Source organism: Schistocerca gregaria, chromosome X (genome assembly GCF_023897955.1).
Source record: "Schistocerca gregaria isolate iqSchGreg1 chromosome X, iqSchGreg1.2, whole genome shotgun sequence".
NCBI classification, from domain to species: Eukaryota; Metazoa; Arthropoda; class Insecta; order Orthoptera; family Acrididae; genus Schistocerca; species Schistocerca gregaria.
This window is the reverse complement of record NC_064931.1, coordinates 174,167,285-174,288,985: the sequence shown is the minus strand read 5'-3', so window position 1 is coordinate 174,288,985 and position 121,701 is coordinate 174,167,285. Positions and strand designations below refer to the sequence as shown.

The following is a 121,701-nucleotide window of genomic DNA, read 5'->3' as shown; positions in this document are numbered from 1 at the left end:
CAGGCACATAGACACAGGCAACAGAGCATGCACAATGTCGGCACTAGTACAGTGTATATCCACCTTTCGCAGCAATGCAGACTGCTATTCTCCATGGAGACGATCGTAGAGATGCTGGATGTAGTCCTGTGGAACGGTTTGCCATGCCATTTCCACCTGGCGCCTCAGTTGGACCAGCGTTCGTGCTGGACGTGCAGACCGCGTGAGACGACGCTTCATCCAGTCCCAAACATGCTCAATGGGGGACAGATCCGGAGATCTTGCTGGCCAGGGTAGTTGACTTACACCTTCTAGAGCACGTTTGGTGGCACGGGATACATGCAGACGTGCATTGTCCTGTTGGAACAGCAAGTTCCCTTGCCGGTCTAGGAATGGTAGAACGATGGGTTCGATGACGGTTTGGATGTACCGTGCACTATTCAGTGTCCTCTCGACGATCACCAGAGGTGTACGGCCAGTGTAGGAGATCGCTCCCCACACCATGATGCCGGGTGTTGGCGCTGTGTGCTTCGGTCGTATGCAGTCCTGATTGTAGCGCTCACCTGCGCGGCGCCAAACACGCATACGACCATGATTGGCACCAAGGCAGCAGCGACTCTCATCGCTGAAGACGACACGTCTCCATTCGTCCCTCCATTCACGCCTGTCGCGACACCACTGGAGGCGGGCTGCACGATGTGGAGACCTCACGCCCCACGTGTTGAGCAATTCGGCGGTACGTCCACCCGGCCTCCCGCATGCCCACTATACGCCCTCACTCAAAGTCCGTCAACTGCACATACGGTTCACGTCCACGCTGTCGCGGCATGCTACCACTGTTAAAGACTGCGATGGAGCTCCGTATGCCACGGCAAACTGGCTGACACTGACGGCGGCGGTGCACAAATGCTGCTCAGCTAGCGCCATTCGACGGCCAACACCGCAGTTCCTGGTGTGTCCGCTGTGCCGTGCGTGTGATCATTGCTTGTACAGCCCTCTCGCAGTGTCCGGAGCAAGTATGGTGGGTCTGACACACCGGTGTCAATGTGTTCTTTTTTCCATTTCCAGGAGCGTATTTCTTGTGGAATCCCGGAGTGTCCTGCGTTGAGTTTTCACAAGCTCAAACGCTGGATTCCAGGCAGTGCTGATTTGGTATCCCGAGTCACGGTTGATTAGACTGTCTGTGACCTTAATCTCAATCATAGTAACAGTCATGAGATAGAGTATCCAACATCTCAGATCGGGTCTGACACACCGCAGATGACAACCACAACCGTTGAGGTCGGCCAAAACGGGCGCCGACGGCAGTCGGAACATCCGCGACTGGAGGGGTCAATTGAAACCGAGTCTGGCGGGCGCGGACCACAGATGGAACACTCGACTCGGCGCGGACCGATTAGGGAACGCCCAGCTACTCTCAGGCATAAATACTGGACTCGATCGACCCAAGGGCCAGTCTGAGGTAGCACCTGAAGAAGACAGTGAGGCACGCTGTTATAATATCGTGCGAGAACGACTCAAACATCCGGTTGGATTCCCGAATATCCATGATGTCAACAGTAATTTATTCCAGAAGTCGCTTTTTAGGCCCTCCTATTTCTTCAATGTCTACACACTCCTTCAAATCTCACTTCCTACTGTGCTTGATTCCTCATGCTACATTATTACAGTTAGACAAACCACAAATGAGAAGCCTGTATTGTAGTCAAATTTTACCTAGGATTGGGTGATGATGGCTATGTTCGCCCACAAAAACAGGTGCAAGCAGTTATCCATCAGGCTGTGCTTATTTTGTTCTTGCTTACATGACTTCATGGTTTACTATAAAAATTACTCAAATATATTGTGAAATTTGTTAAAAAGGCTAGAGGTCTGCTCATTATGTCTAAAATTAGTAATTAAGATAACCTGGTTATATCTACGTAGAAAGTAATAGTGAAACAAGAGTCAGAACACTAGACAACTGAAAGGCTATAAATGGTAATTCACAAGTAGCAGATGTTCTCAATAATGATTTCTGAAATATAGTACCTAGGTCAAAGTGTGCAGCAAAAGAATCTAAGCAGTAAGTTGAAACATTAACTTAAGTAAAATTTAATGGTGTTGAACTGTCACCCACTTCATTTGAAATTCAGTAAGTTCTCCATAAAATGCTAACGAGGAACTGATGGTTTTTGCAATGGAAAACTAAACACTTGTTCCTATATAAACAGTTCTGACCTTTCTGAAATAGGTAATGCATCACTATGACAGGACATTTATTCAGAGTGAAAAAATACACTGATGGTAAAAAAATCGCAACCCAAGAAGAATTTGTGCGACATAAACTAAAGTTTATCGGTTGCTCCAACTATGACGACATTGCGAACAACAGTATAGATTATGCTTACGATGGATCAAGCCAGAAATGTGGACTTCAAGAGGACACGCAACTGCGACAGACAGCACAAAGAAGAAATGGAATATCAAGAATTCTCGTTTGCAGGGAGTTATAGATGCTACTCAGTGGCCATATGAGTCTTGTAAAGGGGTGTTATGAAGCCACCTAGGAATAGACAGATAGTGAATGCATCACCTGAAATAATGAAGAACAGCCCTTTCAACGAACTTGAATATGAAGAAAGAGAAAATGACGAAGCAGTAACGCAACAATCACATCAGCTACAACAAAAGATATGTCCTATAGTTTTGAGACATCTAGAAACATGTATGAAAATGTGTAACTGGCTAAAACGCAACTGCCATCAACCATTAACGGTGATGATAAACTGAAGTTCAGAGTAACTTCGAATCCAGTCTATAAAAAAGTTATGGACATGGTTTGGGGCTAATACTGTACCTTGTTATACCTTCACAATAGTAAAACTAAAGATGCTCGATATTGTGATACGTGGAATTCCAGCGACATGAAGAGGCAAAAGAAGAACTGAAGAATAGTGGCTATGTTGCTACAGATGCAGATTATCACAAGATGCCAGGAAAAAAGACGAACAGCCCACTTCATCTTGTGCTTCAAGACACTACTCAGCATCTAGAAATTTTTTAACTGAAGAGTCTTTGCACTCTGGTCATATCAGTGGAGAAGCTCCTGGTTAAACGAGAACCAACATAATGCTATTGTTATCAAGATTTCAATCACTTGGCATGCCACTGCACTATGCCACCTAAAGGCCAGCAGACCACACGACAGTCGACAGTATTCTCTGTCCAGAGACAAACCGCCAAGTGTGGACTACATGGACAAAGTCAACCAGCGAGTTACAGAGGACACCGAAAGCATAAAGAAGCAAGGATGTGTGGATATGAGGAGAAGCCACATGCAAAACAATGAAACTTGGACTATCATGGCTCCACCGCATCTTCCAGTTTCTGCTCAAAAACAAATGCCGCCGCTGATACACGAACGTGCAGCTATCAACTGCACCTGAAATCTTTCCTACCGCCTTACCTTCTCACTCACTTGGTAAAATGAGCCCAGTAGAACGAGAACGATATGGGGCACAACCGAACTTTCGATTATCAGACGCTGCCGTCCTTCTCATCACCGTAACCACAGCATTAGCAGAAATGAGTAAGGCAATTGTGAACCTCCCAGCTACTGTCACAGGTGCAGTAGAAGCTACCGTTAATGGCATTATAGTGGGAAGCATAAAAATTCTTCACCATCATGGTAAGAATTAGACGAGTTCAAGATTATACAGTAATGACATACAATGCCAACGGCATCTTTCCTCATCTGTTCGAGTTTCAGAAATTTATGAAGAACGCAAACATCGACATATGCTTCGTGAATGAGTCAACTCAAAGATCAATGCGAACTAATACTGTAAACTACAGATGTTATCGCAATGATAGACAAAGAGGAGGAGGTTACAGCAATTTATATCAAGAAATCACAGTCTTGGCAAGCAGTTCCAGTTCCAATTACACCAACTATCGAAGCAACAGCAGCTGCTGTGGGGATATCGCAAGGAACCGCCTTCAATGCAGTATTTAGGCCACTGAGGGGCCACCTCGTAATTGATGATTCTAGACAACTCTATATCGTCAAGAGGAAGCTCTTAATCGTTGGAGACCTCAATTCAAAGCATAGCTCAGTGGACGAAGCCTCCTATAAGTCACTGAACAAGCACTTGCTCACGTCTATGGTCCTGAATATTCTATAAGAGAACGACCAAATTGACATCGGAACAACAAGGGGACTCAGTTAATTCATATGCTACTTTCGAAACATTTACCTGTTAAATTCCGACTCAGAGTCGAGCCACAAGCACCGACTACAAAACTCAATCTTAAGAGGACAGACTGGGATGCTTACTGTCAGCACATCTCTCATACTTCAGTACAAAAATGAAGATAACAACATAGTAAGTGGAACAACTCAGCAACACCGTCAATTAAGTGCTCGAAAATGTTACACCACAACCAAGAAGATCTGATCGTCACATTCCCCAGCTTCCAATGAAATTCTAGAAGCCACACAGAAGCGAAATCAACTCTTTAAAGACTGCATACTTACTAGAGACCCACTTATTATACGCAGGGTAAATCATCTTTGACGGGAAATTAAAGCAGCCCTTATGAACTACAAAAATCGGCCCTCATCACACAAATTGCCGCTGCTCAAACCTTACATAATAGTGTGGGATGTAGAGATGCTGGATGTAGTCCTGTGGAACGGCTTGCCGTGCCATTTCCAGCTGGCGCCTCAGTTGGACCAGCGTTCGTGCTGGACGTGCAGACCGCGTGAGACGACGCTTCATCCAGTCCCAAACATGCTCAATGGGGGACAGATCCGGAGATCTTGCTGGCCAGGGTAGTTGACTTACACCTTCTAGAGCACGTTGGGTGGCACGGGATACATGCAGACGTGCATTGTCCTGTTGAAACAGCAAGTTCCCTTGCCGGTCTAGGAATGGTAGAACGATGGGTTCGATGACGGTTTGGATGTACCGTGCACTATTCAGTGTCCCCTCGACGATCACCAGAGGTGTACGGCCAGTGTAGGAGATCGCTCCCCACACCATGATGCCGGGTGTTGGCCCTGTGTGCCTCGGTCGTATGCAGTACTGATTGTGGCGCTCACCTGCACGGCGCCAAACACGCATACGACCATCATTGGCACCAAGGCAGAAGCGACTCTCATCGCTGAAGACGACACGTCTCCATTCGTCTCTCCATTCACGCCTGTCGCGACACCACTGGAGGCAGGCTGCACGATGTTGGGGCGTGAGCGGAAGACGGCCTAACGGTGTGTGGGACCGTAGCCCAGCTTCATGGAGACGGTTGCGAATGGTCCTCGCCGATACCCCAGGAGCAACAGTGTCCCTAATTTGCTGGGAAGTGGCGGTGCGGTCCCCTACGGCACTGCGTAGGATCCTACGGTCTTGGCGTGCATCCGTGCGTCGCTGCGGTCCGGTCCCAGGTCGACAGGCACGTGCACCTTCCGCCGACCACTGGCGACAACATCGATGTACTGTGGAGACCTCACGCCCTACGTGTTGAGCAATTCGGCGGTACGTCCACCCGGCCTCCAGCATGCCCACTATACGCCCTCGCTCAAAGTCTGTCAACTGCACATACGGTTCACGTCCACGCTGTTGCGGCATGCTACCAGTGTTAAAGACTGCGATGGAGCTCCGTATGCCACGGCAAACTGGCTGACACTGACGGCGGCGGTGCACAAATGCTGCGCAGCTAGCGCCATTCGACGGCCAACACCGCGGTTCCTGGTGTGTCCGCTGTGCCGTGCGTGTGATCATTGCTTGTACAGCCCTCTCACAGTGTCCGGAGCAAGTATGGTGGGTCTGACACACCGGTGTCAATGTGTTCTTTTTTCCATTTCCAGGAGTGTACATCCTTTTAGAATCCTTAAAAGAAAGTAGTCTGTACTCAGCTTGGCATTAACGTGTTCAATACATTTTTTCCATTTCGAGTAACTTTGAATCCAAATGCCAAGAAATTTTAGCACTCCTGTATTCACAGTGGGTCATTGGTTGAGGGTGATATGTGGATAACGTATGGTGTTGTCTGGAGATTTATGGAAATTTATCGCTACTGTTTTCCTGTCGTTAGTAAAATGCTGATTTGTTGCTGACCATTTACTTAGTTGATTTGTAACAGAGTTGATTTCACACTGTGTATCTTAATTTCTTGCTGCTTTTACTAATATTGTTGTGTCATCAGCAAATAGAATTATTTTGCGTGATTCAACATGCACATCCAGATCACTGTAAACTATTGGATGAACATTAATAAAACCAACTAACCGCAGGGATTGATTCCTGACTTAAAATGGAGGAAAAAAGGTCGTATGAATATGTGTTCGGAAATGCACCATTGCCATGGGAGACTGTGCTTACAAATGACAGTTCCTAGATTCGCTTAGATGATTAGATTAGTTTTTCGTTCGATGGATCCGTGCTGAAGAGATCCTTGTGGATGTGGAACATGTCATTTCTTTAAACTGTAATAACAATACTAATAGTAGGAATATATATATCATTTGTTTCTATTAAAAAATTCGTCAATGGAGTAGAAGGAGTTGGTCACTAGTAAGTCTTTCAGGCTCCGTTATACCTGATCTTAATTTGTAACTACATTTTTTTATGTTTCCTGGCAAATTATTGAAGATGTGTGTTCCTGGGTAGTGGACCCCTTTTTGAGCTAAAGTAAGTGCTTTTAAAGTCCTTGTGCAGATGATTTTTGTACCTGGTATTGTATGTATGAACTGAGCTGTTTGCTGGAAAAAGAGATATATTATTTAGGACAAATTTCATTAAGGATTAAATGTACTGAGTGGCAGTAGTTAGCATACCCAGTTCTTTGAAGAGGTTTCTACGGGACGTCCATGAATTTACTCTACAAATAATACTAATAACCTAATGCCAAAATACTCAAGCTTGTTTAGAAGAGTTCTTTTGTTTACTATGTCAAAAACTTTATTTAAGTCAAAGAAATATCTGCTGTTTTTCATCAATGGCTTTTAAAACCGTGCTTATGCATCAACAGATTGTCATTAGAGTTAATTTCTTACTTCAGAGACCATGTTGAGATCTGGCTAATACTCCATTTTTGTTTATTAACTTTATTAACTTCTTGTGCATTATTTTCACCAATACTTTTGATGGATGTTAATGTAATAGGACGTTAGTTTATCACTTTAGCTTTGTCACCAGCTTTGAGTATTGAAACAATTTAGGATGTTTTTAGCTGATCAGGAAAGATGTCCATCTCTAATGTGCAGTTACATATTTGAGTGAGGGGGTCAAAAATATATTGAAGGGAGAGCTGTAAGATAATGCTGGGTGTACCAGCAACTATTGTTGAGTATGTTGGTTTTAGATCTGTAACAGCCATGACTATTTCCTCTCTGCTTAAATGATCCACAAAGTTTGGTAATTTACAGCTGTTGATCTTGTTTCCTTAAAAACGCCATTAAGCGACAGGGCTCCCAGATAGAAGACACTAGGTAGGCCACTCGCGAATCTGAATCTGCACCAGCAAACAAAAAATCGTTGCCATAATTTCAATCCAGAAATTTACCAAAAGAAGGAATGTATTTGTGGTTTTGAAGAAAGCAACACTGTTTTTTGTTTTCTTTGGATGTAATTTGGGGGGAGATGTTCATTGGTGTAAGACATGAATAACTGATGTTGGGCATATATGGTCTAAAATGAAAGTGCATGAAATGTCAAAGTGACACATGAATAATGTCCCTAGTCTTTCATTTCAAGCCAAAAACCAACATTCAGCAGAAATTAGATACATATATTGAACTTAATTATAAACTGTATTCAGTAGTGTGGTGCTTTGGAACTGGCTCTCAGGGAAACTATAAATCTGATGCCTCTCAAAATTAGGTTTTTTTTTTGCAAACTAATTCAGTTCAGCATGGAACTGGATAAAGGTCTTCAAGTCGTCTCATTCAAGCATCAGTGTTCAAAGGCATTTCTAAGAGTGTTCAGAATGGGCTGCTGCAATGCACATTCGAAGTGTACCATCATGAAGTTCGTAAAGAAATAAAACGTGCCTATACGTTGCAATAATCGCTGATGAAATCACAGCTGTGTCTTACAAATTTCAATTGGCAACTGTTTTGCGTTGTGTTGTTAAGGTAAAACGTGTTGAAAGATTTCTGGAACTTTGTTAATCCAGAAAGTCAGAATGCTCATCTATAGCTGAGAGTGACACATGAATAATGTCCTTAGTCTTTCATTTCAAGCCAAAAACCAACATTCAGCAGAAATTAGATACATATTTGAACTTAATTATAAACTGTATTCAGTAGTGTGGTGCTTTGGAACTGGCTCTCAGGGAAATTATGAATCTGATGCCTCTCAAAATTAGGTTTTTTTTGCAAACTAATTCAGTTCAGCATGGAACTGGATAAAGGTCTTCAAGTTCGTCTCACTCAAGCATCAGTGTTCAAAGGCATTTCTAAGAGTGTTCAGAATGGGCTGCTGCAATGCACATTCGAAGTGTAACATCATGAAGTTCGTAAAGAAATAAAACGTGCCTATACGTTGCAATAATCGCTGATGAAATCACAGCTGTGTCTTACAAATTTCAATTGGCAACAGTTTTGCGTTGTGTTGTTAAGGTAAAACGTGTTGAAAGATTTCTGGAACTTTGTTAATCCAGAAAGTCAGAATGCTCATCTATAGCTGAGAGTATTCTGAAAGAAATTAAACCACTAATTGGCGATAATCGAGCATAACTGATAGCTCAGAGTTACGATAGTGCAAACGTTATGAGTGGCAAGTCAAACAAGGTTCAGAAATTAGACAAATATCCAAACTCAAAGTACATCCATTGTTATGTGAATCAGTTCAAGTTTATGTCTACAGCAGCCTCTGTTAATCGCAAAGCCCGCATCTTTTTTGCATACCTTTCAGGTAATTCTTCTTTCTTTTCTAACTGGCCACAGAAATCAAAAGTGTTGAAGAGCATTACTCAAAAAACCTTGTCCCTTGTGTGTGTGACGACATAGAATTACCAATCGCGAGTAGTAAAAAATGTTTTTGAAAACAGGGAAAATTCTTATTACTCTTATGGATGTCACTGATACAAGTGAGAGCATAACTACCTCCTACTACTGAAAAAGCTAGTTCACACAAACAAAGACTGCAAGATAACGAATTCATTTTCTGGCTACCATTTCTCTATAAGACATACTTTTAGTCAGTTTCAGAAGAAGATAACAGAACCGACCATAGCAACACTAGAGAACTAGAACTTTGAAGCAGTAATGCAAAACATCAGAAATGATACCGACTCCATCCTTAATTAGATTAGTTTCGAAAATGATGAAACGATGGCTGCCAAGAAGCCACAGATTCTTGATGGGTATAAAAAAGAGATACTTTGGAAACATGCGATGTCATCCTTTCTGAAATAAAACTACTTTTTCAGTTCACTGGACACCTCATTGCAGTCAAATTATTTGATGTAAATCAGTTTGACAAATACGTCACAGAGTTTCCTGACAAATACCTGGAAGTTAGACATCTATACATTTCTGGAAAAAAGATAGTTGAGGCGTGAGCTTCAAGTTTTCTATGCTAGGCTTGAGTTGAGAGCAGTAGCATTTCGTTCGCTGATTCTGGAGGATAAACTTTGTGACACATTAGACGAGACTGTTAAAGTTTTGAAACTACTAATCAAGACGCGTACCTCAACATCAGGCATTGAGCAGTGCTTTTCAATGCTCAAGAGAATTAAAATGTTCCTATGAAAGACCATGAAAGAAGAATGAGTGCTATTCTGTGAAAAGTCATTTGCGTGTAAAATTGAACATTTCAAACTAAGATGACAGATTTATTTGCATACAAGAAGGAGCGACGAATCAAGTTGCAGTGCTGTTTCTACTGATTATTTTGAAGCTGTCTTCCCAAAGTCATGGACTTGCTGCTTTTGGTGAATATAACGCTTTTAGTTTTGAATGTTGGTAATTTGATTAAATTTGGTTCTCAAAATCCAGATTGCAAGTTAGAATAATTTATTTCTCGAACTGGCACTCAAGTTGTGGCGGACATTTTTCTGACAGTCGCCCGCGAACTTAAACCAAACGATGAGTTCTGGCTGTCGAGGGGAGAAGAGCACATTGGGGGAACAAGTTACGCCTCCCTCTCACAGGGCTGGCAGCCTACGTCCGTGTTCTGCGTTCCTGGGTAGACAGAACCGATGTAATAATGTGCATATGTGTCGCTGATTCCATCTGGCGTCGTGAGAGTCATATTCGAACCCTGTGACAGAGCAAGATTACTCTCTGCACCCATTTCAAAATAAGAAAAGGAAACAACCAGCAAGCATAACTCAAAGCAAAGCAGAGCACATAAATCATTTGGTAACGGCTAGAGCGCAATTGTTAGCTGAGGTTGGTGGTGTCGTTACGTGATAGTTTAGGACCAATCTCTACTTTATCTTAAGCACCCATACATCAAAGCACCCCCTGTTTGCGATTGCCTCATTATAGTGACGGAACGTACCCTGTGAGGAGTTAAGAATTGTGCTGTTGATATTTATTTATTTAGTCCTTCAAATCCTATATGTATAGAATATATACAAGGATATTGGACATGGTTAGGTATTTACAAGATAAAATACATTTTATTGCAATCCTATGGACTAGATATTGAAGTAATTAGCAAAGATTCATAAATACAACAAACATTACAGGCAACATACAAAGTAGAATATTACTAATGCCTCTTTATTTTTGTTGTTTGGCTTTTATATATTCTGCAAGACTGTAAACGCAATGATCAATTAAATATGCCTTTACTTCAGCCTTAAGACTACAGAGTTTCCATATTGATTTAAAATGTTTAGGTAGATTATTGAAAATCTTTATCCCAGTATGTAGTGTGCCTTTTTGGCACAATGATGTTCTCACCTGTTTCATATGAAGGTCATATTTTTTCCTTGTATTGTGTGCATGTATATCTTCATTTTTTAATAAGATACCTGGGTGTCTATCGATATATTGTTTGATGAAAACTGATGTTTCATAGATAAATATGCAAGGAAGAGGAAGAACTGACAGTTTTTTGAATATGGGTCTGCATGATTTCGTATTGTTTACCCCTTCAGTAATTCTTAGTATTCTTTTTCGCATTATGAAAATTTTAATATTTGTTGTTGTATTGCCCCAGAAGATTATGCCATATTTAATTACAGAATGCACATAGGAGTAGTATACATTTTACAGGCTGGCTTTGCTCCAGCAAGTTTTTAAGATCCGTATCATGTAACAGGTTTTGCTTAGTTTTCTTTGCAAATATTCAATGTGTACCTCCCATTTTGTGTTGTTCTGGAGCCAGAGTCCCAGAAATTTAGTGCTGTCAACACTTTCAAGAACTCTGTCCCTAAGTTCTATTTCCATGTTTGGGTGGTGTCTTCCTTTTACATTATAGAAGTTCAGTGCTACTGTCTTTTCTTTGTTTATAATCAGCTTGTCGTAGCTGAACCACTGTTCTACACTGTTCATTGTTTGGATAGCGCAGTCTTTTAGTATTTCTTCTGTTTTACCACTAATAAGGAAGCTTGTATCATCTGCAAATTGGAGGGTAGTTTGGCAATACTTGTTATACATAAGATCATTGACATAGAGGAGAAACAGAATGGACCCTAATACTGATCCTTGAGGGACGCCATATTTCACATTTTCATATCCTGAATAGTTGTTGTTGTTGTCTTCAGTCCTGAGACTGGTTTGATGCAGCTCTCCATGCTACTCTATCCTGTGCAAGCTGCTTCATCTCCCAGTACCTACTGCAACCCACATCCTTCTGAATCTGCTTAGTGTACTCATCTCTCGGTCTCCCTCTACGATTTTTACCCTCCACGCTGCCCTCCAATGCTAAATTTGTGATCCCTTGATGCCTCAAAACATGTCCTACCAACCGATCCCTTCTTCTAGTCAAGTTGTGCCACAAACTTCTCTTCTCTCCAATCCTATTCAATACCTCCTCATTAGTTATGTGATCTACCCATTTAATCTTCAGCATTCTTCTGTAGCACCACATTTCAAAAGCTTCTATTCTCTTCTTGTCCAAACTAGTTATCGTCCATGTTTCACTTCCATACATGGCTACACTCCAAACAAATACTTTCAGAAACGACTTCCTGATACATAAATCTATATTCGATGTTAACAAATTTCTCTTCTTCAGAAACGCTTTCCTTGCCATTGCCAGTCTACATTTTATATCCTCCCTACTTCGACCATCATCAGTTATTTTACTTCCTAAATAGCTAAACTCCTTCACTACTTTAAGTGTCTCATTTCCTAATCTAATTCCCTCAGCATCACCCGATTTAATTTGACTACATTCCATTATCCTAGTTTTGCTTTTGTTGATGTTCATCTTATATCCTCTTTTCAATACACTGTCCATTCCGTTCAACTGCTCTTCCAAATCCTTTGCCGTCTCTGACAGAATTACAATGTCATCGGCGAACCTCAAAGTTTTTACTTCTTCTCCATGAATTTTAATACCTCCTCCAAATTTTTCTTTTGTTTCCTTTACTGCTTGCTCAATATACAGATTGAATAACATCGGGGAGAGGCTACAACCCTGTCTCACTCCTTTCCCAACCACTGCTTCCCTTTCATGCCCCTCGACTTTAATAACTGCCATCTGGTTTCTGTACAAATTGTAAATAGCCTTTCGCTCCCTGTATTTTACCCCTGCCACCTTTAGAATTTGAAAGAGAGTATTCCAGTCAACATTGTCAAAAGCTTTCTCTAAGTCTACAAATTCTAGAAACGTAGGTTTGCCTTTTCTTAATCTTTCTTCTAAGATAAGTCGTAACTTCAGTATTGCCTCACGTGTTCCAACATTTCGACGGAATCCAAACTGATCCTCCCCGAGGTCTGCATCTACCAGTTTTTCCATTCGTCTGTAAAGAATTCGCGTTAGTATTTTGCAGCCGTGGCTTATTAAACTGATAGTTCGGTAATTTTCACATCTGTCAGCACCTGCTTTTTTTGGGATTGGAATTATTATATTCTTCTTGAAGTCTGAGGGTATTTCGCCTGTCTCATACATCTTGCTCACTAGCTGGTAGAGTTTTGTCATGACTGGCTCTCCCAAGGCCGTCAGTAGTTCTAATGGAATGTTGTCTACTCCGGGGGCCTTGTTTCGACTAAGGTCTTTCAGTGCTCTGTCAAACTCTTCACGCTGTATCGTATCTCCCATTTCGTCTTCATCTACATCTTCTTCCATTTCCATAATATTGTCCTCAAGTACATCGCCCTTGTATAAACCTTCTATATACTCCTTCCACCTTTCTGCCTTCCCTTCTTTGCTTAGAACTGGGCTGCCATCTGAGCTCTTGATATTGATACACCTGGTTCTCTTCTCTCCAAAGGTCTCTTTAATTTTCCTGTAGGCAGTATCTATCTTACCCCTAGTGAGATAAGCTTCTACATCCTTACATTTGTCCTCTAGCCATCCCTGTTTAGCCATTTTGCACTTCCTGTTGATCTCATTTTTGAAACGTTTGTATTCCTTTTTGCCTGCTTCATTTACTGCATTTTTATATTTTCTCCTTTCATCAATTAAATTCAATATTTCTTTTGTTACCCAAGGATTTCTAGCAGCCCTCGTCTTTGTACCTACTTTATCCTCTGCTGCTTTCACTACTTCATCCCTCAGAGCTACCCATTCTTCTTCTACTGTATTTCTTTCCCCTATTCCTGTCAATTGTTCCCTTATGCTCTCCCTGAAACTCTGTACAACCTCTGGTTCTTTCAGTTTATCCAGGTCCCATCTCCTTAATTTCCCACATTTTTGCAGTTTCTTCAGTTTTAATCTACAGGTCATAACCAATAGATTGTGGTCAGAGTCCACATCTGCCCCTGGAAATGTCTTACAACCTAAAACCTGGTTCCTAAATCTCTGTCTTACCATTATATAATCTATCTGATACCTTTTAGTATCTCCAGGGTTCTTCCACGTATACAACCTTCTTTCATGATTCTTAAACCAAGTGTTAGCTATGATTAAGTTGTGCTCTGTGCAAAATTCTACTAGGCGGCTTCCTCTTTCATTTCTTAGCCCCAATCCATACTCACCTACTATGTTTCCTTCTCTCCCTTTTCCTACACTCGAATTCCAGTCACCCATTACGATTAAATTTTCGTCTCCCTTCACTATCTGAATAATTTCTTTTATTTCATCGTACATTTCTTCAATTTCTTCATCATCTGCAGAGCTAGTTGGCATATAAACTTGTACTACTGTAGTAGGTGTGGGCTTCGTATCTATCTTGGCCACAACAATGCGTTCACTATGCTGTTTGTAGTAGCTTACCCGCATTCCTATTTTCCTATTCATTATTAAACCTACTCCTGCATTACCCCTATTTGATCTTGTGTTTATAACCCTGCAGTCACCTGACCAGAAGTCCTGTTCCTCTTGCCACCGAACTTCACTAATTCCCACTATATCTAACTTCAACCTATCCATTTCCCTTTTTAAATTTTCTAACCTACCTGCCCGATTAAGGGATCTGACATTCCACGCTCCGATCCATAGAACGCCAGTTTTCTTTCTCCTGATAACGACATCCTCCTGAGTAGTCCCCGCCCGGAGATCCGAATGGGGGACTATTTTACCTCCGGAATATTTTACCCAAGAGGATGCCATCATCATTTAATCATACAGTAAAGCTGCATGTCCTCGGGAAAAATTACGGCTGTAGTTTCCCCTTGCTTTCAGCCGTTCGCAGTACCAGCACAGCAAGGCCGTTTTGGTTAATGTTGCAAGGCCAGATCAGTCAATCATCCAGACTGCTGCCCCTGCAACTACTGAAAAGGCTGCTGCCCCTCTTCAGGAACCACACGTTTGTCTGGCCTCTCAACAGATACCCCTCCGTTGTGGTTGCACCTACGGTACGGCCATCTGTATCGCTGAGGCACGCAAGCCTCCCCACCAACGGCAAGGTCCATGGTTCATGGGGGGAGGATCCTGAATAGTAGTAGCTGATTTTGTTATGGTCGGTATATTGCACTTCAACCACCTGTTTGCGACCACATAGGTATGTCTTGAGCCACTCATTGGATATACCTCTAATTCGTAATTAGTGAAGCTTCTGCAGTAGGGCATTATGGTCAATGACGTCAAAAGCTTTAGATAAATCAAGACATATGCCTGTTACAAACTCACTTGCATCCAGCTTAGTATAGATTTCATTAAGAAATTCAAATATTGCACTTTCAGCTGAATAGCTTTTCCTGAAGCGATGCTCAGGAGACAGAATTTTATTTTTATTTAGGAAATCAGACAATCTCTTATAAAAAACTTTTTCTAAAATTTTTGAAAATACAGGCAGTAGGGCTATTGGTCTATACTTTGAAACACATTCTGGCTTTCCTTTTTTGAACAGTGGTTTCAGTTTTGCTGTTTTTAAGCATGAAGGTAAGGTTCCTGATGCCAGTGAGCTGTTGCACGAATGTGTCAAGGGTTCAGCTAAGGCAAGACAGCATTTTTTAATAATTGCATCTGGCATTCCATCAATTCCACATGAGTAACCTGTTTTCAAGGTTTTTATAACTGATAAAATTTCTTCAGTATTTGTGGGTGAAAGGAACAAAGATGTAGACACATTGCTCACACTATTGCATGATGGAGGTGATATTTTGTTGTGTTCTTCCAGTCCACTCACCAACTGTTCACTTATGTTTGCAAAATTTTTGTTGAAGGTCCCTGCAAGTTCTGTTGGGCAAGAAATCATTTGTCCTTCATAACATAAGTTCAGATTTTTATATTGTTTAGTTTCACTTGTTGTTTGATTTTTTATAACTTCCCATATAGCTTTAGATTTGTTTTTTTTTTTGAATTTTCACAACATTTTTGAGGATCCTCTTGTAATTCTTCAGGTACAAATGAAATTCATGAGGCATGTTCTGTGTCTTTGCTATGTTGTGTAATGTTCTTTTCTCTGCGCAAGATATTCTAATACCTGTTGTAATCCATTTGTTCTTTTTGAAGTTAGGTTGACATTTTTGCTTTTTTAATGGAAGTGCAGCTTCAAAGTATGAGATGAAGATTTCTATGAATTTTTCAAACTTTTTGTTAGTATTTTCACAAGTATACACTTCATACCAAGTTTCTTCACTTAGTCTCTGTACAAAAAGGTTTTTTTCTTTGTTAGTGAATTTCCTTGCTTCTTTTACAAGTTCCTCTTTCTCAGTTGTTTCACTTGGGGTGTGCAAAGCAATGAACTGTGCATAGTGATCACTGAAGCCAGTATTAAGATTTCCGGCACAGAAATTGTGATTTACATTTGTGTTTCCTAATATCTGATCAATTGTTGAGCTAGTTGTTGGTGTAACTCTTGTAGGAGAGTCTATGATGGCTTTTATGTTATATGTTTCCAGTAGGGTCATCAAGCTTTGCTGGTCTTTTGAGATTTCCTGAAAATCAAAATTGAAATCTCCACATATGATCACTGTTTTGTTGAAGTTTTTTATAGTATTTAATGCTGCTTTTAGTTGATGACAGAAATCATTTATGTTCCAATCAGGGCTCCTATATACGCAGATGATTATTAATTTTAATCCAGAGAGTTCAACTGCGGATACTTCAAAAACTTTCTCTTCGGATAATAGTTCAATGGGTTTTATGTTACAATAATCAATGCCACTTTTAACAAATATACATGACCCTCCATGATTGGATGTAATTCTAGAAAACGATGATAAAAGATTGAAGTCTGCAAGTTTTGTGATTGACAATGCATCTTTAGGCAGCCAGTGTTCAGTTATACACATTACAGAAACGTTTTTTAGCTCATCAGTACATAAAATTTCAACTTCACTTAATTTGTTTAGCAATGATTGGACATTCTGACGAATCAGCATGAAATTAAATGATTTGTTAGGCTTTGGCATATTGTTAGACTTTGACATATTTAATTGATCACTTACCTTTACCATGTCAATAAAAAATCATTCAGGTGTGCTGGAAGTACTGCTTTTCTTTTCCCAGCTGCACCCTATTCTTCTATTATCATCTGCAGCAGAATTTTCTTCTGTGTCTGGCTCCCCTGGTATGTGTTCAGCTGCTGCTCCTACTGTTGATAATATTGCTGCTGGTCTTCGAGCTGGGTCTGCAATTGGTAGAGCTGTTACTGAATTCATTGCTTTTGCTGTGCCTGAAAATTGGAGGCACCTAGTTCCTTCTTTTGTTGTTGATGTTGGTGAGTGAGATCTTGCTGGCGTTGTTTCCGTCGAATATTTGCGGGGCCAATCCAGGATGATTTTGCTTTTGAGTATTTGATGCCTCTTGATGATAATTTCTTCAATTTTTCCGACGAGCAGTTTTTTTCCCCATGTTGTTAATGTGCAATCCATGTAATGTGTGGAATCTGCGCCCAATATTGTTAACATTTACGAGTTCTACATTTCTGAAATGTTTGCAAAGTACTGAAATTTGTTGGTTGGCATTGATTATTTCTTTATTTACGCATGACCAAGACGGTAAGTCATGTCGATATGGGATGTTCAGCACTAAAAGTGTCAAGCGTCCTAAGCATCTTTTTAGTTTTCGTTTTGCTTTGTGGGTTTCGTTTTTATATACGTCATTTGATCCACCAATTAGAACAACAAAGTCTTCAGAGGATAAGCCAGCAATGTCTGTGGATCGTACATGATTACAAACATAGAAGCACCAGGATTTATGTAAGCGATTGTTTGTAAACTGGACTGACCGTTCAGAAGGCAAACAAATCCACGACCATGACTGTCTGCCATCAAAACTAATTTTCTTCGTTTAGGTTTCTCTGCATGTTTAGAAGGCCCACCGTCGTTATGGCCAAACAATTTAGTATCAGCGCTGGACAAATACTTGATACCTGGATCACGCAAGTGTTCAGGTCTTTCAGTTTCATTTCCCTTCATAACAGTAGTTGAGTTGTTAGGCATTCTTTTGGATGTATCACTCCGCGTATTTGTAGTTTAATATTCAGCTCGGAAGTTAGTTTTATCACATGCACAATGTTTCTTATCTTGCACAGTTGATTGCACACTGAACCTGCTTGTAAACGCGATATTAGGCTCATACAATAAGCTTCGTTGAGAATGAGGCACTTTGTCACTTTGCCTGGAATTTCGTGGTTACTGTGAGGCAAGTTTGATGTAGGTTCACATTTTCCGGACGTAAGTTCTTTTAGTTCGTTCATCAGATTATTAATGGTTAGTTGCAGACTACTTATACGATCATTTAACTTTCTGATTTCATCACTACAATTCGTGCACACGCTGTTTTTATCGGTGTAATTTTCACTTTTTTTCGCATGAACACTATGCATATCAACACTGGCCGTCATCTTTCAACATACTTCCAACATATGCGTGCGTGTAGGTGCATTTGTGTGTGTGAGAGAGAGACTTTCGGAGTTAGTGTTACGTTTTATATCTCATGCAGACATGCGACAGAGATAGCTATAGCAACTTCTGGCTCTCTTTCTCTCTCTCTTTCTTATACAAACACTTGCTGTCATACATATTCTACAGGAATATATCAGTCTCTTGCTGTGCGTAAGAAAGGCGCTTTTGTAATAAGTGTTTATTTCTGTTTCTCTAAACCTTTTGTTTGATATAATATCTTATGAAATATACGAATTATCGACAAAGTTCCGTAATACGTTCGATACTACCAAACTAAGTTTTTTTTTTTTTTTTTTTGGCACTACCAATGGGAATACCTCAGCGGCCACCACTGATGTATAATGTGGAACACAACTCAGGTCTGGTTGCAAGTTACTAGCCTACTGCCCATTTTTTCATTATACACAATCCGATCGCTGTGGTATCACATGTACATATTAATCAATCTGGGTACTTAGGTGAAACACGAAAAAGTTTATCTGCACGAGAGGAAAGAAAATTAAATTGCGTACACTTTCCTACCACCAATATATTGTTAATTGGAGACGCAGCTGCGAACTGTTCCAAAGTAATTTGAATATTCAGGTCTTATAATCGGTCAATTATTAATTTTATAATTAACGTTGCTCCTAAAATTAGTTCCTTGTGTACAATGTTCAGAAGCTACATAACAAATTATATTCATATCACATCTTCTTCGGTCAAAAACGCAGTCTTGCGTGGATACTGAAGTTTCGTATCTGTAGCTCATTAGTTTGCGTAGGCTTCCTTATTCCTCTAATAAGTAAACAACTGTACAATCCCCAGCGACAAATATTGGCACTTTCATGTTCTTCAGAATAATGAATTTCACGAAAGCGTTGGGTTTACGATTAGGAACGTGATCCAAAGATCATGACCATTTGTAGTCCAGTAGCGCTGAGGCACGCCCTCTCGTTGAATGTTATTGGTTTGATCAAAGAAAAGTAGCGGTAATGGTTTAATTGACAGCGTTAAATGGTGATATGGCGGGTAAGCAGGTAAGGTGCGTTACGTCGTGGAAGAGTTGTGTTTTGTGTAAACAGTTTATAATAGTGCTTTTGTGGAAAAAGAAGTAACCTCGCGACAATTCTAAGCATAGACCTGCTGGGGATGACACATACTTGACACGTAGGCTGCAGTGCAAATATCGTGTAAAATTGTGACATTTGTTGGAACAAACCTTATGTGTTTGTTCTTTTGGTGTTTCTCAGACGATATTGAATCGAACGAGTCCACTTAGCAGGCGTCCGAAACATGAAAATTGTGCAATTTTAGGTTAATTTGTCATTTGGTGTAGTGTTACTGACAGTCGATTCAATTGAGTGTTTATGCGACGTCTGTGATGTCAACCCATTTTTTTATACTCAGTAGTGTTTTGATTCTGCAGAACAGTTACTAGTGTATGAACTTTAGTATTCAGTTTTATTAACATTAGTATATATGCTTACGATCTGGTACTGGATATTTCTTCTTCAAACTGTGCAAGTGTTAGACTTTTATTGAATTATATTTTGGCTTCGATATGACACGGGAAATATCTCACAGGTGAAAGCATTGTACGCATTCGATGGAGAGCCTGGCACAGCTGAACTTTCAATTGAACCAGGAGAAGTACTATATGTCACTCGAGAAGATGTTGGAGAAGGCTGGTGGGAAGGCCAGAACCACAAAGGATACATTGGACTTTTCCCAGCAGCTTATGTTGAGGTAATACTTTTCTTTCTAGTGTTAAAAAGTAATGGATATTGGTTTGTTTACAAATACTTACAGTTTAATGTTTACTCTCCCTCTCGTGTGTATATCAGGGAGAGTGGACCCAAAACAGAATCTGTGGCACACCATGCTGTTTAGAATTCTGACTGCGTATTGCTATGTGGTGGACACAGAACTAATGCTTTGCTCTGTGTTGTGGTGCTATTGTAAAAGTTAACTATCTACTATTCCATAATATTTACACACACACACACACACACACATACACACACACACACACACACACACTCTCTCTCTCTCTCTCTCTCTCTCTCTCTCTCTCTCTCTCTCTCTCTCTCTCTCTCTCTCTCTCTCTCTCCCTCCCCCCCCCCCCCCCCCCCCACACTCTTGAACCACAACAAGGGGACCTCTTATGGTATGCATTTTAGAACCCATGTTACTGTGCTTTTTGTCGTGTTTTGCCCATAATACCACTTCTGGAAATTTGCCCATTAGTCAGTACCCATTAGTTCTTAAAGTCTTTGTGACTTCGGTTATGTTTTAGGCCAAAATCATTCTAGATAGGAGTTTACTGGAGCTAATTTGTGTGCTGACTTTGTTTTAAGAAATGGCCATTGCAAGAACAAGTTTATACCTGCTTGATATACTTAGTGAAGCCAAGCTGTGTTCTATGCTTTCCACAAAATTGTTTTTGTTTGGAAATTGAGATAGATGCAATTTGTTGTGCATTTATGTTCTACAGATTGAAACAATTTTTAGTCTGGAACTGACATGCACAAATGTGGTCAGAAAACTATATCTTTAAATATTAGTTCTTGAAATGTTCATGACTAGAGCAATTTTTAAGAATTTGAGCACCTAATTAGATGGAATGAAGGTATTGATTGGTAACTCAAGAAACTTTAAAATGTCTTGTGGCATAAGATCAGTATTTCTATTGTCCAGAGAGAAGTAAATCTATGTTTTCAGCCTTTTGTGTTGTAGTGAGATCCTCCCATAAATGATTTTTTTTCCCACAGGGAACAAATAGTGGAATTAGTTGGATAGTCTGTGAAGCCTCTAGAGTCATTCAGTCTACTTATACTTATTTGACAGTTCTTAATCATTGATTATGCCAATCAACAGAAATCTACCTTAAATTTTTATAACTGTATGAAGATAACTGGTTCCTTACAGGTGCCTCCTGATACTTTGGAAAGTTACATGTGTATTGTGTGTCGTTAGCATGATACTCCAACCAAACATTGAAGGAAAACAATTATGATGTGTAATAAAAGACCTGGAAATTAGCCCAGTAGATCGTAATTTATACGAACCCTTGTTGTCGTAACCTGGTATTCTGTGTTTGTAATTAAGAACAAAAGAAAATCCCATATAATTTAAGTAACAACAGTTCTGTCTATAAGATGTGGTCACAGTCTCAGATCCTGTGGTACTAAATGTTATGAGGCAAAAGAAAAATTATCAGAATGTAACATCACTAGCTGTGTCAAAAGTATGTAATGTAGAGCAAAAAAAAAAAAAAGTGGGAGTCTGAATTATAAGGGTGGTGTACTTCCATAATAAGTATCAACTTACACATATTAATGACACATTTCTCCACTGTTGGACACTCTGCCAAACACTTTAAGTTTGAACTGCAGAGTGATTGTGTAGGCATACTGTGGGGCAGAATGAGTGTCATAATATTTTCTAACATATTATATATTAATGATAGTTTTGACTTTTTATTTTAAAATTAGTTACATATGTGAATTCATACAGGCTAGTACTACATAAGCAGTATATGCTTATTATTTTGGTCTGGATTGTTATACTTGTATTCTATAATTTGTTCTGTCAGGTTAGTTTGTGTGGCATTTTTGTGTTACCAAGATGAAACTGCATTTGAGATCATCTTTGGAAACCCATGTCCTGATACGTCTGATATTTTATTCTGAGTCACCGTGTATCATTGGGAACTTCGTTACAGTTGACATCTGAGGAATACTGCATCATTCTGGCATGCTAGAACTATAAGTATTGCCATCTATATTGATATTGAAAGCTTAAGAAAAATATTTACCTCATAAAATTCGTAAAAAGTTCGCTCTTTTGCGTCAACCCAGAGGTCAGCATTAACAGCTGGGAGAGCAATGTTAACAAGCCCATTCGATACTCGTTACTACTATTAAACTTGTACAAATGATGAAGGAAATAGACATTAGACAGCCTAATGTTCTGGATGGTGATAAAGCCATGGAGTTCTCATCTCTCATTAAATTTCATTTACAGTTTTGTGTGTGCGTGCTTTTTTTTCCTCCCTAAAGTTCAGATTATTCTTGTGCCTTTAATGTGGTTTGCCCAATATTTTTACATTCTACATCTACATATATACTTGACAAATCACCGTGTTGTGTGTGGTTGAGGGATACTACTACTACTACTACTACTACTACTACTACTACTACTAGTAGTAGTAGTAGTAGTAGTAGTAGTAGTAGTAATTTCCGTCATTGGCTTTCCTGTTCCACTGGGAGATAGTGAGGGAGAAATGAACTGAACTGTCTATATGCTTCCATACAACCCGAGACTTATTTTATCTTTGTGGTCTTTATGGGGAAATGTACGTTGGTGGCAGTACAGTCGTTCTGCAGTCAGCTTCAAATACTGGTTCTCTAAATTTTCTCAATAGTGTTTCTAAAGGGAAAAAAAATGTTGCCTGCTTTCCAGGGATTCCCATTTGAGTTCCCAAAGCACATTGTTTGAGCCCACTGGTAACTAGCAGCCTGCCTGTGAATTGCTGTCTTCCATCAGCCTGACCTGCTGGGGGTCCCAAACAATACAGCAGTACTCAAGAGCAAGTCGCACTAGTGTCCTATATGTGGTCACCTTTACAAATTTTCCTAAAATTCTCCCAATAAACCGAAGTCAGCCATTCAATCTTTACATGCTCATTCCGTTTCATATCACTTTGCAACTTTACACCTAGATATTTGAGGTGACTGTAGAGCAGCACACCACTAATACAGTATTCAAACATTACAGGATTATTTTTCTACTGATCTTCATTAACCTTCATTTTTATACATGTAGAGCTAATTGCCATTCAACACACCAAAAAGAGATTTTTGTCTGTTATCTTGTATCCTCATACAGTCACTCAATATAACCTTCCCATACACCAAATCACCATCAGAAAACAGCTGCAGATTGCTGCTCACCATGTCTGTCAGACCCTGTATTATACAGAGAATAGAGCAGTCCTATCATGCTTTCCTGGGGCACTCATAACGATACCCTTGTCTCTGATTAATCGTCGTAGAGGACAACTTTTATGGTATTCTGTTAATTAAGAAGTCTTTGAGCCATTCATATCTGGGATCCTATTCCATATGTTCGCTCCTCCACTAAATCTACAATGGGACACAGTGCCAGATGATTTTTGGAAATCCAGGAATATGAAAGTGTACTATATGGTCATTATATTAAAAACAAAGATTCCAAGACTTACCAAGCGGGAAAGTGCCGGTAGACAGGCACAATAAAATAACACACAAACACATACACACAAAATTTGAGCTTTCGCAACCGGCGGCTGCTTCGTCAGGAAAGAGGGAAGGAAAAGGAAAGATGAAAGGATGTGGGTTTTAAGGGAGAGGGTAGGGAGTCATTCCAATCCCGGGAGCGGAAAGACTTACCTTAGGGGGAAAAAAGGATAGGTATATACTCACGCACACAGACAGACAGACATATTTCCTTTTCCTTCCCTCTTTCCTGACGAAGCAGCCGCTGGTTGCGAAAGCTCAGAGAGAGAGAGAGAGAGAGAGAGAGAGAGAGAGAGAGAGAGAGAGAGAGAGAGTGTGTGTGTGTGTGTGTGTGTGTGTGTGTGTTATTGTCTACCGGCGCTTTCCCGCTTGGTAAGTCTTGGAATCTTTGTTTTTAATATATTTTTTCCCATGTGGAAGTTTCTTTCTATATGGTAATTAGGTTGTTTGGTACCAAAACAGAATAGGTAAGAATAGTCTTTAATATTTGGTGTAAGATTTACGAAGGTATGGAGAGGAATAATACTGAGGATGGTATGGAACAGTGATGTACATGAATATGAGGATGAATGAGTGTGGGAACTTCGGTAACTTTAATGCATGTTTGAATATGTAAGGCAGGTTTCAATACTGTTGGTTGACAGTCATTATTTACCTTGTTGGGGTTAGTTCTGATCTACTTTCATTTGCTATTGAATGCTTCATTAGTTTCCTGATTAAATTGAGCATTATTTGTGTTATTGATGTATTACTCAACCATGATATTATTGCACTGGGCCTTGCATGGCTGTTACTGGAAATATAGTGTGACGTTAAATTACACACAAGTACAGTGATGGCTAGGGAAAATACATTGCACTGTGAATGATTTCAAGACACCTGTGTATATACTCCAAATTGGTTCGGACGGTCCTTGTGAATTGTCATGATAAAAACTCAGGCTAAGTCTACAGAAGTGCCCTTTCCCAGGTGAAAGAATATTGTGATAGACTAATACTAGAAATATGAAGTGCAATGAATGGTGCTTGTTTTAACTCTTTCTGAACGCCATCATACACTAGATCTGCTGACAAGTTAGCATCCCTGCAAAGAAACATGATCAACTGAAGTTTACAGTGCCTGTCAGCTTTGACATGGGATGTAACTATGTTGTGTGACGACATTGTGGTACAACGTCTCTGAATTACATTGTGCTAGCAGATGGCATGCTGGAGTAAGCAGTGGTGGACTTAAGCTTGGGATGTTTGTGTGTAAATTATTTGTGAGTAATGTTAGCGTGGCATTGGAGTTAGTACTGTGTATTACTCAGTGTTTTGGAAGTTTGTGAGTAAGTTACTTTAATGTCCTTAGTAATTGGCTACTGATTAGTTTTTGTTTAGGAATTGTTAGTTTTTCATGTTGTTAATGCTTTGAAATTTAACTTACATTTTTCATTTGGTGCTTGCTATGGCTCTTACGACAAAATTTTGTTTTCATTCATTAGTTGCTGCTATGGATAATGATATTGCTGCTACGATTAGATTTCTCTGGTTATATGGCCTCATGGAGGAATGTGTGAAATGTTAGCAGTTCAGCGAATTTGAGACTGACTGAAGTTGCTACTTCTCAAACCAGGGACAAATACATGTGGCAGTGGTGGTTTGATATTTGGAGGTCACTTGGGAGAGGGTGTTTAATGTGGTTTTCAGTGTTTTGTAAGGAAGGAGGGGTCAGTTAAGTTTGTGTTAGTTTTTGTTTGGACTCGGTTGTAATTTTTTTTTCCTGAAATTATGAATGATATTAGTAGTTGTTAATTACATTTTTATGTTGGTATTGTGTTGGGGGTGGGTATCAGGTGGATGGTGCCAAGGGGTAAGGAGGAATGGATTTCAGTAATGGTTCAGTTTTTAGAGGAGGGGGGGCTAATATTTGTAACTGATATTGAAATTTGTTAGAGTAGCTTTCTATGATTTTGTGGTTTGGGTTGGTAGTTTAAGTTCATATATTGTAGTTTATAGTGGTGTATATTGTGGAGTGTGCTGCCATTATCTTGGTCTGGTTTTGATAGTAGTTAATTCTGCCAGTTGCAGTTTGTTTGTATCATGGCATCTTTAGAAGCTATATAGGTCAAATGAGATTTTGGAGTTGTGTGTGGGTTCGTGGTATTGTGATAGACGTAGGAGCTATATAGCTAGGCTGAAATTTCTGACAACCTTTTCTTCCCCTAGTTTTTCATTGTCGTGGTTGATTGAGGAGGGTTTCATTTTTAATTTTTTTTTCCCCACTAGTATTAGTTTTGATATGCCTTCAATCTTAGGACTTGTACTTTTTTTTCCTCCAACCAAAATGTCTAATGCCCACACTTGTCTAATTAGTTTAGTTATTTCTGGAAGTAAATATTTTTGGCATAGGTTGTGTATGTTTGCATGTTTAGTGCGCGATGTCAAGCTGGCCATATCATACAAGCTTTAAACTAGCCACCATTTTGAAGATGTTACGGGTCAAAGCAGATATGTGATAAAGCAATCTTCAGATTTCTGAGAAACATACCTTTATACCAATGTAAATTCTCAGATTCCTTTAAATGTGTGAATACATGGAAGCTGGAGAGTGGATTTTCCACTAGTTTTTGCTTCAGATACTTCAGGCTACAAATTATCAAAGTCCCTAAGTGAGCATGTGGATTGTGCTAATTAAAAGAAGTTACTAAATTAAGAATTCTGCAAACAATTGCCTCATATTCAGCTTAATGGTATTTCAGTACCATATCAGAAAACTCGTATGTAGCTTTGGATGACCACCTAACTTAGGAGAGAATACTGTCTCAATGTGCCAGAAGACTTCCGCTTGCTTCTGTCCTCTCAAAAAGTTATGTAACATGTTTCCTCAGGATGGGAAACATAAACTTGTGCAAGCACTCTTTCTATCCAGCCTCCACTACTGTGATGTAATTGAACATGGTTCAAGCAGTGAAAACTTGGGGTTAGGATCTGTCATGAATGCTTTGGTGCATTATATCTACAACATCTATTGATATGACCATGTCAGTGCTTCATATGCCCAGTTAGGGTGGCTGTGGTCAGACAGATTATGTGACTATCCTACGTTATGTGTACTTTACTGGCTCCACAGTGCACAAGCATCCCATTACCTCACATCAGAGATTAAACACTTTTTGTGCCATCATAATTGAATCACAAGGTCCCACTTACCTATTATTCTAGCAGTGCTTACTCGCAAAACATCAGAAAAATCTTTCGCTATGGCTGCAGTCCACCTCTGGAACAAATTTCCCCGCAGTATGCATGCAGTTCAATGCCCTGGTGCTTTGAAGAAGTTAAAGCACTTCCTTCCACCATCCTCATAGTGTTTTTCCCTAAAAATTAACGTGTAAGGCTAACTCCCCCCCCCCCCCCTCCCTTGGCCCCCCCCCCATTAAATAGCTAAGTCAATGATTGTATCTTCTTTTCATAGTTATCCTTTCTGGTTTTCTTTCTCTGAGTCACAGCATCTTTCTTCCCTTATGATGCTCTTTCCCTCCGTCCTCCACACCTCTCTCTCATACTCACTGATACTAGCCCTCGTAACTAAAAACTCGCCTTCTGTAATTTCAAATCATTGCTGTCCTTATCATGCATGAATATAAACAGTATATGTGCTAGTGTAAATTTTCATTTCTGAATGTAGTATAACAGCTTTACTGAAAGATGTGTAATGTAAAACATGTAGAATGCATGGTAATCTTGGCAAGTAAAATAGGTAAATAAATAATTTCTTTCCTTCTTTATCATATTGTCATAAAGCCGGTCCAGAAGGCTTGCACTTTTCGGCATGAGGTCTGTAACAGTCCTTTTGTTGTGCCTGTCTGCAACTTGGCATGCCATTTTTATGGTGAGTAGCAATCTATCATTTTCATAATTGTTGATATTGCAACCTGGACTTACCATTGTTTGGTACTATCCAACATCTTGTTTGTAGGTTTGCTTTTTCTTGGAAGTGTGTGAACTTGGGATTTCAGTCAGTCTCTGTTAGTGTTTTGTATGTAGGTTATTGTTTCAGGTAAAATCATTAATTTTCAGAATGTTTGGTTTATTGTTATTTGGTCACAAGTAATTTGATGTGTACCATTATCTTCATGTGTTCAATAGCTTCAGCAGTTACTGGTATCCAGTTTGACTGTCAGTGACTAGGAAATATTACAAAGGTCCACCTGTAACCCTGAAATACTGAAAGTTATGCTTAGATTATTAATTCAGAATGTGACGGATTGAAAGTACCACTGGTAGGTCATCTGGTGTGTACTGTATTGCACATTCATGGAGCTGTCATGTCCTGTCAGGATCACATCTTGTAGACGGCATCCTCTGTCTCATGCTGAGGTGACACTTGGCAATATTAAAGTTTTGGGAGATGTACCATAATCCCAGAGTCAGTGTGTATCCAGACAGACTTTTACTGACTCCTTGTTGGATTACAAATAAGCAATTGAACCTTCAGATTTAATCACCAAACACTATGTAGCAAATGTGTCGAACTGCTGGATATTAAAAGATAGTTCTGAGAAGGGTAGGTCTTCTAATAATAATGCTGCATTTAAGTGTAACAGAATGTCGTACTATTAAACACGATTTTTGTGTTAAAAAGGTCTAAGAAGTTATTTCTCTTTGGACAAGATATTTGTGTTTTCTAGCACACTAACATTGTGTTAGACTCCTTCATGTGCTGTCTGTACGTACATCTACACCTACACCAACAAGAATACTCTGCAAATCACACTTAAGGAAGGGCCTGGCAGAGGGTTCATCGAACCACCTTCACAATAATTCTCAATTACTCATATCTCATACAGCACACGGAAAAAATAAACACCTATGTCTTTGTGCGAGCTGTGGTTTCCCTTATTTTATTGTTGTGATCACGTCTCCCTATGTAGGTCAGCACCAACAAGATATTTTTGCATTCAGAGGAGAAAGTTGATTGAAATTTTGTGAGAAGATTCTGCCACAGTGAAAAACGTCTTTGTTTTAATGATGTCCATACCAAACGCTGTATCGTTTTAGTGATGTCCATACCAAATCCTGTATCGTTTCAGTGACGCTCCGTCCTCTGTTTCACAATAATACAAAACATGCTGCCCTCCTTTGTACTTTTTTGATGTACTCTGTCAGTCCTATCTGATAAGGATCCCACACTGCACAGCAGTATTCTAAAGTGTAGTGTTGGCAGTCTCTTTAGTAGATCTGTTTAGTACATTTTCTAAGTGGGCTGCCTATAAAACACAATTATTAATTATCCTTCTCCACTGCATCCTCTGTGTTCCTTCCAATTTAAATTGTTCCAAATTGTAATTCGTAGCTATTTAGTTGAATTTATGGGCTTAAGATTTGACTGATTTATCACGTAATCGAAGTTTAACGGATTCCTTTTAGGATTCATATGGATGACCTCACAGTTTTCGTTACTTAGGGTCAGTTGCCAATTTTTGCTCCATACAGCTATCTTTTCTAAATCATTTTGCAATTTTTGATGTACTGATGCCTTTACTAGTCGGTAAACGACAGTGTCATATACAAACAACCTAAGGTTGCTGCTCAGTGTGTGTCCTAAATTGTTTATGTAGATGAGAAACAGCAAATGGCCTATATCACTATCTTGGGAATGCCAGAAATCACTTCTGTTTTACTCAGTGACTTTCCATCAATTACAATAAACTGTGACCCCTCTGAATCTAGTCACATACCTGAGATGATATTCCATCAGCATGCAATTTCACTAAAAGTCCTCGAGTGGTAAAGTGTTAAAACCCTTCTGGAAATCTAGAAATATGGAATCAATTTTAAATCCCTTGTCAACAGCACTCAGCATTTCATGTGAGTAAAGAGCTAGTTGTGTTTCACAAGAATGAAGTTTCTTAAATCCATCTTGACTGTGTGTCAAGACTGTTTTCTTAGAGGTAATTCATAATGTTCAAACACAATATATGTTCCAAAATCCTGCTGCATATCAACGTGAATGATATGGACATGTAATTTAGTGGATCACTCCTACTACCCATCTTGAATATTGGTGTGACCTGTGCAACTTTCCAGTTTCTGGGTATGGATCTTTCATCGAGTGAACACTTGCATATGATTGTTAAGTATGGAGCTGTTGTATCAGCGTACTCTGAAAGGAACCTAATTGGTATACAGTCTGGACTAGAAGACTTGGCTTTTGTTAAGTGAATAAAGTTGCTTCACTAATCAGAGGATATCTTCTTCTATGTTACTCATGTTGGCAGCTGTTCCTGATTCAAATTCTGGAATATTTATTTTGTCGTCTTTGGTGAAGGAATTTTGGAAGGCTGTTTTTAGTAACTCTGCTTTGGCAGCACTGCCGTCGATAGTATTTCCATTGCTATCATGCGGAGAAGGCATCGATTGTATCTTGCCGCTAGCATACTTCACATATGACCAGAATCTCTATTTGGATTTTCTGTAAGGTTTTGAGAAACTTTTATTGAAGTCGCACTAAATTTCAAGCTTCTGTAAAAGGTGACCAATCTTGGGCATTTTGCACTCGTTTAAATTTGGCATGCTTTGTTCGTTGTTTCTGCAACAGTGTTGGGACCTGTTTTGTGTACCAAGTTATTTGATATAAACCTCTCAATTGCTGCTGATACTATTTCTTTGAATTCAAGCCACATCTGGTCTACACTTACATTATCAATTTGGAAGGAGTGGAGATTGTCTGTCAGGAAGGTGTCAAGTGATTTTTTTTTTCTCCTTCCCCTCTTTTTAAGAGGTATATTTTTAATATATTTTTTGATGATTTGGGTGTTGCAATATTCAATCTCGCTATGACAACCTGTGTTCACTAATGCCATTATCTGTTTCGATGCTCATTATTAGCTCAGGATTATTTGTTGTAAGAGATAAAGTGTGTTTGCACAACCATTTACAGTTCGCATGGGCTTGTGAACCAACTGCTCAAAATAATTTTCAGAGAATGCATTTAGCACAATTTTGGATAATGTTCTATGCATACTTCTGGAATTAAACTTGTATTTTTGGCAACATATTGAGGGTAAATTAAAGTCACCACTAACTGTATCAGTTGGGTACGTGTCTGAAATTAAAATTAAGTTTTCTTTTAATCTTTCAGCCATTGTACCATCTGCGTCCCAGTCTGTCACGCCACACCAGTCTTTGAACTTGGTACAGGGCATTATTTTCTGCCGCCATCTTCTCAAATCTGATGAGGAGCTCCTTGCTAACCTCGAGCGGCGAGGGGTTCATTTTATCTGCCGTGTGCAGCAAGGTCGTCCAAACAATCGTGCTGCTATGGGCACCTTTATCCTGGCCTTCGAGGGGGATGTCCTCCCAGAGAAGGTCAAGGTAATGGTGTATCGGTGTCATGTAAAACCTTATATTCCACTATCAATGAGATGCTTTAAATGCTTACTGTTTGGGCACATGTCTTCCCTCTGCACCACCGATCCCCTCTGCGGTGGCTTTGGGCATCCCCTCCATGAGGACTGCCTGTGCACCCCCACCGGTGCATGCAAATTGTCATGGACAACATTCTCCACACTCGCCTGTATGCCCGGTGTTTGTGGAAGAAAGGAGGATTCAAGAGTACAAAACCCTAGATTGGCTCACCTAAGTATGACCAGCTCAATCACGTGTCTGTCTTCTACTTTTGCTTCAGTTTCGTCCATTCCCCCTCCTACCCACTCCTCTTCCCAGCCCCACCCCATTCGCCCCCTGCCTTCAGACTCCTCCTCCCACTCCCACTCCCCATCAGTACCCACACCCACCCCTTTGGGTGCTGCTCCCCCTCCCTCGCCGGAGAAGTGCTCTCCTCCTTCAGCAGCTGCCAGTACTGGAGCTCCCTCCTGGGACTTCTCTTCCCGGCATCCTCGTGAAAGGCGATCTACGGCTCCACATTGGCAGCGCAATCCGCGGCCTGTGGGCATCAAGATTGCCCAGTGCAATTCCGTGCCTGTCCTTGCTGAATTCTGCCCTTCTCTTCCTTCCCAAGAGAAGGAGCAGAAATGCAAGAACAAAGGCAAGGCCCCTCCGGTACCCCCCAAGGTGCAGCCTTCCCCTCCTCCAGTCAGTGAACCAACAGAGTCTGACCCTACCTACATGGATATTACCCCATCCTTATTGGTGACGGATGGCGACTCGGCGGTGTGACTGACTCTGGTCCCTTCCCTTCCCCTTTGGACTCTGGCTTGAGAATCCTCCAGTGGAATTGTAATGGGTATTTGCGTCACCTTCCAGAGTTGCACCCCCTTCTTTCCTTCTACTCTGCCGCTTGTATTGCACTGCAGGAGACCCATTTTGTCAATTCTTACTCACCCGCCCCTTGTGGGTTCCACACTTTCTGTCCGAACGAAATTGGCCCTTTGCAGGCTTCTGGTGGTGTTTGCACTTTGGCCCAAAAGGACATTGTTAGTAAATGGGTTCCCCTCCATACCACTCAGGAAGCCATTGCTGTCAAGATCCATCTGTCCACTCCAGTCACAATCTGTAATCTCTACCTCCCACCTGACAGGCCGCCCAAATCCCATGCCCTCACCACCATTCCTGCTATTAGGGAACTTTAATGCCCATAACCCTGTTTGGGGTAGTCATGACTACTGCCCTGGGCAGGACAGTTGAAGCTGTTCTGGCTTGACCTCTGATTACTAAACACAGGCACTCCCACACACTTTAGTGTGGCCCATGGCACTTTCTCTACCATTAACCTCTCCATCTGCAGTCTCGGCCTTCTTCCCTCCATTCAGTGGGGAGTCCACGATGACTTAAGTGACAGCAACCATTATCCAATTGTTTTTACTGGGCCATATCTAAGGCTGATTGGGGTGCCTTCTCTGCTCCCATCCCCCCCTGTATTGCCACACGACAGTGTTGATGAATCTGCTCAGACTTTGACTGCTGCCATCCTTTAAGCAGCTGTTTCAGCAATCCCTTCTTCCTCAGGTTCCCCACACCAGAAGATGGTCCCTTTGGTGGACTCCGGAAATTGCTGCAGCCATGCTCTTCAACACTTCAAGCGGCACTGTTCTACAGCTCTTATTCTGGTCTTTAAACGACCCTGTGCCCAGGCCCACTACCTAATCAGATTTCAGAAACGGACTTGTGGGGAACAATATGTAGCTGCCATAAGACCATGCACCCCCTCTTCACAAGTCTGGGTGAAACTCGGGAATTTTTGGACACTTTCCTCCCACCGGGGTTGCAGGAATTTCTGTGCATGGTGTTGGCCTTACCAATCCAGACTTTGCAGCGGAAAATTTCATTAAACTCTTTGCTCAAGCTTCAGCATGGACTCAGTATCTGCCTACATTCCTTCTCCTGAAAGAGTGCTCAGAAAGACTGCCTTTGTCTTTTGTTTCTTGCTGCTCGGAGCCATATAATGCTCCATTTAGCGAGTGGGAATTTTCCAGCGCCCTCGCCTTTTGTCCTGACAGAGCTCCTGGACTGGATTGGATACATAACCAAATGCTCCAACACTTATCGGTAGCTGGCCTCCATCATATACTGACCCTCTTCAACCGTCTGTGGAGTGAGGGAGTCTTTCCTACCCAGTGGCAGGAAAGCATTGTTGTTCCAGTTTTGAATCCAGGGAAGCCACCTATTCAGTTCGATAGCTACCATCCAATTAGCCTTACTAACACCCTCTGCAAGCTCCTTGAACACCTGGTGAGTCGGCGGCTGTTTTAGATCCTTGAATCCTGCGACCTTTTGTCATCAACTCAACGTGGTTTTCGCTGTGGGCGCTCTACAGTGGATAACTTGGCGCACCTAGAGTTTGCTATCTGGTCAGCTTTTGCCCATTGGCAACGCCTCCTTGCAGTCTTCTTTGATCTGCATAAAGCCTATGACACCACCTGGTGCCACCACATCCTCACCACCATTCACAAATGGGGCCTTTGTGGTGCTCTGCCCATTTTTATCCGTAACTTCCTTTCTTGCTGCTCTTTTCGGGTCCAAGTTGGCTGCTCCTACAGCACTCCCCATTGACAACAAAATGGGATTCCACAGGGTTCTGTGCTGAGCTTCCATCTCTTTCTCATAGCAATTAATGGTCTGGTGACAGCTCTTGGGCCGACAGTGTCCCCCTCTATGTATGCTGACGATTTTTGGGTCTACCTCGCTTCCTCCATAATGGGCGCTGCAGAACGCAGTTACAAGGGACAATCTGCCGGACTCACTCATGAGCTGTCTCCTATGGCTTTCAGTTTTCGGCAGCCAAGACGTGTCATGCATTTCTGCCGTCGCTGTACAGTCTATCCCCATCAGGAACTGTTCCTGGTTTTTATCACTTTATTTAAATGAGGGACCTTCCACCCTATCTGTGAGTGGAGGAGATGGTAGGCCCTCTTGCTCCCCCCTTCGCCCCGACTGGATTGGCTTCAATTGAGTTTGGTGGTTCACCTCTGCATTCACCCTCTGCCTTCCCAGTCCTTTCCTTATGGGGTATGTTATGTCTTGAGCATCTCTTTTGTCTCCTGTGCTTCTTCCTTCAGGCCACTTTCATTAATCACTTTCTTTCCCTCACCTCTTCTTCCGTCCTTTCCCTCCCTTCCCTGTCAATAGTTTATAATTTTATGGATATTGTAGTTCCCTATTTTAATGTGGGATTTTATCAGTTTTAGTTAATCTAAGGTTGGAGGGACTGGTGACCACGTAGTTTGGTCCCTTCTCCAAGCATCCAACCCAGCCTCTGTGGTTGCCCAGATCTTGCAGGCTGAGAGGTTTCCTCTAAAACATAGTTTATTAAATTGGCTTCTACAGTAGAAATGTAAACAAACTTTAATGCAACCAAATATGTTGCAATGTGTAAGAGAGTGACTGCAGATAGTGTGAAGAAAAGCAAGAGACCAGGGAATTTTAAAACCTTGTATTGACCTGCAGTATGTCCACATTGCCTATTATCCGAGGCAATGTTCAAACTATCAAAAGTTGAGAGACATTGCTAGTGCATGCTGAAGTAAATGTAGTTTGCAGAAGTTTGGCTAAACTTCACACTTCACCTGTCTTTGCCACCAGCACAAGTAATGTCAGTGTTGCTCAAGGAGTCTTGATTTGGAGTAGACAGTTTTTGTCAAAAGAATGAGGCAGGACAAAAATTTGAATCTTATGAAGAGGCCAGGTAAACAGAACACCAAACATAGACTTAACACACTTTTTCATCAGTTAGTGGACTATTGTCATCACAGGCTGAATGACATGAGTAGTCAGTTAATGATGAAAAAATAATTTAACAATGCATAACATCCTTCATCTATATATGTGCTTTAACTTCTAGCATATGCTGTTTGGCTTTCATACACAAACTAGTGTTTGGGTTTATTTGACTCTGAAAAAACTTCTTGAGTTAAGCAGAAATGCAGCAAATTCCTTTTGTGAAAGTTATATAAGGGATCCAATGCAACCTGCTACAAGAGTTCATTTACTGAAAAGATCTGTGACACAAATTTAGTTTCTCAACACACAAGAGTACACATTTAAGCACACCAAAATTTCTCAGCAACACGTGTGTGCTCTTGTGGCATCTGTTTAGAGGTGGTGATAAATAACCTGCATTTAATTTACCACTTCCGCATCTGGTTCAGTCTTTGAATGAACAGTTACAATAGGTCTCTAAAATAATGCCTAAACAATATTATGAAAAGGATAGTTGCTACTCACCATGTAGTGGAGATGCTGAGTCGCAGGTAAGCACAACAAAAAGACTGTCACAAAACGAGGTTTTGGCCAACAAGGCCTTTATCGAAAAAATACAACAAGCAGAGGCCTTGTTGGCCAGAAGTTCATGTTGTGGCAGTCTTTTTGTTGTGCCTATCTACGACTCGGCATCTCTATTATATGGTGAGTAGCAACTATCCTTTTCATAATATTGTTAAATTGCACTCTGGATTTTCCATTGTTTGACACATGCCTAAACCGTAAGAGACCATCTAGAAGTGGCTGGACCACAATATTGTTGACATGTTTTGCTGCTGGTGTATGCTTTCAAAACATTAGGAAATGCTTTATTATTAGTGAATTGCTGGAAGGCAGGTAGGGATAAGTTAGTGAGACGTGTTGTGGCTTAAAGGCAGCACATCAACAGAATACCTGCAGCCTCACAGGTTGAGAGAGCTACAGCTTGCTCAATTAATGTATAGCAGCTGTGGCTTCCGTTACCTGTGCTGCTGCAACTAAAGTTGTGGAATTAAAATAATGAAGGCTTTCATAGCTATTGTTTATTTCTTTCAAAATTTGAGCTAAGAGGCCAAGTTTGATGCAGAAAACTATTCACTTATGGATTCTCTCTGTCTGCTGGGAACATTTTAAGAGGTGGAAAAACTAGCAGCTGAGTAGGAAGTTCTGTTAATAAAACCACTGAGCTGAACAGAGGGCACTCTCATGGGAAGCCCAGTGCATTCCCCTAGAGTGGGGAAAAGTCCTGTGGCCAATATGAAAATGTAGGAGAGGTGCTCATGAAAATGAAATTTGGGTCATTGGAGAAAGATAACTATGTTATCAGGAAACCCTGTTGTGGTAAATTTTGACAACTGGTATTCGATGAAGACTCTGACATTTCTGCCACCACCATCATATGTCACACACAGACCATGAGAAAATATCAAAGATTAGGGTATTTGTAGAGGTGTGCTTTTTTTCCTCTAATTGACTGTATGAACGGAATGGGTCAGCATATTACTAATAGAATTGGAAAGTATCCTCGGCCCTGCACTGCATGCTGTCTTGTGGCTCATAGTAGAAAATTGTGTGGTGGTGGTGGTGGTGGTGGTGGTGGTGGTGGTGATAATATAAGTTGCTGGAAATAAGGATTGTATTTCTTATTGTTCGTGTTGTTGCATTGCACTGTCAGTTTGAGTAGGAAAATGTACTCAAAAGGGTGATTACCATACTTAACTGAAAACTTTACCATACAAGAAGCATATTGAAGGTGTTTTTTCTTTTATCAGGTTAGGACGTGCTATGCCATTTGTAGGCAAATTGTCAAGAAGTAGCTTCATCTCCCAATGATTGTATGGATGTTACTGAGCAATACACATACGGTGTCCCCAAATAAAGACGTGACTTTATTTATTTTTATTTAAATGTCATCCTTCATATGGAATGAAATAAAAGTATTCCCCCTTCGTGAAATATTTTCATTGCCCATTTCTTCAGCATCATGAATCCCCATCTGTCCATCCAGATTAAATTTCCTCTACCTTTCTTATGAGTACAGGATGGTTCATGTGAAATGGACTCATCATTGTCCTGGGAGATCTTTTGCTGCTTCACCAATGACGTTGTAGCTGATGAGATGATAGACTAACCTTTTTTCCCTTACTAGCCACACAATAGTAACTTGTCAGGAACTAATTGTTATTTTATAATGGAGATATATGTATGCACATACTTTTAACTATTTTGTTGCCTCTGAATTATGACCAAAAGGAACTGCAGTTAACTTAAGAGATTCATGGTTCTGAAATTGGTGAGTAATTACACATGCTACACCATTGGATATAAACATTAGAAACAAAGCTTCAGTAGATATTGTAAAATTCCTTAATGGAAAGAGCTGGCCTGGGAATTACTTTGGTGCATTATAGTTCCATAAGGACATTGTTTCTTTGCTAGTGGACTAAACCTGTAACTGATGACAATGACACTCCCTATTTTAAGATGTTTGAAGTTATTCATCAAGATCACATCAGATGGGATTTGTGGTATAGCCCCATACAAAGCATCTATGCTATCTTGTAAGCTCTCTCTTCCAGTGGCATCTTCTCATGTCATGACAGGCAATGAATCTGCTTAGTTATGCATTGACCTTCACAGGTACTATTGTTCAGCCATCTGTGGAGTGAATGTTCAACTGCCCCCCCCCCCCCCCCCCCCCTCCCGTCTGTCCTCAATCAGTGGGACCAGATTAAATCAGATCAGGTGGAGTTTGGTGTAGCAGTCACTAACATGCAAATCTGGAATGAAATTAGTACCCTCTGTGGACATTCATACAGTCCCAGTCCAATTGTGACAAGTACCCCCACCAAGGTTTTTTAGTTTAAAAGAATTACAGAAAAAATTGCTTCTGTAGTGTGGAAATTAACATGTCAATAAGCTGTGAGTGAAAACAAAAGAGAACTTGGGCAGCTGTGGGGTGAGGAGTAGTGCAGAGAACAAAAAGTTCCACCTCTCTTTCTCAGCACTGCCAGCATACACCTGTGTTTTGTCATTTTGCAAAAGCGGTTCTGATCCTTCTTGAGATTCAAACTTGAACCATATAATGAACCTATAGTAGCAAAGTGCAGTGTTACAAAGCATTTGGTAATGGCTACTGCAGTTGTTCGTTGAGGTTGACAGTTAGTAAAGGCATGATCTCTGCCATTATCTTACTCAACCATTGTCTTACCCTTTCCCCTCTGCCACAATCACCATGTGCAAATGTAAAACAGGTTGTTTGTTACTCTATAGTTTCCGTCACTATGTATTAACTGCGGTATTGGCATGTTCTATGAAGTTAAGAGTGATATGAAAGACACTGGAAGAGATTAGATTTGATCATTCTAGTGAATTATTTCTTTCTGAATTACTTTTCTACAATATCAGCATTTGAATTCAGCACAAACATCTGCTCTGTAAGAATCAACATAATAAAAAAAAAATCTCGTTAAACTCAGCTTAGTCTTAGTCATCCATGAGGTGCTAATGGACATAATAAAAGTTTACAGAATGTTGAATGTGCTCTGTGGTAAAGACTTCTTAGGAACAAAAACTTATGTTGTTAGCAAGTGTAAACTGTCAGATGTAAAAGTAGCATTGTAACCCAAAAGGAATGTTATAGTTTTTGTTAGTAACATACCTATGTATGACCTGATGGGTAGTATCTGAAGATCCAGTAGACTATTTGTGGATGATAATGTTGTATTTAAGGAAGTCACTACAACAGAAAATTGTAGAATATTGTACATAAATAGACAGGAATACCCATGATTGTTTAATTACGCGATTGACAATCAACCATTAGGAACAGCATCACAATCATAAATAGTGTGGAGAGGTTTGTCCAGGAATATATAAAGTGAAATGACCTAACAAGTAAAGCAAATTCCACAGTGAGATGCATTGGAAAAGTCTTGCAGAAATGTATTTCACCTACAAAAGAGAGCTTAAATGATTGAGTTCTCCTTGGCAGTTTGGGATGTGTGGTTCTTACATTTAATAGAGAAATTTCAAAGATGAGTTATGCAATTCATTTGTTATACCCACTTTGTGCAAAATGACTGTCACAGGATAAACAGAGAAATTTAAAGTTGTGTGGAAGTTTATCAATTGTCATTCTGCTTGTGTACACTATGAGGTGGCTTGTGGAGTATAGATCTATGATGCTGTCTTCATCCTTTGTCAGTTGAAAATTTGGGTAAGATAGTAGAAAGCTTTAAATTGGTGATACTTGGCCCAAGAAAATTGTGGTCATATGTAAAATACTAAGGGAGTGTGAGGCTTCCATTCAGTCCCATGTTGATTAGTCTGGTGTGGCAGTTTAACAAAATGATAGCTGAAGTTTTAGATTCCATGTTCAAGAAATTATTCATACAAGAGACTCAAACATCCCATCATTAGACCGTCAGACTGACTCCCATATGGCATCCCTGGCGCAGAGAAACGGCTGAAGATTTCAAAGCAAATAAATCGTCAGGTCTCGATGAAATCCCAGTTTGTTTTTACAAAGAGTACTCTACAGTATTGGCCCCTTACCTAGCTTACATTTATTGTGAATCTCTCACCCAGCACAAGGTTCCAGTCAACTGGAAAAAAGTGCAGGTGATTCCTGTATATAAGAAGGATAAAAGAACAGACCCACAACATTACACACCAATATCCATGACTTCGGTTTGCTGCAGAATCCTCGAACATATTCTCAATTCGAGTATAGTAAACTTTCACGAGACTGAGAAGCTTCTGTCCACGAATCAGTATGGATTTAGAAAGCATCACTTGCGCGAAACTCGGCTTGCCCTTTTATCACATGATATACTGCAAACTTTGGATGAAGGGCAACAGGCTGATTCCATATTTCTAAATTTCTGGATAGCATTTGAAACGGTGCCTCATTGCAGGCTGTTAACAGTGGTACGAGCGTGTGGAATAAGTTCAGAGATATGTGCACGACTCAAAGACAGGATTAAGTTATAGAACCCAGTATACTGTCCTCGACAGGGAGTGTTCATCAGAGACAAGGGTAATGCCAGGAGTGCCCCAGGGAAGTGTGATAGGACATATAATTTGGTGGGCAGCAATCTGTGGTTGTTTGCTGATAATGCTGTGGTGTATGGTAATGTGTCGACTTTAAGTGACTGTAGAAAGATAAAAGATGGCTTAGACAAAATTTCTAGTTGGTGTGATGAATGGCAGCTAGCTCCAGATGTGCAAAAATGTAAGTTATTGAGGATGGGTGGGAAGAACAAACCTGTAATGTTCGGACACAGTATTAATAGTGTCCCGCTTGACAGAATGAAGTTGTTCAAATATCTGGGTGTAACTTTGCAAAGAAATATATAATGGAACGAGTATGAGAATTGTGGTGGTGAGGATGAATGGTTGACCTTGGCTTATTAGGAGAATTTTAGGAAAGTTTGGTTTACATGTATGGGGGACCACATACAGGACACTTGTGACCTATTCTTGAGTACTGCTAGAGTGTTTGGGATCTAACCAGGTCAGACTGAAGGAAGACATTGAAACAGTTCAGAGACTGGCTGCTAGACTTGCTACCAGTAGGTTTGAACAACATGTAAGTGTTATGGAGATGCTTCGGGAACTCAAATGGGAATCCCTGGTAGGGGATTTCAAGGAACAATAATGACAAAATTTAGAGAATCTGCATTTGAAGCTGAATGCTGAACAGTTCTGCTGCCAATGTATATTGCACGTAAGGACCACAAAGGTGAGATAAAAGAAATTAGGGCTCATTTGGACTCAAATAGACAGTCATTTTTCCCTCACTCTATTTGTGAGTTGAACGGGGGAGGGAATGACTAGTGGTGGTAATGGTGCCCTCCACAATGCAGTGCACTGTATCTTGTGGAGTATACATGGAGATGTAGAAGAAAGCTATCTACTGTATGTACAGGGTGTTTCAAAAATGACCGGTATATTTGAAACGGCAATAAAAACTAAACGAGCAGTGATAGAAATACACAGTTTGTTGCAATACGCTTGGGACAACAGTACATTTTCAGGCGGACAAACTTTCGAAATTACAGTACTTACAATTTTCAACAACAGATGGCGCTGCAAGTGATGTGAAAGATATAGAAGACAACGCAGTCTGTGGCTGCGCCATTCTGTACGTCGTCTTTCTGCTGTAATCGTGTGCTGTTCACAACGTGCAAGTGTGCTGTGGACAACATGGTTTATTCCTTAGAACAGAGGATTTTTCAGGTGTTGGAATTCCACCGTCTAGAACACAGTGTTGTTGCAACAAGACGAAGTTTTCAACGGAGGTTTAATGTAACCAAAGGAGCGAAATGCGATACAATAAAGGATCTGTTTGAAAAATTTCAACGGACTGGGAACGTGACGGATGAACGTGCTGGAAAGGTAGAGCGACCGCGTACGGCAACCACAGAGGGCAACGCGCAGTTAGTGCAGCAGGTGATCCAACAGCGGCCTCGGGTTTCCGTTCGCCGTGTTGCAGCTGCAGTCCAAATGACGCCACGTATCGTCTCATGTGCCAGAGTTTACACCTCTATCCGTACAAAATTCAAACGCGGCAACCCCTCAGTGCCGCTACCATTGCTGCATGAGAGGCATTCGCTAACGATATAGTGCACAGGATTGATGATGGCGATATGCATGTGGGCAGCATTTGGTTTACTGACGAAGTTTATTTTACCTGGACGGCTTCATCAATAAACAGAACTGGTGCATATGGGGAACCGAAAAGCCCCATGTTGCAGTCCCATCGTCCCTGCATCCGCAAAAAGTAATGGTCTGGGCCGCCATTTCTTCCAAAGGAATCATTGGCCCATTTTTCAGATCCGAAATGATTACTGCATCAAGCTATCTGGACATTCTTCGTGAATTTGTGGCGGTACAAACTGCCTTAGACGACACTGCGAACACCTCATGGTTTATGCAAGATGGTGCCCGGCCACATCGCACGGCCGACGTCTTTAATTTCCTGAATGAATATTTCGATGATCGTGTGATTGCTTTGGGCTATCCGAAACATACAGGAGGCGGCATGGATTGGCCTCGCTATTCGCCAGACATGAACCCCTGTGACTTCTTTCTGTGGGGACACTTGAAAGACCAGGTGTACCGCCAGAATCCAGAAACAATTGACAGGTGAAGCAGTACATCTCGTCTGCATGTGAAGCCATTCTGTCGGACACATTGTCAAAAGTTTCGGGTAATTTCATTCAGAGACTATGCCATATTATTGCTACGCATGGTGGATATGTGGAAAATATCGTACTACAGTGTTTCCCAGACCGCAGCGCCATCTGTTGTTGAAAATTGTAACTACTGTAAGTTCGGAAGTTTGTCTGCCTGAAAATGTACTGTTGTCCCAAGCATATTGCAACAAACGGTGTATTTCTATCGCTGCTCGTTTAGTTTGTATTGCCGTTTCAAATATACCGGTCATTTTTGAAACACCCTGTATATGCCCCTTATAATGGGGAAAATAGCTTTTAACATGTTTGCTTCATCAAAATTTGCTGAGCATTTTCTGCATGTTGTGGAAGAGGATACATCAATGAGTTATTATGACATAATTTTGTTTTAATTTGAAAGTGAGTACTGAATTAAGTTTGAAAAGAGTGTTTTGGATTTCCAGTTGTCACTTCAATACTTGACCTGTGTAATCATAATTAGGTACTGTGGGTGAAGGATTTCAGTGCGCATTGTGAGGAAGGCTTGAAAATCTCGTAGTAAATTTCATCTGTATCCTTTAGGTACAGATCATGTAATGAACAAACTGTCATTTTATTGGGTATTCATAGATAATGGATGCTTCCATACCTTACCCAAAGTGTCTTTATGAGGAGGATGGATTCATACAGTCATAATGGGATTAAAATTTGTGCGTGGTGTTTCATTCTAGTACTTTTCAGTTGCAGAAATGGGTAAATGTTCAGCTGTATCACTGTGGAGAATAGCATACAAACACAGCTCCTATGCCCATTGTGATAAAATTCACTTATCTTTTAAGGAAATTTAAACGCTAGCTGGCTACTGTCAGTTGTTTGCAACTATAATCTGTTGTAGGTTTCACATGTCTCTAAAACTTACTTTTATGACAGGAGGTAAAAGCTAGTCAGCCGCCATCTGAACCACCACCACCACTCCCAGAAGGATTTGGAGATGCACCACAGGTACCAGCTGTGTCAGACTGGGGAGTGGATCATAATGCTTGGGGACCACAAACAGGGGAAACTGCAGCAAATCAGGCAAGTAGAATCAGTTGTGTGTTCTTACTTGAAATGGGCTCCTTACCGCTCGGTAAAGATATGGTTTTGTCAAAGTATTTGATTTTCAGGCAATAAGATGCTTTAGTATGCAGCCTATAAATAATATTTAACTATTTGGCAGGTGAAAATTATACCATGGTGGAACTTTATTTTGGAGCATTGTCTTTCTTGTGCTTCACACTATCAACAGTGATCGGGATGTAACACACTGCTTAAAGATTTTATATCATTAGAGTGAATCTAGATATTTGATATTGCTGACAAAATTTGTATGTGTCTGTTCAGTTTGATACAAAAAACTTCACAAAACTTTCTGATAAACTGCAAGATCACATGTACTTTCTCATGATGCACTTTTCTTGATATGGTTACCAGAGGTAAACTGTACTATAATGTACTTGCAATGTACATAGGGAAGGTTTCAGAATAGCATACACATAGCAGTAAGATCGATAGGGTAATTTAATCTGGTTAGAAACATGTTCCAACAAGAGTCTTGTAGAAGTTGGGTGGAGACATAGGAGTCTACATTGGAGGTCTTGAAAGTGTCTCTCTTTTTCCATACAATTTCATCTGCGTAGCTGTGTGATGTAAAACCAGTTTTTTTTTAAATGTAAAAGCATTTTTAATTGCTGGTACACTTAATGAATGAATTTGTCAGTACAGATGTTTGTTTCCGAGGCTGTAACTGGGAGAGCATATAAATTTGAAGAGATAGTGATTATGGAAATGGAGATACCCTCTCGATGTGTGAATATTTGCTTGAAAAGAAATAATGTTGGATTTTGGAAAAGGTAGTTTGTTGGCAATGTTAGTCAAACTGTTAGAGAAAATGTTCACGTTCGCTACATGGGCCTGCCTGTCCTGGGTGTCGGAGAGAGCTCTCTAGATAAATTAAGGTGGTCTTGTAAGAGGAAGCCATTCTTTTTCCCTTGGCTGTATAAATTAACCCATTCCTTTTTGTAGTTAGACACGTGTTAAAGCAGGATTCACATGCTTCAGTATTTACAACCTTCGTGGCCTTATACACTGTAGGCTTTTATGAATGGTGTTTATTTCAGTTAAATTTCTGGGTTGAGAAGCTGTGTTCAATGTGTAAAATTATTCCCTTATGTTTTGTCTCAGACAGTGGATGTAAAATGGCAACTGCATCAAGGGCTTGAGCAGTCCCTGCATTTATAGTACTGTATAGTAGGCACCACCATTTGTCGTGTTATGCTGATTGCGTGGCTAGCTCTGGATGGTGTCATCATTATCTATTAAAAGTAACAGATGTCATTCTGTTGGCACAAAGTTGACATCGATATTTCGTCTAACTTAACACTTTGTCTGGTAGGGGCCTTCTAGTTGACCAGATTTGTGCTGACCGTGACCTCAATGACGATACTCATACCCACTTCAGTGCGGCTCATAGCATAATATGATAATCTCTTCCCCCAGTCTTGTGGCTTCACGGTATTGGTCACTCACTACACAATCTTTGTGACAGTGACCACTCTACAGTGATGTAGTTGCTTCCATGCCATCACCAGGTGGACTGACTACCTCATTAGATGCTTCAGAGCGCCAGTTGGCAGTTGTATGCATCTGCTGTTTCCTTCACTCAGTCTGTCAGATTGCAACGATGTCTCCCATGTGATCACTCGTGCACCAGAATTGCTAATTCCCATTTCTACAAGTCCCATACACTGCAGGCCGATGCCGTGGCAGACCAAACACATTGCAGTAGCTGTTTATGATTGCCAAAGTGGCCTGCAGCGTTTTAAGCAATATCCTTCACAGGCAAATATTGTCACTTTAAATGAATTTGTGCTAAGGCTCATTACCTAATTAAATGTGGTGGGGAGTGCTGTCTCTCCTCCCTGGAAGTGTGTGCCTCATCATCCCAGTTGTGGACCAGGCTCCACAGTGCTCTTGTCTGCCAATGATAAACAACTGTTCTGGGTCTTGTCCTTCAGGTTGGTCTTTATACCAATAAATCAGACCATGCTGAACACCCTACGACCCACTTTGCAACTGCCTTGGCATCCTCTTCTTACCTGTCTGCCTTTCTTCTGCATAAATGATAAGTTAAAGACATTCCCCTGTTTCACTCTCTGCCAAGTCAAATCTTATAATGAATTTCTTACTGACTGGAAACTGCTTAAACTTCATCCTGCAACATGGTCCCAAGTTGTATGTTTCTAGACAGCTACCAACCCATTAGCCTCCCAAATGTGCTATGCAAACTGCTTGAAAGGATGGTTGCTTGCAGTTTCCCTTATCAGTGTGGTTTCTGGAAGAGATGATTGACAACCGACCATTTGGTCCAGTTGTAAATGGCAATCACAGGCTTTCTCTAAATCTCAACACCTCATTGCAGTTGTTTTTGGACCTACATAAGGCATACAACACTGCATGGTGCCATCACATTTTACTTACCCTCCATGACTAGGGCTTTTGAGGCTCCCTATTGATTTTTGTCAGTTCTTATCCCATAGGCTGTTCCAGGTTTGAGTTGGTACTTTGCTCAGCCCCCATAGGGATCTGCCCTGACAAGGAGAAGGCCTCTGAAATGGCCAACTGATTCAGCTCATTTGTCAGGTAACTTGTGTACACCTAAACTAAGACTGAGATATTTTAGCACACTACCTCCCCACTTTTGAGAAAACCACCCCTGAAGCTCATGATGTGCAGTGTACTCAGAATTTGATGGGTTTGATAGATAATTCAGAACTGAACATTTTTCATAAAATATGTTGGGTCTGAAAACACACTTTTTTCCCTAGATATTGAGGAAAGAAACTCTGACTGCCACTTGTGGACACTGTTGCTGTTGTAAACACTGTTCAGTGCGAGCACCACTGGTGTAGTGACAAAGTACTCTGACTGGGGGGACCAGAGAACATGTTTGAATCTCAAATATACTTTTTTTCATTTGTGGTGTTTGCATTTAAAAACTGATGGAAATAGGTTTGTTTAGTAAGGCAAGCAAATCAATAAGGAATAACAACACAGATGGCAAACAAATTAAAATCTTGGTTATTTTATAACGATCCATGCACTCACCATGTTAAAAGTCCTTATTGATCTTTCAACAACTGAATGGATGGTACTTTCCAGGTAAACATTCGAAACAAATCTACTTGTGACACCAAGAATATCTAAAGAATGAAATCTTCATGCAACTACGTCATTCCTTATGACGATTCGGCAGAAAACAAACTTGGTTTACATTTAAAAATATTTCTTTTCTGGGAATTTTGTTATGTAACATGCATACAATAAAATGACCTAAAATTGGTGCTGAAAGATAATGAATTGTGCTATGAATCATTATTGGATTGGTGTGGTAGTGCAATTCTCAAAGTTTTTTGAGAAGCACATTGCAATTTTGGAGCCTCGAAATAGTTTTTTTACATGGTGATAAAGACACACATCCACATGGCTGTCACACAGCTGGCAGCAATACTTTTACCATCCATGTTGGTTGACCCATGTTGTCTGTAAAGAAGGTATCAAATAAGGTTATTAGTTTGTCCACCCCAGGAACCTAATAAGAGACAAAACTTAGCAGCAATATATGGTTTTACAATGTTCTCAAGACAAGTTTTGGAAATTCAATTTGTCAATTTCCCAGATTTAGAGCAAGCTGTGTAAACATTTTTTAACAAGTCGGTTAAACAAGTGGTCTTTTCTATAACCTGAGGACCAAATTTTATCATTTTGTTTTGTGTAACTACAAGAAAACTTTAGGCAACAATTTTCCAGAAACTGTGATGAAATATTGTGCCATGTATGAATGTTTTTTGTATACTACCAAGTGCAACAAGGATTCGCTTTTATCCCTTATGCGGTAATGTCCATCAAATGTTTGTCCAATACTCACATTCTGTGTGGTCAGTGTTTATCACGTCATCACAATTAAAACTGTAATAAGTGACACAGTGTGCATGCTGACAAGTGCTGCCATTTTCTGTATAGCTTTGATATTTTCTTCTTCCTTCTGTGGGACTTACTTTGGGGTGTCTTGCTGCTGAATTTTATACTCGGATATGAAATTACTTACGTAAGATGATGCAGCAAGCATACATTCCATGTCAATCATATGTTGAAGGGTTGCATGTGCAGTCCACTGCTAGAGTTTTCTCATTGTCACATCCTCATTAAGATGCAAAGAGTCAAATCAATTGAATAGTTATTTATTTATTGACTGACTGGTATTTATTGTATCTTGTCCCTCTATTAACGATAGCACTCTCCCACAACTTTATTAGGGTTGCTGTCGCTCCGTTAGTTTGGAATGTTTCCAAGTTCCAATTTGGATGCTTCTCAGCTAATGTACTGCTTTTACTGTTACCTCAAAGGGTATAGATTCATGGTTAGATCATTCGGTAAATGGTTGATAATACTCATCCATCATGGACATTTCCAAAATGTTATGACCGATACCAGATTTACTAATTTAGACAACTGAATTACTGTTGTCTTCATGATACAGTTAATGCAACATAAACAAATCATCTTGTTCTTCAGCTCACAGTCGCATGATGATAGCAACCTACTTCCACTTGTGCATTGATAAGACATCTGCCACGAAACAGTCGCACAAACCAAAGAACAGCTTTGGTCACTTCCCGTTTGCTGTTGTCGGAGATAGGCTCTCGAATATTTGTTTCCGAGTTGGATGTAGGCAGAACATCATTAAGGTTGTGAAACTGAAAAATTGCAAAACACACTGGATACTACTGTATAAACAAAAAGTGACACTTTAGAAATTACCTACTGCACATGTCATGTTACTTACAGAAGATCATTATATTACTCCACAAAACCTATTTCATTCTACAGATGTACAATAAACATTCACTAGAAGTACACTTGACGTTAACAACAGACTAATTATGGATGACAGATCATTCTGATTGACATATGTAAGGTTATTTCTGGAAGCCCTCACTTCTCAGAGTTGAGAACTAAGATATGAAGAACAGACAATGAGAATAACATAACTGTTGCTTCACACTTTCTGCCCCCTATGCCTTGCAGTTAACAAGTGTTCATCTGTGGTCCCTTGTGGCGAAGTCGCTGCAGTCTTAAAATTGTTTTCATACAAAGGTGTTTAAAATTGTAATTCTATATAAATCCAAGTTGTTTCAGAATTTATTTGCATACCTAATTATTCCTTATTGATTAACTTACCTTATTACCCCTCAAATTTCTACAAATTCAGATTCATAAAAAAGAGTGCAAAGTGTATTTGAGATTAGAACACCCAAGTTTTCTGCTCCCTAGTCAGATGCCTTGGTCACTACACCATCAGTGCTTGTGTTGAAAAGTGTTTACAATTAGGGGTACATGAGCGACTAAGTTAAAAGCTTCATTCCTAAATTTCTATGAAAATGTGTGATTGGAGACCACAGATACGTCGATGGAAAAATGGTCAGTTATCAATTAAATATCAATCCCATCAGATTTGTCTAGACTGCGCATCACGAATGTCAGGGATGGTTTTAGTTTGTATGCAAGCAACTTGCAAATGTGAGCAGGCTCGGCTGGCACATGAGGCCTTCGTGCGTGTGTGCACATGTCACACTTTCTCATTGTCATCAGTGTGCTGGCGACCTCTGTGGGGGCTGCTGGCTCCCATGCACTGTATGTCAACAATATTTGCACTTTGTATAGCTTCCACTCGGCCGTGGTTGAATGCCAACACAAAGGTGTCATCTGATGGGCCTCTGCGTGGCCCCTTTCCCATGGTTACCGTTTCTCTCCTGCAGAAGTGCAGCTCTTGCATTTCTGTCATAATATCACTTCTCGTCCTGTCCCTGAACTCTACTTGGGTACGCAGCATGTGGAAGTTTTTGGCACAGTCCTGTTTTCTGGGCTTTCTTTTTGATAAAAAACTGACTTGGCTGCCCTATGTTCATCAACTAAATACTAACTGCATGTGGAAGCTTAACGCTGTGTGTTTCCTTGCCCATATCCTATGGGGTGCAGATTGTGCTAATCTTCTCTATCTTTACAATACTTGGTCTCTTCATAACTGGACTATGGTTCCCTGGCTTATGCCTCAGTTGCAGTGTCAGCTTTGAAATTCTTAGACGTGGTCCATCATTATGGATTTCGTCTGGCAACTGGCATCTTTTGAACTAGTCCCATCGAGTGTCTCCTTCCCAAAGTGGGTATCCTACCTCTTCAGTTGTGACGGTACCAATTCTTGGTCTCTTGTGTAGTTGCCATTCAACAGTTTCCTGATCCTCCATAGTATCCCATTCTTTTTGCTTATCTGTGGTTTTGACCTTCTGACACTTGCTCTTGGGTGGGATTACTACTTGGAATGTGCCTCACAGCCATCTTCTAGGATCTCTGTCTCGCCTCCCTGGAATGTACTTTCTCATGCACCCCCCTCCCCCTCCCTCTTCCCCCTCCTACCCGTCCTACCCCTGTTGGCTGGTGCAGACTTAGGACTGATCTATTTAATGGCCCTAAAGTATGTGGCCCCCATGGCCTTTCTGCATTTGTTACATTCAGTTCTTCAGGAGATTTAGGGTGCTACAATTTTTTATACTGGTGCCTTAAAAATGTGGATAAGACGACGGGATATGCTTGTTCGTCCCCTGCCAGTCAGGAACACCAATTGTGCCAGGGACAAGTAGTGTTTTTATAGTGGAGCAGATAGCCATTAGAGGCCAGCAGTTTATTAAACTGGCCTCCCTCGACACATTTTAACACTGTGCCATCCAGTGACATCGCAGTGGTGTCATGCGTGAAATAGCCATCAACGGCCGGTGCTACGCAGTTGTGTCGTGAGCGTAGTATCGCCCAGTGGCTGGCAACAGCAGTTTAGTATGTTTTGCATTCTGTTGGTATTTTGTTTAGGTAACAATAAGTTACACATGTCAACAAGTTTTTTTGTTTTTGTAAGTACTTGTGCTCTTTCATCATGGCAGACAAGTGATGATAAGATTACTTATGATGAATGCGCGGATGACTTGAGCAATTAGGAAGACATTGGAAATAAAAAAAATTGGGAGACTCGTCAGAAGATAGTGAAATATGTCCCAGAAGAATTCGGCAAACGCTACGGTTGCCAACTGATTCGGGCGAATCAGACGAAGACGACGGTGCCCAGTGGTCAGACTTTGATTTACTGAGGATCAGTAATAAATTTGAAGGATATCCAGGTGCTAACATATTTCCCAAAGACACAGAGCATACAAGATACCGCAGAGTTGTATATTGGGAATGATCTATTTGAATATATAAGCAACGAAGCCAACAAGTACTACAGTCAGAATTACAGTGGAAGGAAACTGGATAAAAAAATGACAAATTTGTCAGTGTTATGGGACCCGAACTTAGAAAATGGTTTGGGCTTGCTATCCTTATGGGGGAGGGGGCAAGGCTCAATGTTTATTGGTCAACAAATCTGTTAACAGACACAATGAGGAGACGAGGTAATGGCAGAAGTAAAGCTGTGGGTACCGGCCGTGAGTCGTGCTTCGGTAGCTCAGTTGGTAGAGCACTTGCCCGCGAAAGGCAAAGGTCCCGAGTTCGAGTCTCGGTCGGGCACACAGTTTTAATCTGCCAGGAAGTTTCAGACACAATGATATTTCACAAAACGATGTCCTGCAACCGATTCAGAAAAATATTATCATTTTTACGTTTTTCCGACAACAATAATAAACCGGATAATGCTGACCAGCTTTTCAAAGTGCAATTCGTAATTGATTATTTTTCCAAAAAGTTTAATCAAACTTTTAATCTAAGTCAAAACATCTCAGCTGATGGAGTGATACCATGTTGTGGACATTTAATTTTTAAAGTTTGCAATCTGTTGAAAATTATGAAATATGGGATATGTTTCCTCATTCAAGATATATTCCGGTGCTGGACAGCCTTCAGCAAAAACATCAATAGAACTATTGACACCTTCTTATGGAAAGTGTCATCACCTCTACATAGATAATTATTATAACAGTTAGAACTTGCAGTGAAGTTACTTGAAATGAAAATTAGTTTGTGGAGCAATACGACAAAGTAGAGGATTTCCGGAAAAATTAAAGCGAGCAAAAGTCAATGTGTTTGAAGCTTGTCATCAATGGAGAAATGAAGTACTCGCACAGGTATGGAGAGCTTCGAAAACTATAATGATACTAATGATGTCTACAATATATAATGCCACTTCGACTGACACTCAAGATGTAGGAAAACCAACTACACAATAAAAAAGCCTGAAAGTGTATTAGAATACAACAAATACATGAAAGGAGTGCAGTGGATAGACCAATATTTCTGTTGTTACACTATATACAGAAAAACTGTAAAATGGTCAAAAAGACCATGTACCTGCTTCTGAGCAAAACTCTGAGGCTGCCGCTACATTGCATACATCTCGTCATGATCTGGTCGACAGACTTTGCGGTCACATAAAGCAACACCTAACTAATACTTATTTCCGAAATGTATAAATGAAAATGAAGAAACTTCCATGTATGTTCCAAAAACAAAAAAGAACAACAAAAAACTTAAATGTGCAAGTCTTGTGTAGTTGCGTTACGTCTTGGACTGTTTTGCTGCATATCATATGAAAGAGAAATACTAAGTACCAAAGGCAATGAAAATAAACAAATATATGAAACAAAACAAATTTTGTATTTATTTACGTATGTATATCTTCAAAATATCATGAAAATAGGGAAACAGGATTGAGAACTTATGAGAACTAATGATGAGATTAGTAAAACTGAACAACGTATAATCTCCCAGTGTCAAGAACGGCTGGCAACAACCCAGGTATTCAGAATTAATGCTGTTGGCACCAAACGAAATAAATTTGTCAAGATGTGTGGACGGCAAATGTTAATATGTAGTGACTAAATGATTAGTCTTTAGGTCATTGAGCAATGTTACACGTGTCGCTCCGTGATCTCCATTATTCATCACCTTCTCTCTGAACTTAGTTATACTGACTGCTCAGTTGTCCTTATCTGGGTCTCAAGTCATGTGGGTATCCCAGGGAATGAACTGTATGACCGTTTGGGTAGAGGAGCGATTACTAACCCCCCCCCCCCCCCCCCCCGCCCCTCTGCTGCCCCCCTCCCATGCAAATATCTCTCTCTCTCTTCTCCCCCCTCTCCCACCCACACCCACCCCTACCCCCTCCACTCGGAGATGGAATGACATCTGTTTGGGTGCTGCCCCCACTAATAAACTCTGCACTATCTAGGAGACTACTGCTGCATGGCATTCTTCCTCCATTCCTCGTAGAAGGAAACCACAATCCTTCGTCGCCTCCACATTTGCCATACCAGGCTAACTGATATTTTTATTTTATGTAAGAAGCAACCCCCACATTGTAGTTGTGGAGCATTCGACAGTAGCTCATATCCTGGTGGAATGTTCTCTTCATCTGGCCCTCCATGCTAAAAATGGCCTTCTGAATTATTTGCCTGAAATACTGCTGGCCATCTCTGTTGTTGGTGTGGTTTTCCCTCTCCAGATATGGGATTTTAAGCTACCTTCAGGTTAGCCTCCTTGACCAGCTCAGTATTTCATCTTTCTCTTACTCTGTATTAATTGGTTTTGACCGCATTGCATGCAGAGTCCTGTGGTCACCCACCTGCTGTCTTAGTTATTTGTTTACTCTCGTTCATATTATTGATGGTCCCAATGATGTCCATTACTTTTTAGCCTTCTCACTTCTATTGTTCTGACTCTGCTGGCTTGAAGACATTCTTTCCCCTGTAGCTGGCTTTGCCCTTCATCAGTTTGGGAGGGGTAGGATGCAGGATGGGGCTTTTCTCCCCATTGGGTGAGCCCTTGGGAGACTCCTTGTGTACAAACTGGCCCAATCCATACTCATCTGTAAATTCTGTCTCAGTTCTGGTATCTCTATTGCCTTCAACACCTTGGTCTTACTGCACCTACATACTTTCATCAGAAAATGTACTAAGCAGACATCACAGATTATGGCTGAACTACCCCTGGGTTGAGGGTCTGATGACCCTGATGTTTAGTCCCTCAACCCCTAGTCAGTCAACAGACACAAAGGAGTATTAACACCCACTTAGCTGAACATGAAAGGAACTGCCATCTGGGACATACTGACAAATTGGCCATAGCAGGACATGTTTTCAGAGGTGGAAACCAAAATATAAAATTCAGTGAGATGAGAGATTTAGCAAAGACACTACATTATCATTCATATGTGTATAGAGAGGGTATAGAGATTGACAAATACCATAGTAATTTTGATAGAGATAAAATATGGATGTTGACTTTGCACCAGTAGAATGAAATAGGTTACTTTTTAATTGGGAATGATGTTGAAGCATAGAAATTTGTTAACATTGAGTTTAAATTTAAGTGTCAGGAAGTAGTTTCTGAAAGTATTTGTATGGAGTGTAGCCATGTATTGAAATGAAACGTGGACGATAAATAGTTTAGACAAGAAGAGAATAGAAGCTTTCGAAATGTGGTGCTACAGAAGAATGCTGAAGATTAGATGGGTAGATCACATAGCTAATGAGGAGGTATTGAATAGAATTGGAGAGAAGAGAAATTTGTGGCACAACTTGACTAGAAGAAGGGATTGGTTGGTAGGGCATATTCTGAGGCATCAAGGGATCACTAATTTAGTATTGGAGGGCGGAGGGTAAAAATCATAGAGGGAGACCAAGAGATGAATACACTAAGCAGATTCAGAAGGAAGTAGGTTGCAGTAGGTACTGGGAGATGAAGAACCTTGCACAGGATAGAGTAGCATGGAGAGCTGCATCAAACCAGTCTCAGGACTGAAGACCACCACCACCACCACAACAACCACAACAACCACAACAACAACAACAACAACAACAACAATAATAACATTGACCATGGAATCTCATCCCACAAATTTTGACTAAACCTTTACTTATGAGCCACAGAAAATTACAATTTTTGTACTCATATTGTCAAAAAGTGTTAATTTTAAATAATACAGGGTGATCAATCCTTAATAACACCTGGCAGGCTTTTGTTGCCTAGCCAGTGGGCAGTGGAACTAATGGATAGTATAGCTCTACTCCATTGTGAGGCCCTTATTTGTGCTGATAGCACGTGTTTATTAGGTGTCATAATACTGTGTATTGAGTGAAAGTGTCTAAAGTGAAATGGCAAAAATACAGGTATTCTGTTTGTGAAAGGGTATTCGTGACCAATTCATAAGTGTGTGTAGAGAGAGAGAGAGAGAGAGAGAGAGAGAGAGAGAGAGAGAGAGAGAGTGTGCGTGCGCGCATTAAAGTTTCTAATCAGAGTATGATTCATTGATTGATAAATAAGTTACACAAGACGGGAAGAATTCTTGAGAGGAAATATAGGTAATTGTGTACAGTCCACACAGCAGAAACTCTGGTTAATGTTGGGCATGCTCTGTAAAAGACCACCTAGAAAAGCAGTTAGACATATTTTCCAGCAAATGGGAATTTCCTATGGCTGTGTCCAAATGGCTACAAAGTTACTGAAATTACACCTCTACAAAATAACTGCAACACAGGTCCTTAAACTGGCTGACTCTGTATTTAAAAAAAAAAAAAAAAAAAAAAAAAAAAAAAAAAAAAAAAAAAAATCTGTTTTGAAATGGATGTTGAACAGGGTGTATAATGGAGAAATTGACCATCACCTATCGTTAGTTTCAGGCAAATTGTGGTTCTACAGAAATGAATACATTAATTCACAGAACTATTATTGGAGTGAATGTAATATGCGAGGCTACCCTGCATGATGAAAAATAGGAGTGTGGTGTGCTATTAGTGGTGAGAGTGTAATAGGCCCAGTTTATTTTTTCTTTTAGGAATTGTTTACCAGTGAGAGATATGTGGAAACATTTTGTGGCCTTTTTTTCACCCCCCCCCCCCCCCCCCCCCCCGAATTAATTGAGAAAAAATGTTTTCACATCGTTTCAGCAGAACTCTGCGAGAGCACATGCAACCAACTTATCATTGGAGGAAATATGTGATGTGTTTATAGGTAGTTAGTTATCACTAACAACTTAGGGTCTCTTTGTTACTCTGACTTAACCTCCCTGCAGTTTTATCTCCTGGGGCCCATTAAAAAAAAGTGTACAAATCAAATCCAAACATTTTAGATGAGCATAAAGCAAACATTTGTCAAGAAATTCCCACCTTTTTCTGAGAACAGCAGTGTAATGAACAGTTTCCTTAGCAGTTGTCAGAAATGCTTCAGCAACATGAGTTCCAGCATCTCCTTGCTTAATGTACAGGAGTACTTTTATTTTTAAGAGTTACTTTTCATATATTAGAAATAAATGACGCGATGAACTGTATTTACTGCAGACCTCCTGTCACCCATACTGTGGGTGAAGCAACCGGCCCACCACCCACCTGTACACTACGAAAACAGTTGTGTTAAAAATTGTTCACAATGTATATGCTCAGTTAGATAATACTTTCTGAATTATGTTAATAAAGTTTTGTGTGCTTTAGGATTATCAATATCATTGGTCATATATCAGTGGTAAGATAAACTCTGCTCTGTAATACCTCTTGGATTAACAATACTTGTGAAACTGTAAAAAAAAGTCAGCAAATTTTGAGACCTGTGCAGTTATCTTTTTACTATGCTCAGATTTAGCTTTCATTCTAAAAAGCACTGAAATCCAGTCTTAAATTTTTTTGTGCTGCAAGTTTGTGATAACTGTGTTGAGGCACTTATGTTTACCACCTTTTGGATTTAAAATTCCTGTTCTACTTACTTCTTTCAGAGATTGTAAGGTAAGACACTCCTTGCATATGAAAATTTTGCTCAATTTTCATTATTATGATTAACTGATGAGTAGTTATATTTTCAGTTCTATGATGTCACATTTTATTTGCTCATTGTGCTTCTGTTGCTATGATTAAAATGAAGTAATTCTTTTATTGATTGTGTTAATCATACAGGACTCAAAGCTGTGTCGTATAAACACACAAGTTGCTGTAAGAGTGTGTTTCAATGTGGATGCAGTTTTGAAAATGTAAAACCCATCATTGGGTCTATATCTTTTTTTTACAGTCATTTGAAGGAAATGATTACTGGGATGATGAGTGGGATGATGACTCGGAAGGTGGTGGAACTCAATCGGGTGGGCCACCTAATGCACCCTCAACTCATATACACAAAGTGGGAAGTGCTGGGGATATTAGTTCAATGGGTAAGTAGTGATTATTTGGACACATCTATGTAGCACCTGCACTGTTTTTTTTTTTTTTTTTTTTTTTTTTTTTGTGTGTGTGTGTGTGTGTGTGTGTGTGTGTGTGTGTGTGTGTGTGTGTGTCATATTGGTGATAGCTCAAAAGTTAACTACCAGAACTGGTGCAAGATTAATTCCAACATGAAACTGCAGAACAACACACTCAAGCTTTGAAAGAGTCATTCCTTTAACAAGAAGTATGATGTAAAAGAGCAGCAGGTTAACTGACTGTCAGAACCCTGAAACAAAAGATACTGCAGATAGGAGAATAATGATATGGAAGAAAGCAACTCATCTTGAATAAGATACATTTCATTGTGTAAGCCCGAGATCTGTCTCCACTGTTATATCCCTGGGAGCACTCGAATCAGTTTGTGTTGTTAGTGCTTCTATGTTTTACGGATTGAAGTGGTGCAGTGGTAAAGACACTGGACTCTCATTTGCAAGGAGGGGATTTTTGAATCTCCATCTGGATAGCCAGATTTAGGGTTGCCATTGTTTCAATAAACTGTAGCAAATGGTGGGATCATCCCTTTGCGAAGGACATTGTACATTTCTTTTCTCATTTTGGAACCATTTGGAGCTTATTTCTTATCCCTGATGATATTGTCGTGTGCTATACGTTAACCTTAATCTTAGTACTTCCTTGCTTACATATTTTATAACGTAAAAGAAGTTGATAGCATTATTGATTTGTTTCGGGGGAAAATATCCTCATAGATGTATATTGATGATCTGTGAGACTTATTAAGCATTTGTAATGTAATGTAAATTAAATTTACTGTATGCTAAGGGTGCTTTCTATTTGACGCATTACTAGATTTTTGAAGGAGTGGCGCTCTTATACTCACATACATTTGGAATAATCTGAGTTGCCTTCATATAAGCAGTCTGTAACATGTCGTGGAATATTATTAGATTCCTCACTGAATGTACAATGTGCTTAAAAATAGTTTAACAAGATTATATCTCACACAAATGGAGGAGGATACATTGGGTAAATTTTAACTTGTGCATGGGACTAATATGTTTTTACTTTCGTGAAGAAATGTGATTTTGTGTGATACCTTGTGGTAATTCTTACAATTAAGTTTAGGTTCAAAGTTTTCATTTACCTTTCACAATTGTTTTAATGTGCTCCCTCTCCCCTTCCTCCCCCCCCCCCCCCTCCCCAACTGAACTTACAACAAACATCCAGACAGTAATGAAACTCAACTCTTACTTTCGCGAGCATGTCTTGTGATTGCTATATGGTGCTGCAGTCCACTCATATATATTGGAGACACACAAATGGAGTCTTTCACAACTCCCTTTCTCCCCATCCCCACCCAATAACAAAAATCACTGTGGATCAAGTTACCATGGAAGTTGTTAATGCAGTGAGATATCTGTACTCCACTTATGGCCAATGTAGTGCCATACTATTGACATAAATAGTGCCTCACGGTTGTAACTGAAATGCTGCTGTTAAAATAAGGAATGCAAAACAGCCTTTTCTTGCCATATTATTGCCATCTAGATTCAGTGCACATTGGGTAATAAACACGTGAGATAATTGTGCCAGGGGCTTCTGGCAGTAACTTAATACTGATGCCAAGGTAGAATTTGTTTTTATATGTATGTAAAAACTTGCTGCAAGTGTCTATCGTAATTCATATAGAAGATACAGTCTTGTGAAATTGTATGCCTCTGTTCAAAATACAGAGTTCTGCAGATTTACCCTTGGTAAATTCTTGTAAGAATTGAAATTTGTCACACACACACACACACACACACACACACACACACACACACTCACACTCACACTCACACTCACACGCGAGCGTGTCTCGCTCACACGCTCGCTCACCTCACCATTCTGAATGCGGTACAGATGACTCACTTTTCCACAGCTACAGGGTCTTTTTCAGCTATTGATCTTCACTTTTGTTCCTCAGCTATTTTAGATTCAGTTAAGTGGGAAGTGGCTCCAGATTTAAATTCTAGTGACCACGTTCGAGTGTGGATTTGTCTGCCGTCTAGGACAGTGACCAGCAGGAGACCATGCAGGTGGATGATACAAAGGGCAAATTGGTTACAGTACAGTTAGGCTATTTTTAAATGAAAGGATTGTGCACAAGAGGCGGTGGCCCATATCACTCATGAGATCCAAAGGGCTGCTGCAGAGGCCATCCCCAGGTCTAGTAACCACCTCGGACGACAGTCTGTACCTTGGTGGAATGACAACTGTCGATTGGCAATCAGGGCCAGACGGGCAGCTCTTTGGAACTTCGAATGGTGTCCAACTACAGACAATCTTCTTGTCTCCAGGTCTGAGAGCACATGCAAGGCGAGTGAGGAAAGAATGGAAGAGGGCTTCCTGGAGGGAATTCATGATTTCTATTAATCAGTCCACTTCCGCTGCGTGGGTTTGGGAATAAATAAGATGGATTTCAGGCAAGGGTAGTCCACATCCCCTTATGGCCTTGTCAAATAATGGTGTCTTGGTGGACACGTCAGAAGAGATGGCTCACGTTTTCGCTGAACGTTTCTTTACTGTTACCAAGTCATCCAGACAAGCTCCTGCTGTTCAGGTATTCTGTCGGACTGCAGAGATGACGAAGCTAAATTTTTTTCTCATGTAATGAAGTAGTCTACAACCTTCCATTCTCCATGCGGTAACTGGAATCAGCTTTATCTGCAGCCAGAGATACTGCTCCAGGACCTGATGAGATCCATTATACCATGCTTTGTCATGTGTGCCCTGAAGTGAGAGGTCAGCTTCTCTCTTGTTTCAATCAGATTTGGTTTGATGGACAGTACCCCACGACTTGGAAGGAGGCAATCTTAATTCCATTCTGGAAACCAGGTAAGGACCGTAGCGCCCTTAACAGTTATCGGAGTGTCGCCCTTACTAGTAGTATGGGTAAGACTCTTGAATGCATCGTCAACCGTCGCCTTGTCTGGCTGCTTGAATCCCGAGGTTACCCAAGCTGCTCCCAGTGTTGTTTCAGGCGCTACTGTTTCACTCTTGACAACTTAATTCTACTGGAGACAGTGATACAGGAGTCCTCTTTATGCCAAAACCATTTAGTTTGTGTGTTTTTTGACCTCGAAAAAGCATATGACACTACTTGGAGGTACAACATCCTTCACCAACTTCAAGAATGGGAACTATGTGGATGCCTGCCGCTTCTGATCCAATCCTTTCTCAAGGACAGGCGTTTTTGTTATCGCATCGGTGATACCATATCTGATTGCTATGTTCAGGAGAATGGTGTGCCCTAGGGCAGTGTCCTCAGTGTCACAGTTTGCCATTGCTATCAATGGCATTTCCTGTGCAGTCAGGAGCCCTGTCAAATGCTCTTTGTTTGTGGATGACTTTGCAATCTTCTACTCTTCCTCTGATCTTATGACGATGATGAGGCAGCTGCAGCTAACCATTAGGAGGTTGGAAACCTGGGCCCAGACAACTAGTTTTCGATTCTCACCTGAGAAGACTGTGTGTGTCAATTTTAATCGTGCTCGTGCAACCAGAGCTTACAATGGGGGACTGTATTTTACTTTTTCAAGACATGTTGCATTTTTTGTGTTTACTATGACTTGAAATTAACATGGCTCCCACACCTGAAAGACCTATGAACAAAGGGCTTCCAGTTGTTGAACATTTTGAAATGCCTTGCCGGAAAAACATGGGTAGCTGACAGGTCCCGCCTCCTACAGTTTTATATGGCATTTGTTCGATCACACTTAGACTACGGCAGCGTGGTCTGTGCGTTGAGCTGTCCTTTCTACCGCTGGATGCTGTCCACCATGCAGGCATTTGGATATCGCCTGGAGCCTTTCAGACCAGCCCAGTTTAGAGTCTGTGTACAGAGGCTGGTGAACCATCACTCTGGATTCGGTGACATATCCTTCTGGCTCAACAGGTGCTGAAAATCTCAGCGTCACCCCAGTTGTTGGTATTTAGTTCAGTTATCCAACCCGCCTTCGAATGACTGTTCAGAAATTGGCCCCAAGCGACCAAGCCATTTGGTATACGTGCTATGGCCTGCCTCAAGGATCTGGATCTCTCTGGCATGAAAAAATACACACCCAGGGGTGGAACGCACTGCCGCCTTGGTATCTTCGGAGGCACCAAAGTTATTTTAAGCTTGATGCAGTACCCGAAAAATTGTATTCCAGATATGGTTTTTACAACTTTGTTTTCGTCTATTTTAAGCATGTACCATAGTTTTATCGTTATTTATACAGATGGATCCCAACAGGGGAATGCTCTTGGTTGTTCTGTGGTTTTCCCTGATAGGGTTTTTAAAGTGTGTCTTCCAGAACAATTTATAAATTACGATGCTGAGTTATGACATTCTAATGGAACTGGAGAGTGTTCAGACATCACCATATGAGTCCTCTTGTCTGTTCCGACTTTGTTAGTGCACTGCAAGTGCTTCACCAAATGTATCCGGTAGACCCGCTGATTCAGCTCATCCATGACTGCTTACAGCGGCTCAAACGCCGTGGCAAGGAGGTGATCTATTGCTGGGTACCAGGCCATGTTGGGATACAGGGTAATGACATGGCTGATAAAGTTGCCTAGGAAGCATGTTGGGATGGTGCTGTCCATCAATGTCCCATCCCGTTGCACGCCATTCTCATTTTCTGACAGCATCATGCATCATGCATCAGTGGGTGACTGAATGGTTGCAAGTGTTGGACAACTATCTGCAGTTGCTGAAACTGACCACAAAAGCTTGACGGACTTCATGTCAGCCTTGCCGCTGGAAGGAGATTTTGCTTACCAGACTGCGCATTGGGGGGGGGGGGGGGGGGGGGGGGGGGGGGGGGGGGGGAGAGAGGGAAATATTGTTTTTTATTTGATGCTGTTAAATTTTGTGCAAATAATGCTGGACAAGTCCAAGAATAAGATTTTTAATGGAAAAGAGAGAAGAAGAAGAAGAAGAAGAAGAAGAAGAAGAAGAAGAAGAAGAAGAAGAAGAAGAAGGGAAAAAATTGTAGTCAAGATACATGCAAGGCACACAATAATAATGCACAGACAATAATAATGTACATTGACACCATCATTTATGATACATCTTTTACATCCCTTTGTTTTATGAGGAATTGTTTGTTTCCTCTTGAATATATGCAGGTTGTCAGTATCCTTTTCTTATGTTCATTGTAAACCTATTTCCATACCGAATAACTTCTTTCTGCAATATATTGAAAGTTATTGAGTCATTGTGAAGGCTTTGCTTTTACCATATGCTAATTTTGAATGTTAAGTTTGGGAATGTTTCTTGTAAACAGGTATCATTAGTGAGTAGACATATTGCATGGTGACTGTCAATATCCCAAGGATCTTCAGGAGAAGCGTACAGGATATCTGATTAATAACCCCACAGATCTTCACAATTTGCTTTCTGTAGTTTAAAAAGTTTGACTTTTCTGAATTTCTCCAAAATATTATGCCACAAGAGCTCAGAATGGAAATGTGTGAAATTTGACTTTATTGTTTCCCTATCAACATAGGTCAAAATAGCTCTTAGTGGAAAGCATTCTAAGCTCAGTTTCTTGAGCAGGTGATTCATATGTTCATTCAATCTTGATTAATTATCCATTTGTATCCTTACAAATTTTGTCTGTAGAGTTCCATTAATTTTCTGCTGTTGATATCTGTTTCAAGAGCTTGCTATCTGAAACTGCATTAATTTGTTTTTGTAATGTTAAGTGATAGATTATTTGCATTGAGAATGTCATGGCCTTGATAAAGGCAGTCGCATCACCAGCAAACATTATTGTATTTGCCTTGTTATTTACAGATGCTGGTGGGTCATTAATGCACGCCAACAAGACCAGTGGTCCAAGAATGGAGCCCTGGGGAACATAGTTATTAGGTCTCTACTCAGATTTTGTTGTTCCCACCTGCACCTGTTAGAGCGACTCTTCGATTCTTGTTGTAGAAGAAAGGTGGTTTCTTTGCTGTCATCATGTGAAAAGTTGTATACTGATGTGTTATGTTTCAAAATCAAAAGCTTCAGTAAGGTCACAGAAAATCCTCGCATTTCATTTCATCTAGAATTTCTTTTGAGACTTAATATTGCTCTCTAGGGAGAGCCGATTATGAAAGCCAAACTGGGAGGCTGTGTTAGGTGTTCATATAGCCTGTTATACGCCACCCTTTCAAATATATCTGAAAGAAATGTCAGCAGAGACATTGGCTAGTAGATATGACATGTCTCTCAGCGTCTTTGTGTATTGGCATCACTGCAGCACGTTTTAATCTAGGAGGAGATACACCATCTTTCATACATTGGTTAAACAGATAGCACAGTATGCTGCTGATTGCCACTATATAATTTTGATACCTTGTTTGGAATTTAGTTGTATCCAGAAGAACTGGTGCTTTTTAGGGATCTCACGATTTTTATAGTTTTCATAGTTGTGGATTTGAAGTGCAGTGGCATTGATAGTGTGTGCTGGGTAAGTCTCACTAGTGTTGTGGCTTCTGAGGAAGGCATTGTTTTCTGTTCTTATATTTTCAGCTACAGTGAAAAAGAACTAATTGAATTCTGAGGCTGCCCTTTTCAGATTATTCTGGTTTGTCCCATTTCCATGAACTGTTAGGCTTGATTGTTCTAATTGCTTGTCTGTTAAGATTTTAGAAATTTACTTACAGTGTTTGTTTTGTTATTTGATCTGTTAATTTGCTGTTTATAATGCATATTTTGGTCATCTTGATTACACAATTTAAAATTTTACAGTATCTCTTTATGGTCCTTCTCTTCAAGGTAAAGTTTGCATTTTATTCCAATTTTATTTCCATGATATTCTAATTGCTGGTGTTACCCAGTTTTTCAGCCTCTTACGTATGATTTTATTTTGGTTTGTGTCTGGGCGAAAGCTGTCTACAAAGTGTTTGAGAAATAGGTTTAAAATGAATTAAATTAATGTGTGTGCCATGAGGTAAAGGTTTCTTCTCTCCATCTGCCTGTAATTTTTGTGTAAATCGTGAACTGTATGGCTCTACCAAAAACTGCCTGTGTAATTGAGATGTCTGTAGACTGTTGTTTAAAACGTCTTCTGAAGATGATGTAGAGCGAACACTTCACCCTGCTCTAGCCTGTTGTCTGACATTGGTCTGTCATTACTCTCCCTCCCTTCTCTCATAATTTGGTTTTTCAATACTTTAAAAAAATCTCTGTAAAATCAGCACTTTTAAAAAAAATACATACTTTGTTCATTTGAACATTGATTTTAATTTAATTTGATTTGAACTGTCTCCAATCCCCATTCTGCTTCGTATCATCATTCGTATGTTATTTTGACATCACAGTTCTGTACTGACTCATTTTTAGAAAGTAATTTTGAATGTTTATTAAGTTTTGTTGCAATTGATATCATTCTCTTAAGTGGTCTTTGAAAATATTTAACATAAATTCCCATTGTCTTTTAAGTTGTTGTTTTCTATTGATAGCAAAACTTTAATTTTTTGTAGGTAAAATGGATAATAAGGGCACTGTGGGAAGAAAAAATTTCAACAGATTTACTACCTTTGTTAAATCTGGCGGAGAGAGTTACATTCTTGGCACAGTAAAGGTGTCGGTGCCAGACAGCGACAGGGTTTTGATATATGTAAGTAACTGAATTTAATCCAGACAAAGCTGTGTTCAGATTTTTTTTTTTTTTATAGCGCATGAACTCACTGAAGTGAAATAATTCTCTAGTTAGCATCAACAAATCAAATACATGAAAAGCCCAGATCTGTAGAATTAGTTTCCATAAATGTAGGGACTGATGACATAGCAGTTTGGTCCCTTCCCCCCTCCCCCTTTAAACCAACCAACCATAAAAGTCTAGTAACTGCTTACGATCAATGGCCCTGGAGTGTAGTACATGAATTTTGAGTCTTGGTGAAGTATAGTACTGGCATAAAGTGTAATGCCATTTCTAATTCCCTAAATTCCCTATTGCTATCAGTAAACAACACTGAACTTAATTTATCATTATTACTGGTTCAGAGCTGATATATGTAACAAAGTAAATAAATTTGTCACTTTATTTGAATTTAATAAATTAGTTGTTAAACCTGTTGGATATCTTAGGATTATATGTATTATAAAAATGTGTTCTCCATTTAATGGAGATATTGTAATTTTATTGTTCTTACATTGCTGTAGGAAACAGAAGATGGAGTAATGTGGAACCCTATTAAGGAGAGGTACAGTTGCCAAGTAGCATCACCTAAAAAGGAATCAAAACTCAAGGGCTTGAAAAGTTTCATTGCTTATCAGCTAACACCTTCTGTAAGTATATTCTCATTCAGATGACAGTTTTGTCAGTGGCATTTAATTGGATTCAAATTTTGTAGTTGTGTTCATGTCAGTGTGCTCCTTGAGATTTGTAGTTGTTGTATCCAATACAGTCACACATTTATGTGAAAAATCGGTATTCCAGAACATTTTGTAAAACATTTTGTTTTGGTATGTACTGAGTGTAGTGGATCAGGGATTAATAGAATGTCAACTTCTGACAATCTCCACATTAAATAATCCAGTTACTTCAAATCTGGTAATCAGATAAGTCATGTGGATGCACTCAAAAAAATCCAAATGAGCTTGTTTCATCTAGATTAATGTATGACGAGGAAGAAACGGGCAGGTGGGCAGAGTGGTAGCACATGATGCTCAGTATGTTCTAATAGCACGACATCTAGAGTTCAGGGAATTTTATATATTGTTGTTTCATGGTCTACACCTTACTTTCTGTCGACTGACTTTGAAGCATAAGGCTGCCTTTTCACTTCAATCTGTGTACTCAGTATCCTCTATTTTCCCGAAGTTTTCAGACTTTCTGCTGCACCCCTTTCTTACTTCAAAAGAAATTGTTTTATTGCCATGTATTCTAAAACTTCGCTCTTCATAAAGTCAGGAGGATGACAGTTCAATCCCGCGTCCATCCATCCTGATTTAGGTTTTCCGTGATTTCCCTAAATCGCTCCAGGCAAATGCCGGGATAGTTCCTTTGAAAGGGCACGACCGACTTCCTTCCCCATCCTTCCCTAATGCAATGAGATCGATGACCTCGCTGTTTGGTCTCTTCCCTCCAAACAATCCAATCCAAATCTTCGTTAAGTCATCCATCTCCCTGGAGTGAAGTGACTTTTAGGTGGTATTTATGTACACAACCCATTATGAATTACTAGCTATTTTCCAGTCCATGTGTACTCATCTGGGAATCTAGTGTTAAGTGGGAAATAGGCATCAGCGTTTTACTGATACGTCTTCTGTACAGTGTGGCTGCTGTTTATGCATGTTACAAAAGAATGCAGCTACTTCTCCAATTCCTGTGACATTAAATAAATACTTCATAAATGTTAAGTGTTGTGTGTGACTGGCAGAAGTGGGTGTGATTGTAGAAGAAGATTCAATCACAAATATAAGAGCACCTGACATGGTGCAATTTACATGGTGATTGACTTGTGACTTTGACCAGTGTTTCATTTGGCTCATAGTTGCACATTTGAGTGATAATTGTCGAAATAGTTGGTTAGTCATTTCATGGAAAGTGTTCAACTTTTCTTTGAGCTAATCAGATAATGTTTTACTAGTTTAATGTCATTGTCACATACTATATGGAACAATGAAGTACTAAGATTTAGTGTTCCTTAGGAGGATATATGTGTGCAGTCACCCACATACATGCATATGCACCATGTGTAATTGTTCCTTAGCTCTTCGGTAAAGCAGTGTCACAAAAAAAAAAAAAGGCTGCAATAATACAAAGTTGCAGTAACGAATTCTCATTTCTGGTTTACTTTTCGTCTGTTAACTCGGATGATTTTAATGTGTGGCAAAGATTAGTGTAAATTCACAATACTGTGAAACGTTTAATATAAATTTTTTGGTTTATGTTGACATGTCACAATGGCAGCCTGTGAGGTATCGAAATGACGAATAGGTGGAATTGTTTCTGTTCTATATGAACCATACAGAATAGTCTCACTGAACATGTGGGTGACCTAGCACACGACTGATACTCCAGTTTGCCCCAGTGGTTTCCTGTGGAGTTTAGACTGGACTTCTAGATATCATTATAGCACTGGTACAAAATTTGATTTCAGTTTGTTGACTCAGTGTGGTGTGCATGCTGTCATCTAGGGTCCACACCCCAAGGAAGGAAAATTACCACACTGTCACCAAATGTCACTATTGCTCCAACACAGTTCTCTAAATACAGTTTGTCAGAGGCCTGTCTGTTCTACATGTATTGTGACACCTCCCACAGCACAGATCAATGATGTAGTGCCTATACTGCTCCAGTTTTGAGATGTCTGGGCAGCTGCATGTGTACCAAAGGTAATTATCAGCTTTTGCGTTTTCCAGTGATTTCTCCACCTGAGCTGCAACAGGCGTCCTCTGCAATAGCTAATAAACATAACTGACATTTGGTTATAATAGTGGGGTGTAGTAGAGTTGTGGTATTGCATATCGGTTAATTTCTTAGGACTACCAGAGATACCATTGCCAATAGAGTTTTCATGTTGTTTCCACTTTGTGGTAACATCATCAGCAGGTAACTTGGATACATACAGCTCTAATGTAGTCTGATGAAACACAAGAATGCGTAAGACGCAACACTATTGCTCAGTTTGTACTCTCTTCATTAACTTATTGTTTCTTGAAAGATTATAATCCTTACACATTGTGCATGCAGTAATACACACATGAATGCTAAGGAACAAAGAGCACTTCCTATGGTGTGTCTAGAGATTTTTCGCAGCAGTAATCTCTATATTATAATTCCACATTATATTTTCATTTAATATTATTTAATGGAATCAAGTTGACCTTTCAGCCAATGTCAAGACAAGTAAGTAACTGACTTTAAATTGGACATAAGTACCCATTTATTTCTGGAGACCCCAGATAACTCTTAATTTGACCTCTTGTGAAATTGAGAGAACATGCTTCACAGGCGACAGATACTAGTGCAGTGCCACGGTAGAAATTACCAGTTATATCTGGCACATGTGCCTTGAATTTTTCTGTATTTCAACTTTGAACAGAGTAAAGGAATCTCAAGAAATACATAGCAACACTAATCCACTGTGGACTCACCTTGAGGAAATAAGAGCAATTGACGATGGCTTTGCTGCATGCTTAATTGAAGCAGTTCATTTATATTGAAAAATCTAACATAATATAATATAACTCTAAAATTTTTATGCCTTATCTTGCTGCTCACTATTCAATGTTACTTTCTCCACTGTCCAGTTCAACAACATCCAGGTTTCTAGACGGTACAAACACTTCGATTGGTTGCACGAACGCTTGGAGGAAAAATTCAGTTTGATACCAATTCCACCTCTGCCAGATAAGCAGATTTCAGGTACTGTAAGTGAATAATTCTGAAGTTATGATACATATGTTCTGGAATTGGAAAATGTTGCTAAATTTTAATTTTCTGTAATTTATCTTTACCTCATTTGTATTTTCCAAGCAAATAATCTCATTTCCTGTAAAAATTAATAGTTATATTATAAACAATGGTAACTCAGTAGAAATATCAAAAATATAGGAAACAATAGCTTGCTACTTACTGTAAAGGTGGCATGTTAAGTTGCAGACAGACACAGTTAAGACACTTACACATAAGCTTTCGGCCACAGCATTAGTCAGAAAGAGAGAAACGCACACTGTTCATTCACACAAGCAAACACACATCACACGCACTTGACTGCCAACTCTGGCAGCTCAGGCCAGAATTATGGCATTCTGGCCTGAGTTGCCAGAGTGGACGGTCTTGTTTGTGAGGTGTGCTTGCTTGTGTGAACAAATGATGTGTGTTTCTCTTTTTCTGAGAAAGGGTGTGGCTGAAAGTTTATGTGGAAGTCCTTTTAATTGTGCCTGTCTGCAACTTAATGTGTCATTTTTACGGTAAGTAGTAATCTAGCTTTTCTACATTTTAGCTATAGCTTATTTATGGCATTCTACCATCTTCTTGATTCTGTAAAAACTGTATGTCATTCAGTCACAACAAGTACCATTTAGAGTCCTTAAGATTGTAAGTGCTGCATGTTAAAAGAACCCCTCTTTGGGACCAGATAGACACTCTGCCAAAATTGAAGATATGTCAGCCATAGTGTTCTCAGACGATGCTTGTCTTCTCAGATCAAATACAGAAATGATTAATATGATAGTAGTAAACTGAAGGAACAATCGGGGAAAAGTCCCAGATGTTGTATCTTTTATTGAAAGTTATAATAACCAAATAGTATTAGGAACAAGAAGTTCGTTGAAACTGAAAGTGAATAGCAATGAAATCCTAAGTTCTGATTGGAATATTTGTTGCAAGGATAGGTTAGTCACCAACGGTAGTGGTGAATTTATTCTGGTAAAGAATTCGATAATATCTACTGAGATTATCATGGATTCTGAATGTGAATTAATCTGGATGAAATTAAGCATCAAAGGTCAGTCAAAAATGGTAATCAGATGCATGTCTGGTTCGGGAGCTGTAGTATTAGAGCACTTCAGGGAGAACTTTCAGAATGTAATTAATTACTTTGCTGATCATGTTGTTGTAATAGGGGTGACTTCAACTTGGCCAGGAGTAAATTGGGAGAGTCATGTGATAAAGACTGATGCCAGAGACAAGGATTTGTGACATTCTGAATGTCTTATCTGAAAACTACTGAGAGCAGATAATTAGAGAACCAGCTTGTGATGGCAACATCTTAGATCACCTAGCAATAAACAGACCTCACTTCATTGAGTTGGGTAATGTAGAGGAAGGTATCGGTGATCGTAAGTCTATGTTGGCAAATATGACTACTGATATTGCTTTGCAAGTGTGACAGGATTCAAATTGCAGAATATCTGAGTAGTCAAATCAATCTGCCTCTGCCTCTGCCTCTAGTTGGGCACTGTTACCTCACACCATTATGTATGAAATCGTGTGCCACCAGCCACGTCTGCCTGCACCCCTAACTAGCCCACATATGGATCCCCATTCTCCCACGAGCTGCACTAGACACTTCCCTCCAACTCCCTTCCTGCCTACCCACTCCCCCCCACCCCCCCCCCACCCCCACCGACCATAGGCCAGGAAAGATGAGGCAGTTGACTGAGCACCATGTAGAGAGAGAGAGAGAGAGAGAGAGAGAGAGAGTGTGTGTGTGTGTGTGTGTGTGTGTGTGTGTGTGTGTGTGTGTGTGTGTGTTCCACACAAGCTTGGAAAAGGAAGTAAAGGAAGTGCAAAGTGCATTTTGAAAGCTAGCAAAGCTCTATACCTTCCGTTTGTGTACCTATTGACAACACAGCACTTCCGCCTTTTGACGAGTCATCTCCTTTATTTCTAAATAATTCATAATATCCAGCTGAAATTTATCACCACATCCTGTGTCCTTCAGGACTGCTGTGATGACATCTTCAGTTACAGTGATTTGGTGTTTGCTAACTGTGTAGGGCTATTTTCAAAACAAGAATATTTACAGAACAAATGTTATAGATCTCACGTCAAAGTATTTTAGTCAAGAGCCGATGAGCAGTTGTATCGGGACACAATTTGATGTGTGCAAGGTCTATATTAAAAGTACCGTTGTTCAGTCATATTCAGACATAAGTTCTATAATATTTTATGTAGCAGTCTGTTTAAATGCTTACACTTTGATGAGTCTGATATGAATATTGTGATAGCCTAAAGGGAGTGTTGGTGTGAAACAATAGGGAAATATTGAGAAAAATGCACCAACTGCAAGTTATGCATTCTAAAACATGCTAACCTAGTGTAACCCCTTCTTGTTGCTTTAGTTCATCTGTCTCTGAAGTTGTCTGAAAATTGAAAAGCTCATTCATTAGGCACTTTTCGCTTTTATTGACAATGCATCACCAACAGTTCAGAGTGTAACTAAGAGTAGACATTTTGTCCCATTGTTTTTTTATAGAGTGGATGACAATTTTGCTTACGAATAATATAATAGATACCTTCCACCACAGCTGCTTCATCTTTGAAGTAATCGCAATCTGGAATGAAACTGTAACTGCAATAGTGCACTTGTTTACTTTTCTTCACAGATTTTTGAATCCTATTTTTCTGTTATTGTGAAAGAATTGCTTCACAGTTTGCTTTTTTGATTTCAAACTATGAGGCTTATGAAATTTGTTTGTGGGTGTTTGCATTTTGTAATGAGTATGTTGTTATCCTTTCAATTGTTGTTGTTTGTGCTAATGAAAGCAATCACAAGAAAAATAGTTTTCACATGTATAACATCAAAATGAATGTTATTTACTCATAACTTTAGTAGTGTCTGGGGATGCTAAAAAAGGAAATTGCTTCTGGTAACGAGTTTGTTAATTTGTAATTCACTTAAGGCAGAAAACAGAAAAACTTACAACAGTTGCCGAAAAGGAGATTCACAAATAATTTCCATTGTTATTTATTTGTTGCGTTGGAGTTGCAGTTGGTGCATTTTGATATCATTTGTAACTTCAGTTTAGACCTAACTCATATTTATAGAAGTGTGAATAACTTGCATTGGTTTGTACTAGCTATTTCTGCTGCTGTCAATGTGGTGGCACCTGGCACATCTTCTAAGTGATTCACTGCCAGCTGAAGAAACACATTGGATGAGCAAATGTATTGTCTATCGTTAGTCTAATCAAGAATTGGCAATGTTGTGGAATATGTTTGACTTCTATGTGGATGTTAATTTATTGCCTGCAGTGGTTCAGAATTATCCTGGTAAATTCACTCCATATTTTCCTGTCATTAGAGTAGATAATCTGAATGATCCTCTTCAAAAGGAAGACATAGAGGTAGCAAATTTGAGTCCAGGAAGCTCATTTAAACAAAAACTGCACCTTATTTCACCATTTATGTTGAGAATTCTGTCTTGGCCATCATTGGGGCAACAGGGGAATGAAGTTTGCTACAGTTGTATGTTAGCTAAGTGGTAATGTTAGCTAAGTGGTAATGTTTGTTGTCAGGCTAATCTTGCTGGAGACAAGATTTCACCTGTTCTGTGAAAGAGGCACTTCTAGGCAGATCGACAAGAGAGCTAACAACAACTTCTTACCCTTTAAGTTTTGTTGCTACCTTGTTTCTGTGCCCTGTAGATCTAAAGGTGAGAAACCTCCAGATTTGCGCACTTTCTGCTTCTGTCAGTTGTATTAATTGTTATAACAAATGGTCTGTTTGATGGATTTTGTTAAGTATATAATCCTAAATCAGGTAAATCATATTCTGTGCAAATTTCTGCCGTATGGTTTCCTCTTTCATTCCTTTCCAGCAGTACATAGCTTCTTGCAATTTTTCATTTTCTTCCATTTCCCACTATTGAATTCCAGTTCCTCCTCATAAATTATTTTTGTCTCATTTGCTGTACTGAATAATTTTATTTAGCTCATCATACATATCTATGATCTCTTCCACATCATAAACTTTTCCATTATTTCCTATTCTGCAGACCTAGTAGGAATATATACTATTTCTACTTTGGTGGGTTGTGGCTTTGTGACTTTTTGATTATAATAATCCAGTCACTGCCCTGTTCATAGTAGTTTGCTTGAATTCATATTTCCTTATTCAATATTAGACCTACATCTGCATTACTCTTATTTGATTTTGTGTTGCTAACACTGTATCCACTTGATTGTATCTTCTATTCTTTTTGCGTATGCAGTTCACTAATCCCCACAGCATCAAACTTCAATTAATTTCTTTCCAAGTTCTGTAACCTCCCTTCATGGTTAAGGATTCTGACTTCCCATGCTCTGAGCCATACATCTGAAAATTAGTTTTTTTTTCTTATCATAACATCCTCCTGAGTAGTTCCTGTTGATCCTAATGAAAGATTTTTACCCAGGAGGGTGCCATCATTAAACCACACAGTTCAGGTACATGTCATCAAAAACCATAACAATATTTGTTTCTTTTTGCTTGCAGCTGTGGTGCACAATCAACAGGACAGAGCCATGTTAAATAATATTAAGAGGCCAGATCAAATATACATACAGACCTTTTCTACTGAAGAGCCTGTTACCCTTCTTCATTGACCACATTTAATGTAGCCTCTCCACAGATTTCCTTCCAGTATGTTTGCACTTAAGGTTCAGCTAGCTGTCTGTCCAGCTGAGGCACACAAGCCATCTTCCCACATCAAGGTATGTGGTTTCTCCCTCTATACCCACCCTCACCCCCACCCCTAGGTACTGTGAACCAAGTAGGGCAAAAAGAAATGTGTGTTCTACTAAAATTTGAAATTGGTTGTGCTCTAAACTAATAAACCTTCTTCAAATGCCTTATCTAGTGAATTATATTTTGGTAAATTTTAATTTTCCGTAGGAAGGTATGAAGAACAGTTCATTGAGCACAGGAGAGTCCAGTTACAAAACTTTGTAAACTGTATATGCAGGCATCCAGTCCTCTCACAGTGTGAAGTGTGGCAACATTTCATTACGTGCACTGATGAGAAAAGATGGAAAACAGGAAAAAGGAAAGCGGAGAAAGATGAACTAGTAGGTGCAAATTACTTTATGGCATTGCAAGCACCAGAGCGAAATCTTGACATTCCATGGCTGTAAGTACATACTAAAAATTTATCCATATGTAATGTGTGTATTGTTATAGGATACAGACTTTTATCAGAATTTGAAGTACTTTCTACAGATTGTAGTTGTTACATAAGATAGTTTGTGTAATTTTGATTTGTGTGATTATTTAGTACAGATGACCACGATCTCTGACCTGTGATTCTGATTAGAGTACTGTGAGGAAATCAACATTTTATGTTTGTGGACATGTTTAACATCAGTTGTAGACATTCATCTATTAGAAGTGCCTTGTCAGTTTACATACCAGCTTTCAACTATCTTGTCATGTAGGAATGCATGTGTGCCACCTTTACATTATGAAGGATTTTAAATTAAATCAAGTTATTCAGCATGAACTTAAACTGACTAATATTGTAACTCTTTTGTTTGCATATCTATTTTCCTGTGCGTCACAAATTGACTCCAGTATGCTAAAACCATCACACTGTGAAATGATCATTGTATCTGAATTTGGCTATGCTAGTGCATAAGGCAACCTTTCATTCAGCCATTTGAATCCCTGGGTATAATATGTGATTGAAGCTAATAGAAGAGCAATGTCAATAGCTTCTATGTTACAGTATATTATAAATAGGTGCAGCAGGCACATAGAGGAACACGACTAAGAGACCCTCACCATTTATTCCAAAGAAAAATTATTTTGAACATTCTGATGCCACTAATCCAAGATAATGACCTCCATAGAAAGAACATTGTCAATGAGCAGCATGTTTGAATTTGACATGGTATATATGTCCTGGGAAACCTGGAAAAAAATATGGGAATTTTTTATCCAGGAAAAGCCTGGAATTTTTTACTGCTGGAGAGTAATACTGCAGCAATAAAACACAAACAAGAGAAAAACACCAGAAGCAGGCTGTTGACTGCAAAATGTGTCAAAGGCTTCAGGACAAAACCTATGCAATACAGTGTAACAGCAAACTGCTTTCAATGAGTGTGACGTCACCCTGTTACTTTATACATTTCTAACAGGTAGTGGGAAAATATTGAGAATGATGATTTGAGAAGGATTACTTTCAAAGTAAATTTCTTTTTATGCAAGATGAATTTTGTTACGTGTGAGAATGTGTGATGAATTTCTTAAACCGCAGAGCATTTGATTCTCATTCAAAACTTACCTTTTTGAGGGCCAGCCACTTAGAAAAATTTTGGGCCCAGAAGACCAGCCATTTAAGCCATTACTTAAAATTTGACTGCCACATTTGTGTTTGATACATCTGAAAGGTTTGCACACACTAAAAAAGGCTAAGCTTCAAGATTGGTTTTTCATATTATTTTAGTTCTTTCTTAGGTTACAGCTTACGCAATAACGATGGCAAAAAGTGTAATTGAATGAGTGAAGGAGAAAAGGATAATATTCCAAGGAAAGGGAAATTATACTGAGATAGCTGTTTTGTAGCGAACTCTATCTGCTATCTAGCGAATGGAGAGTGGGGAATATTCCAATAGAACTTCAATGATCTGAGATTGAAAACTTGATTGAGTGAAAGAGAGAGATAATATTCCAGTAATGTTGTTCTTTCTCCACTCAAAGGTGCATAATCATTTTAGATGCTTATGCTTAGAAATGGTGAGAGATTAAGTCGACAGTGAGGTGTCGATTTGTTGATAGCTTCTGTAACAATGCAAGTTGGAGCTGCTTGTTGCATGGGTGTGTTTGTATTCAGTAGGTTGTAGATATTTCTCAGCAAGTGAAGCGTTCTTTTGCGTTCTGTGAAAAATGTCAGTTAGATGAGGGTGTAACTGAGCCTGAAAGGAAGTGAGGTACAGTGAACAAAGATAAACATTCAAAAGAAAATGGAGAAACTAGCCTGATAAAGAATTTAAGAATATGTCACAAGCAAGGGTTATTTGGTGGAGGCTAAAAGAACTGGACCAGATTGTGAATGTCATAAGAAGTGCATGGCTAGTTTCACTGCTGCAGAGAAACAGTGCGATCAAAACTTTGTACAGTGGACGCCAAAAAATTACCCACACATCTATTAGGACTTATAGAAAGTGACAATGTTGTTACACATTGACCAACCACAGAAAATTCCAAACAAAACACATCATTCTTTAAATACTTCACCATGTCCGATGGAACTTCCAGGTTACTGCCTGTTGAGTAGTTACTCTAAGCTGCAAGTCTGATTTCATACCCTGCAGCTGATTTATTGCAGATAACTTGTAGCTGTCTCCCTTGCGGGTCCGGGGATTAGAATAGGCCCGAGGTATTCCTGCCTGTTGTAAGAAGCGACTAAAAGGAGTTTCTCACTTTTTGGTCCTATGAGTTCAGGTCCCATTCTGTGGTTTGACCTTCCACTTTCAAAATTTTTACAGAAGTGCTGGCTATATGGGGAAGGACACTTTACATGGTACACAAGTGCCCTTAGATTTGATCTCATGAATCTCTTGTCATGGCTTTGCATATCCACCTGTGATTCAACTCTTTGGGCGAGGACACATTCTGGGGTATGTCTTGTTCTTCCATTGTCTCCTGTCCTCTTTCACTCCCATGACAATATTGGATTTCTCTGTACCTAATATCCAGCACGGTAGCCAGTCTGTTGTGGGACCATCATGTACCCATTTGGGGGGGTAGCCCCCTGACAACACAGGGATCTCACTGCTGATGCCTGAGCTGTAAACTCCCCATGTATGCCAGGGAGTAAATGCCTGTCTTCCAGGGGCATCAGGACTTCTGGCAACAGCCATCAAGACAGTTTGGCCTTTGCTCTGTGTTGGGTGGCGCCCGTGGGGAGAGCTCCTGGTCGGAGTGGGTGGCATCAGGGCGGATGACCCGCAGTGAAGCGGACCAACTCATCTCTTGCTGGTGGCTGTACGGCACCAGCAGTCTCTAAGAAGGGCAAGATGGAATAAAATGCCTACAGGTATGACCCTAAATAGTTTCCCTCCCTCGCTACACCATGGGATGAATGTAGAGCTACAGAACGGAGAGAGCTATATTCGCCTCAGTTTTTAGTCTGCAGCAGAACTGATGGCCGACTTTTTTCTACTGCTGAAGCCTCAATTTTTCATTGAACACCTTGATGATAAGTTTGGAGAAGTGACAGCTCTGTCAAAGATGCGAAACGGCGCAGTCTTGATTCAGACAGCATTCCCAGCCCAATCCCGAATATAACTCGCCTGTGACAAGCTGGGTGATATTCTTGTTTTCGTCACTCCTCATAAAAGCCTAAACATAGTCCAGGGGATTATTTTTCATCATGACCATCTCTTGCAGTTTGATGACAAGCTCTGCACCAACGGCGGGTGTGTTCATTTCACCTGGTGCGTTTACAGAGGACCCAAAGACAACAGGGTTGCTACTGGTGCCTTCATCTTGGCCTTTGAGGGTGATTAATTGCCTGTAAAGGTCAAGGTGATGGTTTACTGCTGTGATGTTAAACCATACGTCCCTCCTCCTGTGCGGTGTTTTAAGTGCTGGAAGTTAGGCCACATGTCTTTCTGCTGCACTTCCAGTGCCACGTCAATACTGTGGATGTCCACTGCACCTAGATACTTAATGTCCGCCACCTCCCACTTGGATCAGCTGTGGAGAAGACCACTCCGCCTTCTGGCCAGACTGCCCAGTATTCCAAAAGGAGCAGAAAATTAAGGAGTACAAGACCCTGAACAGGTTGGCTTACGCAGAGGCTAAACATAAATCCGAAAGATTACACCCCATTCAGTTAATGTCGACATACACTGCAGCTACACCACCACCACCATCGCCGACCCAAGTGCTAGTGGTTCCTCACTCTGTGCCACGAACAGTGGGCTCTTGAGGCCACCAGAATAATCCACTCTTTTGCTGGTAGCGGCAAATCTTCCTCCGTTACTCCCAAAGCACCTACTTTGGGAGCAAGAGGCCCCTCCCCTCCCCTCCCCCCTCCAAACACAGGGGACATCGGTTCCCTTCCCCCTCCCGGAGAAGCAACAGCCTCCTTTGGCTCCTCTCATGTGGAAGGGGTCCCTTGGCCCCCCCCCCCCCCCCTCTTCCAAGATCTCCATGATTGCCACGGCAGACACTCGCCAGTGGCTCAAGGAGCCAAAAGCTGGTGGACAAAGAGCTTCATGATCTTCCTCCATGCCTGAAGCTGCTTCGGAGAAATCTAACTAGCAAGTCCCTAAAGAGAAGTGAGGGAGCAAGCAAAATAAGTAGTAATCTGTTAAGAAACAGGACCCTCTGGTGGTCCCAACACCACCACTCCGTCAGTTCAGCATCTGAGGATGGAGTGGAGCTCTTAGTGTCCGCTGCAGATCTGGAGCTCACTGGTGCCTCATCCACCATAGAAATGGCTACAAATACTCAGTTGGAGGCAGCAGGTGACACTGAGGCATAACCTGCCTCCTTACGGACTTCATGCCTTCCCAGCCTCACGATAATGTCATCCTCCAGTGGAATTGCAGCGGTTTTTTCCACTGCCTGGCTGAGCTACGGCAGCACTTAAGCTTTAACATGCTTTCTGCATTGCCCTCAAGGAAACCTGGTTCCTGGGAATGCGGACCCTTGCCCTCTGTGGCTATAAGGGATATTATAGGAACCGTAGCAACTATAATAGTGTGTCAGGTGGAGTGAACGTGTGCCCTTTCAAACCCCGCTGGAAGCTGTGGCTGTCAGGATAAGGATGACTCAGGAAATAACTGTCGGCAATGTATATTTTCCTCCAGAAGGTGCAGTACCCCTGAATGCATTGGCTGCACAGATTGATTAACTCCCTAAACCATTCCAATTTTTGGGAGGTTTTAATGCCCATAATCCCTTGTGGGGTGGCACCATGCTTACTGACAGAGGCCTGTCTCAGTTCAACCTCTGCCTCTTAAATACTGGGCCACCACACATTTCAGTGTGGCTCGTGGTAGTTACTCGGCCATTAATTTATCTATTTGCAGCCCAGAACTTCTCCCATCTATCCACTAGTGAGGACATAATGACCTGTGTGGTAGTTACCACTTCCCCATCTTCCTGTCACTGCCTGGCATCAGGCCCACGGGCACCTGCCCAGATGGGCTTTAAACAAGGCATACTGGGAAACTTTCACCTCTGCTGTCACCATTGAATCTCCCCCACATTGTAACATAGATGTGGTGGTTGAGCAGGTAACTACAATGATCATTTCTGTGGTGGAAAACACAATCCCTCGTTCTTCAGGGTGCACCCCCGCCCCCCCTTCTCCAGTCCATTGGCGGTCGCCGGTAGTTGCTGAGGCAATTAAGGAGCATTTGGCGAGCTCTACAGTGGCGTAAGTGGCACCCTTCCCTGGAGCACCTCATAGCCTTTAAATGGCTCTGTGCCCTCATTAGCCAGATGTTAACATAAATGGCTTGTTATCTACTGACACAAACGTGATTGCCGAGCACTTTGCTTGGGCCTCTGTGTTGGAGAATTACCACCAAGTCTTTCGCACTCTCAAACAGCTGATGGAAGAGAAAGTCCTCTTGTTAACTGAACGCCACACTGAACCCTATAAGGCTCCATTTACTGAGTGAGACCTCCTCAGTGCCCTTGCACACTGCCCCAACACAGCTCCCGGGCCCAATCAGATACTCTGTCAGATGATTAAACATATCTCGTTTGACTAAAAGTGTCCTCTCCTCATGATCTTCATCTGGATCTGGTGCAATGGTGTCTTTCCATTGCACTGGCGGAAAGAATCATCATACCAGTGCTGAAACCCGGCCAAATCCCACTTCATGTGGATAGCTATTGGCCCATGAGCCTCACCAACATTCTTTGTAAGCTGCTGGAACATATGGTGTGGAGACGGTTGGGTTGGGTCGGGTCCTGAAGTCGCGTGGCCTACTGGCTCTGTGCCAGGGCGGCTTCTGCCTTGGTCGCTCTAACACTAGTAATCTTGTGTCCCTTTGAGCCTGCCATCAGAACAGCCTTTTCCAGAGGCCAACACCTTGTTGCCATCTTTTTTGATTTACGAAAAGCATATGATACCATCTGCAACATCATATCCTTGGAACATTATACGAGTGGGGTATCTGAGGCCCACTCCCTATTTTTATCCAGAATTTCCCGTCACTTCATACTTTCCATGTCCAAGTTGGTGCCTCCCATAATTCCCCCCATACCCAGAAGAATGGAGTCCCACAGGGCTCTGTATTTAGTCTCTCTCTCTCTCTCTCTCTCTCTCTCTCTCTCTCTCTCTCTCTCTCTCTCTCTCTTTCTCTTTCTCTTTCTCTTTGTAGTGGCCACGGTCTAGCAGCAGTTGTAGGGCCGTCTGTCTCACCCTCTCTGTATGCAGACAACTTCTGCATTTCGTAGTGTTCCACCAGTAGGTTTTACTGAGCGGTGCTTACAGGGAGCTATCCACAAGGCGCAGTCATGGCCTCTAGCCCATGGCTTTCAGTTTTCGGCTGCAAAATCGTGTGTTACACACTTCTGTCTGTGTCGTACCGTTCATCTGGAACCAGAACTTTATCTTACTGATGATCCCCTCACTGTAGTGGAGACGTATAGATTTTTAGGACTGGTTTTTGATGCCCTATTGTCTTGGCTTCCTCACCTTCATCAGCTTAAGCGGAAATGCTGGCAGCATCTCAATGCCCTCCGCTGCCTGAGCAACACCAGCTGGGATGCAGATATCTCTATGATGTTGCAGTTATACAGAGCCCTTGTTCAATCCCGCCTTGACTTTGGGAGTCTGGTTTATGGTGTTAATCTGCCTTCAGCATTGCATTTGTTTGACCCAGTGCACCCCTGTGACAGTCAACTAGCGATGGGAGCTTTTAGGATGAGTCCGGTGATCAGTGTCTTTGTGGAGGTTGGAGTTTCTCCATTGCAGGTCAGGCGTGCACAACTGCTCGCCAGTTACGTTGCACACATTCGTAGTTCTCCTGCGCATCCGAATTACCATCTCCTTTTCCCACCCATGGTGGTTAATCTCCTGCGTTGGTGGCCCAGGTCAGGGCTTACAATTGCAGTTAGTCAGATCCCTTCTATCTGAACTGGAGTCCGTGCCTTTACCACCTATACTCGAGGTCCAATCACGTTTACCTTCATGGTGTACACCTAGGCCGCATCTTCGCCTGGAACTTTCGCGTGGACCAAAGGACTCAGTTCACCCCGCAGCTCTCTGCTCACACTTCATCTTGATTCTTGATATGTACTGAGGCCATGGAGTGATTTACACTGACGGCTTGATGGCTGATGGTCACGTCGTCTTCACATATGTCTGTGGAAGACATATTGAACAGCATTCTTTGCCCGATAGCTGCAGTGTTTCCACTGCAGAATTGGTGGCTAAATCTCGTGCTCTTGAGCACATCCTTTCATGACCTGCGGAATCGTTTCTTCTGTGCACGGACTCCTTGATCAGCCTAAAAGTTATCTACCACTGATATGCTCGTCATCCCCTGGTAGCGACCATCCAGGAGTCCATCTATGCCCTGGAACAGTCCGCCCCTTGAGTGGTGTTTGTTTGGACCCCAGGATGCGTCAGAATCCCAGGCAACGAACTTGCTGACAGGCTGGCCAAACAGACTACATGGAAACTCCTTATGGAGATAGCAAATAATTCAGTAATCAAGGTTCTATTCTAACATCTGTAATTGATGTAGATGACAGAATTATGTTGAATAATGTGTATTCGAGAAAGGATATCTCAAACAGAAAGTGGTCCTACAATATTCAATTACAGCCAGGAAAACTCTTATATATGCAGTGAAGTTGATGGCATTAAGAGAATGGTAGAAAAATCTCCAAACTAGTCATTCATCAAGCATATGCAAAAAATAAGTGTATTTCATGACAAAATACATGAAATATTCACCAGCTCAAAACAGTTCAGAGTTAAACATAATGATTTAAAAATTAACACACGTGATACAAAGTGTAGTAACTCGTACTCTTCCTAGTGTGTTCTCTAAAACAAGCAAAACAAGTTGGTCCTACTCTGGAACACACAGACTTCTCGAAATATAAAGTATGGTAGTGGCCATTCACCACTTAGAATTAATCGCTCACTCCGTCAAAAACCACATGATACCACAGGTAGGTATGCCTTCTTCCAGAACTTGACATAAAGTGTCCAGAATTGCTCCCTTGAGCTCTTCACCCAAAGAGTCTCCACATGACTCTGTGTTCTGCTACTGTCCGCTTCTCTATTTGCTGAAGGCCATCCCCATCAAAAATACATTCTTCTTACATGCTGCAGACATGATTTGATTCTCTTGACCATTTCCTGGACTAAACTATTATATTAAAAGGGTATTTAAATAAAGAAATATAATATATTCAGTCACACTCAGATTGTTCAGAATAATTACCAGTAAAGGATTCTTCATAAATGAATAAGCTAGTTTTATTGGCACTGTGTGCTCATGTTAAATGACTACAAATTTTCATTAGATATTATTTAAACATTTACTTATGCCTTCTTGACAGAAGCATCTTTTGGCTCTCTTTTAAATTGTAGCATCCGCTAACACTTGAAACTGACTCCTTTTAAATTAGCACAATTTTTTAATAGCAATCAACATTAATTAAAGTTACTGGCAAAATAGTAAACTGATCACTAAATAACTACACAAGTATGACAAAATATGAAGTATTCTTGCTGTAATCATTTGCTGTATTGTTGAGAATATAATGTCCTGACAAACATTTGCGTCGTGAAAAAGATATTAGATAGGTTGCGAATCAATAAATAAAATAGATATGTATCTTTCAGGGATGTTAGCTATAGTGCAATACTATTATTGAGATATCGTATGTTTAAATTGCATGTGGCATTTAAAACTTGTTAATTCAGAGGTTCGTTGTGAAAATGTATATTCGCTGTGAAATATTGAGTTTTGCTTTCTAAAAAATTTGAAATTATGGTTGTTGCATTGAGTGCGCCTCATTTTTGTGAGATCGTAAGTGTATTCTGATTTGTGTTAATATTTGATTGTAAATTATTATAGACACTCAGTCATAAGACACCATATTTCAGCTTGTCTCAAAGTCTGTCATTGCTGGTCATTCCACATTGTGCTGAGCAAGTGATAACTGTTGAGCTACCCTCTTTTGGGATTTTCCCCTATTCGGGTGGGGTAGCAGTTTGGGGTGGCTGAGAAGCGTACAGAAATGAGTATAAAACAAAGATTCTATAACTTACCAAACGAAAGCGTTGATACATCGATAGAAACACACACACACACACACACACACACACACACACACACACACTCTTCAAGCTTTCGCAACCCACAGTTGCTTCATCAGGAAAGAGGGAAGGAGAGGGAAAGATGAAAGGATGTGGGTTTTAAGGGAGAGGGTAACGAGTCATTCCAATCCCGTAAGCGGAAGACATACCTAGGGGGGAAAAAGGGACAGGTATACACTCGCGCGCACACGCACCCACATCCATCCGCACATAACAGACACAAGGAGACCACTTGTGTCTGTCATGTGCTGATGGATGTGCGTGCGCGTGCATACCTGTCCCTTTTCGCCCCCAAGGTAAGTCTTTCTGCTCCCGGGATTGGAATGACTACTTACCGTCTCCCTTCTCCCTTAAAACCCACATCCTTTCGTCTTTCCCTCTCCTTCCCTCTTTCCTCTTTCCTGATGAAGCAACCATGGGTTGCGAAAGCTTAAAGAGTGTGTGTGTGTGTGTGTGTGTGTGTGTGTGTGTGTGTGTGTGTGTGTGTGTGTGTGTTTAGTGTTTCTATCGACGTACCAACGCGTTCGTTTGATAAGTTAAAGAATCTTTGTTTTTAGATATATTTTTCCCACGTGGAATGTTTCCCTCTATTACATTCATATAATTGAAATGAGTATAATGTTACACATAAAAGGATTCACTTGGGTTGAAGGTTGTTGTAAGGCCTATGTTAGATTGTATGCTGTCTCAAATAAAGTGGTACAACATTTAAACAAACTTTCAGAGTAATAAGTCACTTTTTGACGTTAGAGGAAAGGATTTAAATTATGGAAATACTCTTCAGTGACCATAGCTAAAATTAACGAACATATCTCCTCATTTATCAGATATGAGTTGTACTACACTTCCAGTCCTGTAACATGTTTGGAGTCCGGTTTAACAGTCTGAAAAATATGCAAACTTTTCATTGAAAATCATCCTGAGTTCAAAAGAGTAGTTAAATATGAGTTTTAAATAAAACGTTTAAAGAGAACTAAGACCACAAGTTGATGTTTGCTTGACCTGCAAAGATTTTAGTGACAAAATAAAATCTTCATGCATTAATGAGATGACAAAGAGAGTGGCTGTTGCTGTGATGATTGTCCACAAAAGAAGCACCAAGAAGCTTTACCAGAAGATGCAAAAAAAAAGAAAAAAAAAGAAAAAATCACTGAAATCTGCCTTGCTGGAACTGACGTCATGGCCATTGCTTTTGATTTTGTGCGGAATCTACTTCTGCCATTCGTGCCAGTTCAGGAAATATTCTAATTTGTATATTGTAATTTCTGTCAAAAGAGTAGTGTTTTCTGTAACTTATTTAAATTAAATGAATAAATACGTATACGGATTCTGATAAAATATGTATCCAGAGTCTTGCAAACCAAACAGTGTACAATGGTTTGGCAAGTACTGATACTCAGTTTTCTGCATTTGAAGTTCCTCCTTAGATAGACTAGTGTGCTGCAGAACACGTTGACTGGAAACTTCAGATACTAAAATAAACATTTCTTTTGTGAGAGAAAATAAGCAGCACTATATATATTATCAACTAAAAGAGTTAATTTTTTCCGGTGCATACTTTTTTTCTCACAAAATATTTGGACATCATTTTAAAAAAAAAAATACAGTTTGCTAATGGACAACTTATTAGGCTTTAGATGCGCAAAAATCTTTATATGCTTCTAAAGATGGTTCTGAGTGACAAATCTCTGCCTTGAAGGTTGTTTGTGGACATATTATTTACATAGACAAGCGGGCAAATTTAGATGTTTTGGATTCTGCAGCTAATGTCAATTTTTAAATAAGTTCGAGACTTCTTGAGTTGCTTTAATGAGAAATGTATGTTGAGCATCACATTTTGCAGATGAGTAGCGATAAACAAACACTATAACATAATTTGATAGATAAAAAATGTACTGACCATTTGGTGGCAGAGCACATGCATAAAATAAGATTCTAATTAGGCAAGCTTTTGGAGCCAGTGGTTCCTTGTTGAGGCAAAAGGGTTGAAGGGGAAGCAAGAGGGGTGAAGGAAAAGGAATGGAGAGGTCTAGGAAAAGGGGTAGATTACAGCGAAGTCGCGCAGAACTGTGGGTCGGGGAGGCTTACTTCATGGGATGAAAAGGAAAGACTGTTGTGGACTGCACTGGATGAGATTTGAAAACCAAATAGCTTGCCTAATTATAACCTTATTTTATATGTGTGTTCTGCCACTGCTTGGTGAGTAGGTTTTTTATCCATCCAATTATGTTATGTGCGCGTTCATTGCTTTTGATTTTGTGCAGCATCTACCTCTGCCATTCATGCCAGTTCAGGAAAGATTTGATCATCAGTGGTCTAGAGTTTAGGATCCAAAAAGCCTCTTTGTTGCAGCGACAGTTCAGAGGAAAACATACTGCCTTTGACAAATTGCAAACCGTAACGTACTTGATGTCAAAATTCAGATTTTACTGTGGAGTGGTCAATAACTTTCTTGGACCCACCAGCGGAAGTACTTGGTCCAGAATATATTTATTGACAACATTTGCCCTGGAGAATGCGGAGACAGTTTCCATGAGTATGGTTGTGTTCATTACATTATCCAGTTGACTTCCTGTGCTGGACTAATGCTGCATCTAGACTTTCCCATGCTTCAATTTCTAGCTATACAGACATTTATATTGTCATCTACCCTCCTTCCATTAGGTCATCTAAGTCTTTTTTTTCTCTCAGAATCCACCAGAGAATGTCCTCACTCCATCTACCGTCTGTTAGTCTGGCTACCCATTCTACTTATTACTTTTTAATTTTCATTATTTGTGATTGCACCTTTCACTCAAATTTGTTACCTGATCAATATATTTTCCTATACCCCTAGTAGTTACCAATATGCACCTCTTATTGTTCAATGAGCAACTCTATTTTTGAATGGCTTTGGCATTAGAAAGTACTTTAAGTGATAACTGGTATTACACACAATATGTAAACTTTCCTTTCCAGGCATACCTTAAAATCTGTTCTTAACACCTTATTTATGGTAGCAGAATCACTCGAAGCCATTTTTATCTTTCTGTTTATCTTGTGCACTTCATCCGGTCGTGGTCTTCAGGTGTAAGATAATTTTTAGAGATTGTGTTAAAACTGTCCCAGAAGCTTTCTCAGCCTCTGTGAATGCCAGACAATGCTCTCTTCTCAAATTTCATTCATGACTTGCAAATAGTTGAATAAGTTGTACCCACTTCTGAAGCCAGCTTGTTCCTTTGCCGTATTAAAACCCAGCTGGTAATCATTTTAGTGAATGTCTTGTACATTACGAAACAGGTTTACTGACAACTGTTTTTCCTGTGTGCAACTTTTGTAACGTACAGAGCTGTAAAATATCTAGGATAATTTGTTCATACGGATTTAAGATAGATCAACAACATAAATTAGTTCAAGGAGAAGTAGGTGCGAGACTAGTATTATTAAGTAGAAAGAAAAGGAAACTTACAAAAAAGTTGTTCAACTGTGTGTGTTGCTTGTCAGTTTTGAATGTTTACCATATAGGATTAGTTGAGGCAACAGAGAAGATTTGACGAAGAACACCATGACGAAGTTTACTATTGAATTGCATGTGTGCACTCCAAGAAGTCGAGCAATATATTGCTTCCTCCCACGTACAGTATATGTTGTCAAATGACCACGGTGATGAAATCGCAGAAATTAGTGGTCATGTGGAGACTTGCTGACAGCTATTGCCCTCATGCACCATTTTTTTTAACAAATGGGAAAAAAAATGATTACGGTATGTGAAGTACCGCTCACTGCTTCTGGAGTTTAGGTTAGATGTTGACATCAGTTTTCGTGGATAAGTGAACTTTAATGTGTGTGTTTTCAGCATCCTCAGACACTTCATTTTCCATAGGTATATCACCAGTGTGTAAAAATGACTGTGGAAATTGCTTCCTAACTGTCACACAGGATATATTAGAGGGCTGCCACTTCTCTTCTGTATGTAGCATTTGCTGCCATTCTTGACTTGGCCTTTCAAAATGAAAACATTATCTAAGCACTCACATTTATTCAGTTCATCTGTACCTTTATTATGTGACCGAGCGAGGTGGCGCAGTGGTTAGCACACTGAACTTGCATTCGGGAGGACGACGGTTCAATCCCGGCTCCAGCCATCCTGACTTAGGTTTTCCGTGATTTCCCTAAATCGTTTCAGGCAAATGCTGGGATGGTTCCTCTGAAAGGGCACGGCCGATTTCCTTCCCAATCCTTCCCTAACCCAAGCTTGTGCTCCGTCTCTAATGACCTCGTTGTCGCCAGGACGTTAAACACTAACCACCACCACCACCACCTTTATTATGTGGAAAGCGTATCCCAGTAGATTGTTATTTCTAGTTTGGAAATTTAGGTTCTAACTTCAGTTTGTGGGAAATAAAACAAATATTTCTGTGCACCATTTATAGGTCCACTATAGGTGAATAGTTGCCTTTCCCTTATTTTATGTATGTGTTTTAGTTGTTATGATCGCAAGAATTTAAAAACAAATACACTATGTCATCAAAAGTATCCAGACACCCCCCAAAACATATGTTTTTCATATTAGGTGTATTGCACTGCCACCTACTGCAGTGAATTCCATATCAGCAACCTCAGTAGTCATTAGACATCGTGAGAGAGCAGAATGGGGTGCTCAGCAGGACTCCCGGACTTCGAACGTGTTCAGGTGTTAGGGTATCTCTTGTTTCATACGTCTGTATGTGAGATTTTTTACATTCCTAAACATCCCTAGGTCCACTGTTTCCAATGAGATAGTGAAGTGGAAATGTGAAGGGACACATGCAGCACAAAAGTGTACAGGCTGACCTCGTCGGTTGACTGACAGATACCGCCAACAGTTGAACAGGGTCGTAATGTGTAATAGGCAGACATCTATCCAGACAATTACACAGGAATTCAAAACTGCATTACGATCCACTGTCAGTACTATGACAGTTAGGCGGGAGGTTAGAACACTTGGATTTCATGGTTGGCTGCTCATTAGCCACACATCATGTCGGTAAATACCAAACGACACCTCACTTGGTGTAAGGAGCATAAACATTGGACGATTGAACAGTGGAAAAATGTTGTGTAGAGTGAAAAATGATGGTACACAATGTGGCAATCCAATGGCAGGGTGCGGGTATGGCGAATGCATGGTGAACGTCATCTGCCAGCGTGTGCAGTGCCATCAGTAAAATTCGGAGGTGGTGGTATTTTGTTGTGGTTGTGTTTTTCATGGAGGGGGCTTGCACCCCTTGTTTTGCATTGCACTATCACAGCACAGGCCTACATTGATGTTTTAAGCACCTTCTTGCTTTCCACTGTTGAAGAGCAATTCGGGGATGGTGATTGCGTTTTTCAACATGATCAAGGACCTGTTCATAATGCAAGGCCTGGGGCATGACAGTAACATGCCTGTAATGGACTGGCCTGCACAGAGTCCTGATCTGAATCCTATAGAACACCTGTGGGGAGTTTTGGAATGCCAACTTTGTGCCAGGCCTCACCAACTGACATCTGTACCTCTCCTTAGTACAGCACTCTGTGAAGAATTGGTTACCATTCCCCAAGAAACCTTCCACCACCTGATTGAACGTGTGCTTGCGAGAGTGGAAGCTGTCATCAAGGCTAAGGGTGGGCTAACACCATATTGAATTCCAGCATTACTGATGGAGGGCGCCATGAGCTTGGAAATTATTTTCAGCCAGGAGTCCGGGTACTTTTGATCACGTTGTGTATATGTGTAGAAGATATGTACACCCGAAAATCTCCGCAGCTGTAAAAAAAAAAAAAAAAATTGTTGTGCATTCATGTAGTTGTTGTTGCAGCTCCAGTGCTTAGCTGTACCTGTACATTTCTCTTGGTTAGTTGTCACGAATGTCTTTTGTAGCTTTCTCCTCATGGTTGACACTGTTCCAGTGTGATAAATTATTGTGTTCAAAATTCAAATTACAGGGAACAAGAAATGGAAAGTTTTGCAAAGTTTATTCATGGCATGGATGTTGCTGTGAAAAACTTAATGAACACTGCAACAGACCAGACAAAGAAGCATCAGGGCCCATACAAACGTGAATATCAGAGAGTTGGGCAGGCATTTCTTATGCTGGCAAATGCTTTTGACATGGATACAGGTAGGTGCGTGCATTTTGTTTTGTAGATTAAAACATTTCTTCTTGTAGTTTTCATCCACTTTTACACAAGTGTAAAACTGCTGTGTGGTTTTGTCAGTTAATTACCCTTTTGGTGTATCTAATACTTTGTCCTAATAGAACAGAGTAAATGCAGCACCAGGATGTTGCCCTTTGATATACATAAGAAAAATTTTACTCCATTTCATCAGAATTAAAAATACTTGAAGGGAGTTTGTGGTGTCCATTTGAAAACGGCTTGCAAGTTCTCATTCAAGAGTGAGTTTGTTTCAAGAGTACAAACAAGCACTCTGAATCACCAATGATCTGATACGCAAGAGGTTTGAAGCTGTTAAAATTAAGATAATTTATCTAGTTAGGTTTAGTATATTGATAATGAAAGATGAGATGATTATGTATGTTGCTCAACCTTGCATTCTGGCAATTCCAGGTGACAGGTGGGTACTTGGTTGTTTCCTAAATATGAAAAATTTTCTAAAGGTTGTCTGTTATGCTAGCACATGGCTCTTTTAGGCTATTGTGCTGTCGGAAAGAAAGCAAACTTCTGATTATAATTCAGGTTTAAAGTGGTGAAGGAGGGGATATAAAAATGTTAGTGGTGGATAGTGGCCCTTTCAGCTTTTTTAAACATAGTAGTATGGATCACACTGGCAGGGCTGAAGCAGAGACATAGGGTTACATGTCATAAAATACTGATCTTAGGTGAGAGGCTGTAAAAGCCCTGAGATTACATCCACCATTAATAAGCTTATGATGTACCTCAAATTACATCAGTTTCTTGTACAGGTTGGTCAAAAAGTCTCTCCACAGTGCCGTATGACTGTTAGCTGCGCATGCTGCATGATTGTTCGCCTGCCTGGGCTACTTCCCTTCAAGTGGACTCTCTCAACATTCCACTGTTTCGTTTATCTCGGCCAGGATCAGTAGTATCATTAGTGTGTGTCGTTGCGTGTGATGTGAATGTTTAAGTGTAGTTCCTTTGTTCGTTTGTTTCGTTTTTGTCACTGTTAAAATGCTAACCATTGAACATGTGTTTGTAATCGAATAAGTGTTCAAAGCTGGCACTAAATAAACAATTTCAGTTTGTCAAACATTTAATTCAGTTTGCCCAGAGACAACACCCCCACATCGTGATACTGTGCAAGATTTGATTAACAAATTTTGAAGTACTGGATCAGTGACAGATGCACCAAGAAGTGGTTGTCCTAGCGTTTTGTTTGAGGATAAACTACTTGATATTTCTGATAAAATGTCCATGAGTCTGAACAAGTCAGTAAGAAAACTCACCTAGGAAATAGAATTTAGTTTCGAAACAGCCCACACAGCTGTAAGGAAAAAATTAGAACTTTTCCCATACAAAGTGACTGTCGTGCAAGAACTGAAAAATACTGATCATGGCAAGATACAGCATTATTGTTAAGGGTTCAGAAAGTTCGTTCAACAGAATGGAAGGGATATTCTTAATGAAAACTTTTACGCTGATAAGGCATAGTTTCATTTCTCTGGGTACACGAACTAGCAAAATTCTCATTTGTGGAGTACTGCAAATCCCTTGTGTATCTATGAGGAACCACTTCATTCTGTAAGATAGGGGTTTGGATTGCAATTTCTAGACGTAGGATTGTGGGTCCCATATTTTTCAATGAAACAATAAACGCACAACGATACTGCAGTGATATTCGGTACCCATTCATAGGAGAACTTGTGTTAAGTGAAATACTGAATGGTTATTTTCAACAAGATGGTGCAACCGCGCATACAACTCGCGTTTCAATGTCACTGCTTGCTGATGTTTTTGGTGATCGCATAATTTCACAGGGACTTTGGCCTCCACAATTGCCTGACCTAACACCTGAATTTTCTTCTGGGGTGCAGCGAAAGCAACGGTCTATAAAAACTGACCAAAGTCCATCAATGAATTGAAAAATACCATATCCACTTTCACTGCTTCCGTTACAGAAGAAATGTTACAGCTTGTGTTTAGAAACATGATTAGACGAATTGAATTGTGTATTCAACAACAGGGGGGACAATTTCAACAATTAATGTGGAAATTTGTAAGTAAAAATGAGTATTCAATAAATTAATAACTTGTATTTCACTGAGTTTCATTTCGATATATTCACTGTGGCATATGGCACACACAGATAACAATCATGTGGCACTGCAGAGAGACTTTTCGAACACCCCTTATATATAGAGAATAAATAACCATGAAGAAATTATATGATAGTGAACTAAGCTCAGTTGGTAAAATAAGTTTTTTTGGATAGGGGAGGTATAAGTTTATCTGTTGATAGTTTGAGGGATTTGCCTTACATGAGAGTTTGGCAAGGGACTCTTGAGTTGCTGCAATTTGTTAATTCTTTAACACCAAAGAGTTCTGTCACTTGGATTCAGAAACCATCCCAGCTTTTTTTGTTTGTGGTTTGAAGTGCTTAAGGTGCTACCCCTGATTGTAGGGTAAAAGTACATTTTGCTCTCTTAATTGGTTCAGAATGCTTAAACCAGAGGCTCCATCAAAGAACCACCAGGATGCTCACATCTCTTCTGTGAGTACTTGTTTGGCACAATGGGACAAGTACTTGCATGGTGGTAGCCCCCTGATCATGCAGGGATCACACGGTGGATGCCTGACCTGGAAACTTCTCATAAAAGCCAAGGAGTATGTGCCTGTCATAGCTGGGGTGTCGGGTCTGTGGACAACAGTTAACTGGCTGTGGCTGTGATGGGACTGGAATATGAGGTGACACGGTGTGTGGATTGGGCAGGTCTTGCAGCTGTGTCTTTCACAGGGGTATGATCCGTGTGGCAGGGGATTGGGGTGGAAGTGGCATAGGGATGGACTGGGATGTTGTGGAGGTTGGGAGGCCACAGAACACCATTCTGGGAGGGATTGGAAGTATTTTGGGCAGGATGCCCCACTTTTCAGGACATGATGGTAGGCAATCAAAGCCCCTACAAAGGACATAGGTCAGTCGTTGCTGTCTGGGGTGATACTGGGTGACAAGTGAGTCTCTTCTTTATGGTTGGTTCTCGGAAAGGATGTGAGGATTAGGTGTGTGTGAGGATATGGCATGGGAAATCTGTTTGTGAATTAGGTCTGGAGGGTATTGCCTATCTGCAAAGGCCTCTGTGAGGCCTTCAGCATACTGGGCAAGGGAGTTGTCACCATTGCAAATGTGTCCACCACAGGTGGCCAGGCAGTATGAGAGGGATTTTTTGGTATGGAAGGAGTGGCAGTTGTCAAAGTGCAGGTATTGTTGGTGATCGGTGGTTTGTTTGATGTGGACAGAGGTGTGGATAGAGCAATCTGAGAAGAGAAGATAGGGAGGTGGCATGATGGATGGACAAGGGCAGGGTGAAATGGGTGGGAGAGAAGGTATTGAAGTTGTGGAGGAATGAGGATAAGGTGTCCTGGCCTTGAATCCAGCTTATAAAGATGTCATCAATAAACCTGAAGCAGACCAAAGGTTTGGGGTTTTGGGAAGCTAGGATTGTTTCCTGTTGTTGGCCCATGAAGCGGTTGGCATAGTAGGGTGCCATGTGTGTGCGCCCATAACTGTGCCATGAATTTGTTTGTATACCTTCCTGTCAAAGGTGAAGTAGTTATAGGTTAGGATGTAGTGGGTTAGGTGTAAAAGGAATTAAGTGGTGGGTCTGGAATCTGTAAGGCATTGGTAGAGGTAGTGTTCAGTCACACCAAGGCCATGGGCATGAAGGATGTTGGTGTATAGGGAAGCTGCATCAACAGTGATCAGTAGGGATCTGGGAAGTAAGGGTGTGGGGGTGGCGGAGAGCCGGTGCAGGAATTGGTTAGTATCTTTAATGTGGGAGGCTATGCTTTGGACAATTGGGTGGAGATGTTGATCAAAAAGGGTCAAGATTCTTTTGATGGGTGCACTGCAACTAGCCACAATGGGACACCCAGGATAGTTAGGTTTGTGGATTTTGTTATGAATGTAGAAGGTGGGTGTGTGGGCTGTCGTTTGGGTGAGTGGGGAGATCTCGCATGCAATCAGTTACAACCACCTGACATCTTTACTCGCCACTTCCAGTGCCAGCTTCTTTTCCCAGTGCTATCCCTTCCCCCACTGTCCTCCACAATGGACTCCAGCTCTGTTTATTTGCACTAGTTCAGAAAAGTTTCCCTATCCCTAACCAAAAGCCTGTCCTATATCCTGCACACATGTGCAGGTTTCTCCTACAGCTAGGGGAAGGAAGTGCATTCCGAAAGCTAGCCAAGCTCCGCACCTCTTGTTAGTGTGCCTATTGACGATGCAGTACTTCTGCCTATTGGTGCATCATCACTTTTATTCCTAAATAATTCATAAACATCTTGTTCAAAATACATAAGTTAATAATTCTTTTTATTAAAACCATGTTGCATATTAAGCACAGTTGAAGGAATTCAAACAGATGAAAGGGGTGTTATACGACACTGAACCAACAGTGGTATGTGAAAGGACCAGAAATCTTTCTGCTTTAAAATGTGCACAACTCAACATCTCTGCTATATGGTGAACAGCAACTTTCCTTTTCATAATATTGTAAAAGTTAAAAAAAATTTACTCACCAAAATCAATTTTGAGCTCACAAAAAAGTTTAGTCAGTATTAATACCTGTGCCAAGCTGGAGCATCAACTAACAATTGGTTCAGAAATAATACAGAGCTGTAAGTTCTAGCTGAAAGGTGACTCCACTGTGTGGGCAAGTTAGCTTCAAATTTTACTTTGATCTTATTTTTTTCCCATCCATTTAATACTTATAGAGAGATTTTTTAGATTACAAACATGCAAATCCTAATTATAAAACATGATTTAAATGAGCATAGTTGCATTCCCACAACATTAGCTTTTTGGACAGTGGCAATTGTCCATACCTAAACTTCATGAGTATTCATTGAATCTATGCAACAGCCACATGAACTTCAGTATGAAATACATTTTGCATTAACAGAAAGTTGTGATTATGACAGTACTACTTGCTGTTATAGTTGTGTATGTCCAATAAATAATAAGCTGAGCCCTACAAATAAAACTTAGCCACACAATGCACAAAAATATGTAGACTGTAGAACACATGGTTAAATAGATAGATAGAGATAGATAGGGATGGATGGATGGATGGATTCAATTCTTAAATTCAAATATTCTCCCAGATGTGCCAAATTTGCGTATTGACGAACCCATCCAACTAAAAGTTCGTTTTGTTACTAAATCAAATCATATTCACATTGTTCGTGAGTTCTGTGAACTGTGTTGGTGAAATGTAACTTCTGTTCCATGGCCCTGGGGCTTAATGTCTGGTGGGTTTGAATTTTGAATGGAAAGAGATGCAGGTCTTAAACAGCAATTTGTTGCAGTGTCTCCCAGTTGATTCCCACCTGTAGTGCAGCTTGTTTGATTGATTTCCTGGGCCTGGTTTGAAACGCAGTGTGTCTTCTTCATGTTTTCGTGAGGTTCACCCTTTTTGGACAACAGATATTGCTAACACTGTCATCATGAACACTACCTGTTCTATCAAACTTGTGAATCAAATTCTTGATTTTTAGAACACTTGGAATAGTAGTCTTCAGCTTGAACTTGGTCGCAGACTTCCTTTGAGCCACAGTTGGGCTGTTATTGCTCGCATAGTAGGCCTTCACAGGTGCTATACACTCAGGCACGCTGTACCATGACATTTTCACATGCAGATGACCAATGACAAGAAGCTGTGTATGCATGCGCATACTAATTCCCATAATGCCCTGCGGCCAACTGTGCAGTTTGAACACCTTAACGCAAACTGTTCAGAAGTTATGACAATTTTATTTCATGCCGTTCAATAATTGTCACCTTATACTTGGATAATTATCTGAAGCTCTTTCTCAGTCTTGTCCACATCCAGAGATAACTTCTAGATTCTGTGAATCATAGATCTGAAGAAGGCATACTTACACCTTTGAAGATTATTCAATTTTGAATTGGGACAGTAGTGCATTGATGAGACACTTAAAAATTGAGAAGTTAAATTGTATAAGTGAAAGCATGTAAGGATTGCATATTGCCTGAAAGGGACATACTTTAAACATACTGCATACCTTGAAATTTTTTCACACATCAGTCCACAAACAGTTTGAAACAGTGAATTTCACCGTAACTGTTTTCTTAAATTTTTTGAGAATTACTGGTATAGTATGTGCTGACCATGATGTGCCCTTCTGCCATTGACTGGGCCATACTTTGCCTTGCATCTGCCTGACCAGCAGAGCTCCTGCTGGTTGCACGGCAGACAACTTGCCTCGGGAAGCATGATGCTGTTTCTTCTAAAAGATGCAGCTGCGTTCTAAAATATTTGAATTTAAAAGATGAATTATTTCCTCCTCCCCCCCCCCCCCTCCCCAGTTATCTTTTTAACCATGTGTTCTACAAGTCTACATATTTTTGTGCATTGTGTGGCTAAGTTTTAGTTGTAGGGCCCAGCTTATTATTTATTGGACATGCACAATTCTAACAGAAAGTAGTACTGTCATCACAACTTCCCGTTAATGCAAAATGTATTTCATTCTGAAGTTCATGTGGCTGTTGCATAGATATTAACATATTCAATGAATACTCGTGAAGTTTAGGTATGGACAATTGCCACTGTCCGAAAAGCTAATGTCGTGGGTATGCAACTATGCTCATTTAAATCATGTTTTATAATTAGGATTTGCATGTTTGTAATCTAAAAAATCTCTCTATAAGTATGAAATGGAGGAAAAAAAAGATCAAAGTAAAATTTGAAGCTAACTTGCCCCGGCAGTGGAGTCACTTGTCAGCTAGAATTACAGCTTTGTATCATTTTTGAACCAGTTGTTGGTTGATGCTCTAGCTTGGCGCAGGTTTTAATGCTGACTCTGAACTTCCTTTTACGAGCTCAAAATATATTTTGGTGAGTAAATTTTTTTTTAACTCTTACAATATTACGAAAAGGAAAGCTGCTGTTCACCATATAGCGAAGATGTTGGATTGTGCACATGCACACGCAAATGCAAACGCAACTCTCGCACACAACTGCAGCCTCTGACAGCTGAAGCCACACTTTCAACTTCTAATATTTTATAACTTGATGTTTAACAAATGCCTGTTGCTCTTCATGTTCGTATAATCTTAATTGCAGATACCTGATGATGGCAGTAGCCAAAGCAGTATCATAGTTGCCACAAATTCTGAAAATCGGCAAATTTCAAATGTGTCACAAATATCGGGGAAATATGAAAAATCCCTGAAGAAAAACCTCGTTTTTGTCTCAGTAGATGAAATGGTTTGTTTACTGAGATGTCATGCATCTTTGCTGACTGGGCACAGCTGAATAGGTGCTTTCCTTCCATACTCCCTCATTCTTACTGCTTCTCCCCTTCCCACCATTCGCCTCAGATTGAAATCAGTGGTGCCAACACCTCGTCCCACTGGCCTAGCAGCTGCCAACGAGAGACGGGGAGGTGTGAGGAGGGGTTTGTTTGGATCTGATTCTCAGTGACTATTGATGCAGTGGCCAGATACAGTGGTCATGTGTGCATGAGTTGTGCCTGGCTGATTATGTGAAAGTGTCTGTACTCTAATTTTCTGACAAGGGCTATGGTGAAAAATTTAGTTGTGAAAGTGTGATTGTCTTTTCAATGTCCCTGTCTGCAGCTGAGCCATCATCTTCACGGTGAGTTGCTACCTACTACCTATTCTCATTAGTATTGATTCTGATTATTTGCACAAATTATCTGTTGCTTGGATTTATCGCTGCTGTCTCATTTCATCAATTTGGTGCCTGACACATGGATATCTGGTCCCTTGAGTGGACTTCCAGGACGGGCCAAACCACAGGCCATTTCTGCGAGTATATCTGATGGATCGAGCTTGCCGATCTGAAGCTTAATGCGCAGGCCCTGACTGTTGGATCTAGTGTAACTGATCTGCTCGTGACTGAGTCTGTTGGAGTACGATGCAATGCAGCAGATTTTTGTCATGGACCCAGGAGTGCAGTGCTCTGTTGCAGGCCAGAGGCTATGGGGGATGGATTTCAGGAATTGCGACTGGCTCCCAACAAGTACATTGTATAGCACCGTGATTTGAAGACTTTTATTTATTCTAGTACATTTTGACACTTTAGAAGTCATCCATATATCAGAAAGTATGGACCATACGAAGAAGAAAATTGTGGCAGTTTATACGCCGTGAACTCGTACATTTCTCAAAAGAAAACCACACAATACCTGTAAAATTAAATGACCATGTTGCAATGATTGCCGGGAGGCCCCAACTACCCAAGTTTGGCGACGAGGTTGATTCAGGTAATACCACATTGGCCAACTTGCGTGTCTGTTATCGTGAAATGGTGATGAGGACAACGCAATGCCCAGTCCACGAGAGGAGAAAACTCCAACCCAGCTGGAAATGAAACCCGAATCTACTGCATGGTAGGCAAATACGTTACCACTCAACTAAGCAGTTGGTTGCACAATATCACTCAAATAAGACATAACACAGCGGGTAATAATTGACAGTAATGAACATAGTAGAACCAACCTTTTGTTGGCGGTCTCCTATAGTGTTGGTTTACACAACTCTTCCGTTCATTTCTCTGAGGTTATTTCTGAAATCGATGAAGGTGTATTAAATCTGTCTTGAGACTCCAAGGAAATGTGTGTTTTTGTCACCAAATGTTTCGTTTTGTTGCGATAAAACATGATCAGTGGTCTTAATGAAACACACATACTTTGCTTTCTCCATCTAAATACGGTTCATTGCAAAAGATGTTGATGTTAGTACTTAAGATTTGTGCTCACAGATTTAGAAATACTGAAGTGCCTACATTTTTTGTCAACTTACGTATTTACTCACCCCTGAGAAAACAAAATTTGTCAGGGAAAAAGGCTAAAATTTGTCTGGAAATCAGTGAAATATCAGGAATTTTGCTTGGGAAAACTTGGGGAAACCCTGAAGATAATAAATAAAGAAATTTATTTAGCGATCATGGTGGTTTTATTCACATAATTTTAGATCGCTGATGAAGAGGAACATTTAACTAATGTGACATTATGAGCAAGTTCGAAAGTTGCACACAACATTGAAATAAGTGGCATGTCATTTTCAATTAGGGCACTGTGCAGATCATCTTTGCTGGCCATTGTAAAGTGCTTATTGCGAGGAGAGGAAAAGAAATTTGAAGGAGTTTGCCTCTCCATGCAGTTTCTTGTAGAATCAGAGATGTGGGTACAGATCTGGAAAACTTACTGAAGGAGGAAGCTGCAATATTTTTACAGCTTGGCACTACAGGTTTCCAAGACATTATTAGATGTTATGCCTTTGGATTACACAACCACAGGTTGCAGTATATTTGACATTATGTGTAACTGCATTGAAAGCGTGGTTACATGATGGAGCACCATACATGATTGTGTGTCAGTAAGGTTTTATATCTTATATGAAAGAAAAAGTAGACTGAATTTGGGAAATACATGTCAAGTATACAAAAGTCACATACCCATGACCCAACACTGGATTTCGTTCTGTCTTGTGGCAGTAAGGGGTCTCACTCCAAATGTTTCAACATTTGTAATTAAAAAGAAATGTCTTGTTTCGCAAGTTCAACAAAATTTTAGTGTTTTTCACGTGGACTTAACGTTTCTGTTAAACACATGTTAAAAATTCATTTATTTTGTCGTGGTGTTCTTATTACCTGGTTTTGTTACGTGCACAGTGTTAACTATTCACACGTGACCCATTTGCCCATCTCTGCTTGGATCCGTACAGGTTCCCTGACTGCCCACACATGAGCAGTTTGCACACCCCTGCCTGGCTGTGCCCACAGGCACCCTGCTGCTCACTGTTGGGAATGCACGGTGAAACAACTTGGCCTAAGTTGCCCTTAGATACTTAGCAGTCATTTTTTTCACATACATAAAGTTCCATAGGACCAAATTGAGGAGCAAATTTCCAAGTTCATGGAACGTGTCAGTACATGAAATTACAATATAAAAGTAATAACAGATAAAAATAAAATGTTTATGACCCTAAAAAGTCAGCCCATAAGTTTAAGTAAACGCAATCAACAATACAACAAGAATCATCTTAATTTTTCAAGGAACTCCTCGACAGAATGGGAGTGACCCACGAGGAAACACTTCAGTTTCAATTTGAAAGCACGTGGATTACTGCTAAGATTTTTTAATTAGAGTGGTAGCTTATTGAAGATGGATGCAGCAGAATACTGCACACCTTTGTGCACAGGAGTTAAGGAAGTCCAATTCAAATGCAGGTTTGATTTCTGCCAAGTATTAACTGAGTGAAAATTGCTTGTTCTTGGGAATAAGCTAATATTATTAAAAAGAAATGACAGTAAGGCTTGTGCACAGGGGTCGATAAGAAGTTCATGAACTTACACCATTTATTGCCCGAACCACCCATTTCTGAACCAAACATATTCCTTTATAATGAGAAAAGTTACCTCAAAATATAATACCACATGACATGAGCAAATGAAAACAAGCACAGTAGACTAATTTTCGTGTTGAACGATCACTCTCTTCAGATACCCTTTGAATAGTAAAATTGGCAGCATTGTCTTTCAACAAGATAATTAATGCGGGCTTTCCATGACAGTTTACTATCTATCTGAACACCTAGTTATTCGAACTGTTCAGTTCTACTAATCATATGCCCATTATGTGAAATTAAAATGTCAGGTTTCGTTGAATTGTGTGCTAGAAACTGTAAAAACTGAGATTTAGTGTTACTTTATTTTCTACAAGCCATGACCTTAGGTCATGAACTGCACTATTTGAAACTGAGCCAACGTTGCACACAACATCCTTTACTACCAAGCGAGTAGTGTCGTCAGCAAACAGAAATATTTTAGTTACTCGTAATACTGGAGGGCATATCATTTATACGGAGTGTTCAAAAAGTCTCTCTACAGTGCCGTATGATTGTTCGCCTGCCTGGGTTACTTCCCTTAAAGTGCGCTCTCCCAACATTCCACTGTTTCGTTTATCTCAGCCAGCATCAGTAGTATTGTTGGTGTGTGTCGTTATGTGTTGACTAAACATTTAAGTTTAGTTCCGTTGTTCGTTTTTCTTTTTTTATCACTGTTAATATGCTAACCATTGAAGAATGTGTGTTTTTAGTTGAATAAGTGTTAAAAGCTGGCGGTAAATACATAGTTTTGGTTCGTCAAACATTTAATTCTCTTTTCCCGGAGACAACACTCCCATATCGTGATACTGTGCGAGATTTGATTAACAAATTTTGAAGTACGTGTTTAGTGACAGATGCACCGAGAAGTGGTCATCCTTTCATTTTGTCTGAGGGTAAACTACTTGATATTTCTGATAAAATGTCCACGAGTCTGAACAAGTCAGTAAGAAAACTCGCCTAGGAAATAGATGTTAGTGTCGGAACGGCCCACACAGCTGTAAGGAAAAAATCAGAACTTTTCTCGTACAAAGTGACAGTCATGGAAGAACTGAAAAATACTGACCATGGCAAGAGACTGCATGATCTCATAATTTCACAGTGACTTTTGCCTCCACGATCGCCTGACCTAACACCACCTGACTTTTTCTTCTGGGGTGCAGCGAAAGCAACTGCCTATAAAAAACCGTCCAAAATCCATCAGTGAATTGAAAACTGCAAGATCCACTTTCCACTGCTTCTGTTGCAGAAGAAATGTTACAGCTTGTGTTTGGAAACATGATTAGATGAATTGAATTGTGTATTAAACACCAGGGGGGACACTTTCAAAATGTAATGTGAAAATTTGTAAGTAAAAATGAATATTCAATAAATTAATAACTTGTATTTCACAGAGTTTCATTTCAATATATTCACTGCGGCATACGGCAAGCACGGCTAACAATCATACGGCACTGTAGAGAGACTTTTTGAACACCCCGTATAAATAAGGAACAGGAGTGGCCCCAAGAATGATCCCTGGGGCACTCCCCACTTGATCGTACCCTATTCAGACCCCACATCACAGCCATTCTCAATATTGTGAGTAATGACCTTTTGCTGTCTGTTGCTAAAGTAAGATGTGAATCAATTGTGAGCGGGGAAAACTATGAATGCGTAAATACAGGGCTTACGTGTGCAGGAGCGCCGACTTATAAAAAATATTGGGGGGGGGGGGGGGCATACTGGGGTCTTGCCCTAGGAAATTTTCTAATTTTTAGATGAAAAATAGTGAGTTTGAAAGTTTAAAAAGCATTTTAGAGTCATGTGATCAACATTAGAACCCTGAAAACTGGACTCTCGATAACTTGATACTGCGGGAAACTCGATAAGCCTGACACATTTTGTGGCTTCGAAGAAAAAAAAAGACATAAACACACGTGATATTTTCATGAAAAGCGAATTTAATTTACAGTAATAATCATGCTTATAGACTATTACAGAGCAGTGAATATATAGCTCTCAAAAGACTGAAATTACATTTAAATAAATCCTAAACTATCATTAAAAGAATAAAACATAAACTATTGCTGTCGTACAGCAATAGCACTCTGACTAATAAGTGAAATAGCTAATTTAAGCTTACTTTGAATAAGGCTCAGGGTTCATTAAATAAAAACAATATCTCAGAGTTAATGTTTTAATACAGTTAATAAAGTTAAAACAGTATGCCTAATACTTTCAGTCAAAAAGTATGTAAATAGTGGGTTTCAATGGGGTTTTACACCCTAAAAGTATTTAAGTATTTGAAAATAACTAATACAGCACTATAGTTCTATAGTAGTATAGTAATACAGTACTAAACTAGTACAAATAATTCAAATCTGAAAATTTAACATTATGTATGTATTTGAGTCTCTAAAGATTTTTAATATTGATCTAAATGCCATTATTACGTCTAGTGTCTTAGGTACAAATGTCGACTGCCTGACTGGATTACTGAATATGAAGTCAGTGATGACTGGTCTGATATCCATTTCATCCGAAACATCTCAGTGGACATGAAGAACAGCCAAGTTGTTAAATTGCTTCTGTCCCATTGTTGATTGGAGATATGACTACAGACGTCTAAGGGTGCTAAATGACCATTCTGCTGTTGCTGTCATGATTGGAACTACCTGGAGAAGCTTAATGCACTTCACTACTTCACATAACATTTCTCCAACTGCAAGCTCTTGTGTAATGTACTTTCTTACATCACACGTTTTTTAAGACCAGTTGTTTTTTATTAGCGATATTGGCTAACATATTAAAGTTAAGCTCAGTCTCTCAATGTCTAGGTCATTTTTGAAAAACTCAGTTGATTTCTCCAAATTTGTTTCACTTCTGTTTTAAGCAAGCACTCTTGTCCAATTGCAATGATCTGTGTGAGTCCAGTTGAAGCAAACCGCTCATTAATTCAGGATTGCACTGTTTCACAAACTTAGATTTAAATAGCTTTGTAGTATTCCTTTGGAGTTTTGAAAAGTGCTGTGAGCTGGCTTCGTTGTTTTCATACTTCTTTGGTATACTTAGAGCCCAAGGATCATCAACTTGTGAAGGTTTCTCTTTTAAACAGAACTCCCAAAAGTGTTCAAAACTATCATGCCTTCCATTCATAGTTTTTCCAGATCAGCAACGCGTGGATGAGGGCATTGAAGTTTTTCATCGACATCTTCTGTTGGGTTTATTGCATGGCAGATGTAAAAAGAAAGAAGTCTCGAATTGTAACGTTGACTCAAGGTAGCCTGCACATTTGTAACCTGCCTCTGTTTAGTCCTCTGCAGAAAATGTTTCAAAAAAAAACTCTAGAAGCTCTTCAAAGTTTGTCAATATTCTCAAGATATTAGAAGCTCCCATGGTCCATAGAGTTGGGAAAAGGTGTCATATACCAGCTTGGTCATTGGCGCTCTCATAGCGTATGCTTCTGAAAATTCCCATCCTTCGGTTGGATTCCCTTACGGTGTTTATCAAGTCCTTGGCTAAAGCTGTAATATCCCTCATAGACGTAAGATGGCGGAGACTGTCTATAACTGCCAAATCTAAACTGTGAGCAGTGCAGTGCACATAATGTGCATTAGTTGTATATCTAAAATTAACTTTTTTGGTCCTTTGAACTTACCTGTCATATTCGAGGCACCATCATAGCACTGTCCTCATACGTTATCCATTGACCAATCAAGACAACCAAAAAGTCTTTTAAAATAATAGACAGTGTTTGTGATTCAGTGTTGGGGGGTCTCATGTAAGCCAATAAAGTCTTCGTTGATGATTAAGGAATAGTCGACAGTACGAATAAAAAAACGACACTTGTTCGTGAACAAATCAATCACTTGTTGAAGCCAACACCTTTCTCAACACAGGCTTTCCTAGTAGATCAATGATCCCGTTTTGAATATCGTGGGACATCAACTTACACCGAACGCCCTAACCAATGTTTAAACTCGGTTATGTCATTCTTTCAGACTTTCAACAATTGAAAAAAAATAATTGAGTTTACATCTTTGTGCCTTATAATTGCTAGGCCTAGTCGGCATAGAAATTGCATGGTAGTAAAAATTGTCGAAAGAGCTTAACGGCCTATCTTTGTACCGCTATCTAACTGTTCATTCTCTTGGAAGGCCGCATTTCGGTTAGTGATAGAATTTAGTTTCAGAACATCATCTTTAGGTGTAACCTTTTTTTCATGAAGACAGAATTTTTCCAAAGCCTTTTTGCCGTTAGAAAACCCAATGGAAGTAATGCATCTTCTCTCTCTCTCTCTCTCTCTCTCTCTCTCTCTCTCTCTCTCTCTCTCTCTTTCTTTCTTTCTTTCTTTCTTTCTTTCTTTTTTTTAGCGCCTGCCTCTTTGTGGGTATCGCAAAAAACTTTTTCGGTAGGTTCTTCATATTCTAGCCATGTATGCCATGTATATTTGATCAACCAAGACTTCTGAAATGCTCTTGCCTTACTGGTTTGTCCAGGTTTTGGCTGTGAACTGTTCTCTCCTGAAGACGATGAAGCAATTGATGACACACTAATTGTTGGAGGTTGACTTTGCAGTATCAATAACTACCAAGCACGCCCTTTTGGTAACAAATTTAATCATTGCAAACTTAATTCACAATACACTAAGGGACTAAAGTAAACAAATAAAATATAGTCGTATAAAATAATCCACTAAAGTCGAAACACTAAACACGTCTACAGCATGCACTGAACAAAACTATCCACATGGAATGACTGCGACAGCAGGGTGGGCGTTATATAGCTGTGGCGTCATAATGTCTTGAAGCGTCATAATGTCTTGAAGCGTCAAGGTGACGCGATGTGAGGCGGAGGGTCCCATGCGCTTCTGGTCCAGTCCTTTTGATGTCACAATAGTCGCAGCACTGGCCTGTTGGCACCTGACTTTACCCGAAGGTTCACGCATTGTGACAAATTCTAAGTGTGCCTGCAGCACCATAACACTATCATGATTCATCCCACTCGTTTTCAGTTAACCTGCTTACTACCATAATAATTGTTTTCACTCATTACTGAACGTATTTTAAAATGTACCTATTGTCAAACAAGGAAAATAAAAAATTCCAACATAATTTTGTGATTTTACAATGCATAATATAACTAAAAAGTTTCTTAAATTATTGGGGGTGCTCCCCCCTCCCCCCTCCACCTCCCTAAACGCATTTTTGAGGGGGCTCGGGCCCCTGGGCCCCCTCAGGCCCCATGGAGTCAGCGCCTGTGAACATGTGCATCACCGTACTTTAATATTCTGCTAGGCACTCCATTATATCCATGAGAGTCCTTAGTCTATGGTGATTTAATTATTGACGCAATCTGCCCCCTTGTTTGTATCACTGAGGAGTATTTCAGACATCAGTCTCAGGAAGGCATTTATCTAGGAAGTTGTATGATTCCCTGTAGAAACTAAATTTTTATTTGATCCGCCAGCAGTGCTCGGAAAATGATTGTTAAATACTATACATATATCGGATTTCTCAGTCACAACGTGTAGTTTTAATTTTATCCTGTGAATTAGCTATTCTGTTTGCATACCACGTACTCTTTGCCTTCCCAATAAAATTTTTAAGCACCTTACAATATCATTTGTTCTACGAGATATTTGCTTGGTAATAGATGGCTAGTCTGATAATGGTTGTGACACACACAAATCAGACTTATAGTAGTGGAGATGGTTTTACTAGGGATGTTTATTGAATCATAATGACCTTATCATTGATGAGATGTTACATTTTAACCTTTCATTCAGACTTGTGAAACAACCTTCTTGCTTGCTTTGTTGGTGAGCTGTTTTCATGGCTCATGTAGTCAAAGGAGTCACCACAGGACAAGGTAAGAAAGTAATTTGTGGACCCAGTCTCTCTGTAACTATTTAGCTCAATTCTTGAAGAGATTAGTTTCCTTAAACACCTTCCTCTTTGATGTTGCGTAAAGGAAGTTCCTGTTATTTAAGATAGCAATACCATCCTTTTGTTCTTCTCTCCTGCTGTTTCTGTTCGGTAAGCTCTTTCTCCCTTCGTGGATTTACTTTTTAGTCCATTTTCATATTGTTTAGAAAACCCTTTGTGTACACATGATATTTAAAACTAGTTTCTAGTTCAGAAACAAACACTCAAACACTCATTGTGTGTCCCCATTTATAGTTAACTAAAATTTCTTGTAAGGTACAAATATTTATTAATATAGTTCACTTTCAGAAAGTCCTCGAGCAAGTCTTACGGCAGCTGTTAGACGCACTGGTGATACCTACCATGATATTGGCAAGCTTTATGAAGAACAGCCTAAATTGGACTGGGAACCACTTGCAGATACACTTCACATATATAAAGGGATGATATCGTCTTTCCCAGACATTTTGACTGTACACAGAGTGAGTTAAAAATGTTGCATATAATACATATCTGTACCATAATCTTCTACATGAAGAATAGAATAGAATAGAAGTTTGTCTCGTAACATACAATTGCAAGCCATTGACTTCATGTACAGGACTCTCATCAAAACACACAAACTGGTTTACAATTTTCCTTGTAATATCAGTAATATAATAGCAGTTAATTAATTAATTAATTAATTAATTAATTAATTAATTAAGCAGTTAATAATTTTTCTTCAATAATAAGAAACTTTTAAAAATTAAGTCCTGCATACATGCGCTCTGCTGCTCAAATTTCCAGGTTGTCATTTATGAATTTTTCTACTGAATAGTACAGAAATATTACTAGTTTCTCATATAAGCTTTTTTCCAGTGTTCCTAAATTCATGTTGAGAAATTCTCTTCCTTTCACTTTGTTATAAATTTTCATATTGATATAATGTGGATTTTGAGCATAGTTTTAAATGGTGGTTGAGCAGCATAAAATTATTTTGATTTCTGGTGTTGTAATCTGGTTGAAAATGATTTGCTACAGATAAATCAGGGTTACTGTGTGTAAAGATAATCAGCTCATATATGTCTTGTGAAGGAACACTTAATATAGCATTTTTTTGGAGTGGGCAAAATGATTTTCTTTGCCCTACATTGTGGATATTTCTAATGATGGGTTTTCTGAAGTTTTAGTATTCAACACACACGGTTTGAGTTACCCCAAATTAAAATTCCACACATTCTGACTGACTCAAAGTAGCTGTGATATACTACTTTTCTTATGCCTATACTGGTAGCATTGTACAATATCCTCATTACGTATGTCTGTAAAATAACATTAAAGTCACAAAAAATTAAATAATAATTTGGGATTTATGGAAATGATGTAATTTCAGTCTTCACTCATTTACTTAGAAGTAAGAAACCATATCCAGTATACTCTTGATTATTCAGGATAATGTGGGGAAGATTATGCACAAATAATTGAAAGACATGACTAATAGAGATATTTTCAAACATGAATTCTTTGTTCAAAAATTTATCCAAGTTCTGTGCTTAGGTACTGTAGACCTATCTATTTCTTTAAATGGTCTCTGATGTTGGTGTGCTTCTGAAAGTAATTGATACTTTTTTTTGCACAGCATTTCAAAATTTTCTTTTAGCAATAATATCATTGTGCTGAAACCACTACTGGTTCACATACTGTAGAAGAGTATCAGCACATTGCAGTGCAGTACAGTGACTGTGAGGTCACAGTCTTCATCACCTCTTTCACATTTGCTGTTCTATTCTTTGTTTTGTTGTGATGCAGCAATCACAATTTCAGCGATACTTGTACTGGAAGCTAGGTTCACACTTGTTGATCTTCAGCCACTCATTCACATTTTCTTCGTAGATGTTTTCAAAACCATTTAAACTTATTGCCAGATTAATTATTTGTGCCGTGAAAATCACTGTGTTCTATATCTGGAAGTATTTTTCTCCATGATAGAGTGAGTGAGTGCAGCAAAGTAGCAACGTTTTCCGATGCAATTGTGCCTTGGTCCATTGGTTGTGTAATGACAGTCACGTTAGGCAGTAAAGAAACTTAGTTACAATGAGACCATCATCAGATATGAGAATCATCTTGTCAGGATGTGAAGGAGTGTTGTCAAGCAATAGAACAGCCTTCTGTGGCAATCTTTTCTCCTCTAGAAATTGCTGAACTTGTAAAAAATGTGTGTGGAACCAGTTTCTGAACATTTCTCTGTCCATCAATGTCTCTTTTTGGTCATAATAATGCGCAGGGATATCTTTAGCTGTGATATCCTTGAATGTTCATTTTTTTATTATTTTCCAATCACTACTATTTTCTATTTGTCTTTCCCAGAGAAGCTTTAGGAATGCACAAATTTGTAATGTGTTCTTTAGATGACTTATCTCCAGGCGCATGAATTTCACTCTTAAAATCAGGGTTTTTGGTTGCTAGACATTTACAGCACAGACCACTTTCTTCTGCATTATAAATTTGATCTAGTATGAAATTCTCTTCTACAAATTTCTGAATTCTTCCTGGAAGGAAGTTCACAAATCCTGTGATATTGTTTGAATCTGTTTAGCCATTCTGATGAAGTTTTAAATTCTCACTTTGAACCGTAGAGCTTAATGAAAAGAATTCACATTTTTGGCACACATTGTGCCTCAAACAGTGACACCGTCTGCTCATTTTTGGCTAAACCATTGAGAAAGAGCAGCTTCTAATTCAACAAATGGAGACCTCTTGATGCTTTTTGTGCAGATGGTTCAATACTTGAATCACATTTCCTGACAAAAACCAGTATTTCGTGCTCTTTCTTTTTATAGTCCCATACAGACTGCATTCCAATTCCATAATCAGCAGTTTCTCCCTTCTCATATCTTTCAGTTATTTCTAATTTTTGTTTTAATGTAAACATTTTTCCCCCTGTCATACCTTTTACAAATTTCTTTTGACTTCCTTCATCAATACTTACACACCATTTGTTTTCAATTTATGTGGACCAGGTGGGCCAATAACAATGGAAATGGTATTCTGTTGTCATGTGCAGTTGTTTAAACAATGAAAATGAAGATGGCACTTATTGTAATGTGACATTGTTTGTTGTTGTTTCCTAGAGAAAAAAAAAATGCAAGTGTTTTTATAGCTATGAATAATCTGCACATGAATAATCAGGAGTATGGTTTATTTATGAGCATGTATGTTTGTGAGGCATATAAATTTCCAGTTTTTACTGGCCATCATATATATAAAAAAAATACTTATACAAAATAAAGTGTAGCAGAGTTAAAATGGTAACTAGTTTACAGAATATTGTTTCCTCTTTTTATCCTTTGATTTTTAGTGTATCACTTGTTGTTGAAATTGGTTTTATGGAGTAATCGACAGTTGAATTAATTATTGTATCACCTAAACTAATTGTCGGTGTATGTGCTACCTTACGAATAGTAATAACAACAAATCTTTTCAGGGTGCCCTCCAAAAACGGAAGGAATGTGAGAAACTTGCAAGTGACCACAAAATGGATCAGACCCAGTTGAAAGAAGTTATTAGACGTACAGATGTCGTTTCTTATGCCCTTCTTGCTGAGGTGTCCCATTTCCATAGTGAAAGGGTTATTGATTTTAAATGTGCAATGCAGAAGTACTTGACAGAACAAATAAAATTTTACCAAGAGGTATGTGTTAGGTTCCTTTATATGGAACATGTTAATAGAATAGTTTTCCATATATTTAAAACCTATCCTTAAGAGAAAGAATAGTGTCATAAATTTTGTACTTGTATGCTGTTGTCTGTTGTGATTGGCTTCCAGAGTGGTTGTGTTACCTGGGTGCCATATATGCAGATACATTTATTTCCTTGTACAAGGAAAGCATTGGAGGTTACTGAAGATATGACAGATTGATATAACTAAAGTGTAACAGAAATGCTTGGGAGTTAAGAGGACAACATTTTTGGGAAATTTCATTGGGTAGATGTAGAGAACTAGTATCAAAAGTAGACTTGTAGCAGTTATGCTTACCGTGCACCTGAAGAAGAAGTTAAAATTAGTTCACATGGAGGCATGTTAGTTAGGAACTTAGCATATGAAGTGAGAAAATAGGCAGAAAGGAAGTGGCTAATAAGTAGCCTCTGTCATTCACTGTATTGTGATTTACAGAATTTAGTTTCAAATTTAGAGAGGTTGATGTAAATTAAAACTATTGTTGTGAGCAGAGAGAACTTTAGATATAATGCCCAAAAAATATATTTGCACTTGCGCTGATATCCATGTGACCGATTTTGCACAGTCTAATAATAATAATAATAATAATAATAATAATAATAATAATAATAATAATAATAATACGAGGTTCATGCACTCAGCATTGTAATCTTACTGTTTTTAATGTTAACTGAAATATATTCTAGAATTCATATCAGACTATTCATTTATGGAATGAGAAACTACTTTACTTAAGATATAAAGAGGCAGTGTGTGCATATTATCTAATTATTTCATTTTTCTTTTTCAGATAATTGGTAAACTGCAACAAGCATTGTCAATGTATGAAAATTAATCACATTCTTGGAAAACGTAATTTCCATAGAAGTGTCTCCTGTGACGGCAGTTATTAAAAAAAATTAGCTAAATCTTTTGTAACGTACTTTGTAAAACAAGAAAGTTGGTATATTCACTATCATGTATGTTTGAATGAGACAGTTTGAATACATTGTATTGAATCTGATTGTCTGAGACATTTATGTTGAACTTTTACTTTGTTCTAGTCTGTAAATTGTGAAGATACTACTCTTAGATTTAAATTGTAAACTGAAGGCACCAGTAATGCTATAAATAGATATAAATTATTGTAAATTATAAGTTACTGTTGTATGCATCTGCTGATTAATGAATTATTAATTTTTTTGTAGTGAAACTGATTTTTTTGTAATTCATCAACCAGAGTACTGCCATAATCATGTCGTGCAAAGATATTTATGTACTTTGAGGAAATAGTTAACTAGAAATAATTTATCATCATCATCAATCACCCTCCTCATAATCATACTCAGTGACTGTGATGTAAGTGGTAATGTAAAGTCATTTTTTTTTACCTACAAAACAGTCTTAATATTTTAAATGCAGCTTTCAGTCAGTACATTCCCACAATTATTTTAAACTTAAGAAATAGCAATTTTAAGTTGCTAAAAGTATTGTTTATTTTCCTGAGTTTATAGTATTGTTTTCCAGAAGTGTATTCTGTTTCCATCACTGTATCAATTATTATTTCAAAGCCATTACTAAAATTTTAATGATGTCACTTATTTCTTGTAACTTCCATTCTTTTGAAATATAAATTTGAAATCATCATCTTTCTTGCTAGATAATAGAGGAAACGATGTTCCTTTACAGAGCTGTGCTCATAAAATATGATGATAGTTCAGCATTGATATCTTACGTGATATCACTTGTTGTGGACTGATGTCAGTTTCCGTCAGTGTTTCATTGTGATGAGCCACCATATTTTTTAGCACAATAAGAATTACAATGTAATATTTTGATGTTTCTAGTGGTTTTGTTACTGTAAGGTTATAAATGTAAATATAGATTAAGTGATGGTATGAACTCATTGCTGCCACAGAAGCTTGCTCTGTCGACATTGTTGTACTTGTTATAGAGGAATATTAATTTTGTAGTTGGTACCTTTATGTGAAAGACTGTGAATGGAGCTATAAAATTTTCACAAAAATATAGTTGAAAAGCAAATATTATGTAAAAATTGAACCTCAAATCCATATTTGCCCTTTTCCTGATCAAATGAAACTAAGATTATTTCATCTTGTTCTCAGTAATCTTAAACAGAAAGTATGTTAAAGGAAAAACTGAAATATAATTTTTCATGGTATAAATGAGTGAAGCATTATACGATTCATTATTGTTAACATGCTTGGGGAAATTGCCTAAATGAGAATATTTCCCTCTTGAAGAAACAGGCATAATTTACTACCAGTCTGTCTGTGAGTTACTAAATGCATTCAGGAAGTGCCATCGATTATTCACTAGATTCACCAAAGTGAGGATGATCATACAGGTAGAGGACTTATGCAACCCCTTTAAAGTGGGCTGTCCACAAATTGAAATTCCAAAATCATTACCAACTAGCTTTCATTTTGTAGCTTATTGTATAATATAATGAAACTTCATGACAGATTACAATTGTATGCCAGACTGCAACCTGAAACCAGATTTTTGCTTTTGCAGGCATATCGTTACATTGCATAACAGGACATGTGCTCCTGCATATGTTGCTTGACTAGTAATTCTGAGATACAACATGTGTTGGAGGCTGGTCAGGCAAACTCAATTTTAATATCTGAAGGTTTGTGGCAGTGAAATCTTCTTTAGTCTCTGCTCCACTGCTTTGCGAAGACATTTTTATGTATACCATGGAAGAAATGCTAAAATCTTTATTTTTGCTAAAACTAGTATTGTCCCTTTAGCATTTAACGGTCCTTAAAAATACAAAATGATATGTATTTTTAAATGCTGTGTATTTTTAAATACCACTCTGTCATTACTGTAACACTTGGCATGAGAATTAGATTGTATGATTTAAGCCATATTAGAGCGGTGTTGACGGCCAGCAAGATGAGCTTACATCTGCTTGCTTCCACAGCACTCACTAAATGTGTAATATTTTATAATAATGGATATCATTTTATAATAATGGATATGTAGTATCAAAAATTTTCAACTAAAGTCTGCTAGGTGATGACATAACTATTGAATGTAGTTGCAGAATAATGAAGATTTCATCAGATTTTTGGTGGTACATATAAAAATGTTCTTTGGTACATTGTAATGTGCCCTTTCAGAATGAGACTAGTTATGGTATATTTCACTTCATCTTAAGCCAACTACTGTCCTTTCTTTCTGAAATAGGAATTAAATTTCAGAAAAAAACTACTGGTGAAGTGGGTTGATAGGACTATATGGGAGAACTTCTCGAAACACAACATTTTGAATGTGTGCAGCCCTCCTGTGCATTATCATGGGATGTGAATCATTGATGTGTTGATGTGTGAATAAAATGCTTAAGGGCCCCCTTTAAGATACCCTCCCCCCTCCATTTGGCAATACTTTTGGTACCACCTGTTCACCTTTGCTGAGCGCTTTAAAAATGCACCTGCACGGAGACTTTGACACCCATTCAGCATAGTAGAGTTCCACTGCATCTCTAGTGCTTAAGGGCGAGCAAACCCAACATCACCCCTTAGATTCTGCATGCTTGCCCTCAGACACTAGAGCTTGAGTGGAGTGCCACTCAGCTGAATGAGTGTCAAAAGTCCCTGTCCGGGTACCTTTTTAAAGTGCTCAAAGGTGTGCAGGTAGTACCAAGGGTGTTACAGAACTGGGGGAGAGGGATCTTAGAGGGACACGTTGCTGTTTCATTCTTACCAAACAAGTGTAAAACACTCTGCTGCTTCGGATAATGATCAAATCTCATCTAATGATTTTCAATGATGTCTAGGTGTTACTCTGTATACTGGAACAAAAATTATGATTGCACTAACTACACTCTAAAGGGGTTGGATCACATTCAGTGGGGTTGCAGCCCCAACACTGTTTTAGAGAACGGTTTAGTCGTCAATGGGAGAATATTGTGAAGAACATTGTCATGGTGCTCACTGCACTGCAAACTGTCATTTTCAACCACAGAAAGTGTGGGAATAAGTGCCCCAAGGAAATTGATGTTTTTGTTGATGCCTGTTATGCCACCTCCTGAGGCTGTTTTGTGTCTATTGTGGGCAGCGGTATGTCTGAAATGTATTCCATGGCTGCCCACAAGAAAACTGCATGAAGGTAATGCTGGGTGTTGTGGTTGTGACCTCTATTGCAGAGGTATCAGAAGAAGGGGTGAAATGTGGGTAAGGGGGAAGTGACGACCTTCCCATCATGTCACATGTCCACGGTAGTTGTAGGCAGAATTGTGAAATTTGATGCCAGTATGACATCATTAACCCATGTCAACACTTTAGACCTCATGTGAACTTTTGATCTCTGGCCTGCCTCCCTGCCCCCCCCCCCCCCCCCCCCCCCCGTTTCTCCTCCCCTACTCCCCCGCATGTGTCAACACCATAGCAGAGCCTGGAGGTGATTTCACAGGGCACCACACTTGTACATTACAGAGAAAGGTTGTAGGCACCTTTGAGCAAAATTTCAAATGTGTTCGTGCAATGGAAGACAATTGCAGGTTTCGAAAAAGTGACCCTTTGTGTTGGGATGTGTAGGAAAAGGATAATAGAATTGGTTGGTATTCATTCACAGGGCACGATGATTGGAAAATGGAAGGAGAAAAGAGGTTTTCTGCAGAATTCCTTAATACAGTGGTGAAATATGCAATGAACACCAGCAAATGATCTCAAAACCACTGCAGTTGTGAAATATAATACTTCATATATCTGGAACATATAGGTGGGATAAGATGATGTCTTATTCTTGTGAGTGGAAGACCAACCTTGGCCTTACAACAAAACAAAAAAATATTTCATATAACTTATGTGGTACTTCTCAGTTCACATTAATATGGTAGTACAAGAATAGAGACTAAAAATAGACTATTTCCACCAATGGAAATTCAAAGAGGTGTTTTTATCAGGGACCATATATGCCAAAGCTACTTGGTCATTGAGTGAATCCATACCTAGTTTACAGAATACTAATTAGAAAATTAACAAAATAATAAAACAGCATAGAAGGTTGAGCATTTACAAATGATAGACATGTTACAGAGAAGTTATCAAGTACTGAGATATATTCCTGTACTGAGCAGTGTGTCCCAAGGAAACCTTTCAACTTAAAATTTAAAAACATGGGGTTTGTCACTTTCTTTTCCTCAAAGCTTTGCTATAAATCTGTTGAGCATGAAACATTCTGAATAGTGCTCACTTTTCTCTACAGAGCTTAAGGAAGTATTACCAAAGATAAAATTATTTTTGTATCTAGTGTCAGACAACAAACCCCATAATGGAGTATGTTTACACTGATGGCAGAATCAGAAATCAGAAACAGCGTACACAAAGTTTGCAGAGTGGTACCTTAGGTCTGTCTGTTTTATTCTTGCTAAACAAGTGTAAAACACTCTTTGCTGCTGCGTATAAAGATCAAAGCTTTAATAAGAGCAGAGGTTGTTCACACAGTCCTAGAGTCTGTTAAAAATGCTACACATGATTAATAATAATTTTGTGTTGTAGTGGGAAGTCTAAATATTTTCAGAGGTATCTCCTCTTTCATAAGTATAACATTTCATTTTCTCCTTCTCTTTATATTTAGTAATTGAAATCTATATTCTTAAAGGGGTTAACTGTCTCATATTAATGAGAAATTGGGAGAAAGTGTGTAATAATTTTTATGGCCATCTTTATGGGATTGTTATATTATTTGACACTAATGTTGTTGTCAGACAAGATATTGAACTTGTAATGTTAAGTGTTGATAATGTAACTAATCATTATAAGCTGGAAACTGATGCCTTTTTTAAAGTGTAAAGGGTACTGAAATCAAACACTTTCGTTTACTGACATTAACGTATCTAGACTGTATACCATATAACATGCAGAGTTCTACATTACACAATTCTGATGCATCATTCCACCACAATAATTAGCATTTGACAGTCCATTCACTTGTCTTGGCTATTGCCAAAAGTTAGTTTGTTGGGCAGACATCATTGAGTTTTCAAAGTCCTTGAGTGTATTGGACTTAATTGGAACATTTCATAATGGACAACTTAGTTTTTCCAGCACAATCAGGGGACCATGTTGGAGGTCTAGAACAAAAGTATAACTAATCAGTCCATTGGTCATTGTAGAAGCTGCAATATAACCCTTTCTCGTCTTGCATAGAAAAAAAGATCCAAAAGTGCTGGTAGAGAATGTCACTTCCCCTTACCTTCCAATATTTTGAGTTTCTGCAGAAATTCTGATCTATCTGCCACAATAACTTATAGTATTTCAGTAGCAGCCGCCTCTCTCACACAAAAAAAGGGTCACCTCTTTTTCAACTTACAAGAATCCTCTCTGTGATGTCATGCTCAGTAAAAAAAATTTGCTGCATTTCCTTAGTTTAATTTTTAATTTTTTTAATGCCAAAATCCCTGTTGCGTGGAAAAAAATGTCAGTTTCACTGGTAAGTAAAATTCAATTTTGTTGAATCTCCCAGAAACAGTTAGCTACTACAAAAATTTGCTGACTGTCTAATGTTTGTACTGTGCTTGTATCAGTCTTTATATTGTGTGTGCAAAATACATTGACAGTAAATTGCTTTAGACAAAACACTTCTTGCACTGAAGTTTTTACTAGGAAGTCGTTACACACAAAACTGAGAGAGACAGAACAATTTTCATGCATCTGAACTCTCACACTGAAGAGTTGTGTAAAAATTTTCAGCTCTTCTGCTGAAGAAGCAGCAGCTTGGTCACAGCTCTATGCTCCACTGCATCATTAATTGAGGAGACTTCATTTCAATGTGAAACTCCTCACACATGGAACAAGCATTTACATGTGGCCATCTAGTCAGAACAATTGGGGCATCTAGAAGTGCAAGTAGAAAGTATTAAATGATATACAGAGTCATTGTAGAAATCGAAGCTTTGTTATCAAATGAGCATGAATAATGACTGTTGCTCTTTGCTTTTAACAGTGAATTTGTCAATGGCAGATGTCCCTATGAAAATAAAATTGTTTTTCAGAATACTATAGAATGTACACTAACTGATGGAGTAATACCCTGTTTGTCGGTTTGTGAAGTTACATATGTAGTATCTGAAAAAGAAGCAAATTCAAAAATGCTAAATTACAGACTCATGCCCCTTTAAAAATATGAGAGTCAGTTACCTGAATGTTACTGAAGTCTAATGTATGTTCTTCACCAAAGATGCCCATATGTTCCTTGTTTGAATTGTATTTTTCTTGCATTGGTAATAAATCAAGAGTGCTGTAGAAAATGTTTAAAATACCAGTAATGCTTATGACACTTGTAAGCGTAATACAGTAACCTGATTTTATTATAAGAGCCTGTGCACCTATGCAATTGTTTTTGTGTCTAGCACCCCCTAATGTGCATAAATTATGTTTTTTCCCTAGAAATAATTTAAAGTAGACATTTTTATTCTTTTGTTTCCTATTGTTTTAAAAGTCTCAGGTGTACATCTGCAAGGTGGGGACTATTTTAGTCAAGGTTTAAAAGTGGTGTGGACATGTAAATAAGATATTCGTGTCCAAAAAAAGAAACCATGTTGGTTTATTTTCTTACAGATTTTACATGCAGACTGTTGCCAGGGAGGCTGGGAGAAGTTAATTCCAGTGGCCTAAGATTCATCTTGCAGTAGAAGGGAAGTGAAAAGATAAAGATGACTGAAAGGCCCCTGTAAACAGTCAAAATCAAAGGGCTTATCAAGCAAGCACACTGACGTACCAGTAGTTTCTCAAATTTAACCTACTTTTGAAGCAGCTGTCACAAAGTATTTTTGACACTGGTGGGAATGTTTGTCGAGGCAGAGAAAGTATTTCTTGCATTGTGGAAAGGAAGAAAAAGAAAACAGGACATTGATTCAGTAAATGGTTGAAATTGAGAGAGAAATACACGCATGAAAATCTAATTAAAATTCATTAAAATACTAAAATGCGTGAGTATGTACACCATCCCTACAAGAAACAGAGGGCAGTGATTTTTCTTGTTAATGTCTTTCTGTGTAATGTATGGCTTTGAAAGATGCAATACCAATCATTTTGAAACTTCCTGGCAGATTAAAACTGTGTGCCCGACCGAGACACGAACTCGGGACCTTTGCCTTTCGCGGGCAAGTGCTCTACCAACTGAGCTACCGAAGCACGACTCATGCCCAGTACTAACAGCTTTACTTCTGCCAGAATCTCATCTCCGACCTTCCAAACTTTACAGAAGCTCTTCTGCGAACCTTGCAGAACTAGCACTCCTGAAAGAAAGGATATAGCGGAGACATGGCTTAGCCACAGCCTGGGGGATGTTTCCAGAATGAGATTTTCACTCTGCAGCGGAGTGTGCGCTGATATGAAACTTCCTGGCAGATTAAAACGAGATACTAGCAGAAGTAAAGCTGTGAGTACCGGGCGTGAGTCATGCTTCGGTAGCTCAGTTGGTAGAGCACTTGCCCGCGAAAGGCAATGGTCCCGAGTTCGAGTCTCGGTCGGGCACACAGTTTTAATCTGCCAGGAAGTTTCATATCAGCGCACACTCAACTGCAGAGTGAAAATCTCATTCTGGGATCAATCATTTTGATAACTGCCAATGCCGTTTTGTTTTTATCTGTGTACTCTTTTGATCATACATTCCACAATGTGCAAATGCACGGTACAATGAGTAAAACTGTTTCTCAGAACGTGTGAGGGCAAAACATCAATACAAAGAATGTCCAACATCTTGTCAAATTGGCCATCAAGTAAAATTTTTCTCAAATACTCCTTAAATTATCGTACATAATTGCTTGATAAATAGAGGTGCAGAAGTTCTTTCAATTACAATTGGTATATATATCTGTGGTTTACTGAACATTGTTCTATACATTGGACAAAGAATAATACAGCTCAATTTATTGTGAATGTTCTTTTATCTGGCTGTAGCATCAATTATAACTCGTATGCTGCTTATGAATGCAGAACATCTGATGGTCTAGTTAGTACACGAATTTCTGTATTTATGAGTTGAATTGTTCAATCGTCTACATCTAATTGTAGCAATCTGTTACCATCTAGATCTCTTTCTGTTGGCTTGTAGGTGTCAAATTCAACATCTACAAGATCTGAATATTCAGAACTTAAGTATCATTGTTGTCAAATTGTTTTGATTGTAATCATTGTGTCACCTGAATCGTTAAGTAGTCTTAGTGATGGTAATGCAATAAAAATTGAAGTAATTACAGAAAGACCTGTTCAAATAGTTTGAACACATGCTCGTGCAGTATATTTTGATTTGTGTAATTAATTACTAATATATTAACTAACATACTGTAATTAAAAATTGTGAAATTAGGGTACGGTCATGGAAGTATGATAATCGATCCAGTAACGGTGAAGCTCCATCTTGTAATAATAAATTTGATTTTGTTGCAACTAAGGTTTCTAATAAAAGACCAAGGCTTTATTTGTAGATTTTAAATCTACTGCACTAATCTTCCATACTAGGATCTAAAAATTAATTGTAATTCTGAGTAACTGTTCTGCAGGCAGATTATTTTGTAATTATTCTGTTGAGCTGCTTATTTTAGCTTGAAGTATACTTGCACAGTTTCTAATTATTCTTTCCCATATAATAACAATGAATATAATAATGATAACAAATGAAATGGTAGACGCAGTACTTGATAGCACATTTTATGATGTATACACACATGCATAATAAGTATATGGTATACCTGCGAACCCTAGGAAGTGTTGAGGGAAGAAAGTTTAGATTTATGCCATTAAATATAATTTTGAAATGAATTTTTTATTGTGTATTAATTATAGTTAACACTGTGAAGGGTACCATTAAAGAACTTCTATAATTGCAGATACTGCTCCTGTAGGTAATACATAATGAAAATGTGGAGGAACATAGTGTTGTGGAAATCATCGGGTGATGAATTTGCTAAAACTAATACTGTTAATTCTCCAATGAATGAGAAAATAAATCAAAGAGCTCGTAATAATGCCAGATTAAACTGGAAATTTGTTCTGTTTAATGTTGCTAATCATCTTAAGATAATATCTTAAGATGCTGTTGGTACAGCAATAATTATTGTTACTGATCTGAAATAAGCTTGCTTGATTATTCCTTTCCTACTCTAAATGTATAGTGTGCTCATATGATGAATCCTTTTAATTCAGTTGATAATATAGTGTAGATTATAGCTTATGTTCCAAATGATTAAATTTATCCACTTTGACATACAATATGTGTGATAATTCCAAATCCTCGTAAAATTAAAATGTAGACTTCTGGATGACAAAAGAACTAATATAAGCGTTGGTATAAAATTAATGCACGTCCTGCGGGGTCAAAGAAAGAAATATTTGAGTTTTGGTCCTTTAATAATACAGTAATGGTACTTGCTAAAACTGAAAGTGATATAGAAGGGAGGCTGTAATGCGAACTTATCAAACAAAAAAAATTGTGTTTGATCTAAAGTTATTCTTTCTGACTGCATATTAATTGTTTCTGTAATAAAGTTTACTGCTCCTAGAATAGATGAAACACTTGCTAAGTTTAATGAGGGAGTAGCTAAATCTACATGGCCAACAGCTCTTGCTAATGGAGGAAAAACTGTTCATCCTGTACTGGCACCATTACCCATTGTAGAATCTGTAAGAAAAGGAGGCAATGATGGATGTAAAAACCAAAAACTTATATTATTTATTCGAGGGACTGTATCTCGTGCTCCAGTTATTAATGGTACAAGCCAATCAGCAACTTCACCAATTATAAAAGGTATTACCATAATGGAAATTATTACAAATGGATGGGCTGTAATAATTACATTATAAATTTGGTGATCTACAATTAAAGACCCAGGTTTCCTTAGTTTAAGCCTGTATAAGTGTTCTTATTGACGTTCCTACTATTCCGGCCGATGTTCCATGCAGAAAGTATAAAGTACCATTATGTTTTCTGTTGTTGGGAACAATCATTTTCTTAGTACAATGCTGATGCTGAGTAAGTGGTTAAAGAGACCAAACAGTGTAGGTTATCCATTAGGTCATCCATTAGCAAGAAGCAATGTACCCAGTCTCTCTGCATATAGAGTAAGTTCTGTGTGCCAGTGTGAGAAAGTGTTGTAAATGTTTGTATAGTGTTTTATCTGAAGTGGAACACGGGAACCAGCCTGGTATAACCTAGTGGGATGTAAGTAACCACCTAAAAACATCCATCCTGCCCAGCACACTGACCTCTCATCATTAACCTGCTGGGGGATCTGATCTCAGGTGGCATACTTACCCATCCCATATGCAGTTGCGTTAACACTCACGACTACCACGGAAGGTTTGCGGTAAGATGGCGGAAGGTGTAGGTGGCAGACTATAAATCTACTTCAGAGACTTTATCTCTCCTACCATAAAACAGGTCTTACGTTCAGTTATGTTTCTAGAGGTAAGATTTTACTGAGGCCTAAAAGATTATTCTTTTGGTTAAAAATTTGAAGGTTATTAGTTTATGCCACTTAAGTCCTTAGTATAATGAAATTAAAGTTTATGTAGAAATTAATATTTGTGTCAAGATTATATAAGTTATAGGTAAGATAATTGTGGTTTCTGAGATTTGCTTCTCATTGATCATGAATTTTCTGTGAGAGTTGTGATAAGGGCTGAAAATCTAACTCATGTATAATGGTTGCTAATATTACTGTAATTGTTATTAGAACTGTTTTCTTTTCTATAATTGTCTGTATAAAAATTTGTTGTGGTAAAAATCAAAGGAAAGGTGGTAATCCACCTAGTGATGGAAACGATAAGAATATCATGAATTGACTGTTACTTTTTAATTTTCTTGCTGAATAAATTTGATTCATGAAGAATATATTTATGTCCCCTGAATAATAAGACTTAATGAAGTATAGTTCTCAAACATTTACTCTAACAATTAATGATCTAATTATCTGTCCTAAACGTTTAACTGATGAACGTCCTAAAAGTAGTTGTAATGATGTTTGGTTTAAACCCTATAAAGCTTCAATAATAACTGTTAAGATGATAATGGTGAAAATAAATGTTCTTAACTCAATAAAGTATCATAAAGCTATTATAGGAGCTATTTTCTGTTATGTTGTTAATGTTAGATGATTAATTCAACTTGGTGCTCCTGTAAGTTCTGGATATAAAAGTGAAATCCAGCAGTTTTAATTTTTAGCAACAATAAAGATCTGATAGTTAAGGATGGAATAAACTCTCTTTTTCATTATATTGGGTATTTTGTGTGAGTCAATATAATTGAAAATAATATTGTTGGCGGTATATAAAATAAAAATATAAAATATAAAATATAAAATATAAAATATAAAATATTTGATTGATGATTCATTTAATATTATGTTTTCATTGTTTGCTATTCAAACTTCAAATCAGAATTTGATGAAATGGACAGGGTTGTTCCTATCATTAATGTTGATAGGAAGAGAAATTTTGTAGAATTGTTCATCATTAAAAAGTAGAGGATTGGTACCTTCATAAATTGCTTAATTAGCTTCCGTTTTTCTAATATTACATTGAGGTGTGTGATACACCTTACATTTTCCATACTAAATGATTTGATTTAATTTTACCTTATGTAATATTAATGACATTATTTTATTTACTTTATTTACCCTATCAAATTAAACCCTTTAAACAGGCATGCCATTATTTTTTGTTATTTAATACATAAATTAATTTTTTTTTAAATTGATTTGTGTATTTTTCTCTGATGTTAATTAACTTTTGTTAATAAAAATTGATTTTTAATATAAATGTGACATACCTAAGTCATTAGGAGGTAACTGACCATTATTATAATAACCAGTAGTTCTGCTTTCAGGCTGCCTGGGTTGCAAAGGTAAAAGTTAGACATCAGACAAGAATTGACTTTATTTCTGATATGATACATTTTAGAATTTATCTGTCATCAGATATCTACAAAAAAATCAAATAAAAAAAATATTTTAAAATGCAGTGATGGACAGCTATAAAAGTCCACTTGATGGAAATCAGTTGGCACAAACTGTACTACACCTACCCAGGAGCAACTACTGCACGTAGATATGGCATTTCAAGTTGTTTGGGTAACAAACATTTACAGACTACAAACACAGTTCTTCAGAGTGTGGACCAAGAAGATATTTTGCCACCAAGCAACATTACAAAATACATAGTGGTGCCAAGGCACATCAACTAATGTACATTTGCACTGAAGATCCAAAGAAACTGGTACATCTGCTTAATATTGTGTAGGGACCCCAGCGAGCCACAATATGACGTGGCATGGACTCAAATGTCTGAAGTAGTGCTGGAGGAAATTGACACCATGAATTCTGCAGGGCTGTCCATAAATCTGTAAAGAGTATGAGGGAGTGGAGATCTCTTCGGAACAGCATTTTGCAAGGCATCCCATGTTCAATAATGTTCACGTCTGGGGAGTTTGGTGGCCAGCAGAACTGT

The 121,701-nt window shown here is 39.4% G+C and overlaps 1 protein-coding gene and 1 non-coding gene across 3 annotated transcripts; both read left to right on the top strand.

Annotated features, from left to right (window-relative positions):
- The first annotated feature begins 18,684 nt into the window (after positions 1–18,684).
- Positions 18,685–110,263, top strand: LOC126297776 (sorting nexin lst-4). Of its 2 annotated transcripts, none has more exons than XM_049988954.1 (12): positions 18,685–18,738; positions 19,946–20,107; positions 42,929–43,075; positions 56,132–56,270; positions 63,781–63,917; positions 64,463–64,588; positions 67,559–67,673; positions 72,630–72,864; positions 87,988–88,163; positions 104,830–105,002; positions 107,987–108,193; positions 109,032–110,263. In XM_049988954.1, exons 1-12 carry the CDS (start codon positions 18,721–18,723, stop codon positions 109,074–109,076), a joined length of 1,680 nt encoding a protein of 559 aa, XP_049844911.1. In that variant the 5' UTR covers positions 18,685–18,720; the 3' UTR covers positions 109,077–110,263. The 2 variants fall into 2 exon arrangements, with proteins under 2 accessions (XP_049844911.1, XP_049844912.1); XM_049988955.1 differs by lacking the exon at positions 18,685–18,738 and adding an exon at positions 19,262–19,398.
- Positions 50,577–50,651, top strand: Trnas-cga (transfer RNA serine (anticodon CGA)). The gene has a single exon. It is a non-coding gene; the product is annotated as a tRNA-Ser (tRNA).
- Positions 110,264–121,701: the final 11,438 nt, after the last annotated feature.

Bases quoted from the DNA above. Each gene is read 5' to 3' on its own strand.
- LOC126297776 (XM_049988954.1), top strand. The intron at 64,589-67,558 runs GTAAGTATATTC...TCCACTGTCCAG, and splicing joins CTTATCAGCTAACACCTTCT to TTCAACAACATCCAGGTTTC. The intron at 72,865-87,987 runs GTAAGTACATAC...TTCAAATTACAG, and splicing joins AATCTTGACATTCCATGGCT to GGAACAAGAAATGGAAAGTT.